This window comes from Taudactylus pleione, unplaced genomic scaffold (assembly GCF_031769625.1).
Source record: "Taudactylus pleione unplaced genomic scaffold, aTauple2 ptg000274l, whole genome shotgun sequence".
NCBI lineage: Eukaryota > Metazoa > Chordata > Amphibia > Anura > Myobatrachidae > Taudactylus > Taudactylus pleione.
The window spans coordinates 3918302-4039900 of NW_028284676.1; the positions used below are offsets into that span (position 1 = coordinate 3918302).

Sequence of the window (121599 nt, forward strand, 5' to 3'; positions counted from 1 at the left end):
TGCCAGGATTCCAGGGTGGTCAATCTGTTGAAATCAGACCACTACATTTTGGCCACCGTGCTCAATCCTAGGTTTAAAGCCTATGTGGTGTCTCTCTTTCCGGCCGACACAAGCCTGCAGAGGTTCAAAGACCTGCTGGTGAAAACACTGTCAGCTGAAGCGGAACGTGACACGTCAACAGCTCCTTCTTCATTTTCTCCCGCAACTGGGGCTGCCAGGAAAAAACTTAGGTATCCTAAGCAACCCGCTGGTGGTGATGCAGGGCAGGCAGGACCAAGTTTGGACATCTGGTCTGGACTGAAGGACCTGGCAACAATTTCTGACATGTCTACTGTCACTGCATATGATACTGTCACCATTGACAGAATGGTGGAGGATTACATCGGTGACAGCATTCAAGTAGGCATGTCAGACAGTCCGTACCTGTACTGGCAGGAAAAAGAGGCAATTTGGAGGCTCCTGTACAAACTGGTTCTATTTTACCTGAGTTGCCCCCGTCCTCCAGTGTGTACTCCGAAAGAGTGTTTAGTGCAGCCGGGAACCTTGTCAGCGAAAGGCGTAGGAGGTTGCTTCCACAAAATGTGGAGAAGATGATGTTCATAAAAATGAATTATAAACTCTTTCAGGGAGACCAGCCTCCAGAATGTACAGAGGGACCTGTGGTGGTGGATTCCAGCGGGGACGAATTAATACTCTGTGAGGATGAGGATGTACACAACACTGAGGAGGGTGAGGAATCGGTGGATGAGGAGGATGAGGACGACATCTAGCCTCCATAGAGCCAGTTTGTGCAGGGACAGATTAATTGCCAGCTTGTTTTGTGGGGGCCCAAACGAACCAATCATTTCAGCCACAGTCGTATGGCAGACCCTGGCGCTGAAATGATTGGTTTGTTAAAGTGTGCATGTCCTGTTTATACAACATAAGGGTGGGTGGGAGGGCCCAAGGACAATTCCATCTTGCACCTCTTTTTTTCTTTGCATTATGTACTGTTTGGGGCCTAGTTTTTCAAACTGCCATCCTGTCTGCCACTGCAGTGTCACTCCTAGATGGACCACGTGTTGTGCCGCCCACTCTGTCGCTTAGCATAGTCATCCAGCTACAGTACCTCGGTGCAACCTTTTGGACATAAAAACACTATTGTGAGGTGTGAGGTGTTCAGAATAGACTGGAAATGAGTGGAAATTAAGGTTATTGAGGTTAATAATAGCATAGGAGTAGAAAAACCCACAAATTCTGTGATTTTAGCTGTTTTTATGCTTTTTTAAAAAAAAATACAGATCCAAAACACAAAACTCAGAACCCAAAACACGGAAGGGTGGTTTTGGCAAAACCAATCCAGATCCAAAACACGAAGAAAGATCCAGATCCAAAACCAAAACACGAAAAGTGGCCGGTGCACACCCCTAGTCTGTATACAGTGTAATAGAAGTGTATTATGATCATGTACAGTTGTCAGGTCATGTTTGGAGTATAGTGTCCTATGTCTGTATATGGTGCAGGCCCAGCGACAGGGGGGGACTAAGGGGACACCCGTACCGGGCCCCGAGGTCCAGATGGGCCCCGAGGACCGACCAGGCACAAAAGGGGCTGTGGAAGGCGATCTCTGTTTCAGCTAGTGATTCAGACCCACTTACTAAGCTGCGAACGCACGCAGCTGTAAAGAGCGAGAATATGCTAAATAAGCGAACACTCTCAAAAGTGCTACACAAGAGCCAAGAAACACCCACATAGACTGCAACACCCACCGGACCATTACTTGTCCCGGCACTTAATTTCTGAGATCGATGGAAGTAGCCATCACACTGCGAACCCATCGCGATCATTTGCTAGAGACGTGTGTTCCCATCTGATGTTTCGATGTGCCGTTTTTGATTACTCATTATGCGTATGCAATCATTGAATAATTGCACCTTTGATCTGTTTCCTTATTTTTTAATTTTTGTAAAGTACATATAGGCTAGATAGATAGATAGATATGACATAGATAGATAGATAGATAGATAGATAGATAGATAGATAGATAGATAGATAGATATGAGATAGATAGATAGATAGATAGATGATAGATAGTTTTTAAACTTTATTCATTTAACTAATGGAATATGTTAAGATATAGTAAAAACACAACACCATTTTTGAAAAAAAAATTTTTTTTTTTAATAGATTTAAAAAAAAAAAAAAACACAACAAAATTAAAGTGCCCTTTGAATGCGGGTCAGCGCATTGGCAATATTTTGGACAGCTGTCCAATAACATTCAGCTCCCTCCAGAGCACATCCCGCCGTGTCTCCTGTGGTTCCACTGAAATGTAAACAAGAAAAATAAAGAATCAATTTAAATTGTATGTAAGTCAATTGTAACAGTTTAAAACATCACCCACCCACCATAGCCATGGATGTTTTTGGTGTATCCTTTCACCAGCTAATAGAGCACAGTGTAGGTAGCACATAGGCTACTGTGGTTAATGCTACTTTCATATGACATTAGCTGCAGGGTCCTAAATTTGGAAAACATTACATTCTGGCTATTGGGCCATTTGTCATCTGTGACATTTGAAACATATGGGTGATTCTGCTTACAGCGCAAATGGAGGGATAAGAGCAGGTATTGCAGATGAAATATTGTATAGCATATGTGTATCAATGTACCTACAGCCACAGTTTCTGCTGCATCTGGGCCCGGTCCCTCTTGGGATGATGCAGCCCAATTGGAGCTCCCTGAGGAGTGGAGTGAGGAGACAGCTTCAGGGGCGTGTGGGGAGGAATGGTGGGAGGAGGGGGCTTCAGGGGAGTGTGGGGAGGAATGGTGGGAGGAGGGGGCTTCAGGGGAGTGTGGGGAGGAATGGTGGGAGGAGAGGGCTTCAGTGGAGTGTGGGGAGGAATGGTGGGAGGAGGGGGCTTCAGGGGAGTGTGGGGAGGAATGGTTTGAGGAGAGGGCTTCAGTGGAGTGTGGGGAGGAATGGTGGGAGGAGGGGGCTTCAGGGGAGTGTGGGGAGGAATGGTGGGAGGATGGGCCTTCAGGGGGTGTGGGGAGGAATGGTGGGAGGAGAGGGCTTCAGGGGAGTGTGGGGAGGAATGGTGGGAGGAGGAGGCTTCAGGGGAGGGTGGGGAGGAATGGTGGGAGGAGGGGGCTTCAGGGGAGTGTGGGGAGGAATGGTGGGAGGAGGGGGCTTCAGGGAAGTGTGGGGGGGAATGGTGGGAGGAGGGGGCTTCAGGGGAGTGTGGGGAGGAATGGTGGGAGGAGGGGGCTTCAGGGGAGTGTGGGGAGGAATGGTGGGAGGAGGGGGCTTCAGGGGAATGTGGGGAGGAATGGTGGGAGGAGGGGGCTTCAGGGGAGTGTGGGGAGGAATGGTGGGAGGAGAGGGCTTCAGGGGAGTGTGGGGAGGAATGGTGGGAGGGGGCTTCAGGGGAGTGTGGGGAGGAATGGTAGGAGGGGGCTTCAGGGGAGTGTGGGGAGGAATGGTAGGAGGAGGGGGCTTCAGGGGAGTGTGGGGGAGGAATGGTGGGAGGAGGGAGCTTCAGGGGAGTGTGTGGAGGAATGGTGGGAGGAGTTTTCTGAGGAGGGTGGGATTTGTATGCGTCTTCGTAATCCTATGAGATAAAGATACAAAAACATGTTATTTGAAAATTATTACATACAAAAGTTCACATTAATAACTTTGCATACATGAATGGTGTGTGAATCTCTATTTCTATATATTTATTTTTTTTAATTACGCTATCTTTATCCTGTGTCAGGGTAAGCAAAATTCGACATGAATGTAAAAATAAATATCCAGATCTCACAGGTTTAGCAGAGCAAAGGCATGTCCAGATCTAATTTTGACATTTGCAGGCTGTTGATTAAATACAGACACCTAAAACTGAAGCCTAACATTGAATTAGTGATGCTGCTTCTAGGCACAGGTGTGATTATTGTTTGTGGTCCTGGACCTGCGAGTCTACTGAATAATTTTTGTGTTATTGTTAGACTTAGTGTACCATATCCTGTGTACTTGCCTGTTTTGAGCTAGCAAACCTACTGTAGTATTTGGCCCTGTCAAGTTTTTCTCAACCAAACATATATATCTACACATAAATATATATATAAATTTTTATAAAAAAAAATGTCAGATGAATAAAACAACACACACACATCTAATGTCTACAGCCTGAATTAACATTATTATTATATTTTTTTTATATCTGTACAAAAACAAAATGGCACCAGACTAGAAAAAAAACAAAATGGCTGCACACCCTAAATTAAAACTGGAAAAGCATCAGAAACAATATCGATATTGTAAGGAAAGTAATGCATACCCCCACACAGACAAGCATACACAAAGCAAAGTAACTTCCTGCGCCGGTTATATGCATGCAAATCATTGAGAAATGGTGTCTGCCTCCGGAGATCCGACCATCTCCTCTCAAGCTGCCTATGCGGCGGAGCCTTCGTCGCACCTCCGCGTACTCAGGCATTTTCAATCTGTTAGGTACATGTGGGGCCACAGGCCCTAGGCGCCAGCCCATGACCTCGGTCAGAATTCGCAGCTCCCTCCTACTGAAACTGGAGGATCTCATGATAGCAATGACAAATATTCAATTTTGCATACTTTACATAAACTATGTTGCGATCTGATTGGCTGGCACCAATAAAATGGCGCCTGAATACAGGACAGTGGTTATTGTTATATTCTATCTCCACTAAACAATACATAATACAACAGGTGCTTTACCTAGTGGCCCAGCTGGCGTTTGGCTGTGCAGCATAGCGTACACTCCCAACACTCCGCAGTTCCTCGTGAATGTGACTGTAACTTGTAATGGCAGTTTAATAGGTGTGTGTTGGTGACGGTTGGGCCTATGTGCGCTGTGTATGAGTGGCGCACAATTATAGCTGCGTACGCACATGCCTATAAATAGCAACACTTGGCTTTTGGATTTTTGCAATCATGGAGAATCAGTCTTGCTGTATGTCTGACTGCATGCAGGAGATACACGATTTTCTGGACAGATTTGGAATGGGGCTATCATTTGAAAATCTAGATGAGGACACACTTGCAGATGTGGGTGTTGAAAGTGTGTCTGTGCTAACACCAGATGGTCCTCCTCCACCTCCTACAAACACAACACCTCCAAATGTGTCTGCCCCTTTAGATGGCAGTATACAAGGTCAAATTATTTATTTTGTGGTTACGGATACCCTCATCCAAGAGGCACTAACCAGATTATGGGGTCTATTTACTAAGCAGTGTTAGGAGACAGAGTGAAAAGTTATAAGAAAGTGATAAGGTGCCAGCCAATCAGCTCCCAACTGTCATTTTTCAAACACAGCCTGTGAGATGACAGTTGGGAGCTGATTGGCTGGCACCTTATCACTTTTTACTCTGTCTCCTAACACTGCTTAGTAAATAGACCCCCTATATCGTGGGCATGACATTCCATTTGAAGCTCGTGTAGAGATCTGGGAGGAAATAACCAAGATCATCAATCTTAAGCATTCCACTCATTGTGATGTGTATTACCTTAGAAGAAATTATGTATTTTAAAAATTTGAAAAACTATTTAAAATGGTATCTGAAATTTGGTGTTGTTTAATGAAAAATAAGACAAACGAAGTCTATTTTGTAATCCCAATGTAGTACTCCCAATGTTTAATATATAATTTGTGACATAGCAATATGTTTTTTAAACAAAAATAATAAAGCTAAAAATCTTATTAGATGGACTGACCTTTGCGGCCGACTCCGGAGAAAGATCAGTTTACGGATCCAACACCCAAATGGGCCAGGGGGTCCCCTCCCTGACAGCTTGGCTTTGACCCAAAGAGAACAACAATTGTTGGGGTCCTTAGAATGGAGGTTATTGTCAGAGGCCCAATTACTCCATCTGGTGCTTCGACAAGAAGCCCAACATGCTTTGTCTGGTAAATATTTGCATACACCTGTCTATGTATCTGTCTATTTATGTGTAAAGTACAAATACTAATTTTTACTTGTTCATTTTTAAAGGACCTGTCATGGATCAAAGCCTGCGGTCGGATGGGTTGAGGGCACAACCTCCATTAACTGTGCCTCCCCCATCCACCATTGCCACCCTTGGCGAAAGTCATCAATGACCTTAGGGTGGCAGTGGAACGCCAATCTGCAGCCATTGAGGCAGCCCAGACCAGCATGGTGGAGCAAACCTCCATTCTAAGGACAATTAGCCAAGATGTCAGGGAGATGCTGCAAAGCATAAGCGCAAAGATTGATGATCTTGGATTATTTCCCCCAGATTTCTCCACAAACTTTATGCCCAAAAATTAGATCTGGTTAGTGACTTTGTATCTTGCCATCATATGTGCCAGACATATTTGGAGGTGATATATGATTTGTAGGAGGTGAAGGAGAGACATTTGGTGATGGCACAAAAGTCACATCCCACATTTGCAAGTGCGTATCCATTCCAAATTCGTCCAGAAAATCGTGTATCTATTTATTGATTTAATTTCTGTATTGTTATTTTATTTTTTCAAATTTTATTTACAAACCCATAATTTGTCCTTACATTTTTTTGTATAAAAAATAAATAAATAAATAACTTTTTACATTTCAAACAAAGTCTGTGAGTTGTATTTTTAATATGCATTTTTATTTTTACCTTAAACAAAAAGAAAGAGGGCCTCTACAGCTGCTATGGAACTACAAATCCAAGCCTGGGCTGCCACAGTATTGCTATTAAGGCATGTATTTACTCTGGAATGATGTGCAGTTCCACACCAGCATGAAGGGAGCACAAAAAAACCCCAAAAACACTGGCCCTCATTCAGAGGCGCTCGCAAGAAGCGAGCGCTCGTTCTGAATGAGGGCGGCCGCTTCATTTTTGAAGTGCGACCTCCTGGTCGTTAGGTAAGCTGTGGATTACCACCCACAGCTTAACGACCGACCAGGTTGATGGTCGCGATGGTGAACACCATCCCGACTTGTGACAAGACCCTAAGGTTGGGTCTCGGCAGCCGCAAGCCCCAGGAAGCTTCCTGCTCTGAAAGAGCAGGAAACTCCCCACTGACATCACTGATGATGTCAGTGCAGCCGCCCACAAAATGGTGGGCGTTCCTTAAGGAATGCCTCCGATTTGGAAACCACCCCCCGGCCCGCCTACAAAATGCGGTAAGCTGTCGATCAACATCAACAGCCGCCCCTTTTGTAGAGAGCTCCGGAGCGAAAGAGTTTCTCTCTCGCTCCGGGCTTGCGCACACGCAGTGCAGCCGCTGCGCGTGCGCAGGGCTGATTATCGACCCGGTTGCGAGCACATCGGTGCTTGCGACCGGGTCTGAATGAGACCCATAGAGTCAACTATTCAAGAGTTTTCACTTTTAACACTTTAATTACACAATTTTGACTGTATTTGTATTAAAAAAAATATGGTGTACATTGTTAGGCCAGTATAATGTATTTTGTACCTGTAATCACATCACAATGATAAACAATCAGAATAAATTGAAAATAAATTGGATTGGGCAAAATAACACATCTAGACAGCAATCATTCAATGCAATGCAATCATTCAATACTCTATTATGTGTGTATGCAACCATCGGAAGCGAAGAGAACCATCAACTGCAATCGCATTGCTTGCGGTAGACCCTAGGCTACCCCAAGCACTGCCAACGCTGCTAAGAGGAAAAGAGCCAGGTGACGTGTACAGTGACGATCCAGTGTAATTATGTACGCCCATAAGTTGGTGTAAAAACACCCAGCCACGCCTGTGCTAGTGCAAGCACACCCCGTTTACACAGTCTTTCCCCAGCCACAACCCACTGACGCCCTGTTCTGTCACTCAAACTACCACTCTCTAATTATGGTTGAGAGTGAGTGTTTCTTTATCGCAGTGGCGGCTTCACGCACGTGCACTGCGACGCATACGCAGTTGGCAATAATCGTCCAGCTGCGTGCATTCACAGCTTAGCGAGTGGGTCTGAATCAGGCCCAGAGTACGATATAGCAAGTAACTGTGAACCTGGATAAACCATGTTGCAATGCAAGGGGAGGAATTACATACATTTCTTTTTGCATGCAGGGTAAATACTGGCTGCTTTTGCATGTAGCATACAAATACTGCACAGCTTTATTTTTACACTGCAATTCAGATTTCAGTTTGGACACCTCCCTCCCAAATCTAAATCTCTTTGCACATTTTACATCTGCCCCACCTGCAGTGCAGCATGGTTTTGCCAAGATGCACAGTTACTTGCTATATCTTACTCTATTCCGAAAGCTGAATCAGGGCCTATGTCTGTATACAGTGTAATATAAGTGTATTATGGTCATGTACAGTAGTCAGGTCATATTGGGGGTTTAGTGTCCTATGTCTGTATACAGTGTAATAGATGTGTATTATGATCATGTGCAGTGGTCAGGTCATGTTGGGGGTGTAGTGTCCTATGTCTGTATACAGTGTAATAGAAGTGTATTATGATCATGTGCAGTGGTCAGGTCATGTTGGGGGTGTAGTGTCCTATGTCTGTATACAGTGTAATAGAAGTGTATTATGATCATGTACAGTGGTCAGGTCATATTGAAGGTGTAGTATCCTATGTCTGTAATATGGTTATGTCCAAGGAGAGGGGACATATCTGACCCGGCATATTCCAGATCCAATATACTAGTGTCTACATAAACATATACAGATTAAACAATACTTGCCCAACCTGGGCAGCACAGACGGTGTAATGGTTAGCGTTACTGCCTCACAGCACTGAGGTCATGGGTTCAATTCTCATGGCCCTAACTGTGTGGAGTTTGTATATTCTCCCTGTGCTTGCGTGGGTGTCCTCCGGGTGCTCCGGTTTCCTCCCACACTCCAAAAATATACTGGTAGGTTAATTGGCTCCCAACCAAAAAATTTACCCTAGTTCATATGTGTGTGAGCATGTGGTAGGGAATATAGAGTGTAAGCTCCACTGGGGCAGGGACTGATGTGAATGGCCAAATATTCTCTCTGTAAAAGCACTGCAGAATATGTGTGCGCTATATAAATAACTGGTAATTAATAATAAAGTGCAGGAGAAAGTGATGAAGGACTGGCTGGGCCATGATGATGACAATCATCATATCAGCACCACTTTATCATTGGGCAAATTGCGTTATGAAGTTAGAGAAGTGTTTGCAGACCCACAGAAATTTGGCCAAATATGGTATAAATGCCGAATAGGAAAATTTCCCTGGAAAAGGTTTACAAAAGTCAGCAAGTGTGCTGTGGAGTGCCAGCTCATTGGGGCAAATGTTTGAAGCTATGATAACCCCTTTTTTCAAGATCCTGGCGGTCAAAATCTTGACGGTGAGGGTTAGGCACTAGGCAGAGGGTTAAGGTTAGGCTGCGGTTAGAGTTAGGTTGCCGAAGAGGGCGGTTAGAGTTAGGTTGCCGAAGGGGATGGTTAGAGTTAGGCTGTGGAAGGGGTGGGTTAGAACACTACAATTCGTCTGGATTTTGGCGGCCTGGATCTAGCTGCCAGTATTGTGAATTCCGGGATGGTCACCGCCGGTACATCGTACCCAACCGCCCTTTTTCAGTTTTTGTCTGCAAAAAGGGCTTATTCTCATTTCTGAAAATGTAAAAAAAAAAGACATTCCGAGGAGAAATCAGAGGCTGGTAGCATAATATGGCGGCGAAGCATTCTGGTAACTTATCAAGCTCCTGTTCCTGACATAGTAACACATTCCGGCGCTATATCTGTCTGAAGCGGTTAAGGCAGCAGCTGTAATATTACTTATGCTGGGCATACACTATACAATTATCTGTCAGATATCTGTCCAATCTGGCTGGTTGGAATAAAAATCCGGTAATGTATGGGACCAAATGACATACATCATTTGCTCAGAAACACTGGAAAACGGGCAAAAATGGTTGTTCAGACAAATTGGTTAAAACACACGAATGTAACCAATTTGAACAATTGTTTTTTGTCCGTTTTCCAGTATTTAAGATCATATGGTCGACTGTCATTTGCTCCCATACATTACCAGGTTTTAATTCCAACCAGCCAGATTGGACAGATATCTGACAGATAATTGTATAGTGTATGCCCAGCATAAGTGTTTTGTTCCTACATTTGTCAACAACAGCTCATAACAGTACCTAAGGCACACTGGGGGGGGGAGATTAAATTGTCTTTGGGCGCCCATAAAAAATAGTCGCCTGTCTGCTGGTATTCAATTGTAACGCCGAAGGGCACGGCTGCCGCAGGCATCCATTATGTATCACGCCAAAATGCACCCACGCGGCCAAACCTGTCTATAGTACCGGGCGCGCCAAGGAAAATACGCACCTGATTGCTACTTGCCACCTCAGGAGGGTGCGAGCAGAAATAATGGGCGCATGTGGCATTCGCACCCGATTGGAGCAACAATTGAATTGCTCCGTCTGGCGCCCATTAGTTACAACCGCGCTAATAACAATTGAATTCCCCCCCCCCCCCCCCCCGAGAGCTGTGGTTCAGCATGAGCTGGGCAGCCACAGGTTGCTTTGGGAGTGAAATGTCAAGTGACGGAGAAAGCGAGAAGCGATGGAAAGTGAAGGGTGGGGAGGGGAAAGGGTGGGGGAGCTAAGAAATGTCAGATTGAAGAAAGAGACAGGAGGGTGGGAGACTGAGAGGCAGAGGTAAACAGGAGGTGGAGAGAGCTGAATGGGAGGGGGAGGAGTGAAGGAAGATAGCAGGTAAGGGAATGGGATAAGGAGGGTGGATAGCTGGGTAGGAAGAGGATAGGGGAGGGAATGGTACAGAAGACAGTGGGGATTCATTAGAGGGTATGGGAATGGTGGCATGTTGCCCCCAGGGGCCAGTGGGGTGCACAGGGGGCCAGCAGGTGGGTCTGAGAGGGGTAGTCAGGCAGGCAGGGAGGAGAGACGGAGGGCGAGTGGGGAGGGAGGAGGAGATGGGAGAGCAGCGTCACGGGCGGAGGGGAGGAGAGACGAGACATACACAGAGACACTACTGCAGTGACATAGCAGAGGGAGACTCCCAGCCACTGCAGAGGAACCACAGGAGCTGACAATCTACGCTGCGAGGTGAGTACAGCTCCCCCATGGTGGACGGGCGACTGGGGTGCAGGAGCCGGTGTCTGAGCAGGCTGCCGGTGCTGCACATGCCTCTCTCCCCCCCCGGGTGCCCCGTCCACCAAGACTTGTGGGTAACTGCAGTTGCTCTTATAGTGACACCCCCAAAAGTCTAGCGCAGTCTCCCATTCCTGGCCCCCAGAAGCTCACACTCTCTAGGCTACTCTCTGTCTCAGTAGGTAAAACCTGTAGCTGCTTGTCCTAGAGGTTATCCCAGTTCTAGTGGTATAATTTCATCCATAAAGGACATCACACGGTGTAAGCACACAGTCATAGCTGTCAGATGAGATACCCGTGTTACATGACCCTAGATTAGTCCTGCAGTGTATATATAGATATTTCTCTAATTGCACCTCACACTGCCATTCCTGCACTATCCCACCCTGCATACACAGCTACAAATCACTACACCATTATTCTACTACTTCTATAACTCACCTAGGGCTATTTCTGTCCTCACAGCCAGGCATGATGACACTGTTGCTACTCTCTCCTATTGTTATGCTAATGACACTACTACACCTGGTCTAATTAACTGATCAACACATATCTGTCACTACAAACTTTATGAACCCTTAATCCCGTCTCTGCTCACCCCCCCCAACTAGACCGCCTGCTTCTGCTGGCATCAACATAGCACTGTGCAGCCTCCTCATCCTCTCCTGGTCTCTCCTAACTCTGTAATACTTTATACATGCTGTACTTTTCTTTTATTTATATCCACAACAATACATACTGATTGGTTTATTGGCTTCTGACAAAAAAAAAAAAAATGAACCCTAGTGAATATAGAGTGTAAGCTCCTCTGGTTGAGAGACTGATATGATTGACTGAAATATTCTCTGTAAAGCTGTGTAATATGTGTACGCTATATAAGTAACTGTTAATAAATAAACGTAACTCAGGTACTGAGCCCACAAATAAAGTCTCTGTCGTGCTACGTACTCCATGTCCGCATTGATAAGACCTACTTTGGTCACTTACCTTAGTCCTCCGATCCTCACGCCTGTCCCTGGACCTACCCCACATACACGCGTCCTTTGCGTCCTCATTGCTGCATCCCTCTAGTTTTTGTTGTGGTTTAACCTCCACGCACATCTCAATGTCAATAGCTGCTCTGTAATGCAACTATGCTGTTCCCGTAAAAAACCTCACAGGCAACTGTTACGGATGACACAATCCCATCTCTCCTTCCCGAATAGAACGGTGGTATTGCTGTGTAAACCTATGTTGAATCCTTATGCTCCTCTCTTGTTATGAATGTAATGACATATATTGCTGCACTGTCTGCCATAGCTTCCTTCCACTCAGCTGTCATTATCCACCGTATACTGCCTGTAGCATTTACCGTCACACACTACTGATTCACTGTCTTCCCATTATGTCTGGATTGACTGGATATAATTCAATAAACATTCCGTAGTGCAGAATCCCTGTTCGGTCATTGATTCCCTCTCACACCTGCACATTCAAATACCCCTCTTTCCTACCCCAGCCCTCTAGAACTAACCTCTCCAATCCGTATTTGACTACCACCCCCTACCCCTTGCTATATGAGTACTGTATATTCTTGTCTAGCACTCTTACACTTAGTGTCTTATAGGTGTCTTAAAAAACCTCTGCTCCACCTCTCTGCAGATCTCACTACCTCCTATGTACTACTGTGTCACTCTTATTATCTGTATGCATCTGTAATAACTGCTCCAATACAGTATGTGCGGACCGTGTGCAATAGCCCCAACCACTACTGCCCCACCCCCGATCTGAAGTTTTGTCTAATGCCCATCTATAATAGCCTGTCCTCAATCACTACTGCCCCCATCTCAAATTATGTCTATTACCCCTTTATAATACCTTGTCCTTAATCACTACTGATCCCCATCTGAATTTATGTTTAATACCCCTTTATAATAGTTAATTCTCAATTATTACTGCCCCCCACCCTGATGTGAAATTCTGTCTAATTCCCCTTTATAATAACCTGTCCTCAATCACTATTGCCCCCCATTTAAAATTATGTCTAATCCCCCTATTATAATAGCTTGTACTCAAATACTACTGCTTGTCACACCTGTCTAATTAACCTGCCCTCAATCACTATCACTATCGCCACTCATCCCCCCCCACCTCGAATCTGAAGTTCTGTCTATAATAGCCTGTCCTCAATCGCTATTGCCCCCCCCAAATCTTGAGTTCTGTATAATAGCCTGTTCTCATTCACTAATGTCTCTCACCCCAAGATCTGGAGTTCTGTCTAATCCCCTCCTATAATAGCCTGTTCTCGATCACTATTGCCCCCACCACAAATCTGGAGTCCTGTCTAATCCCCTCCTACAATAGCCTGGTTTCGATCACTATTGCCCCCCCCCACGAATATGGAGTCCTGTCTAATCCCCTCCTACAATAGCCTGTTCTCGATCACTATTGCCCCCGCCCATGAATCTGGAGTCCTGTCTAATCCCCTCCTATAATAGCCTGTTCTCGATCACTACTGCTCCCCCATCTGAAATTCTGTCCAATACCCTTTTATAACATCTTCTGTGCTCTTTGGGATCTAGGCTGGAACCTAGGTTGCCTGATGTATAATCCGCCAGTGCCCCTCTATCTGCGGAGATCTCCAATACTCCTACTAATATCCTGTTCTGATGCATTTCTGTGTAACCTAATGTTCCCACCAATCTGTAGACCCTATCACACACTACTGTTATTAACATCAAACCCCCCTCTCCCACCACTCCCCCATAATCTCAGTCAGTACAAATCCCATGCTGACAATAAAAACAAACATAAAATAGATACAACCTCTCAGTATCCTAGACTGGAGCCTAGGATTAAAGATGGATGCCCCGGCCCTCACTCCAGTACCCTTTCCTAGTATCCAGTGCCCGCTTGCTCCTCATTACCCCCTCTCCCTGCATGCCCATCCGCAGACCTCCCATTATCCCTGTCCAGTTCTGACTTGTTGCTGTGACAATATCTCTCTTCCTTCCTGCGCTGTTTGCTGTAAGCACTGTAATTATCACTTATCGAGGAACATCTGTATATTCATGTAAACAATGGTCGTGAGAGACAAACATCCTTATACAGGCACATGCATACTGTAGCATATGTGCATCGAGACCCAGGCTTGCAGACATGTCTCTGTCACATCTGTAAACAACCCAAGACTTGACTCTATCAGATACATGCTTAAGCATCCGCGCACATCTATAAACACACGTAAATTTCCTTGCATGAAAAGTTATAGCTAGCGTCATTATCTGTGTCCTTGTCTAGTGTCAAATAATTATTTTTTCCCAGGGAGATTTACAGTCCATTGTTCGTCATATCTGTATGGGTTTATATTTTTTTTATTTTAAGGGTTTAGGGCTGTACATTACTGGCTAATGTCGACATTATCCACTTTCAGAATTTGAAAGTAGTACATAAATACACAAGAAAGCACACGGCTCATGTCGCGCCAAAGTCTCTAACTTGTCACAACTGATGCCGTACCCGGGATAGCGGCGCACATATTTGCCTTCTCATGTCGGCCGTGAACGAATGAGCTTATAAACTTGCAAGACTGTCATTACATAATAACCCATGATGTTAACAAATAACAAGGTAAGGTTAGTATTGCCGGAAAACACTCTTAAAGGGAATTTCTCATTAAATATAAATGTACAACATTATGCTTCCGTGCTCAAGCAGAATAATTGGATCTGTGTTGTACAAATTCATAATTCATGCCATTTTTCCTCACTTACAAACACAAGCGATGTAGTCTCGTGTTTAACGATCCGCTAGAATCATTATTGCAGAAGATTGGTCACAGGCTGGAACACTCAGGCATGTGCTATGTGTCTAGGGTCAATTTTTATTTATCTATTTCTCATTTCATTCCGGGGAACTGGCTTTCAGTAAGTTCAGCTGGTGCTTTATAAGTTTTTTTTCACTTGAAAAACTCCCCTTTTAGATTGTAAACTCTGACGAGCAGGGCCCTCTTCCCTCGAGTGCTTTTCCTTCCCTCCCTTATACTATCATATCCTCCCCAATGCCAACAATGTCACCTAACCTTGGGGTACAGCCGGTGCTGCTTATTTGGGTACTATGGGTCTGATTAATCACCGATCGCAACTGCAACAGCTGTTTCTGTACTTTGTAAGGTGCTGCAGACCCCTTGTGGCACTATATACTGTAAGTAATGGATAATAATAAGAACTTGGTATGTTGGGGGCTATGACATAGATAGGAAGCCATCCGGGAATGAGCGTAACTTAGGGGTCTATTTACTAAGCAGTGTTAGGAGACAGAGTGAAAAGTGATAAGGTGCCAGCCAATCAGCTCCCAACTGTCATCTCAGGCTGTGTTTGAAAAATGACAGTTAGGAGCTGATTGGCTGGTACCTTATCACTTTTCACTCTGGGCCTGATTCAGAGCCGCTCGTAAGCGGCCGCTCGTTCGCTCCGAGCGATGTTCGCACAACTGCGCATGCGTATGGTTCGTAATGCGCATGCGCCAACCAGTCATTGCGGTCGGAAATCGAGCGCTCGCAAAACAGCAAGTGCCTGCTAATTTGAGTGACAGAATGAGGCGTTTGTGGGTGGTAACAGGGGAAGGTGCTTGAAAACGGGGAGTGGTGATCCGAACGCAGGCGTGCCAAACGGTCAAAACGGGCGTTTTAAGGGTGTGCATGATTAACAAAACAGCGTCATCGACCACGTCACTTGGTTGTCTCTTAGCCTGAACTGTTCGCATGATCGCGGTAGGAAAATCCAACCACAAGCACTGCGAGCAGTTCAGACGCCTTTCCATGTACTCGATTAATCTAATAAATAGCGGAGATGACGTAGGATGCGAGCGGCCAGGGGGCGTCTTTACAAAATAGCGAGCGCATGTTTCGTTCGCTCGCTCAGACATAGAGGCGTCAACAGACCGCAAAGAGCGAGCGCTCAATTTAAATAGCCGGCCCCTTTTGCTGAACGAGCGAGCGCAAATAGCGTCCGGCTCTGAATCAGGCCCTCTTAGTAAATAGACCCCTTAAGTGTTCATCGCAACTCCAGAAGATGGTTGCAGTTTTCCAGTTCCAAACTGCTGGATTTACTAATATGAGGTTTGGAGGGTAAAAACTCGAGGGCCTGATTCAGAGATGGACGGAATAGTAGAGACGTACACAAGCGGCTGTGCAATTTCGTCATCTAAAATGCTAATGCAGCAGAAGGTGTCTATAGGAAACAGACCCCTCCTTGCTGCATCTGCGATCCCAGCGCCTGCTATCGATGTCGCAGGCCAGCATCACCACCGCAAACAATCATGACCGTCGCATGCTAAAACTGGATGTGAGAAATGTGGTCTTGCTTTGTATATGTGGAATGCTTTGGCTGCCAGACTGGCTTATAATATTATTATGTTTGAATAAAGTTAAAAAAAAAAAAAAAAAAAGATGCAGTTGCCATATTTAGTAGAGATGAGCAGATCGGTTTTGGCTTCAGGATCTTCCCGCCGAGTTCAGATCTCAGAACGAGGCAAGATGTCATCTTTGACGGACATCTGTGACGTTTAACCTCGTTCTAAAATACGAACGTGACGGGAATTACTGAGCCAAATCCTAGTCTCTCTTCTCTCATATTTAGGGGTCTATTTACTAAGCAGTGTTAGGAGACAGAGTGAAAAGTGATAAGGTACCAGCCAATCAGCTCCCAACTGTCATTTTTCAAACACAGCCTGTGATATGGCAGTTGGGAGCTGATTGGCTGGTACCTTATCACTTTTCACTCTGTCTCCTAACACTGTTTAGTAAATAGACCCTTAGTACTAGCTGGGGTACCTGGCGTTGCCCGAGTTGAAGACTGGACCCTGAAGTACACCTGCAGACTTTATCTGTTTACATTGTCCTCGTCTATATCCCCATTCCATTGATCCTAAACGGACCCCACTGTTTGCTAACATGCATGCAAACAGTAGCGCGTAACTACTGTGGGTGCTAGGGGTGCGGCTGCTATGGTGCCCGAGCTGCTTCTGTGGCCCGCTACTCACCTATTCCCAGCCACGCACACAAGGTGGGCCAGTCTGCTCAGGGCGCCTGAGGGGGGGCCCAGGTGGCAGCGGTGTTGATTTGGTGCCGGCACGCCAGCTGGCGCACCGGCAGGCATATATGGAGAGACAGCGCAGCTGATTGCAAGACAATTGGAGCTCGTGGCAGTCAGCAGTGGCAGCTCCAGATTGGCTGCCGGTCTGCGAGCTCTGATTGACTAGCGACCGGTGCCCGGTGCCAGATTCATATTGCGCTGTCTGTCCATGTCTGCCGCTGCCTGCCAGGGTGCCAGCTGTAATTAGCGATTATCGGGAATCTGCACGTGCGCAGGACCCATTCTGCTATGCCACTGCCTGATTGACAGGCCGACGTTCCCAGAAACCGGGAGCGTTTCGGCCCCATTTTCCAGGAGTGGCAAGGCCAGGGGTTTACGTAAGCCGGCTAGCCTGCGTAAGCTGAGACTTACTCATCTGGCCGGTGGCTTGGCACTGTCCACCATTGCGATGGTCGACATGGTTATTCCATGCTGCGACTGAGGTCGCAGAGTTGGGATCGCAAATGTTGCAGGGGGTGTTAGACACCTGCTGCATTTGAAAGGATGGAATTGCAAAGCTGCTTGCTTGCGTCCATTACTGAATCACCCCCTAACTCTGGATATAACATGAACTTGCATGAGTCCATAAAGTTTGACATTTGCTCAGACTGTGAGTATAAAAGGATACTTTTGTAACTTTCACTCAGGTTTTTGGAAGACTGACAATTTCCTCTTGAGCCAGCCCGGGAACCTGTATAATTTAAGAGTATCCCCATTTTTAGGGATTGTGTGACAGTGTGTGGCCCTGACAAAGTTCAAACCTAGGCAAAAATCTAATCCCGGTCAATCTATACCACCCTGCCAAATTTGGTGGAGCTAGGCCCAATACGCTGGCCATGCATAAAGGAAAAACTGATAGACAGACAGACATGCTTACTCGCTTATTATATAGATCTATATCATATTATATGTCTAAAAGTAATATACGCCTATGTTTGTCAGCAGGAATTTCTTTATTCCATGTAATTGCACATAATCATTTTATTTAACACCTTTTATTCTGTGTCACCATAATGGTGTGCTTGGATAAGCAAGTTGTTTATGTCAGTTCTCGTTATCCTCCATTTTATTTTTTGTGGAGCCTTATGAGGAGTCATGTGTGTATTATATTCAGACTGAAAGATGTGGGTCGTTTTAAAGCGAGCTTGTCATCCCCATAAGCATAAAGTTCCTGCTCGGCTGTTTTAGCGAGGCACCGTGCCCTGCCCTATTTTAATAACAGCCGGCCGGGTGCTGTCCCTTCCCATGTGGGGTTGTGGTGAAACAATAATCTTGATGAAAAGAGGGCACGTCTTAAGGACACGCCCCCTTTCCAGTCACCACGAGGGGTGCGCAGTAGTGCCACTTCAGGCCTAGAGTGAACACTAAACATTACATAGGTGTCTTTAAAACACCTACTGTTTGATTGTGTGTAAAGCGGCCCATACACTGTGCGATAGGCACCGTGCGACGCGACAGGGGATCCGACGTCCAAGATATCCGGCGGTCCACGCACACGGTGCGATCGGGTGGCCAACTGCCCGATATGCCGGCTCCCCCTCCCCCACCCGCATAGCGCTGCATGGGGTCACACATCGCATCCCCTGATCGACTGATCCTGCAGTAAGATCAGGGACGGGCGATGTACGACCCCACGGGTGCACGATCGGTCTGACATCATGTCCATACACTGTGCGATATCGTACCAATCCGTCGGATCGGCTGCTTTATTGCACCGTGTATAGGGAAGCAGTCGGGTAGCGACCAAAATGGATGACGACAAACATTCTCTGTACAGGTCTTAACGTAAATACGCCATGATAATAATGATAGCCATGCAAGTGTGTGATTACATACAGTTGGAGCAAACTCACCAGTCAGACTCACGTCTAAGTAATCTCTTTCCTGGCAGTGTGACTGGTGGCTGCAGCTTAACACACTGCACGGTTTGTATACTTTCCATGTGTAAAAAAAAATAAAATCAGGTATACAATTTCAGATCTGGCGGCCTGATATAACGCACTTTGATATGTGGTCTGGTAAATTGCGCTGTTTACAGCCCACATGCAAAACTAAATAGTACCACACAGTTCCATGAACTAGACAGGCCTGGCCAACCTGTGGCTCTCCAGCTGTTGTGAAACTACACATCCCAGCATGCCCTGCCACTGTTTTAGTGTCCCCTAATAGCAAAACTTTTGCAGCGCATGCTGGGACTTGTAGGTTCACAACAGCTGGAGAGCCACAGGTTGGCCAGGCCTGAACTAGACACTGTAGTAGTATAAGTAGCAGTAGTATAAGTGCCTCACACAGCTGGTAATGACATTACAGACATAGAAATAAACATTTCCATTCCTTCACAGAAGTTAGGATATAGGGCCTGATTCAGAGCCGTTCGCTATTTGCGGTCGTTCGTTCAAAAACAAGGGGTGGCTATTCAAATGATCCGTTCGCAAATTGCAGTCTGTTCACACCTCTAAGTCTGAACGAGCGTACAAAACATACGCTCTTTTATTTGTTAAAAACGCCCCCTGGCCGCTCTCACCATACGTCATGTCCGCTATTTATTAGATTAATCGAGTACATCGACCAGCGTATGAACTGCTCGCTATTCTTGTGGTTGGTTTTTGCTACCACAATCTTGCGAGCAGTTCTGGCTATAAAATAACCCAGTGACGTGGTCAATGACGCTGCTGTATTAATTATGCACACCCTTAAAACGCCCGTTTTGACCTTTAAGCACGCCTGCGTTCGGATCTCCACTCCCCATTTTCAAGCACCTTCCCCTGTTACCACCCACATACGCCTCATTCTGTCACTCAAAATAGCAGGCATTCGCTATATTGCGAGCACATGAATTTCGGCCGCACTGACTGGTTTGCGCATGCGTATAACGATCCGTACGCATGCGCAGAAGTGCGAACATCGCTCGGAACGAGCGTAATGCCGCTAGCGAGTGGCTCTGAATGAGGGCCATAGTACATTGTATTAGCGCAGGCTGAGTGCAGTGGATTTTTTTACAGCAGTGTTTCCCAAATCTGGTCCTCATGCACCCCAGTAGCTCACATATTCAGACCTTCCGGCTGTAGGAACATGTCGGATCAGTGCTTTTGTTTACTGGCATTCAGATACTCGCCTAAAGTTACAAGTTGATACAAGATTTATAGTAGCTTCCGAGCAACATACAAGGCCTCAGATGCTCATTATAATCATTTCTGAAATGATTTTGGTGGATTCTTCCTGTTTGTAGAACTAGTTAAAGGAATTGAAAAATAATTAAACACTGGCGGTACAGTGCACACCATCCGAAGAAACAAAAAAAAAAAAACACTGAGTAGGATAATTACTGACCCATCCAACTAGAGTTAAGCCACCTGTGCACGATTAAAGAAATCCTGAAAACATGAAATGTTGGTGGTATGTGAGGACTGGATTTGAGAACCACAGTCTGCTGTGTGTAGGAAAACGTCGCCCTCCACAACCACAAGTTTATATAAAATCTATTCTGTCCTGTTGTTATTATAAATAGCTATAGTATGTAAACCAACTTGTATGTTAGGCTCAGTGACTACATTAACAAATCCTGTAAACTGCGTTTTAGGCGGTTTACACTGAACAAACATTAAATATATTAAATAGCAATTTAAATAAAAGAATACAAGTAGTTAACTAGCCAGTGTTAAAGTGTTTGGTATTTTACCAAATAAACCCTGAGGAGATGATACAGAGGTGGATGCAGGCTTTTGGCGCAGTCGATACTGCGTACTTGTGGTAATGCTGTGACGCAATATCTGCGCACTATTGGCCACTCCGTCAGGACATTGCACCTGCCTGTGGCAGAATGTCCTTCTAATCAGGCCGTCGGTGTCAGTGCGACTCCATATATAGACGCAGGCGCTGACAACGACATGCCCATATAAGGTAGACCGCCCCCCCTCCATTTACCACCCAGAAACCCCCATTGAAATTGCATGGATCTCTGTGCAGTTTCGATCTGCGTCTCTGTGCGGTAGCCATCGCGGCACATGCGCAGTGTGGCCCAGACGCATGCGTAGTGGAAAACCATCGGTCACTTGCGCCCAATGGTTTCCCTGCATCAAGTGTTTGATGTCACACAAGGGGCTGGATCCAGAGTTGGGTGTGGCTACGCGTTTTGCCGCAGTCTCATTTCTGTCTTAATGCTAATGGACATCCACATTTCAACAGCGAGGTGCTCACTTAGTGCTTCTTTAGATGCACTATCGGTTGCACCATTGAAACTTGGCGGGTGCAGTCTCTCCGTCTGAGTATGGCCTCCTGTGTGCGCGGCTGTGTGCCTCTGAACACAGCCGATTTCAGTAACATGCCCGTGTTAGCATCACCTCCCAGGAATGCTCACTAACATTCTCAGACCGCGTCTCCGATTCTGTGCTACACCTCTGCGTGCACACAATCGGGATGCATGCGTGGTGTATCTCTACCGCGTGAGCAGTACAAAAAACATCGGTCAACTGCTAACATATTGGCACAGTGTCCACCTCTGAATCAGGCCCAGGCCCTTCAGCTGGCAAAGCACGAAATACGGGTTGGGTACGGGATGCCAGCGGTCAGAATTCCGACAGGGTTAGGTTGCCGATACCTGTCAGTCGGTATCCTAACCCTCTTCCTAACCCTTCCTCCCTGGTACCTAAACCTAACCCCCCCAAACCCTCCCCCTAGTGCCTAAACCTAACCCCCACCCCCCCAGTGCCAAAACCTAACCGCCCCCCCTAGTGCCTAACCCTAACCTCCCCCCCTAGTGCCTAAAGCTAACCTCTCCACACCCTAACCCTCCCCCGCTAGTGCCTATTCCTAACCCTCCCCCTAGTGCCTAAAGCTAACCTCCCCACACCCTAACCTCCCCCCCTAGTGCCTAAAGCTAACCTCCCCACACCCTAACCCTCCCCCACTAGTGCCTATCCCTAACCCTCCCCCTAGTGCCTAAAGCTAACCTCCCCACACCCTAACCTCCCCCCCAAGTGCCTAAAGCTAACCTCCCCACACCCTAACCCTCCCCCACTAGTGCCTATCCCTAACCCTCCCCCTTGTGCCTAAAGCTAACCTCCCCACACCCTAAACCTAACCCTCCCCCCTTAGCGCCTAACCCTAACTTCAAGCCTAGCCCTGTTACTTACCCTCCGGATTCCGGCGGTCAGGATGCCGTGTTGGGATTCTGGCGCCGGCATTCTGAGCACCTGATCCCCCGCGGTTGGGATTATGACCGCATCCCTGAAATACACATGTTATCAGAATACCACATTTTCCTTTCACTTCTACATGTCCATAAATAAGTTTCGGAGTGCCACGTCCTGACCTCACTGAGGCTTGAGGTGATGTTTTCTCACTTATATTAGATCACCCACAAATTGGCTGCCTAAAATGTGCTCCTCTACAGCAAATACAACATAATAATATAGAAAAAGGGCAAATCGGTTCTTGCTAAACTTTCGCTATATCTGGCACAAATACTTCCATCACTGCTATTTTCATTGATAATATAGAAATATACAATAAATTACATGTTTATATTTGCTATACGAGGAGTAATATACTTGCTTTACTGTGGGAGATGTATCAAACCTTGGAGAGAGATAAAGTACTAACCAATCAGCATCTAATTGCCATTTTACAGGCTGTGGGTGGGATGTACTAAAGGGAAAATTGGGCCAAAACTCCAAAAACTGCAGTTTTCCGAGTTTTGGCCTCATTCCCCATATGTACCAAGCTCCTGAATGCAATGCTTTCCAGCGCTTGGACCCATTAGGCGATGCCATCTATTCATGTCATTGCCTAATTGAAGCTTATGGGGTTCTCACCGCAATGTCACTGAGAGGGATCCAATCATTTCCCCCCAGTGCCCCCCGTGGCTTATCTGATTCAGAATACTTAGCGACAGCATATCCTCCCAAATTCCTCCAGATATATCCTTTAATGCTCAAAGGTAATAATGAGGGGAAAACATTGTAGTGCACCTCATACAATGATATATTGAATAAAATCTGGGCATATCTGATGAAACACTGGATACTGGGGGGTATATTTACTAAAGTGAGAGTTTTTAGAAGTAAAGATGTTGCCCATGGCATCCGATCAGATTGTAGCTATTATCTTCTAGAAGGTGCTAGATAAATGTTAAGTACATTCTGATTGGTTGCTATGGGCAACATCTCCACTTCTAAAAACTGTCACTTTAGTAAATTTACCTCTGGATATCTAGGTCTGTCATTACCAGGACCGAACCATAATTACCCAACGTGTTTTGTCCTATTCCACAAATATAGGACCTCATTCAGACCCGCTCACAAGCGGGTCGATGTTTAGGCCCTGCGCACACGTAGCGGCCGCACTGCGCAAGCCCCGGAGCGAGAGAGAAATTCTCTTGCTCCGAAGCTCACTACAAAAGGAGCAGCTGTCGATGTTGATCGACAGCTCGCCCCGTTTTGTAGGCGTGGCGGAGGGGTGGTTTCACAAACGGAGGCGTTCCTTAAGGAACGCCTGCCGTTTTGTGGGCGGCCGCACTGACATCAGCAGTGATGTCAGTGGGGAGCTTCCTGCTCGATCAGCTCCCTGGGGCTTGCGGTTGCCGAGACCCAACCTTAGGGTCTCGTCGCAAGCCCCGATGGTCGTGATGGTCTTGACCATCGTGACCATCAACCTGGTCGGTCGCTAAAGCTGTGGGTGGCTGCCCTCATTCAGAGCGACTGCTCGCATTTTGCGAGCGCCTCTGAATGAGGGCCATAGACAGTATGACTTCCTCAGGGGTATTCTAATAAGCCTATCAATAATTATTCTTTCGCTACGCGGCCAAATGGTATCTCACTAATTTTTAAATATACATTTTTTTTATTTATTTTTTTTTCAGATTGGTGTGTATGAAATATTGCGCAAGGAGGTGCCTATTGTCATTGTTGTTGTTGTTTCTTTTTTAGATTTTTTTCACCTACAACTGAGTAGACAAGTCGCGCTGCTCCTCTTATACAGCGGAGCACTGCATTCAGGATTGGATTGAATATTTCTTACTAGCTCCATGTTTTTTTGTATTAAGGTCTGTGTGTGCACGTTATGTGTGAATGACCAGCGTTCTGTCTGTGTTGTTGCTCTGGAGATTGGTGCTCTGTGGCCGGAACGGAAAGTAAAGGTACTTTCAGGTCTTCGCTTTCATTCCACTAGCAAGGTGAATGCATTCGTTCTTTATAGGCCTAACCACGTGATTGCAGCACTGACAGATTCATGGCCGGCCTGTGGTGATTACCAGGTTTCTGGCCCTATAAACCTCTAATTACCAGCACTGAGACCCGAGCGGACAAAGATTCCTGTCTTTTGGCAAACAACGCGATGTGTTGATCGGATTCTGTGACGCGTGTAAGGTCCTTTTTGAATACATTTTAAGAATTTTATGTGGAGTGTTGAAGCTGAAGTGTGATCTTAGCGCTGGGTCGGTCTCTCATCATTCAGATATATTATAGATTGTAAGCTTGCCACCCTGTCTGCTAATACCCAGCCTTGTCTTATTACTGTGTTAGTCTCCAGTTGTAATGCTCTACGGAGCACGCTGGCGCTATATAAAGGTTAATAAATGACCGACTATACAGCAATGGATACCATGACTTATTATTAGAGATGTACGCCGACCCCTGTGTTTTGGTTCTGGATCTGGATCTACCCTGGTTTGGGGTCTGGATTGGTTTTGCCAAAACCTCACCTCCGTGTTTTGTTTTTCGTGTTTTGGTGTTGAATCTGGATTTTTTCTTTAAAAAAAAATCATAAAAACAGCTAAAATCACATAAAATGGGCCTGTTTTTGTTCCTACAGTATAATTAACCTCAATAACATTTATTTCCAGTAATTTCCGATCAATTTTGACCACCACAATATTATTTGCTTCATCTAGTTAAGGCCAAAAGGTTGCATCCAGCTACCTGGCTGACTAAACTAAGTGACACAGTGGGCGGCACTAACATGTGGCAGTTCAGTTTCTAATTTCCAGCACGGATACAGTGTGTTATACAGTGTGGGTTGGATACACCAATAGTGCACTTACTGTGACAGCAGTGTTGGCAGAGCGGGATGGCTGACGGTGTGTTCTCAGTACATGGAACGGCAGTGCTGCGGTGCTGGCAGTGTCCTCAGTGAAGGGTACCTGATGTCGGCAGCGCGAGGGTGCCAGCGGCGTCTTAGTGCAGGTTTACTGGCTGTGTTGGCTGTGCGGGGGTGCCAGCTGTGTCTTAGTGCAGGTTTGCTGGCTGTGTCGGCAGTGCGGTGGTGCCAGCGGTGTCTTTAGTGCAGGTTTGCTAGCTGTGTCGGCAGTGCTGGGGTGCCAGCGGTGTCTTAGTGCAGGTTTGCTGGCTGTGTCGGCAGTGCGGGGGTGCCAGCGGTGTCTTAGTGCAGGTTTACTGGTTGTGTCGGCAGTGCCAGCGGTGTCTTTAGTGTAGGTTTGCTGGCTGTGTCGGCAGTGCGGGGGTGCCAGCGGTGTCTTTAGTGCAGGTTTGCCGGCTGTGTCGGCAGTGCGGGGGTTCCAGCGGTGTCTTAGTGCAGGTTTGCTGGCTGTGTCGGCAGTGCAGGGGTGCCAGCGGTGTCCTCAGTGCAGGTTTGCTGGCTGTGTCGGCAGTGCAGGGGTGCCAGCGGTGTCCTCAGTGCAGGTTTGCTGACTGTGTCGGCAGTGCAGACGTGTTCTCAATGCAGGGTGCCGGCGGTTTTGGCAGAGCGGGGGTGCCAGCAGTGTCCTCAGTGCAGGTTTGCTGACTGTGTCGGCAGTGCAGGGGTGCTGGTGGGGTCCTCAGTGTGGGGGTGTCGGCAGTGTGGGGGTCGCTGACTGTGTCCTCAGGGCCTGATTCAGACCCGCTCGCAAGCGGGTCGATGGCCGGGCAGTGCGCACGCGCCCTGAAGCGAGCGAGAAATCATTCGCTCCGGGGCTCGCAACACAACGGGGCAGCTGTCGAAGTTGATCGACAGCTCGCCCCGTTTTGTAGGCGGGGAGGGGGGGGTGGCTGGCCCAACGGAGGCGTTCCCGAAGGAACGCCTGCCGTTTGAGGGCGGCCCTACTGACATCACCACTCATGATGTCAGTAGTGGGCTTCCTGCTCAGTTAGAGCTGGAAGCTCACTGGGGCTTGTGGGAACAAGACCCTACCACAAGGGTCTCGTCGTCCACAGCTTAGCGAGCGGCCTGGAGGCCGACCAAAAAAAAAAACAGGCCGCCCAGATTCAGAGCGAGCGCTCACAAAGAGCGTCCGGCTCTGAATCAGGGCCTCAGTACGTTGGGCAGCAGTGCAGGAGTGTCGGTAGCGGTGGTGTCGGTAGCGGGGGATGCTGCCAGTGGGGGTGCCGGCGGTGTCAGGCGGCGGGGGATGGCGGGCGCCGTCTTCTTTTTCTTGATTGTGCTGTTTTCAATGGGCTTAACGCTGATTGGCTGAGAGCCGTGACAGACGGCTCTCTCATCCAATCAGCGTTAAGCCTGCTCAAAACAAAACCTCGCGACTCGACAGAGGGGTCGCGAGATTTTTCCTCGGGTCAGGGATCCGGGGCAGGCAGGGAGATCCGAGCTGTGCGCCGATCGCCCCGGACCCCCGAAATTTGGGTGGGTTTGGATCTCTGAGATATGAACCCGCTCATCTCTACTTATTATACTAATGTACTATTGTGTTCGATTCTCCCCTTTACTATTAATTATGGCAACTATAGGGTACACCTACAAATCTGGTATCTCAGATATTGCTCAGTTTGCAGGGCCAAAACCGCGGTAATGCCCAGAACCAGGCCTGTCCATTTGCACTGTTCCCTATAAACTAAGCAATCCAGCTCTTGTTGCTAACTAACCTTGTTAAGAAAACTCTGCCTTGTAGGGTTATACTGAACAGCGGATTCACGATATATACCCTCATTCAGAGATGTACGCAGTGCCGATATTTACACAGTTGAGCGATGGTTTGCCACGGCGCAAACCAATGTGGGCGTTGCCGTTCCCAAGTGAATTACGAAATCGCTAACACATGAGACATGGAGACTGGAAGGTGACCTAAACTGATCACAAAAATATGGGAGTGTCACGGCCGTGTCTGGGCACCGCTGCTGTATTCCCAATTGCAAAGACAATGTTTCAAATGCCATAGTCACTTGGATTAGAGGAGAGTAGATAGAGTCGATCCTAGGCTACTGATGGTGTCACCGATGTTTTGTCGATGTTGGTGTGTTTTCTCCATCCCAAATGCGCAGGCCACACAGCCCTGAACGTGGGCACCTCGCCGCTCATACACTCCATCGCACCGCCCCGCACAAAAGGATGGCTGAGATTAGCGCTGGCATATTCCCGCAACCGATATTGCAAAAGCGGCTGCTTTACCAACAGTCACTGAATCCGGCCCATGAATTCAGAGATTGACTTTCATTTCTGTGTCACTCGGCTACGGAACAGGGCATGTCTGTGGCTGTATCGGACATAGATACCGGCGTACTCCCATCAGGATACTGCCTCTCACCCCATTTGTGCAGCCTTGGCCATTACCGACCGGGAGTCTACATGATGCTATGGAACAAAACAAAAAAAACTGAAAGGACGGACCCTCGTAACCACAGCTGTGCATGTTGCTGAAAGGCTTACAATTCGTTTATCTTTGCATTCCATCTTTAGCTAACTTTACTCTATAGAATCGTGCAACTCTTAGCAAATACATATGTTTTTCCTTCAGACTATTTATATAAGCGAGCTGCGTTGTTTATAGTCATTGCTCTGGGGATATAAGGCCGTGCTGCTCCTGGGTTACAGTTATGTGTCATGTTTCAGGGCAATTTAAAAGCCACCATTCAGCTTTATGATGGGAATAAAAGGCTGACGAGCACAGAGGGGAATCCAGAAAGATAAGGCAATGACTTTAGAAAAGGTTGCAGTAGGTAAGCCCAAACCATAAGGCAATGTATTAATGCTAGAGTGGTCGGAGGGCATGTACAAGTCCCTAAACTCATCTGGAGTTAAACACAACATAATAATTATAATATCCGTGTGTTATACATAGTGTACATCCTCATACCTCCGATCCTCCTTCCTCATACACCTGTGACACCTGTCCTACACCCTCCCCGCTCACACACCTGACACATTCCGGGACATCCACCTGCTCTTTGTTTAGCTTGTCACCTCCTTTGCCTGCACATATTTACACATCCAGAGACCTAGTAGTTGTGGCAGCAGTTTCACGAGCACAGGCCGTTCCCGGGCACAGGAGACCCTGCAAATGCCAGCGATGCCACCATTTCCTTATAAATTGATAGGCTGCAATCTATTAAACATCCATTCCCCCCCCAATTAGACAAATGAGGGGTATATGTTTAAGAAAAGTGTTAAGTGTTCCCAGAGAAACAGAACAGAAACATAAGGTTTGCAAGGTTCCGAGGGAGATCTGCACATTGGAGTCTGATTCAGCAGAAGACGGAATTGCAAAGCCGCACACAAGCAGCTTTGCAATTCCGTCCTTGCTAAACTGCAAATCAACAGCAGGAGGTGCCTGACACTACCTGCTGCATCTGTATTTCCAGCGCTGTGACAGAGGTCGCAGCATGGGATCATCGGTCGCCATGTTGGACGGCGCTGGGCAGCTGAGTAAGCCTCAGCGTGTGCCAGGAATCTGCGTTCATAGACGCAGATCCTGGCCTTGCCACTCCCGGAATATGGGAGACCATACACTGCAGATGGGGCAGATTTAGATGTAAGAGGGGTGTAGTATAGTTCAAATTTAAAAAAATCTAAATTGTGGTGTAAATTGTCCAGCATTTGTGGGCAACGTACAAAATCTGCCAGTGTTTACCCTGCATGCTAAAAAGATAAATGTATTTGCCCCCCCACTTTGCATTGCATCATGGTTTGTTGCACAAAATGGCAATTTCAGTAAAGACCTCTCTAGTATTTGCTTTCACAGGTGCGAGTCACAAGCAAAAATGAGGGAGGATTATTACATAATCACAGAGCCGGATTAACAACAGGGCAACCGTGGCAGTTGACCAGGGGACTCCAAACACTGTAGGGCCCCCCAAATGTAGCTACATTACCCACGTGGGGGCACTGTGGCATAATGGGAACTGGGGTATCTGTGTGGCACAATGTGAACTGGAGGTATTACAGTTTCTTTAATACATTTGTGGTGCTGGCAGTATTTACACATTATACTTTTTAATGCCATCGCCAGTGTATCATATTGACAACAATAGTTGGTTGGGCCCCCCACACACACACATTAGTTGCCCTGGGACCCCCACAAACCTTAATCAAGCCCTGCATAAATATTACGTAGTGTTCCTTCTTGCACCCTGCACCTGTCCCAACCTGTGCAGTTCCTCTTTCCTGCCTGGGGTGTCACTCTCTGCTCTGCTGCTTCTAGCACACTCAGCTGATGCAACAAACTGCTGAGCTACAGACCAGAGTGTGCTAGAAGCACCAGAGCACAGAGCGACCGGTGTCGGGTTGTGACAGGTGCAGGGTGCTAGAATGAACACTATCATGTGAAAACCTAACCCACGAGGCTACTACGGAGTGTCGTCGAATACATTTTAGCTACCGTTGTAAGTGTCGCCCTGCAGTGGGAGGGACAAATTCACAGCTGTTCCTGTATGTATCCAAGACTTGCCCGGCAGGGCTCGTAGAATGAAGGACGGATGGACTATGTTATTTGGACATGTACATTTTTTTTCGTTGACTGTTCATGAATGTGAATTGTTGATGATGATAATAAAGTTTGTTGTTGTTGCAGTTAATACTCCCCCTTTTTCTCTTTCACAGATGCTCCACGTATTTAACCCACTGCGCAAGTCTGGCAGTGACACCTGCCTCTCTCCTGACAATCCTCAACACTGGAAACGCGTGGCCATCAGAAGACCTAATACTCCCGAACCCTCCCCCCCTCCTGCTCCAGCTTTACCCATCCCGGAAGTGAGGGTGGAACGCTCGTTCAGTGCTGGCAACTTGGTTTGTGACAGTGATGAGGAAGGAGGGACGGATGGCAGAACTCTGGGGGTCCCGGGATCCATGTGGAGAACACGGAGCGAGTCCCACTTGGACACGGGAGGCAGGGAGGAGCAGCTGGGAGAGAAGGAAAAGTCTAGCAGTGGGTGGAGCTTGCCGTCACCGAAGACGCTAAGAAAAAAGAGAAGAGCGGCGAAAGTGTTGGCGGCAAAACAGAATCTCTTGTCCTTTTTTGCGGGATCCTTTAAGGTAATTCTAGGTGTCAGGTGACTCTCACCTCCGTAGTAAGCGCTCAGAGCTGCGCGCATTGTGGAGAGCTCAGGGATAGGGCTGGGGCAGGTGCGCACTCATTAAGGATGACGGGCATTTAAACATGAGTGTGGACAAGGCCGATGCGTTCCAATTAGCATACGGGTGATTATCAATAATTAGATCAATGCACACAGAATCGGTTTAGAGATGGACGCACTGCCGATTGTTTGCAGTGTTGAGCGATTATTTTTGTACTGTGCGTGAGTATCGGTCGCACTGCGCATGCACCAAGTTTCACAACCGACAACGTGGATGCAGAGTGATTGATAGTCAGGGAGAGTTTGTAGGAGTGAACGGAGGGTTGTGACTTAAATGCAGGCGTGGTGCGACCATTTTGGGGCGCGTCTGTGCCTGCGCCTGTGAATTATGCTTCCGGCGGCCTACTGACGAACATTTTGAGCGATCATAGGGTTGTTCAGGACATCGATTCTGCAACCGATGGTGCATCTGTGTACGTAAGACGCGAGATGCCGCTAGTGGGCGTTTCAATACAAATTCCCCTCAGCTGCGACATTTCCATGTTTTCGCACAGCCGCTGCGTACGGGAACGCAGCTGCGATGGGATTTGCGTCCCCCTCTGTCAGGCTCGTAGTGAAAAGGCGAGCGCTGTGTCTCTTTTATCCGGGTGATAGACTTAGGGGAGTCTGCTCTTTCTCCTGTAGGGTTATATTACTGAATGTTGTTAGTAAATCTCTATTAGCAGAGCTTGTGTAAAACCCCACGGGGCCTTAGAAAATATTCTGGATTGGTCCTCTATCCTCCCTCCAAACAAACCCAAGACACATAAATGGGTTTGTGTAATCTTGATCCTAGGCAGGAGCCCAGGTAGCCTAGTGGATGATCTGGCTCTGCCCCTGACCTGTACCTCACGTTATCTGGTGATTAGCCAGGTTTTTGTTGTACAGCGCTTTTATGTAGTGTCTCACTCTGTGAATCTCTAGTTGTGACGCGAAGAGTGTTAGAAATCTTAATGATGCTCTTGGCAGACAGTGTGTATTGCAGGTCTATATATAGAGAGATGCACATTATATCAGTGTGTATGTGTATCTATGTGACACTGAAATAACTGCTGCTGTGAGCGTATTTTTAGATCTGAAAACAGGGCTAAAAATAACAGAATCGGTCCCTTTAGCCATAAGAGACCTTTATATGCCCAAGGACTAGACGGGGTGTGGTGTTTGGCAGCACATTATCCAGTTGAACCACAATCCAGAGATGGTTTTGCATTGCAGGATGAGGGGGGGTATTGAAGAGAAATTAAGCTGAGTACACACTCTGCAATTATCTGTCAGATCATCAGAGTATTTTATGATCTGACAGAGGACTGTACAGTATGTACTTGTTAATATCTGACGTTTGCCTCGCAAGGGCAAGTCGCCCGTTCATCGGATCTAAGTGTGTACCCAACTTAAGAACAAAGTACAGAAATGGGGTCATACAGCACAGGGCCATAAGAGCAGTAAGAGACTCTGAATATAGGAACATAAGTGGGGGAAAATGATGATATCATATTAACTGCTCCCTGTACCTGATCTTCCAGTATTTTGTGTCTCTGATAGTAACTAACCGGTGTCACTCCTCTTGTGCAAGGTGTGCGTGTAATTCTAAGTACATTTCCTGTACATGTGTATTAGTGGACAGTTGTGCAGTACCACTCACATGGGACAGACAGGGAGATGTCCTGTATAGCAAGGTGGTATATACAGGAGTATACCACAATGCATACAGATGGAATAGGGAATAGCTGTAATACAGGAGTATACCACAATGTATACAGATGTAATAGGGAGTAGCTGTAATACAGGAATATACTACAATGTACACTGATGGAATAGGGAATAGATGTAATACAGGAGTATACCACAATGTATACATATAGGATAGCTGTAATTCAGGAGTATACCACCATGTGTACAGATGGAATAGGGAATAGCTGTAATACAGGAGTATACCACAATGTATACAGATGGGATATGGAATAGCTGTAATACAGGATTATACCACAGTGTATACAGATGGAATAGGGGATAGCTGTAATACAGGAGTATAAAACAATGTATACATATGGGATAGCTGTAATACAGGAGTATGCCACAATGTGTACAGATGAAATAGGGAATAGCTGTAATACAGGAGTATACCACAATGTATACATATGGGATATGGAATAGCTATAATACAGGAATATACCACAATGTATACAGATGAAATAGCTGTAATATAGGAGTATACCACAATGTATCCAGAATTGGGAATAGCTGTAATACAGGATTATACCACAATGTATACAGATGGGATAGGGAAAAGCTATAATATAGGAATATACCACAATGTACAGAGATGGAATAGGGAATAGCTGTAATACAGGATTATACCACAGTGTATACAGATGGGATAGGGAATAGCTATAATACAGGAATATACCACAATGTATACAGATGAAATAGCTGTAATATAGGAGTATACCACAATGTATCCAGAATAGGGAATAGCTGTAATACATGAATATACCACAATGGATACAGAATAGGGAATAGCTGTAATACAGGATTATACCACAGTGTATACAGATGGAATAGGGAATAGCTGTAATACAGGAATATACCACAATGTATACAGATGGAATAGGGAATAGCTGTAATACAGAAGTATACCACAATGTACAGAGATGGAATAGGGAATAGCTGTAACACAGGAGTATACCACAATGTATACAGATGGAATAGGGAATAGCTTTAATACAGGAGTATACCACAATGTATACAGATGGAATAGAGAATAGCTGTAATACAGGAGTATACCACAATGTATACAGATGGATTCGAGAATAGCTGTAATACAGGAGTATACCACAGTATATACAAATGGGATAGGGAATAGCTGTAATACAGAAGTATACCACAATGTACAGAGATGGAATAGGGAATAGCTGTAATACAGGAGTATACCACAATGTACACAGATGGAATAGAGAATAGCTGTAATACAGGATTATACCACAATGTATACAGATGGGATAGGGAATAGCTGTAATACAGTAATATACCACAATGTATACAGATGGAATAGGGAATAGCTGCAATACAGGAGTATACCACAGTGTATACAAATGGGATGGGGAATAGCTGTAATACAGAAGTATACCACAATGTACAGATAGGATAGGGAATAGCTGTAATACAGGGTTATACCACAGTGTATACCGATGGAATAGCTGTAATATAGGAGTATACCACAATGTATCCAGAATAGGGAATAGCTGTAATACAGTAATATACCACAATGTATACAGATGGGATAGCTGTAATACAGGATTATACCACAATGTACACTGATGGAATAGGGAATAGATGTAATACAGGAGTATACCACAATGTAAACATATGGGATAGCTGTAATACAGGAGTATACCACAATGTATACAGATGGGATAGCTGTAATACAGGATTATACCACAATGTACACTGATGGAATAGGGAGAAGCTGTAATACAGGAGTATACCACAATGTACACTGATGGAATAGGGAATAGATGTAATACAGGAGTATACCACAATGTATACAGATGGAATATGGAATAGCTGTAATACAGGAGTATACCACAATGTACACAGATGGAATAGAGAATAGCTGTAATACAGGAGTATACCACAATGTATACTTATGGGATAGCTGTAATATAGGAGTATACCACAATGTACACTGATGGAATAGGGAGAAGCTGTAATACAGGAGTATACCACAATGTGTACAGATGGAATATGGAATAGCTGTAATACAGGAGTATACCACAGTGTATACAGATGGGATAGGGCACAGGTTCTCAAACTCAGTCCTCAGGACCCCAAACAGTGCATGTTTTCCAGGTCTCCTTAGAATCACAAGTGAAATAATTAGCTCCACCTGTTGATCTTTTAAAATGTGTCGGTGAGTAATGAATACACCTGTGCACCTGCTTGGTGACCTGGAAAACGTGACCTCTGTGCGGTCCTGAGGACCGAGTTTGAGAACCACTGGGATAGGGAATAGCTGTAATACAGAAGTATACCACAATGTACAGAGATGGAATAGGGAATAGCTGTAACACAGGAGTATACCACAATGTACACAGATGGACTAGATAATAGCTGTAATACAGGAGTATACCACAATGTATACTTATGGGTTAGCTGTAATACAGGAGTATACCACAATGTGTACAGATGGAATATGGAATAACTGTAATACAGGATTATACCACAATGTATACAGATGGGATAGAGAATAGCTGTAATACAGGATTATACCACAATGTTATACAGATGGGATAGGGAATAGCTGTAATACAGGAATATACCACAATGTACAGATGGGATATGGAGTAGCTGTAATACAGGATTATACCACAGTGTATACAGATGGGATAAGGAATAGCTATAATACAGGAATATACCACAATGTATACAGATGGAATAGCTGTAATATAGGAGTATACCACAATGTATCCAGAATAGGGAATAGCTGTAATACAGGAGTATACCACAATGTATACAGATGGGATAGGGAATAGCTGTAATACAGAAGTATACCACAATGTACAGAGATGGAATAGGGAATAGCTGTAACACAGGAGTATACCACAATGTATACAGATGGAATATGGAATAGTTGTAATACAGGAATATACCACAATGTATACAGATTGGATATGGAACAGCTGTAATATAGGAGAATACCACAATGTACAGAGATGGAATAGGGAATAGCTGTAACACAGGAGTATACCACAATGTACACAGATGGACTAGATAATAGCTGTAATACAGAAGTATACCACAATGTACAGAGATGGAATAGGGAATAGCTGTAACACAGGAGTATACCACAATGTATACAGATGGAATAGGGAATAGCTGTAATGCAGGAGTATACCACAATGTATACAGATGGGATAGCTGTAATACAGGATTATACCACAATGTACACTGATGGAATAGGGAGAAGCTGTAATACAGGAGTATACCACAATGTACACTGATGGACTAGGGAATAGATGTACTACAGGAGTATACCACAATGTATACAGATTGGATATGGAACAGCTGTAATATAGGAGAATACCACAATGTACAGAGATGGAATAGGGAATAGCTGTAACACAGGAGTATACCACAATGTACACAGATGGACTAGATAATAGCTGTAATACAGGAGTATACCACAATGTATACTTATAGGTTAGCTGTAATACAGGAGTATACCACAATGTGTACAGATGGAATATGAAATAGCTGTAATACAGGATTATACCACAATGTATACAGATGGGATAGGGAATAGCTGTAATACAGGATTATACCACAGTGTATACAGATGGGATAGGGAATAGCTGTAATACAGGATTATACCACAGTGTATACAGATGGGATAGGGAATAGCTATAATACAGGAATATACCACAATGTATACAGATGGAATATGGAATAGCTGTAATATAGGAATATACCACAGTGTATCCAGAATAGGGAATAGCTGTAATACAGAAGTATACCACAATGTACAGAGATGGAATAGGGAATAGCTGTAACACAGGAGTATACCACAATGTACACAGATGGAATAGCTGTAATACAGGAGTATACCACAATATATACAGATGGAATAGCTGTAATACAGGAGTATATCACAATGTATACGTAATACAGGAGTATGTCACAATATGTACATATGGAAAAGATGTAATTCCTACGCCGCCGGTCACAATCCCGACAGCAGAATGCTGGCTAGGGATTTATGATAGGCGTCGAAATACCGACGCCTATCATAATCCCAACGCCGAGAACACCATCCCGAACAAAGGTAAGTCCGGGGCACCCTTAGCGCTAGCCGCAGGGGGGTGTTAGGATTAGGGAGTCTAGCGGTGTTAGGTTTGGGGGGGAGGTTAGGGGTAGGTACCCCTAGGGGGGAGAGTTAGGCACCCCCAGGGAGAGGTTAGGGTTAGGAACCCCCTTGGAGGGTTAGGTTAAATGAGCGGTAAGGGGGGTTAGGCACCCCCGGGGGTAGGTTAGGGTTAGGCACTAAGGGGGGAGGTCAGAGTTAGGCACCACTAAGGGAGGGATAGGGTTAGGGGGGGACAGGGAAGGTTAGGGTACTTACCTGCCCCTGTCGGGATCTTGATGCTGTCGGGATTTGAACTGGTGGCTAAACAGCCGTCCGCATGTCAATCCCATTCCACCACGATATCCAAAATCAAACATTGTTGCAGAGTATCTCATTCAATATTTCATCAATATTTGCATTGTGTATAGATTACTAGATCGATTCAGTTGTTAACTGTATGGTATGCTTTGCTTGTTAGTTAAAGGAAGTTTGTTAGCCATTTTAGTGGGAGTGTATTGGGGGTTGGTTATCATACACGCCAAATCTCCCTCATTGTCAGGGAGACTCCCTGAAATAGTAGTAATCTCCCTGACTCACTGAAGAGTCCAGCTATCTACCTGATTGCACCTTTCCCCCATTATGAAGCAGATATATATATACACTACTACACACTCTTCATCTCGATCTCCCAAATTTATCTTGCCTCCACGCTACAGCAACCCTGATAGTCTAATTTGTATCTTTCCTACTAACTCTATCCCGCTTTCCTGTGCCCACTTCTCCCGCTGCTCTCTCCTCTGCTCTCACACACCCTGGCCCAGGGATCGCCATGGTGTGGTGTTGGGCTCCTTCTGTCCTCTGGTTACTCCTTGAAACTCGTTCCCTCTGAGCCATCCCTTACATTTTCTAAATTTGAGGTTCATACTATATGCATATTCCAACCTGTTCACCTTCAATTAGCTGTCATTTACCGTCCCCCTGGCTCTCTCTCCAAATTCCTTGCCAACTTTGCCTCCTGGCTCCTTCACTTCCGTTCCTCAGATCTTCCCTCCATTATCTGAGGTGACTTTAATATCTCTATCGATATCCCAACAGAATCCTCTGCCTCTAAACTCCTTACCCTTCCATCATTGTTTGGTCTCTCCCAATATGCCAACTCACCTTCCCAAGTGAGTGGGCACTCACTTGACCTAGTTTTCACTCACCGTTGTGATAGCTCTGATTTCACTAATTCCCCAATCCCTTTGACTATCACCTTCTCTTTTTCAACTCATCCCTCTCACCTTCTCCACCTCTTCCGTCTAGGGCCACTATCACCAAGCGTAACATTGAGGCTATTGACACCGTTTTCCTTATCCTCCCTGCTTGACTCCCTTCTCTCCCCTATGCTCTCTCTCTCCTGGCCCGAACAAGCCACATCCTTATACAATGCCTCCCTTACTTCTGCTCTTGATCCTGTTGCTCCAGCAATCACTACTCACCCTCTCAGATCCACACCTCAATCCTGGCATTCCAAATGCACCAGATACCTGCAAAAGTGTTCATGAACCACAGAGCAACAGTGGATGAAATCACGGTCTAAGGCAGACAAATTTATCCTCTCATCCTACAGTGCTGCCCTTTTCCTACAAACCATCATATTTCAAGACCCTCATCTCTTCCTCTATGCTGTTGATTCTCAGATTTACCTTTTCTCCCCTGACCTCTCCCCCTCTCCTTACTTGTAACTCCAAGAAAAAAGACATTTCTGGCACTAAACTCAATAGTTTAGCGCCAGAACTGCAGATATCAAACTCTGTGTTAGTTTGAAAAAAAGATCAGAAAGAAAAAAAGTGGGGAATCTGCGCTGTCTTAATATGTGTATATATAATGGTTACCTAATAAGTGAATAATAACACAAGCAGATGGTAAATACAAGTATGAATCAATGTTAAATTTAATACATGTTAAAATACACAACAATAGCAATATACATATGGATAAAAAAAACGAAAATAAATTTAAACACAAGATTGTGTGAATGATTTCTCCAATCAGATAATAAATAATAAAAAAATATAAATATATAAAAAAATAAAAATAGTTGCCAGTGACCGTGATTAAACACCTTTTCAGTCTGACCAAGGAAAATAAAGTGACTGCTGGAATCTGGTACTATGAGAAGCTCTTATCGTACCTAGTAACAATGTTTCCACTGAAAGATAATTTTTACTATCAGTGTCACTTGTAGCATATGAAAGATTTACAGTTGTAGTTGATCTCCAGTGGTATCAATGATGTGTATCAATATATGAAAATAATGTCACAGTTCCTTAGAATAACAGCAATTAGGAAGTTTATCACGTTTAGCTGTGGAGCTCATATAATATTCCAACCTCAATAGTAGCTCTGATAAGGGACTGATATAAAGTAGATATCATGTGAGCCCAAAATGACCCCAATGTTTTTTAAGGAGCCAAATCTTACTGTGTTAAAAACACATGAATAGCCGCTGGGCTGCTAATATACGTGGACAGTCATCCAGATCAGCTGTACTGCACAATTACAGCACCGCTCTGAGTACTCACGGACCAATGGACCGAATAGTGTGGGGGCCCCCCTGGTTTCCAATGCCATCCGTAGTGCCTGATGGCCAAGTTGAAAGCTGCCAATGCAGTATGTAGCGATGCTGCGGCGTACCTCCATGTATTAAGCAGGCAATGCGCTCAATCCAGCCGAGTCCTGCTGGTGCGCTAACAGGATCCCGAACAGAGACTACCAAATGTTTGAGTGGTGTCAGCTGGCAATAGTATGTCTAATCATGAATAGGTCCCGACTAAAGCGTTTCGTCACAGATCATGTGACTTTTTCAAAGGTAGTGATGTGAAACACTTGAGACCTAGATATACCTGGTACCACAGGTGTTTTTAAAAGGTTAATCAAAGGAACCAATCAGTATTTAATTAGATATCCACTTAATGCATATAAATGCCATCCAAATTACACAAGAAATATATATACTTAATCATTCAAAAAATCAGCCCAGATAATACAGAAAAAATAAAATAAAGATAGACGATCTATGTATAAAAAATATGTATATAAACCAATACATATAATTAATATTAAAACACCATAATGCATGTGTTATTGATCATAAAAAAATCTACACATCTGCTCACCAGTTACAATACCAAATTAACGGATGATGAAAATAAATATGTTAATATACATATATTAAACACAAGATATTAAAACAAATTAACCTATATCAACATAAACCAAAATAATTCACAATAGGAACACGGTCAGGCGACTGATCCGTCACCATAGCCATGATAAATGTATATAAACAATATTTGTCCATATTATAACTATATTGATAGTATGTAAAAACATGCACCAAAATATAAAATAAATAAAATAAAAAATATATAATATTTTTATAAAGATCAAAAAAGAACCCATGACATGGATACTGAGAAACTAATATATTATATAACCATGATATATAGATAAAATTAATATGTAAACAATTAATAAAATGTACATGCATAGAAATGGAAGTAGACCTCAGATCCCTCTGGACCGGGGGTCCTAGACTTGTAACTCCAGCTGTCTCTCTGCCATTTTCTCTTGGATGTCCCAGCGCTTTCTTAAATTTAACATGCCTAAGTCTGAGCTGATTATCCTCCATCCCTCCCGAATAACCTCAATTCCCATAATTTAATTATCTATTGTCAGCACAACTATCTCATCTAGCCTCAAAGTGTGCTGTCTTGGAGTCATACTGGACTTCTCCATCTACTTCAAACCACACATTCCGCACCTCTCGCAGTTCTGCTGTTTCCATCTCAAAAATATCAAGATCAGACCCTCTCTCACCCAGGATGCTACTAAGACCCTCATCCACTCACTGGTCATCTCCAGATTGGACTATTGTAACCTCCTCCTATCTGGCCTCCCTGACTCCCATCTCTTTCCACTCCAAGCTGTTTTCAGTGCTGCTGCTCGGCTCATCTTCCTTTCCAAACGTTCTACATCTGCCTGTCCTCGCCTACAAGCCGTTCATTGGCTCCCCTTCCCCTTCAGATGCCAATTCAAGGTTCTTATACTCGCTTACAAAGCCCTCTCCCAATCCTCTTCCATTTACATCTTAGACCTCATCTCTCTTAACACTCCCTGCCCGACCACTTTGCTCAACTAATGCATGCTGCCTCTCCTGCCAACTGATTACTTCCTCCCACTCCAGCATCCAAGATTTTGCCCGTGCTGCTGCCTACCTCTGGAACTCTCTCCCTCTCCCTATTAGACTCTCCACCTCTCTACAAATCTTCAAATGGGATCTCAAGACCCACTTCTTCATCAAAGCCTTCCAGCTCTCATCCTAATCCAATGCTCCTTGATCCTTCCTCACTGTCTACCCCATCTGTGTCACCAATGTCTGTCTGCCCCTCCCCTTTAGAATGTAAGCTCTCACTAGCAGGGCCCTCTTCCCTGTGATTATTTTCCCTTACTCATACTATCATCTACTCCTAACTCCCCAAAAGGGCATCTAACTTGGTTGTTCACACCCTGCTGCTTGTTGAGTGTTACGATCACTAATGCTGCAATGTTTATAAACCATATCCTTGTCCTGCATAATATCCGTTTCTTGTGTGCTCATTTGTTCTTGTAACTTGTAAGGTGCTGCAGAACCTTTGTGGCGCCATATAAATAAAGGATAATAATATATACAGTTGTGTCCTTATACACCTAGCCTCAATACGCCACGCAGTGCTACTTGCCTGGTCGTCAAGGAGCCACCTGGTCCTGTCAGACTCTGCTAGCGTTGGACGTCTTTTTTTGCCGAAAATGCATCCAAGTCGCAATGCAATGCCAATGGGACACACCTGCAGACTGTGGGCCTGGTTCAGAGCCGGACGCTCTGACCAGAGCGCTCACTCTGAATCGGGGCCCTCCTACCTAATATTGGAGCAGCCTCTTGGACGCTCGCATAGCTGTGGGTAACCACCCACAGCTTATGCGAGCGTCCATGATGGTCGCGATGGTCAAGACCATCGGGCTTGCGACGAGACCCTGCAGTAGGGTCTCGGTGACCGCAAGCCCTGGAGTGATTTTGGCTCTATCAGAGTCAGAATCACTCCCACTGACATCACTAGTGATGTCAGTGGGGCTGGACCCAGACGGTAGGCAGCCACGCCCCGGCACGCCCACCAAAGGGGGCGTGCTGTCACTCACCATCGACATCACGCCCCCTTTGGTGCGAGACCCCGAGTGACTGCTACCCCGTCGCTCGCCGGGTCTCGCGCATGCGCACGACGGAGCTCCCTCCGTCGTGCGCATGCGCATTTGGATGCCATCGACCCGCTTGCGAGCGTCCTGCGCTCGCGAGCGGGTCTGAATGAGACCCCGTGCACATTGATGTGCTATGTGACACTTGTATATCTGTGCGCAGCTGAGTCTGTATATGAAGCACAACGGAACTTGGAATGAAAAAAGCTGCGGCCGCTATATTGTAGCACTTATACAGATTAAGGGACCCAGGGCATGTTTCAGCACGGCTCGCAGTTGCTGATACGCACGCAATCGGGCGATTGCTGCGTACTGCGCGTGTGTATGCATCACAGTGCGCGAACCAGCCATTGCGATCGGATCCCTGACAGCACACCGCGCATCCTGGACGCCAGAGGGACTACTGGGTCATAGACCCGGAGGTCCCTCATTCGCAAAGGACAGCGCTTACCGATAAAGCCGTCCTTTGTGATCTACTCCATGCTTACCTGCGTAATTAACTCCGACATGCATGCAAAGGGTCGCTCAAAGTACCAACCAATCAGCTCCTTACTGTCACTTTACAAGCTACTGATTGGTGGGTACTCTCCACTTTATCACTTTTCAAGGCTTAGTACATCTCTTGCTGTGTGAGAAGAGTGGTTTGATGTAAAATCCTTGACCATCATAATCCTGTCTCTATCGGCAGACAATAGACTTTGTGATATGAGAAATACACTATGGAAACTGAGATTACATTGTTTCGCTGCATAACTAGTATTGCACCAATCTCTGCAGCATTGCAAAATTTCCCTGAACTGTCCCGTGTAACCGCTTCTCCTCCTCCTTAGGAACGGCCTCCGATATAGCCCTCTTATGTTTAAGCTTTCAGTTCACTAATGAACACAAATTGCAGAACATAACAGACCTGTGATCCATGTGTTGTGTACAGTCACGTTTCATGTAATGAGCCATTTGCATTTGCCAAATCTTGGCACTGGCAGCTGCCTCTTATCTGGCTTTGGCCATCTTTACAGACACTTGCATCTGTTGCCATGGCAGCTGGTGGGTGGGGAAGTGGGCAGAGAGCTCCGTACACACTGTCCAAAAACTTACTATCTTTACATGGCTTTCAGCAATTAGATTAAGTATTGTGTGTCACTATATGGATAGAGTGTGTGTGTGTGTGTGTGTGTGTGTGTGTGTGTGTGTGTGTGTGTGTGTGTGTGTGTGTGTGTGTGTCACTATATAGATAGTGTGTGGTTGTGTGTGCACCATATCCTGTATTGAAATATTTCAAACTTTGTGTAACCATCGTCCCAATTAGACCTTAACCATTGGAGGGGGGAGAGAGTGCCAGAGAGATGGGCCATGGAGAGGGAGACCGCCCTGTGCATATTGTCCAAGACCCTGGGGGAGAGTTAATGAAGCTTGGAGAGAGATAAAGTGCCAACCGATCAGCTCCTACCTGTCACTTTACAGGCTGTGTTCGACAAATGATAGTTAGGCTGAGGACACAGACGATATATCATCCAATATACTGATTTGAGGTGGATCGGAACGATATATCAGGCACATTGTTTAACATGAACCCATTTTTGTGCGCTCCAATGTGTCGTCAGCGATGTCGTGTGATTGGCCGTACTGCACGGCCAATCACACGATATCGCATGCAGCGATCATTCAGTCTTTCATTAAATCTTGCAGTGTGTACCAGCAATCTTGCATGGTCCAAGGCGAAGGGTAATCGCCCCGATCATCTGCAAGATGGCCGGGTTGTTTAATGTGTTCCCGGCATTAGATGATACTTAACTACTCTCCCGGAAGTTGCGGGAGGCTCCTGAATTTTTGGGGAAACCCCCCCCCCCCCGCACCCCTGGAAGAGTATCCACATCTCCCGCATCCCTCCCACTTCCTGGTGAAGTGGGCAGGATAGGGAGATGATTGCCGGGAAACATGGCACTGCATGGAGGGGGCAGAGCTAAATGGCAAGAAAACATGTCCGTTAGCCCCATCCCTTCCTCATGCTCCCGCGATTCTCTGCCGTTTTCTGGTATAGGGGTGGGGCCTAATGACATAGAAACCCAGCCCCTCCCCACCCCCAAAGTGGCCTGCTGTGTCTGCTCTCCAAGCATCTCCCAGGGAGCAGATAATAAATGTCAGCAAGTATTCCTTATGCTGGCCATACATGCTACAATTATCGGGGCGATCCGCCTGATATCGGCGGATCGCCCCGATAATTGTAGCGTGTGCGCGGGCGACCGAGGGTTAAATATTGCTCGGTTGGGCATGCAGGATTGTCCAGCATGCCCGTCCGATGCGATATTTACCCGGTAACTGTCGGCCGCATCGGGCAGTGTATTCTCTCTCTCTCTCACACTCTCTCTCTCTCTTTCTCTTTCCCCCCCCCCCCTCCTCCTTGGGAGAAGGTGGACTGATTGGCAGTCTGGACCCTGGCAAATATATATATATAAAACCTTACGGTTTCACATGTCCCATTAAGGCTGCTTAGACATGATCTGAAAATTTACAAAAGCTATTGAGTTTCTGTCACTCAAACTTCAAAAAGCAATGAAATTACGATCATTAAGGCTGACGCCTTAATGGTCGTGTTCCTTGTGCAATACAGATATGGTATGCCATCACACCCTGTGGTTAACTGCAGATTCAGCACTCTCAGAGAATGAGATTGCTGTCACTCACAAAATGGTGGAACTGCTAATTCACAGAATTGTGTGCTCATTGGAACACACACATGCAGTCTATGCAACTGAGGTTTGAGCAGTTATGTGGTTCCCACATCCCACTCAGTGCCCACAATCTTGATTGGCTCGCGGCGGCCATCTTTGAATTTCAAGAATGGCGCTGAGGCACCATTTTTGAAAAGGGCACATTCGGTTCTCACCATTGAAGTCAATGGTGAGAACAGTTCACTGACTGAGAGGCAGAAGGCTCGCCTCTCTCAGCCAATGAGCGCTCCGCACCAGGATTTCTGTACTGAAATCCCGGGCGGAGCTGTCATTCGGGTAGTAGTGTTCTTAGAGAACACTGCTCATGTGCGAGTGTCCGGGTATCTCTTTTTTTTTGTTTGTTTTTTTTGCCAAGACCCTGGATTGTGTGCAGAGGACCTGATCCACGCATAGGAGGAGGTGAGTATGGAATTTTTATTACAGGTACTCCCCATTGGATTATCTACTGGAGAAGAAGACAGAATGGCTTCAGGGATACTAGGTGAGTATGTGAGATAGCGTGTGTATGTGTGAGTACGTGTGTGTGTGTGTGTGTGTGTGTGTATGTATGTTTTAATAAAATTGTACTTTTCTATGGTGTGTTGTGTGTATTTTTAATAGTGCTTTTGCTGTGGAACTAAAAGTACCAGCAAGCCCATAATGCCCAGCATGCTGACACCTGTGGTTCTCCAAGTACCAGCATGCGGGGGAGGCTTGCTGGGAACTGTAGTTCCACAGAAAAAGACAATATTTATATTTTCATATGCACCACACTTTACATAATCAACCTGGCACCCACCACCCAGGGGTGCCGGGGATAGCCCCGGGCTATCAGCCTGGGCCTGGGGTGCCCTGAGGAGGGGGACCCCTTTATTGGGGGGTCCCCAACTCTCCAGGGATCCCCAGCCTCGGCTGACTAGCGGTCAGGGTGGATGCTGCGCTGGGGGGCCCGGAGAAAGGGCTCCCCTGGCTGTGGCATCACCCCCCCACTAGAAGGAGTCCGGTACTGGTTCTAGTAAATACAGGGGCACCCTACGCATTTTTCCCCCTGTATTTCCAGAACCAGGACCGGCGCAGAACCCTGTGCTGGTTGTGCTAAATACGGGGGACCCCTACGTCATTTGTCCCCCGTATTTTGGCAACCAGGACAGGTTCTGAAAAGCCTGGTGCTGGTTGTGCTTAATACGGGGAACCGCTACGTCGTTTTTCCCCTGTATTAGCACAACCAGTACTGGGGCTTCAAAGCCTGGTGCTGGTTGTTTTCTGGGGGACGGGGTCACACCTTTTTTTTTTTTTTAAATTAAACACAGAAGCAGGTATCATGGATCTACCAGATCCGAGCCTGCATTCTGTGTGCTGCTACCTCCCCAGGGTCCTAGCGCCTGCCCCAACGCCGTCCGCACTGCCGCCCGCACCGCCTCTGCTAAAGCCCGCTACTGTCTCCGGGGTCTGACGCCCGCTACCCCCCCCCTCCCCCCTGCGCCTTTCCGACGGCTCCCGCTGCTGCTAAAGCCAGCTTCTTTCCCCCGAGCCCACCACCACTAAAGCCCGCAAACGAATGCCATCTTGGTGCACCCAAGTGAAGCCACAGTTATTACACCTGCTGGAGGCTCCTACTGCGGCTGCGCAACAATTTGAAAAGTCCGATGTCTACAATGGCGCATTCTTCAGATAATAGTTTAAAAACTGTAACTTTCTAATTTACCTGATCCCCAAAAGCACGTACCCTGGCACAATAGCTACCTAATAAAACAAACCCCAAGTCTAAATTTCACCCCTACCCTGAGTCATGCCTTCCCAAAAATCCCCCATAGACTAGAGCAGAAAAGGGTTCCTAATTGATAGTCAAGAAAAAGTGACAGTTGTCGCTTTAGATTACTCCCAAATCCTCATTTTGTTATGTTTTTGTCCTGAAATCTGGCAAGCAGCACCCAGTGACATTTCTATTCGGCCATGACAAATTTCAGATCCATACCTCTAATAGCTTTTGAGGTGTAGCCCCTTGAACACCCTGCCCCCCCCCCACCCCTCCGGAATTCTCTATGGAGAAATCCATTCTTTTAGATACAGCCTTAATATAAGGGCACGACTGTGCCCTTATAATAAATATATATATATATATATATATATATATATAATTTTTTTATATATATATATATATATATATATATATATATAATTTTTTTATATATATATTTGTTAAGTGATAAAATGACTGTGGTTGATTACCATAAACGCCCTGTGCCCTTCTTGTAAAGGAGGGAATAATTGTGTGTGCTCTGCACTGAAAGAGGGGTATGTAATAAGTTTCCAGATGCACAAAAAGTACTGGAATTGCTGACTGTATGCAGGTAAACCTGTCGGCTGACTGTCTGCCTCCGGTAGCTCTGTCTGTATTTAACTCTGATCAGAGCAAACAGACGGCTCCGGCTCCTGACCCTATCCTCCTCTTCCTCCTCGCAGCACCTGACTGACCATATCCTCCTCCTCGCAGCCCAACATCGCTCCAGTGGATACCCAGCTTAGTGCACCCCGTGCTCTGAACTTTTAATGTGTATGCAATAGTAATACTAGGAGGGGTTAAATAACATATTGCAGAAGCACAATGGAAATGTTGCAGAACTAGAAGTATATTGGGTGTTATATGCATACAGTATATGCTCCCATAGACAGAGTGGTACACAGCTCGTGCTGTGACCGCCTCTGCGTGTACACCAGACTTACTGCTAGCCTTCCTCATCATTGTTCACTTTCACCTGGCCAAAACTCAGTACAAAAAATACGCCTCCAAATGGATGTATTTGCGCCAGTTCAATCTCTTTGGTCAGAAGTGTGGAGGCGATAGAATTGCGCGCGGCCTTGCAAGGCCTGTAGTGGCGCTCGCTCATTTCCAGAGCATGCACAATTTGTATTTTTACTAACATTAAAGCTGACACAGTACTGAACAAACGCCAGTTTGCGGAGTTTATCTTGTGCAAATTCAATTTAGCAGACTAACAGCAGGAAACGGGGAGGAACGGTGGAGGTTGCAAAATACAAAATTGTTGCTTTGCTTTTTTTTTTGTCTCATTACAATTTTATTATAGTGCTTTAGGGCAGCCCGTCAAGGTGAACTAGGGCACAGGGGCAGTGGGTAAAGTCAGAGGGTACAGATGGACGGGCGAAGCCAATGTGTAGAGACGGAGGGTTGTATAATAGTTGGAGGATGTTTGGGGTCTGACAAATCTAACCCAGCGTTTCCTGTTGCCTCCCATGGAGCAGTGGCCTTTATAACACAGCTGCTTTCCCATGACCCCTGGTGCTTAACCCTTTGTTTGCTAGGCCTGGAGAGCACGCACTGCAGGATATGCCGCTGAGACTGACGCTTCTAAATCTAACACCAGGGCACATACAAGGTACATAAGGTATATAGCCAGAGATTGTTTGCAACATTAGAGGAAAAAAAATCCAAGGGCTCGTTACCGATGGCCTGGGGCATTTATGTGCGCCAGAGGCGGTACTGCCTCGGCGGATTCTTTGGGCGGCAATCCCCATCAGGACGTGTGGATCTAAAGTCATTTCACTACATTTTAAATACTCTTCTGTGATCACTATGAATTAATAAAGCATAAGAAGTAATAATAAGATGTGTCCTCATACACTATTGCTTAAATCGCTCCAAACAGCCTTTTTCTGTGTGCCAGGTCCCGTGTGACACGCCTTGCGCCAAGTGCCTTTTTTGCCCAAAAATGCATCATCGATGCAAATGGATGAGAAAAAACGCTTCATATTGCTCCAGCATGATTGACATGCGAGGGTGGTGACACAGAGCGTTCCAGAAAACGTTTCGGCACCATTTTCTGGATGTACTGAAGCCAGTGGCTGCGTCCTTGGATGCAGTTTCATTGGCCCCTGACAGCGTGATTTACACCAAAAACCTGAGGGTTACTCAGATGTCCGATGGTCACGGAGTTGATCCGATGCCGGTGTCTTCGGATGCAGCATCGGCCCAGAGAAGCCGGCAGACGGCGTCTTTTTACATAATTTCCCACAGCCGCTCCGTACAGCTGGGCTCCGAGCGATGTTTGCCCAACTGCGCATGCGTACGGATCGTAATACGCATGCGCGAACCAGTCAGTGCGGCCGAAAATCGTTTGTTCGCTAAATAGCGAATGCCTGCTATTTTGAGTGACAGAATGAGGCGTATGTGGGTGGTAACAGGGGAAGGTGCTTGAAAACGGGAAGTGGAGATCCGAACGCAGGCGTGCTTAAAGGTCAAAACGGGCGTTTTATGGCTGTGCATAATTAATACAGCAGCGTCATTGACCACGTCACTGGGTTATTTTATAGCCAGAACTGCTCGCAAAATTGTGGTAGCAAAAACCAACCACAAGAATAGCGAGCAGTTCATACCCTGGTCGATGTACTCGATTAATCTAATAAATAGCGGACATGACGTAGGATGCGAGCAGCCAGGGGGCGTATTTTTTCAGAAAACGACCGCAAGTTTTGTTCGCTCGTTCAGACCTAGAGGCGTGAACAGACCGCAAAGAGCGAACGGTTCATTTGAATAGCCATCCCTATTTTCAGGACGAGCGAGCGCTAATTGCGTCCGGCTCTGAATCAGGCCCTATATCTGATATGGAAATCCATAGTAATCTATATATGCACCTAACAATGGTGCAGGGAAATATATAGCCCCTGGCACCTGTACAGCTCATATCTCTGTTAGGTGTGTTCTGTACACCAAGAACCCAGTGTGACAGCAAGGAATGTGGTCCGGTGACTTTCTCAGCGTAGATGATGCAAATCATAGGCCATTGTACCTGCAAGTCTAAGAATTTTTGTTGTATTTATTTATTTTAGGTACATTTCAGGGTTTATGGCCAAAAACATCAGCGTCATTCGGTCCAGAGTGCCTTTACTGCATGCCTGTTACGTATTATCTGCAGTTTGTGTCATTTACTACAATTTTACATGAACAACCTTGGGTTGGTGAGAGAGATATCTGCGTTTATATATCACAACAGAAAAAACTGAATACGTTTCAGTGCTCTATTATTGCACTCTCATCAGTGACCGTGATGACAGTGCGATAAGAAAGTGCTGAAACGTTGAGTGCAGCTTTTGAGCATTTATTTGTTAGAGTGACGCACCTCTTGTCATTGTGTATTCAGCTTTTGCTGCTGTGAGGGTATGGCACGGTTACAGATTCATATTGTGTGTGAGTGTGTACTTATTATTGCTAATTAGGTTGGTCCCTATCAAGTGCAGCTGCTATCAGAGACACCGCTCCTTCCCCATCTGATCCACAGTGCACAAAAAATTGTAATAATTATATATATATTTGGACATGATTTTGAAAGTCATACACCTGTCTATATAAGGTCCCACACTTGACAGTGCATGTCTGAGCACAAACCAGGCATGAAGAAGGAATTGTCTGTAGACCTCCGAGACAGGATTGTCTCGAGGTACAAATCTGGGAAAGGGTACAGAAAAATATCTGCTGCTTTGAAGGTCCTAATGAGCACAGTGGCCTCCATCATCCGTAAATGGAAGAAGTTCAGAACCACCAGGACTCTTCCTAGAGTTGGCCGGCCGTCTAAACTGAGTGATCGGGGAGAAGGGCCCTAGTCAGGAAGGTGACCAAGAACCTGATGATCACTCCTTCAGAGCTACAGCATTCCTCTGTGGAGAGAGGAGAACCTTCCAGAAGGACAACCATCTTTGCAGCAATCCACCAATCAGGCCTGTATGGTAGAGTGGCCAGATGCAAGCCACTCCTTAGTAAAAAAAAAAGCACATGGCAGCCCACCTGGAGTCTCAGATTATGAGACACAATGATTGAACTCTTTGGCGTGAATGCCAGGCGTTATGTTTGGAGGAAACCAGGCACCGCTCATCACCAGGCCAATACCATCCCTACAGTGAAGCATGGTGGTGGCAGCGTGGGGATCTTTTTCAGCGGCAGGAACTGGGAGACTAGTCAGGATAGAGGGAAAGATGAATGCAGCAATGTACAGAGACATCCTGGATGAAAACCTGCTCCAGAGCGCTCTTGACCTCAGACTGGGGCGATGGTTCATCTTTCAGTAGGACAACGACCCTAAGCACACAGCCAAGATATCAAAGGAGTGGCTTCAGGACACTACTCTGTGAATGTCCTTGAGTGGCTCAGAGAGAGCCCAGACTTGAATCCAATTGAACATCTCTGGAGAGATCTGAAAATGGCTGTGCACTGACGCTTCCCATCCAACCTGATGGAGCTTGAGAGGTGCTACCAAGAGGAATGGGTGAAACTGCTTGTGGCATCATATTCAAATTCAAAAAGACTTGAGGATGTAATTGCTGCCAAAGGTGCATCAACAAAGTATTGAGCAAAGATTGTGAATACTTATGTACATGTGATTTCTTAGTTTGTTTATTTTAATGAAATTAGCAAAAATAAAAAAAAACTTTTTATACGATGTCATTATGGGGTATTGTGTGTAGAATTTTGAGGACAAAAATGAATTAATTCCATTTTAGAATAAGGCTGTAACATAACAAAATGTGGAAAAAGTGAAACGCTGTGAATACGTTCCGGATTTTATATATATATATACACACACACGTGTGTGTGTATATATATATATATACACACGTGTGTGTGTATAACCTGTGTGTGTGTGTGTATATATATATGTAAAAAAGAAAGGAACAGCGCCCAATAGTGTGGTATCTTGTGATTAAAATCGGATACAGTAGAGAACAATTGGCTATTGCCTGTACCCTTTGTACGCTTGTTATATAACCGCTTAACCTGCAGAATGCCATCGTCCAAACTCAGTTCAGAGTGATGAAACGGCCTCGGGGAACCCTCACACTCCAGAACTCCCCATGTGTACCCTTGGACAGCAACCTTATGAGTGAAAGATGTCCACAACGTGATATAATTAGCATCCAGTTTTGTTCATATAAATGTGAGACACAAATATTACTTATGGTTTAAAATGAAAAAAATAAGAAAAGGTCGCTTATCTGAAAGGGATGGTGGCTGGTCTTGCAGGGGGGACCCGTAGGCACGCAGCGGGTAAGTAGTGGTAGTTGTAGTGAAGGATCATCAATACCCTACACCAGTGATTCCCAATCACGGTCCTCAAGGCACACTAACAGTCCTGGTTTAGTGATATCCATGGTTGAGCACAGATGCAGAAATCAAAATAACTGAGGTACTAATTAAATCACTTGTGCTCAAGTATGGCTATCCTTAAAACCTGGACTGTTAGTGTGCCTTGAGGACCGTGGTTGGGAACCCCTTACCTACGCGTTTCACCAATATAGGCTTCCTCAGGCTTCCCCTGAAGAAGCCTATATTGGTGAAACATGAAGGGAATTGATGCCCCTTTCCTACAACTACCACTACTGTTACTCTTGTGAGTCTTATTAGGGAAACTCAGTCGTATTTAGGCCTGCTTTGACCTCAGAAGCGCCCACGCAAGCACATTTGAAACCCCTCTACTACTTCAAACTACCAATACTTACCTGCTGTGTGCCTACCTGCAAGACCAGGTGTACACAGATGTGTCCTCCTAAATCTATCCTCAATATGCCATGCAGTTCCGACACGACTGGCGTTAGCGAGCCGCCAGGACCCATGGAGCTGTGCTAGCAACGGGCATCTTTGTGTGTCAAAAATGCATCTTAGACACAGTGCAGATGCACCAGGAGACTGTGCTGATTCATTTGACATGTGGCACTGCATCGTAGCACTTTCCATGCTAATTCATATATATATATTTGCGTGCATGTGTGTATATATGTATGTTGATCTCTCTCTCTCTCTCTCTCTCTCTTCCCCCCCCCCCTCCTGTTTCATCCCTGGTTTAGGGGTCTGCCTGTTCGTTAGGGCTAATCCCTTGAACCATTGGACGGATTTTGTTGGGGTTTTCACAATTCTATACAGCATTGGTTGAGGAAGGGTTGGGTGTATGAACTATTAATCTGTGACAAATGGGAGCAGAGCAGTCACGATTGTAGTGAACCAAGTCACAGGAAAAAATATTGCACTAAGCTGCTGTATAGGAGCTGGCCAGGGTTCTGAAACAGCAAGAGAAGCATCTGAAACTGAGCCAATCAGAGAGAGCAATGTTGCTTAGCAGCAGCCTAAAAAGGGGAAGGAGTCAGGGACTGAGCAGGGTCACGTTTGAGGCAGAGGGAGAGAGACACCCTCTGACGAACCTGTAAAGATGCCCTGATGCAGATACAGTAGCCAGGAAAGAGCCAGGGGAAGCATAACTATCAGGAATGACATATAAACAAACAACCATCAGAACATCATCAATTGATTTCCATTCAACATCAGACTGCTACCATCAAATGGTAAAAACGCTACCATCGGAACAAAAACATCGATGGTTGGATTGGATTCCGATGTCCATTCCTACGCTGAAGCTACAGGCGGACTCCGGCCACCCACTACTCCATCGCGATATGCTCCCTGTCCAGTGTGATGCTCCCGCTCAGAATAGAAAAGCCAGGGCTTAGGAGATGGCAGTGGAACTCCGTGCAGGTAGAGGGCCTGGCCCCGGAGACGGCCTGGGCCCTGTAGCAGCCACACTCCCTGCACCTACTGTAGCTACACCCTTGCCTGTGAGTGGCAGCTGGTCTGCCAAAGATTGGAAAAGTGTGTATGGCAGTGTTTCCCAACCACGGTCCTCAAGGTATTCTGAGGGGTGAATTTACTAAAGTGAGAGTTTTTAGAAGTGAGTTTAGAAGTGATCCCATAGCAACCAATAAGATTCTACTTAACATTTAACTAGCACCTTCTAGAAGATAATAGCTAGAATCTGATTGGTTGCTATGGGCAACATCTCTTCCAAAACTCACTTCTAAAAACTCTCACTTGTACCCCTAACAATCCAGGTTTTAGTGATTTCCATGGTTGAGAACAGATGGTTAAATCAAAATAACTGAGGTACTAATTAAGACACCTGTGCTCAAGTATGGCTACTTTTAAAACCTGGACTGCCAGTGTGCTTTGAGGACCGTGATTGGGAAGCCCTGGTGTACGGTGACACAATCCTTTTAGCAGATTGTTTTAGCAAATGCAGATTTGAGATCTGCGGCCACATTGGACAGCTGCGTAGGCGTATATTGGGTGTTAAATCTGCGTCCAGGTCTCCAGTAGAATTGTGTCAACAGTCTGGTCTGGAGTTGGATCCCTGGAGGATTGAACAAGTGTGCACCCATCCTAAGTCATGGAGCATCATATCAGATAGATATTTTTTTTCCATTGTTTCTAAATAGGGGCCCTTACAAACTTTTGTTGTGGGGCCTTCAAATACCTAGTTATGCCCCTACCAAATCAGTTGTCGCTCCCGCCCCTCTGGAAAGGCAGGCAAGCCTCCCAGTTGCCGCCGACCTTCCCCCCCCCCCCCCCTCCCGTGGTAACAATAGAAACCCCCGCAGCGTAGGAGGGGGTGCGGTGACGCCTCATCGTGGCCCCACCCCCCTGCTTCACAATGCCATTCATTTCGGCATTGTGAAGAGGGGGCGTGGCCTCAATAACGCGCTCAAGCTCCATGCTCCGCACCCAATGGAGCATCATCTCCGCGTCTCGCCCCCTTTCAGACGCAACAGGCCCCCCCCCGCCAATGGCAAAAAAATGGATATAGCAACTGTAACTTTAACAAGAAAGATGGGCCCCCCTAACCTCTGGGCCCCATAGCAGCTGCACCTATGGTAGTTACGCCCGTACCTTTTGCATTCCAAAACGTTAATGTGTTTACGGTTGTGGAACGAAACGTCATAGGGATTTCCATCTGAAGAGTTTACTTTGCATTGTTAGGAGAGGCTTCTTCATTCTTACTGTAAAAAAACAATACTTGGGGCAAAGGGTACTTAATTTTTTTAACACACCTTGGATTGTGTTTGTTTGTTGATTGGGGCTGATCTCATTGGTTACTATAAAATAAAGTACTTTGCAAGAAGTTTGTTGTTTACTTTAATAAAAATGTCATGCATTTTACGAGATGAGCTCTGTAAACATCCTGGGGATCCTTAATACATGCTAGTACACCATTCTTGTGGTGAAACGACTGTGCTGAGTGGTTGAACACAACTGTTGCTGAGTGTATTCATGAGGCTTGTAATGGGGGTGTGGGTGAGCTGGGGGGGGGGAACAAGTACCCAACCTAGACGTAAGTCTGCATTGACACTAACCCCTTACCAATCTGTTCCTCTCTTTCAGACACTGGCGTCCAGCGTAGAAACAGACATCGGATCTGTTTGTGAAACTGACAGAGCGTCACGGCACAAAAAGAAGGAGTGAGTATCGCTATACGCCAGTACTAGATTTACATATTAGGAGTTGTAGGCGCACAACCTGAGCTCCGCCCCTTTGCCAGAAACCATGCTTTTCCATACAGTGTTACTCCAGCTGCTGTGGAACTACACCTCCCAGCATGCCCTGCCACAGTTTTAGCATATCATAACAGCAAAACTGTGCATAGGGCATGCTGGGAGGTATAGTTCCACAGCAACTGGAGTGCCACAGGTATACCTACCTTTGCCATAAATAAAACTGCTGTGTCTCCAATGGCACTGCCCCAGAGAGGCGTATAGTGGCACAACCATAATTTATTCCTCCACAAATAATTGCTCTTACTTGCTTGATTCCCTGCACGTCCCACAGCAGTAACTTTCACGTGTCCCCAACGTTCATGAATTGGCGTATGTCATTCCTCCTGCATTGCAGGGGAAGAGTTGTCTCTGAGCACCTACCAGCCCCCCTACCCACAAGGTATAGACCTATTTTTACCTAAGGCTAATTCTGCACCGCCGTGCTTTCATTCTCTCCCCTGCGATCTTATTCTCCCACTCGCCTGGCTCTTTTTTTTGAACCGTATATATATGATGGCATCACATCCCCTTTTCTTTATCTCAGACAGAAGCACAAAAGAAGTCACCTCTCCCTGTTCCGCTTGTGGCCGTCTCAGTCATCGCATATTACACGGTAATAATGCTGCTTATATAATATAGCACTGTTTGCTTTCTTTTTTTCTAGTTTGGTATCAAAGATGCCAGCAAATAGGTATTTAAAAGGACAGCTGACTTTTTTTAATTCAATTGAAATGGATTACAGACACCCAAATGTATATATTTGTGCACAGAGAACAGGAAGGTTTTTCAGTGATTTGTAGTTTTTTTTGCCGGGGGTAGGGGGGCTGCCGTTGTAGACGTATTGATGTAGAAGCGCCTCCTGTCCAGATTACTACCTATCAGCGTACATGGGGCGATCAGATGTACTACGGCCTCAAGCTAGCAAAACACTTTGTAGTTCTTATAGATTTTTTTTAAATCTGACAACTCCTATTAATGGGATTTAGTAAGCAGTTACTGTTTTATTATATGCCTCTAACCGTTCAGTGTGTTGTGCATCTCCATCCAGATCGGTGGATTTAAGGCTGGTCTCTTTGTAGGATCACAGTGGGTTCCGAGAGTGGTTTATAGACCTATAATACTCTAGTGTACATAGTGGGTCTGACTCTAAATCACGCGTAAGCCGAAAAGCAGACTCATCTAGTGATTTTGCCGCAAACTGCGCATGCAATGCGTACCTTGTGCGAGCTGCCTGGTCTCTCTGTCCTTAAATTGGATGCGTCTGTGTTTTCTACTGGGTGGCAACCTTACGAAAGGACGCACAACATCCGTTACATATCATAGGCTATTCTGAGGCGTGCTTATGGAGATGAGGCACCTGTTTCAGAGAGATTTCTTGCACCCAGCATGGCTAAGTACCGATACGAACAATGGCGGTTGCGACTACAGACGGAAAAACAGTGGGAGCGTTGCAACTATACGCACGAAGCCACGTAGATACTCGCATTCGCTTAGGAAATCAGGCGGCCGTTTTGCGTGCGACTCAGAATTGGGTCAAATATATCTATAAACGGGTAGTTCTTACATCATCGCTTATAACTGGTGAGTTCTGATGTCATCAGTTTAGTGTCCATTATGAAATCTTGTTTGTTGTAAATAGGGGTGGGGTATTAAAGGTTGACAGTATAAAGGTCGACTTTCAGAAAGTGACTGGTTCTGAATGTCGACAGTGAAAAAAAAAAAAGGGTTATGTCGACCATCATTTTGTAGACACGTATTTCGGTCGACAGGTTTAAATAGTCTATACAGTCAAAAGGTGAACATTTAACATGTTGACACTAAAATGTCGACACATGGTTATTTTAGCCTAACCCGAAAGTTAACAATAAACCTAACCCTAAAAATCATATAAAAACCATGTGTCGACATTTCAGCGTCAACATGTTAAATGTCGACCTTTTGACTGTCAACCATTTAAACCTGTCGACCTAATGACCATGTCAACCTTTTTACTGTCGACCTTCTGGTGTCAGCCGTCTAACTGTCGACTTTTTTTTTATTGTCGATCAATCGACAGGTATCCTTAAGTAGCAGTGGCGACTCCAGAGTTTGGGCTTCAGTGGACACCAAAATTTAAATAGAGGAGCCACACCAACTGCCAGCGATTCCCGGCCGCCGATGTTTGAGGTGGCAGTTGGTGTGGCTCCCTTATTTGAATTTTGGACAGCGCTGCTGCCCCACCTCCGGAGCCACCAGTGGTAAGTAGTATTTGCTACTGTAAATTCTAACATATATTAGAAGTCCCCACTGATTCCTGACACATCTGTAATAGTACTCTATCTATTCTCTCTGTACTGCGTTGTGCAATTGGTGGTGCTATATAAATGAACAGTAATAATATCACAGAACGTCTCCTATAATTTACAGTATAGAATGCGTTAGGGTTGTTGTGTAAACTCTGCTAGTGGCGGCTGAACCTTAATCTTCCGCGGCAGCTACCGCACTTCGCTAATGTGGTATAGTGGAAACAAAGAATGTCTTCTCACCATGTCTGTTTTCTTTTTTGCCCTCCCCACACCCTACTCCTACCATGCTTCTCTCAATCACAGGCCAAGTGTAGATGAAGTTCAGAGTTGGGGACAGTCTTTTGATAACCTCCTTTCTCACCCATGTGAGTAAAAATAAATTTGACATTTTTTTTTTTGTCCTGTAGACTAAGGCCTCATACATACGGGGAAAACAACACTAATACGTGTAGACAAATGTGTCCTTACTTAACATTAGAGGCGGGTTCAATAACGTGCATTACCCAACGCGTTTCGCAGCATGCCCACAGCATAGCGTACTGTGCACTTAAACATGCATTTTAGCACATAAACTATTGTCAGAATTTTTGTGCACAGACCCATTTGCTTTTTTAGTAATAGTTTTAAGTTCTAATTGGCATCAATTTTATCTAGATTTAAGAACACTCTTTAAATGCTTAAAATGAATGCCCGTGTGTACGAGGCCTAAATCTTCCATTTCTTCCTCAATTTCCTAAACTACTGATCCTTGTACGTTTTTTATAAATGTTTTTTTATTCAACGTTTCCTTAATTCTCTCCTTGCATCCTCTATCTCAATATGTCTTTAATTACCTGGAAGCAAATATTGATGTAGAATAAAGTCACCATTGTCTTGTGCTGGGGGATAATAAATCTGTCTGTATCAGTCTGTACTCATTGACGAGGATTTGATCTAATCCGTTCTCTAATTAACTTGTTATCACGAGGCCCTTATCAGGGATTTAAATTCACGTTCCTCGGCTGCACCATCTAGAGCAGAGGCAAACATACTGTGGCTCTCTGGCGATTGTGGTACTACAAGTCTCAACAAGGCATGTTTTCATGTGGAATTGTCGTTATACGATGCCGTAGAGTCACAGATTATCTGGCCTGCATCTAATTGAGCATTAATTTTTTTATAAATGGAGTGCAAGACAAATCATATTGGGCATTAGAATAAAGGATAAGCACACTTGTGTGGTGTATTTTTTTTTATTTTATTTTATTTTTTTGTTTTATTTTTGTTTTTTACAATTGCTACACTCTCTCCCCTGGGGTATCCCCTACTCCCCAATGCACCTAAATTAGGGAGACCAAGGCGGTGGTGCCTCTGGATTGGACAGGTCTACCCAGTCAGGTTCGGTCATCACCAGAGATGAATACTACAGATTTTCTGGATCCCGTGGGCATTCATTTGTGCTAATGTACAGGTATAGAATCTATTATCTGGAATGCTTTGGGGCTTGGGGAAATTTCCGGATAATGTTTTTTGTTTTTTTTTTCTTCCAAAATTTGGAACACCATACCATACCAAAAGTCTACTAAATCACGCTTAAAATCACCCTACCTTTCCACGACTGCCCCTGGCATCCTTATTTGTTCAACAATACTCCTTATATGAATTTAAGGAAGACGCTCTAGACCATTAAGCCGCAGAGACCACAACCATCATTTTTGAAATTAGGATTTTTGGAATTTAAAATCTTCAAGATAAAAGGCCTGATTGCAAGAGATCCCATACCTGTACTAAATACAACACTTTACCTAATTTGGTAAAGGATTTAAGAGCACAGTAAATATTGTAAAGTGGGACATTTATGGACCTGGCCATGTTACTAATGAAATCATACCTGCCCATAGGTAATACATATCCCCGGCCATTAGGCCACCCCTTGATATTGTATTGTGCAAGGATTTCTGGGCCTAATTCAGACCCGCTCGCGAGCGCTGAGCGCTCGCAAGCGGGTCGATGTTGCCCAAGTGCACATGCGCACGACGGAGACGGCTCCGCCGTGCGCATGCGCGAGACCTGAATAACGACGGCCAAGCCGTCTTTATGGGTCTCGCACCAAAGGGGGCGTGCTGTCAATGGTGATTGATGGCATTTGGTGGGCGTGCCGGGGGCGTGGCTGCCCAGACAGAGGCGTTCCCATGGGAACGCCTACCGTCTGGGGCCGGCCCCACTGACATCACTAGTGATGTCAGTGGGAGTGCTTTTGGCTCTGATAGAGCCAAAAGCACTCCAGGGCTTGCGGCAGCGAGACCCTACCACAAGGGTCTCGTTGCAAGCCCGATGGTCGTGATGGTCTTGACCATAGCGACCATCATTTTGGCCACTCACTATAGCTGTGGGTGGTCACCCACAGCTATGCGAGCGGCCAGGAGGCCGCTCCAAAAAGGAGCAGGGACGGCCCTCATTCAGAGCGAGCGCTCTGTCAGAGCGTCCGGATCTGAATCAGGGCCACTGTTTTAAAAGTAAATTCCACCCTATAGTGGCAATTTTCAAAACTTACCCGGTTGCCAGAATTCTGGAAGTCCCTTCCCCTGGATTCGCTGCAGAATTGCGTGATTCGATTTAGTCCCCGCAGTGGAGAGCGTAATACGCATGTAGTTTGCAAGCTCAGGGCCTGATTCAGCATGGAACGCAGTAGCTCATACGCACGCATTCGGTCATTTCATTTGTATGCATTGCGATAGGAATTGAGAACGCAGTGACTATGCAGACCCATGACAGAGTGATCATCAGGAAGTGCCTTTTGTGGGTGGTGATGGGAGGTTGGTCGGGCAAACACAGGCGTGCCAGTGCATTTCAACGCCGTTGCAGGGGCGTGCATAAATTATCCACTGCATGGCCATAGAACTGAGAGCGTGCGTCGCTGGTAGCAATTTCTGAGTAAGGTCAGGGCTTGTGCAAGTGTGCATATGGTTCCGATGTTACCGATGGTTTTGCTATGTTCCCCTAGTATACGGATGTGGGTAAGGGGAAGTGGGCGTCCTTATGTCAGGCTACGATCGCAATGTGAATGCAAACATTTAAATAGCACCGCTGATATTCGCAACTGCGGTGCGTGCGTATAAGCAGAATAGCGTTCCGTAGTGAATCAGGCCCTCAGCCGGCTGAAGGCCTTGCACCTTACCATGCCGTACCATCGTGCCATCTATAGTGTCATGCCCTCAGGGTAATGCTTTGCAATGGCCAGATCAGGAAGCCGAGGCTGCGTGGGCTCTGTTTGCAGGTTATTTGTGCCTTAGACCCTCCATTGTGGGGACCTTACAGAAACATGGTTTCCTTGAGTCATCACATATAGGGGTCTATGTACTAAGCCTTGGTGAGAGTTAAAGTGGATGGAGATACAGTACCAACCAATCAGCTCCTAACTGTCATTTTTCAAACACAGCCTGTAACATGACAGGAGCTGATTTGTTGGTACTTTATCTCTCGCAAGGCTTAGTACATAGCCCGCCGTATCTTATGCTTTAGTAATCTCACTAGATCCTAGTGGACTGATTTATTTAATGTCTGTTCACCCAACAAAATGGCGGCCTCCTCAGACTGTTGGTGACAGGTACACTTGAGAACACAAAGACCCAGGCATATAGCTGCCACTGGCCATGTCGACTGACGATCTCTAAAAAGAGAACTTCCCAAACTGAAAATTGTTGTGTTAAAGCGCCAAGAACAAATCAATTGTAAGATTGATCATTTTAGCATATTTTGTATTGAAATGTCATATGTTCCTCACAAAGTGTGGTGTTCCTACCGAGCTTCTCATCATGGCGCACTCTTCCCTCTCTGTTTCCTGCCATGCAGACGGGCGAGCTGTTTTTCGTGTGTTCCTACAGTCGGAGTTCAGTGATGAGAACCTGGATTTCTGGCTGGCTTGTGAAGATTACCGAGACACACACCCCAGCTTTATCCTCCACAGCCGAGCACGCAAAATCCATCAGCACTACATCGCGTTCCAGTCCCCGAAAGAGGTATTGTGTAGTATGTAGTAAGAGCTAGTGCTACAGACCTCATGTCCGCAACCTTACCAGTGTGTTCATGCTTTCGTGTTTACTCCTTCCCTTCTGAGGATGTGACGTTCCTTGATGCTGTAGAAACCAGGAGATCTATCAAGCGTTTTTAATAGTGGAGAGGTTGCCCATAGCAACCAATTAGTGTATACTGATCATTTTACAGCATGGTCACGAATTTTGTCCCTTTGGCCAGGCTGGAGGCTCACAAGGCCAGGAAATCTGCGTCCATGGATCCTGGCCTTGGCACTCCCAGAAAACGGGTTACACGCCCACATTTCTGGGAACAACGGCCGACCCCCCCAACGCTTCTGCCTGTCAATCAGGCAGAGGTTTGGGGGATCTCCGTGCGGCATCGCAGGTCCTGCGCACGTGCAGATTAGAAAGCATCTGAGATGTGCGCTAACCATCGGGTTAGCGCACAACTCTGAATCGGGCCCAGTGTGACGGTGCAGTAGAGTTGCGGAGTGTCCGTGATAACATGCCTCGCGCCTCACTGCTGTCACTCGTTAATAGTGAACCGGCGAAAGCTGCATTCTTGTGCGTGTTGGCTCCGCATGCCAAATGACAGCTTGCGACAGGCGCAGATGTCACTTTAAGGAACATGTCCATTTTTCTTTGAGATTGTCCTCTCTGCCGCCCCTCCCCGTGTAGCAGGAGCTCCCTTGTCACCTGCTTCCTGCTTTTTTGTTGAGAAATATGTGAGAGATACAAAATGATTCCCCCGCACTGACCGCTCACACTGCGATCGTTTCATGGCGGCACGAGGCTTCTCCTAACCCGGGTGCAGACCCCCCCCTTATTGCTGAATGTGTCTTGTTGGTATAAGTAGCAGCAGGTACAAAGGACCAAGGGCAGGACTTGTCCTTATTGTCCGATTAGGGAGTTGGACTCGTATATCTTTTGTAGTCATTGCTGGGGAGATGTATCAAGCTTTGGAGAGACATAAAGTAGAGTAGTTGCCCAAACCAACCAATCAGCATCTGTCATTTGCTAGATAAATGACAGTTAGAAGCTGATTGGCTGCTTTGGACAACTTCTCCACTTTTTTTTTTTTGTCACTCAACAAAGCTTTATACATCTCCCCCTGCACGATGTACTTTAATATGGGGTGAGCATGTGGTTTATGTTTCATGGCTTCTATTACACATTAGGAGATTACAGAGGAATTTACCATTACAGATTAAAAATATCTCCCCCCCTCCCCCCCGTAATGGGATGAAATTGCTCCATGCAGTTCTGTTACATTGAATGTTATCACAGCCTGAGCCTGAATGTGTAAATGTTGATATATGCCTCGTCGCATAGGAGCCGCCTGCAGATCTGCTCTTGGCCTCCTTTAAAGGGCATACTTTTCTGATGACAAAGAGGCTCTTAAGAGTCCTCGGCTTAGTAATAGTGTTTATTCTATGCTGCTATTGTCTAGCGGCCGGTGTAAAATTAATCACCCTGATCTGCCCTATCCTAGCTCCGTTTTCCACTTTGCAGTTAAAATTTCCTTGCCTTTCCCTTAGGCCATTCTCCCTGTTCTGAGGGAAATCTGCTTGAAAGAAGAAAAGTCTTTTTATTGCTATATCTATATCTGGACTTTTGTAACCTCTCTCCCAGCCATGGAATAGACTTTGATCTCTGCTGACCTGAATCTATATTGAATTTGCTACGGCCTCTGTTTTACAATACTGTAGTGAAGATCACAGACGTCTGCAGGGACACGAGGTCACATGCTACAAATCCAGGGCGCTGGGTCTCCCAATGTTAGACAAAGGTCCCTGATAGAGAAGGTTAAAGCACAGCCAATTGCAACAGGGCGTAAAGGAAGTGAGCTAATTAAAATACATGATCATTATTTGAAAGCCTTGTCCTAGACATTTAACCTAGGTATGTTTTTAAATGAGACTTCCATCTTCAAGTAGTCGGATTTTGCTGTTAGTGCTTGTCCTCTTGCAGCTTGTGCGCAGTATATATACTTCTGAGCTTTCCAGCCATGCTTTTACATCATCAAGTCGGGTTGTTTCGTTGGGATATGACACAGCTCAGCTTTTATCATCTATACCCTGGGTGCAACTTTGTAGATTATTTTTTACTGTTCTGGGATATAGGGAAAAAAAAAATCAACAACTGTAACTGATTATATGAAACTTTTGCTGAAAAGCACAGAAGGAGATTTCAAATAAATGGATTTAATAAAAGTTGCAGGAGGATCCTTGCCAGCCAGTGAAGTCATCATGTGGTGGAAACTCCTTTTAAAGACTCCAAAGGCAATTATATACTTAGCATTATCTTTATTACTCCGTATGTCTAAAAGGCCGCATAATCGGTACGCCAATTCCCTGATCCGTCGATCGGAAACGCTGATTGGCGGCCATCGATGATCGGTGATCCGTCTGGGAATCGGGTAAAATTTTGCTCATGCTAAAAATCCCAGTTTTGACAATCTCTATTATATTTTATATTACTGACAATGGCGCTCACAATTGCAAAAAATATAATTGACTAATTGACCAGAGTGCAGCTGCCAATCAAAGAAGTCACGGCCTGATTCAGATCCGCTCGCAAGCGGGTCGACTGTGGGCCAGTGCGCACGCGAGCCCCGGAGCGAGCACAAAAAGCACTCGCTCCGGTGCTCGCATCCAAAAGGGGCGGCTGTCGATGTTGATCGACAGCTGCCCCGTTTTGGAGGCGGGCAAGGGGGGTGGCTGGCCAAACGGAGGCGTACCCGAAGGCGTTCCCGAAGAGCGGAAAGCTCACTGGGGCTTGCGGGAACGAGATCCTACCACAAGGGTCTCGTCGTAAGCCCGACGGTCGCGACCATCGCGACAATCACCTGGCCGCTCGCAAAAGCTAGGCAAGCGGCCAGGAGGCCGGATTTAAAAAAAAGAAAAGTGGCCGCCCTGATTCAGAGCAAGCCCACGCTTTTGCGTGCGGCTCTGAATCAGGCCCTCTGTGCAATGTCTCAGAAAAAAGAAAAAAATAGTGAATTGAGGGCCTGATTCAGAGCCGGACGCTATTTGCGCTCGCTCGTTCAGAAAAAAGGAGTGGCTATTCAAATGAACCGTTCGCTCTTTGTGGTCTGTTCACGCCTCTAGGTCTGAACGAGCGAACAAAACTTGCGGTCGTTTTTTGGAAAACTACTCCCCCTGGCCGCTCGCATCCTACGACGTCATGTCCGCTATTTATTAGATTAATCGAGTACATCGACCAGCGTATGAATTGCTCGCTATTCTTGTGGTTGGTTTTTCCTACCGCAATCTTGCGAGCAGTTCTGACTATAAAATTACCCAGTGACGTGGTCAATGACGCTGCTGTATTAATTATGCACACCCATAAAACGCCCGTTTTGACCTTTAAGCACGCCTGCGTTCGGATCTCCACTCCCCGTTTACAAGCACCTTCCCCTGTTACCACCCACATACCCCTCCTCCTGTCACTCAAAATAGCAGGCATTCGCTATTTAGCGTACAAACGATTTTCGGCCGCACTGACTGCTTCGCGCATGCGTATTACAATCCGTACACATGCGCAGTTGTGCAAACATCGCTCGGAACGAACGAGCGGCCGCTTACGAGCGGCTCTGAATCAGGCCGTGACTGCGCAGTCTTGTCAGATTGATAACAATTTGTGTATATAAAGAAGCATTTATTAACTAATCCCGTACAGAGATTAACAATATAAAAACACAGTATATAAAAACATATAATGCAGTCTTATACAACTATGATATACACTTTCTGTAGCTGTAATCTACTGTCCTGGAAAAAAAGAACTGATTACCGCTTATGAATGGAAGGGTAAATGAATTTCCAAATCTATGAGGTGTCACCTTAATTTATGCGGCTACAAAAACTGTATCTCATGTTCCACTTGGATTTGATAATCATTTACCCATCCACCTATCAGTGTTACCCAGCACTTCACTCTAGGACAGTATATCAAGGTTGTATAAGACTGCATTATATGTTTTTATATACTGTGTTTTTATATTGTTAATCTCTGTACGGGATTAGTTAATAAATGCTTCTTTATATACACAAATTGTTATCAGTTTGACTAGACTGCGCAGCCAATTCGCTATTTTTCGATGTATATTTTGTTCAGGATCGCCAAATCGGGGAAATCCAACATGTTGCATTTTCCCAACGCACCGATCTCAGCGTCTGGGAATCAGGAAAATTGCGGCAATCCATTGCTGACGATTGGGGGGCATTAGTTAGCATTTCCTAAAAAATAATTCAGGTCTACCCCTCAAGTCAGTGTAAAATAATAAAACTAATGGGAACAGATTCTAAAAATTGGTAGACAGAACGCCCCACGTAAAGGCTGCATGCGTTTCAGGCAGACAGTCGTTAGTCACAACGCTTCCTAAGGCAATAAAAATCCTCACCGCCCACTGCTAAAGCTGTGATTCCGAAAGGTTTTATTCGTGTGTCACAAAACGAGCTCTATTTTTAATTTAACATTGGCATGTTCGGGAAAAGAAAGATATATGACTTGTGTGTAAGCCAAGAAAATACTCTTCTAGGTGTAAACGGCTGTCATTAGGATGGAGAATGTATGTGATTTTTCGCACACGCCCCTATTCAATAAACTGTTGGATCCGGTTCAAAGTCTAGTTGTGACTTTCCTGCACCTCTGGCACTGCGAGGCTAGTATACAGCCGGCATCTGACATTCACGGGACGCAGTGATTCAGTTAAGCTGCCATACGCATCATATTAGAGACTTCGGGCCTCCAATTGAGAGTGTGTTGGTGGGGGGCATGTTGTGCGTTTCACACTGTTTATGCTCCGGAACCAACTGTACATACGTACGGACAATGCCGAGATGTACTTATAAAAACCATGTAGAACAGCGCTAACAGTGAAAAAAGATACAAGCACTAGCTACATTGTATTATGTATGACTTTAGAGAAACCTCATGGACCGTAAGTGAAAAAAGAGGAAAAGAACATTTTAATAAAAAGGCATAAAGACGTGTCCTAATACACTACTGCTGCAGTCGCACCAAACAGCGATTCACGGCGCTCTAGGTCCTGTGCCACTCGGCTTGTGCCAAGCATCTTTTCTGCGTCTTTTTCAACTGATGTTTCTCAGTCACAATCTGATGCGACAAACCGCTTCTTGTGTATCAAACTGCCACTTGTATATCTGTGTGCATCTGAGTCCGAATCTCTATATAAAGCGCTACGATACAGCGGGCGCAGCTTTTTTTCCACGTTCCGTTGTGCTTCGTATACAGATTCGGATGCATACGGATATACAAGTGTCACACATCAAATAAATCAGTGCGGCCTCGTGAAGTGGTTTGTCTCACCCAATTGCGACTAAGATGCATTTTTGGGGGGAAAAAACGCTCGGTGCAAGCCAAGTTCACAGGGCCTGCCAGCTTTCTCGCGCCGTATGGTGTATCGAGGCTAGGTGTATGAAGGCACATCTGTATGTTCGTTTACTCATATGTATGTTCATTTACCCAACAAGTCATTGCAATATTAAAAAAATATATATCTTAAGTATATCACATTAAACACTCTAGCAACAATATGTGAGTACCCTGGAGCCTTAAGGTGCGTAAACACTAGGCGATATGTCGTACGACATATCAGGCACATCGTCTTGTGTGTACCCTGACAATGTACGCTCCCGCGGGTTGTCAGCAACATCCTCCGTCAGGCCCTACATGCCGAATGCAGAGTGCCCATCCCCCCCCCCTTGTCGCTCCGTCACTGCCCGCATCGGCAAGTGTGTATGCATTTGCCGATGCCGGCTCTCCGGCCGTGTCCCGACGCTGCCGATGTTGGGCTGGGAACACATTGTCTAATGTTTACCCAGCATTAGGAACAGTCCCAAATGGATAAAGCCTCAATTCCTCTGTGCATGAACTTAACCGTATATGCCAGGAGCATTTCTAGAGAGGAGGGGGCCCGTGTGCAGTCTCCAACATGGGCCCCCTCCTCTCCGCCTGGCGTCCGGCAGCGGACTGAGATGTGCGGGGACAGCGCCTGAGTTATAGACTCTGGGCACTAGAGTGTGCCCAGAGTCTATAATGTATGCACAGGTCACTGGGAAAATGGCTGCGGCGGCCATTTTCCCTGTACTGCGCATGCGCAAACGACGGGAAACTGGCCGCTGCGGCCATTTTCCAGTTGTTTAAAGCACTGGACCCCCGCACCGAGGTGGGACTTCGGAGAGGTAAGTAATATTATGGGTGCAGGGTGTGCGGTGCGGGGCCCCCCTGGACCCAGGGACCTGTGTTCCCCGCACACCCTGCACCCATTATAGATACGCCCCTGGTACATGCAAACAATCACCGAGAAAAAAGCCACTGATCTTAGTTTATAAAGATAGTTACCAACCCCAATGCCCAGTGTTTAGTAAGAAGTAGCCGATGTGTTCCGGGCGGGTACTGGTTGAGGCTTTGTTGCGTGCAGGGAGGTGATAACCATGCTCATTACGTGGTGGGTGAGCGGCTTCCCACTGTGCAGTACCGCCGTGCAGTGTGTATTATCTCACTGCGTAGTCTCTCTCTGCGTGGTGGATAGGGGTGTTACCAGTAGACAGTGCCGCAGTGTGATCCCAAGTCTTAATGCACACCATGGCCCGATCAATCGGTGGCCATATACCATTTCTAACAATAAAATCTGCTGATCATACTATAAGAAGTTCTGCACCGTGGAGGGCAAACAAAACTTACCACTCTTAGGGGACATGTAGGGAAATAAGCTTCCTCACAGTTTGGATCAGTGGTCCTTATCTTGTGGTGGCCGATTTGAGCTCAAGTCTCTGCCCAATTCTTCCCAGGACTCACTGATGATCTTGGCTCTGCTGTATCTGAAGATGAGGGGTTAGCACAGTAGGGTCGGACTGAGGAGGGACGGCTTGTAAGTAGTCTATGATAAATATGGATTGGGCCCCTCTGTGCATTAGCCCCTTACAAACTGTATTTTAGCAGAGGTATTGCTCTGAACCTGACCGGTGAGCTGAACTGTCTTATTGGGTCTCATTGGTTTAAGGCAGTGGTTCCCAAACTGTGCGCCATGGCACGCTGGGGTGCCTTGGGACACTTGTAAGGGTGCCTCAGGTTGGTTGTCCAGCACCAAATCAAATTATTAATGGTCAATGTAATGTAAATATGTGGAGAAACGGAAGCACAAACCTGTCCACCACCACATAACTGACCCTAAGGATGATCGGTAAGCACAATTTACTTCACTTTACTACTATACTAAATTTTTTCTGAATTTCTCAAAAAACAAACTTTTGGCCTAGGGGTGCAATGAAAACAATTCTGATACTCTAGGGTGCCAAGATTAAAAAAAGTTTGGGAAGCACTGGTCTAAGGGGTCTAGTCATTAGTACAATGACAGTAACACCTCTTACAGTAGGTGTTCCCCAAGGTTCCGTTCTTGGACCTCTACTATTCTCCCTCTATACGTCCTCTCTAGGTGAACTCATCAGCTCGTTTAACCTCCATTATCATCTCTATGCTGATGATACTCAGATCTACCTTTCCTCCCCTGACCTTCCCCCTCTCTCCTCACTCGTATCTCCAACTGTCTCTCTGCTATTTCTTCCTGGATGTCCCAGCGATTTCTTAAACTTAATATGTCTAAGACTGAGCTGATCATTTTCCCACCCTCCAACATAACCTCACTTCCCACTATTTCTTCAACAATTGATGGCACAACTATCTCTTCTAGCCCCAAAGTGCGCTGTCTTGGAGTTATCCTGGACTTCTCCCTTTCCTACAAACCACATATCCAGAGCCTCTCACAGTCCTGTCGTTTCCATCTCAAAAATATTTCCAAGATTAGACCCTTTCTCACCCAGGATGCCACCAAAACCCTCATACACTCACTGGTCATATCCAGATTGGACTACGGTAACCTTCTCCTATCTGGCCTCCCCAACTCCCATCTCTCTCCTCTCCAGTCTGTCCTCAGTGCTGCTGCTCGACTCATCTTCCTCTCCAAACGCTCTACATATGCCTCCCCTCTTCTACAAGCCCTCCACTGGCTCCCCTTCACCTTCAGAACCCAATTCAAGGTTCTCACACTTGCTTACAAAGCCCTAACCCATTCCTCTCCCATTTACATCTCTGACCTCATCTCCCTCCACTCTCCTGGCCGCCCCCTTCGCTCAACGAATGCACGCCGCCTCTCATGCCCACTGATTACTTCCTCCCACTCCCACCTCCAAGATTTTGCCTGTGCTGCTCCCAACCTTTGGAACTCTCTCCCTCTCCCTATCAGACTCTCCTCCTCTTTACAATCCTTCAAACGGACTCTCAAGACCCACTACTTCATCAAAGCCTTCAGCTCCCATCCTAACTTGCTGCAACATGCTCCTTCCTCCGTTTACCCCATCTGTGTCACTCCTGTTTGTATGCCCCTCCCCTTTAGAATGTAAGCTCTTACGAGCAGGGCCTCTACCCTCTTGTGCTTCTACATACTTTACTTTCACCTACTTCTTACCTCCCACCAGGGCACCTAACACTTGGTTGCTTGCGCTCTGTTGCATATCTAGGTGTTATGGTCACTTATGTATCAATGTATATTATCCATGTCCTTGTCCTATTTTGTACTGTAAGTCAGTTGTCAAATTATTTGTTTGTGTACTTTGTAAGGCGCTGCGGAGCACTTGTGGCGCCATATAAATAAAGGATGATGATGGTGGTGGTGGTGGTGGTGGTGGTAGTGGTAGTAGTACTGGAACAGTGGCACTTCCTAATGAGTGGGGACCTGAGGCAAACCTGACATTTATTATATGATGTCTGGTAACCATCTCTTTTGTTACCGTCACATATATAGGCATCAACAAAAATTACCAGATTTGATTTTTGGCCACAATGTTGAGGCTACGGGAGGAGATATCGGGAAAATATGTATACAAACATTATATATATATATTATGCCTGGCTGGCTGGTATTCTGTAATAATGGTCAGCATTACAAATATGTCTTACGTTTGTGTTTATTTGTAAGTCAAGTTTTTACATTTTTAATAGCCGTTTTAGATTACAATATCCCGATTTATCAGCAACTCCTTTGTTGATAATGTTAATTTTTTTTATTTTTTTGTAGGTTAACTTAGATGCCAGCACGAGAGAGCTTACAGAACACAACCTTCTACTCCCTACACGCACAACCTTTGATGAGGCACAACGCAGGATATATGGCCTAATGGAGCGTGACTCCTATCCCCGATTCCTACGCTCTGACCTCTATCAAAGCATGCTCCACCCACCTAATGGAGCGTGCTGAGGGAGAAATATAACATGACGACATCGGGGATAGCAAGGAGTCAGCCGGACCCACCCTCATTTGCCCATTGGGGACAAATTTTCAGAAGCTGAATGGACCAACTTTGAAAGGTCAATTTGAAGGACTGAATGACCCATGTCAAGGTGGAGTCAACCATGCCAAAGCCTGTTAGGAGTGGCCATTTTGATCAATGAGTTTCTCTCAAAGAATGCCCCCATTTTGACCCAGGATGGACCAAATTTCTTCTATGCCGGAGCCTGCTGGGCTAAGCCATTTTGAACAGTAGAGCTTTTGCCAGTAGCCATTTTGAATCAGAAGGGAGTCAACAATGGAAACTTTTGATTCAAGATGGAGTTCTTCATGTCAGCACTTGTCGCCTGATAGCATTGGCTAATCTGAACACTAATGGATATGCACAGAGCCATTTGCTATTTCTACCAGACCAAGAGATTTCTATTTTGCCAAGTCTGGCTTGCTAATAGCAAGAATAGGCTGCCATTAAAAGACGTTTGGTCAATACAGACAGCTTCTCTAAATTTTTAACACTAATTACATCTGCAAAATGGACCCAGTGATACCAAGAGATGGAGGCCTATGCATGTAACAGTGGCCATTTTGAACACTATTAATTTAATAATCATGTTTTGCTGATTTTAGGTAGATTTCAAACAGTTCTATAGTTTTTACCCTGTTCTGGTGACTGCCATTGTAAAAACTTCTCAATCCGGTTCCTGTATTTTACGTTAACTGCATTTGGGGTAAAAACAAATCGACTTTCATGTTAACAGGCTAAAATCTGTGGAAATTAAGAGAGTTCTCAAAATTAGAAAATATCCTGTAGTTGCCCTCAATTTGTAATTGTATTCTGCTTGATGGAAATCGGCCATTTTGAACAATGACGTCACGTGATCCATCTGCTATTCTGAACTCTATACTCTGATGTATATGTTTTATGAAAGGGACTGCATTTTGGAAAACTGCTGGCTGAAAGTGCCGCTCCTGTCCCCAAAGTCTTCGCCGTTCTTAACAGTATGGATAACCTTTGAAGCCTTGCGCCTTTTTCTTTGCACTGTTAATGCCTTTTGCGCCTTCTCCGCCATCTCCAATGCCTCCATATTGATGCACTGATGCCATTTCCCTCTACCCACAACATTATGCATGTCGCTGCCTCAGTTTAAGCGGCCATTCTAAAGGTGGCCCACATAGCTGTCACCTCTAAATGTCGTCCATTTTGTGTGTATGTGAAAGCCCTCATTGGTTCACCCTTGTCTGTAGTCATCATGTTAGAAATAGTGTCAGCCATTTTGAAGTCCCTTCCCTAGCAGGGATCCAATGCTCCACCAGTAACCCGTTCCTTGAAAAGGGACATTTGGACATTTTTTTTCTGTTACAGCCTGCTTCTGAGCATCGTTCCCTCATGACTTCCCTGCTTGAGACCTGTGGAGTGTTGTACATCATTTATTTGTGGTTATAAGTACAAAATCAGGAAAAATGTGGTTTTTGGTTTATGAAGTCTAAATGTTTTTTATGAGTAAATCTGTAATTAGTCCTACGCACTGAATAAAGATATGCAGTATTCACTCGTCTCCATCTCTTGGATTATTGCACCATGGTCATCTTTACTTCAAATAGTTAACCCCATAAATATAGAGGCCGGGATACCAAAAAAAAGCCCTTTCAATGGCAAAAACACGTTTTAGCTAAAACCAAAAAAAAGGCTTTGTGCCATTTGGTTAAGTTGTGCCTTAATATTAGAGGTGTCGCGGAACCCGATGTTTTGGTTCGGCAAAATCACCCTCAAGTGTTTTGGTTTGGTTTCGGATTTCTTATAAATGTATAAAAACAGCTAAAATAATGTCATTCTGACCTGTTTGCATGTGATTCAAAACCTAAGATCTGGTTTTCCGATCCGAACTTATGGGTACACCCAAGCCGGGACTCGGTTCTATTCAGAACCCCAAAAGTGATCCGAACTGGGACTATGTGTAACTCGGAACCCCAAAGTAGGTATGTGTTCGGCAAAAGCAAACCGCTCATCGCTACTTATAATTAACCTGGCAAATGCCGGGTCTATCTAGTCCGCTCCTGTCCCATCCTGCCTCCTCCCCGCTGCTGTCCTGCCTCTTCCATGCTGCCATTCCTCCCCCTCCAATGTATTACTTACCTTACCCTATTCCTGGCACAGTGGTCCTCAGACTCCTCTTTGGATGGTCTGTACAGGCTGTCCCGTGATTGAAGTGGGATCCATTGTGGGGGAAGGGGGAAAGACACTTTGGCTCGCATTTCCCATGGCATAGACAGAACAACTTAAGGCATTATATAATAGATATGTGTAGATAGATAGCTATAGAGATCTATGTACATTATATATGTGTTTTGTGTGTGCATATTATGTGCATATTATATATATATATATATATATATATATATTATAAACTAGCTGAGTTTTAACTTTACAGTTTTGGTTGTTTTAGTCTTAAGCTGGCCACACACTAGACCAACTTTCATCCAACCATCCAACTTGTTGATTGGTTGGAATGAAAACCTGGTACCGTATGGGAGTAAATGACAATCATCAATTTGCTCCTAAATGCCAGAAAACAGATGAAAATGGTCGATAGACAAGTTTGTTAAATGTTTGAACTAAACAATTTATTCAAACAGCAGTTTTTGTCCATTTACCAGCATTTGGGAGCAAATTGCTGATTGTCATTTACTCTCATACCTTACCAGATTTTCATTCCAACCAATCAACTAGTTGGCTGGTTGGATGCAAGTTGGTCTAGTGTGTGGCCAGCTTTAGATCAGGGGTGGCCAAACTCGGTCCTCGAGATCTACCAACGTTTGCCAGGTCTCCTCACAGAATCACTAGTGAAATAATTAGCTTCACCTGTGGATCTTTCAAAATTGTCAGTGAGTAATGACTACACCTGTGCACCTGCTGGGTGACCTGGAAAACGTGAACTGTTGGTAGATCTGGAGGACTAAGTTTGGCCACCCCTGTCTTAGATCATCTGCCTCAGTGTAAGTGACTTTGACCATACAGAGGCTGATGGACCATTGAACGCAAGTTGGACATAATCGCTCTAGCATAGCGTGCATGGACTAAATGCGTACATTTGCCTGTGTGCAGCGTTGTACCCCTCTGCGGTGCACCCATTTCCTATGCACATGGCTCATCTGGGCGCACGTGCACCAGCCTATACTTGGGGCAAATATTACACCTTGAATTTGTTTTTGTTTTTTATGCTTCCGTCCAGCTCTGCCAAGAACGCATAGGCTGCCGACACAGACTCTCTCTGAACATTGCCTACGTGAGAACGCCCTGTACAAGAGCCGTTACGCCCCTTTAGTCACAGATTAGCATTTACAAGGAACAGGCGCACCTTCATCTCAGTATCAGTATACAATGGGCCAGATTCACATTTCTGTCAGTTACTCACACATAGAACAGGACCTAATGCCGCAGAGGTAGAGGGGGGTGTCCGACTGCTCACTGGGAACATCAATAATTCATAACTATCATATTGTAAATATATTACTATTTATTTGCATATCAAAAAATGAAACTGTGCTCTGAAATTATTTCCACATTCACTTTCCCCAAACACTGACGAGCTGCGAAGCCTCAGGACTGCAGAGAGACATGTATGTATGTGCAATCAGCGGACAGATTCCTCCTGCTTCCGGTTCTTATAAATATATCTGGACTCTGTTATGTCGGATCTATTTCACCAAGACCTCCAGAGTAACAGGAACACAAGTATGATTAATATCAGCAGAAAGGTGAGACGTGTCACGTCAATAACGGTTTGCAGCATATATTGAGGTGTTCCCGGCTTAGTAGTAGAAGCTGTGAAATAAATATGAAAAACATAAGAGGGGTGTAATAAAATTCTGTTTAGAGCATGATTATTATTATACAACCAGTGTCAGATTTATTTACCTGTTCATCAGTTAATCCTCCACCTACTAAACCTAATCCTAAACCTACTGGTCATTGCAGGCCTCTACACCACATCTATCTATCTATCCAGGGCCATAGCTAGGGTAGTGCGGTCGGTGCCATCGCACAGGGCACCACAGGTCAGGGGGCGCTGTTTTGGGCTGTCAAATTTCTGTTTATTATCATTCTTGCTTGCAGCTTCCTCTTATTTCATCCCCAGCATCTCCTGGCCTCTCCTATCTCTTACCTGGTCCTTCCCAGTGAAGCCATGGCCCTTTTTTGGGTGCATTATGTCCCTTTGAAAAATGAGGGGGGCACCAATGCTCTTTCTGGCACAGGGCACCAAAAAGTTACGACTCTGTATTTATCTATCTATCGGGTAGGTGCCTGTCTGTTTGTTCGGTCTAATCTCAAGAACCACTGGATGGATTTTGATGCAGTTGATAGTATTCTATAGAGCATTTGCAGAGGGAGGTTTAGGTGTATGACACATTAATGTATGAGTAAAGGGAGCTGAGCAGTGACGATTTTAGTGAAGCAAGTCTATGAAAAAATGGCCTTCTGAGTACTTTCCTGGCTTATGCTGTCTAAACCGTTACAGATATATCACAACAATGGACTTTATTTATACCATGTAGAGATTGATACATATTATCTGGTTTCTCCAGAAAAATTGATGTTATCTTTGGTTACTGGTACAAAATTTCAGTTTTTTCTTTTCATTACTGTTTCTATTTCATTTGTGCAAAAAACGATTCTTTTATTTGAAAGGATCCCAATTCCCGGTAAGACGCTGCTTTGGCATGACAATAAATAAAGCTCAGTGACAGACCCTTAACGTGGCTGGAGAAACCTAAGTGGAAACTTTTTCTCATGGACAATTTTACGTGGCCCTTTTGCGTGTCATGTCCAGATTAAATCTTTTTGTGTTGACGTCGGGGAGGAAAAACGACTAATGTCGTTTATAAGACCTCGATTAAAAAAAAGGCCATCGCTGTAAAGTCAAAATTATTTCAGTGCGAAGCCGGGGCGGTTCGCTAGTTTTATATATATATCGATGGGAAGATTGCAGCAGTAGCACTGATTAATATCACATAAATAATAGCAGCAACTGGTGGGAGGATGAGGGCTGTCATAACAGGTCATAAAGGTTCAATGCCCAAAACTCGGGATAATTATTTCATGCTCATCTAGGACTCTAAGCAATCAGTAAGAAGTTCTCACCTGTGTTCAGGTGAGAGAGTCCTGTAAAGTTGGATGTATGTCTGTTGTACGGTATGTTCTATAAATGCTTATACATTGTAATTTACGTAGGTTATTTTTTTTGTCTTTTTTTTATATATACAGTCAGGTGCATAAATATTGGGACATTGACAGAATTTTTATATTTTGGCCTCTATTCACCACCACAATGGCTTTGAAATGAAACAAACAAGATGTGCTTTAACTGCAGACTTTCAGATTTAATTTGAGGGTAATTACATCCAAATCAGGTGAACAGTGTAGGAATTACAACGGTTTCTATATGTGCCTCCCACTTTTTAAGGGGCCAAAAGTAATGGGACAAACTAAACAATACTAAATCTAACTTTCACTTTTTAATACTTTGTTGCAAATCCTTTGCAGGCAATTACAGCCTGAAGTCTGGAACGCATAGACATCACCAGACGCTGGGTTTCATCCCTGGTGATGCTCTGCCAGACCTCTACTGCAAATGTCTTCAGTTCCTGCTTGTTCTTGGGGCATTCTCCCTTCAGTTTTGTCTTCATCAAGTGAAATGCATGCTCAATCGGATTCAGGTCAGGGGATTGACTTGGCCATTGCATAACATTCTACTTTTTAGCCTTAAAAAAACTCTTTGGTTGCTTTTGCAGTATGCTTCGGGTCATTGTCCATCTGCACTGTGAAGCGCCGTCCAATGAGTTCTGAAGCATTTGACTGAATATGATCATATAATATTGCCCGAAACACTTCAGAATTCATTCTGCTGCTTTTGTCAGCAGTCACATCATCAATAAATACAAGGGAACCAGTTCCATTGGCAGCCATACATGCCCACGTCATGACACTACCACCACCATGCTTCACTGATGAGGTGGTATGTTTTGGATCATGAGCAGTTACTTTCCTTCTCCATACTCTTCTCTTCCCATCACTCTGGTACAAGTTGATCTTTGTCTCATCTGTCCATAGGATGTTGTTCCACAACTGTAATGGCTTTTTTAGATGTTGTTTGGCAAACTCTAATCTGGTCTTCCTGTTTTTGAGGCTCACCAATGGTTTACATCTTGTGGTGAACCCTCTATATTCACTCTTGTGAAGTCTTTCTCTTGATTGTTGACTTTGACACATATACACCTACCTCCTGGAGAGTGTTCTTGATTTGGCCAACTGTTGTGAAGAGGTTTTTCTTCACCAGGGAAATAATTCTTCTGTCATCCACCACAGTTGTTTTCCCGTGGTCTTCCGGGTCTTTTGGTGTTGCTGTGCTCTCCGGTGCGTTCTTTCTTTTTAAGAATGTTCCAAACAGTTGATTTGGCCACACCTACTGTTTTTGCTATCTCTCTGATGGGTTTGTTTGATTTTTCAGCCTAATGATGACTTGCTTCACTGATAGTGACAGCTCTTTGGATCTCATATTGAGAGTCGACAGCAACTGATTCCAAATGCAAATGTCACACCTAGAATCAACTCCAGACCTTTTACCTGCTTAATTGATAATGAAATAATGAGGGAATAGCCCACACCTGTCCATGAAATAGCTTTTGAGTTGATAGTCCCATTACTTTTGGCCCCTTAAAAAGTGGGAGGCACATATAGAAACCGTTGTAATTCCTACACCGTTCACCTGATTTGGATGTAATTACCCTCAAATTAAATCTGAAAGTCTGCAGTTAAAGCACATCTTGTATGTTTCCTTTCAAAGCCATTGTGGTGGTGAATAGAGGCCAAAATATGAGAATTCTGTCAATGTCCCAATATTTATGCACCTGACTGTGTGTATATATATATATATATATATATATATATATATATATATATATATATATATACTGACTTGTGACTCCTTATGCCTGGAATGGGAAAGGGAAGGGGCGTGAATGCATCTTTAAGTTATGTCAATGACACAGTGGTTAGCATTGCTGTCTCACAGAGCTTAGGGCCCTGAGTTTCATGCCTGACCAGGCCCTGTATCCGTGTGGAGTTTTTATGTTCCCCACCCTCCCAAGTCATATTGGTTATTCAATTGGCTTTCTAATAAAAATGAACCTAAGTGAGTTCTGGACGCTACATGGATTCGGTTGTACATAACCAATGTTTTTAGATCTGCGCATGTGCAGTCCCGTTCCTGCATCGTCAGATGCAGCTGCCGCTGTTGGTTGATTGACAGTCTGCGGCCATTTGGGTGTGGGGACAGGAAATGTTTAATAAAATGGGGGCATGTCGTCCTCGTTTATGAGGCCTGCCAAAGCCAGTGATAGCGTCTTCAGGCGCAGATTCACTGGCCTCGGCAGCTTAGTAGCGGTGGACATTCTCAGTAACCTTAGGGTTACTCAGATGTCTGATGGTCCGCGTGATGTTGCTGATAGTGATCCCATGTTGGTCTTTTAGATCCGCTGCTACCGGAGACTCAGCTCAGACCTCACTTAAGTCCACCTCTGAATCAGGACTAATATGAATGACATAATATGCTCTTAGTGCAGCACTGCATAATTTGGTGGCGCTATATAAATACATTCAAATAATAGTATTGCATTGTGTAACGCCATATGCTGGTGTTTGTTCTTAAACTCTAAAGATTGTGCTCACTCCAGCATTTGAGAATACGAAAGTCACAATCTTCTCTCCTGTTTGGTATCAGAGTGTCCATCTAGGACAGTGCGCTTAATTACGTGTATGACTTTTTGTGTACTGGCTTGTTGCCTTTTCAGCTACCACTGTCAACACGAGTATGACTTGTGTACTGTCAACACGAGTATGACTTGTGTACTGTCAACATGAGTATGACTTGTGTACTGTAACAATGAGTATGACTTGTGTACTGTAACAATGAGTATGACTTGTGTACTGTAACAATGAGTGTGACTTGTGTACTGTAACAATGAGTATGACTTGTGTACTGGCTTGTTGCCTTTTCAGCAACCACTGTCAACATGAGTATGACTTGTGTACTGTAACAATGAGTATGACTTGTGTACTGTCAACATGAGTATGACTTGTGTACTGTAACAATGAGTATGACTTGTGTACTGTAACAATGAGTGTGACTTGTGTACTGTAACAATGAGTATGACTTGTGTACTGGCTTGTTGCCTTTTCAGCAACCACTGTCAACATGAGTATGACTTGTGTACTGTAACAATGAGTATGACTTGTATACTGTAACAATGAGTATGACTTGTGTACTGTAACAATGAGTATGACTTGGATAGCCAATAATATAAAGCCGAACTTCCATAATTTGGAGAAAAGAACTGAGTAAAACAGAAATCCCCAGCTCTACTCTGGGGTGCCGGTCCCAGAGGTGAGAAGGCAGTTAAGGTGACTACCTGTTACGATCACCAGGGAGCCACTGTGTAAGACCTGTAGAGTAACACTGGCAAGTTCTTCTGCCAATAACTGCCCCCTGTTGTTCCCTTACATGCTCAACGATACTTAGGTTGCCGCCTGGTCTTAAACTCGGGACAGTAGAGGCTTACACGGCAATCCCGGTGATCACAAGATGTTATGCAGCTGGTGTTGCTTCAGGCTGGTACAGGTCACAGTGGTAGTCGCTGAGCAGAAGTGGCCGAAGAGGAGTGACGTGAATGCAGATTGGCGACCAAGATGGCTAAGGTATGACTTCGATGGCAATGTGTGGCCTTGAGAGGCCGAAATGCGGATTTGATGGCAAGATGCGCCTTGAGGTCCGAGGTGATTGTAGTTTGTGGCTTTGAGGGCCGAGATGCGACCTTGATGGTGGAATGCGGCCTTGAGGGCCAAGGTGTGGCTTTGGTTGCAAGGATGCGACCTCGGGGGCCAAGTTGCAGCCTTGACTGCAGTTGCGACCTTGAGGGCAGAAGTGCATCCATAATGGCAGTGGTGCAGCCTTGAGGGCCGAAGTACGACCTTGATGGCAGTGATTACCAGGCCGTAGATGGAGCTCGCTAGACTGTAATGCCACAGATGCGGCGGGGCCACAGGCAAAGGTCTGGCTTGAGATGAAAAGCGACTTGCTGTGAGTTACCCGAAAGTTGGTGATACTGCCCTGGATGATAACAGCAGTGAAAGCACGGATAGATGTTTTGCGGGATTCACAGCTATCGCAGGAGAGTCTCTCAGAATCTGACAAATTACTGACAGGCAGGACTTTGACAGGAACTGGGATGCTATAGTAAGCTATAACTAGCCAGATGGCGCTGGACCAGCAGGCTTTTAAAAGATACTGCGCCAATAGCATGCAGCAATGGATAAGCTGATGGCCAGCAGCTGAGGCAGTGCATATCAACCAGTGGTCCCAGTAGTACATGCAGCTGCCCGGCGTCTTGATCTACCAGCATCAGTGCACCCCCAGCACATTGATGACATTAATGCCCAGCCCCTCTCCATTTTTATTTGTGCAGTGCTAAGTTCAAGTGTGACTCGTCCTTAGCAGTTTTAAGGAATATACTGCGCATGATCCCTACGTCCTTTGCACAGAAGGAGTTAAATAAATATTCTGTGCCTTGACTGGCCCGGTGGAGCCCTCATGTGTGCACTGTAAGTTGTGTGCAACTTAAATGCTCTATGTGGCATTTTTCATAATGTATCCCTCCAAAAATTGGGTGGCCGTTGAGGTGAAGAAGGCTATTTTGACCATGGAATCATTATACCATGGTCTTGAACCTTTGACCACAGATGAAGGCCAAGGATGAGGGATCATGTTATCTAACGAATGATACCTTGAAATATGCTGGAGCCAACAGCCAAGGAATTAATAAGAACGCACCTAAAGTAGTTTAATTTTGTTTTGTTAAAATGTTATATTGCTGCAGTTTGTGTGGTTATTGTATGGTATTATTTTCCACATATTTGAGAGAGAGAGAGAGAGAGAGAGAGAGCGCGAGAGCGCTAAGAAGTGTGAGATAACACAGAATAGTGTATGTGGAGCGTGTGTAATTAATTTACTGGTGCAGCAGTCACAATACACATATTTACTGTGTTAATGTAAGGAAGTGTGAGATAACACAACACAATATAGGGGTCAATCCTATTCCATGCGAAGGGTGTGAGTTGCTGTTGGGTTTTTTTTTTTAAAAGTTAGTTGCCCGTAGCAACTCATGGCATTATTATTATTCCTAATTCGCAATAGTTATGCATGACATACTGTACGTCTTTTGCAACTGCTATTGGTTTTGAGCCGGGTGAATCTCGAGAAGCGTTGCGCTGAAAATATATGCATAAATAGGCTTTTTGTATTGCCTTTTCCTGTATAAGGTAAAAGCACATTTTCTCCAACTCTAAGGGGTAAAGTTACTAAGATGGGAGTTCTATTAAGAAGTGATGTTAGCAACCAATCAGATTCCAGGTATTATCTTCTAGAAGGTGTTAGATAAATGAGAAGTAGAATCTGATTGGTTGCTAGGGGCAACATCACTTATTAATAGAACTCCCATCTTAGTAATTTTACCCCTAAGTGAGGCCCCTTCATTATTAAGGTTGGCAAGTTTCACCAAAGTCCGGACTTTGTTTATGGACATTTCGGGAACTACAGAGACAATTTTCCCCGAGAACCGCAAGCCATTCACAAATTAAAAATGACTGACAGCAATCTCCACCAATCACATCCACCCAAGTACAGGTGAAACTTACCTATAACTGTCAGAGTTGTTCCATTGCCCTTAAAGGGACCCCCCTTGAAGAGTTTTACACTGCAGACATATGTTCCAGAGTCACAGATATTGGCTGTGGAGATGTTAATGGTGATGGTGGTGTCAGTGGAACTGAAAATAATGCGCCCGTCTGCCGAGCTGTTAATCGAGTTCTTGTAATCAGGTAGGCGGTAGAATCCGGCAGAGGCCGCTAATCGTCCCATCCCATTATTAAAGTTGCAGCTGATGACCATCCGCTCTCCCTCGCGGACAGTGATCGAACCGGGTGTCTGAATGACGTTGAGGCAGGAAATGGCTGGACAAGTAAAAACATTAAAAGGAAAAGTGAGGAGGACATAAGAAGGAACCGACTGGAATATAATAATAATAACAAAAAAAGACCTTAATGCAATCAGCCATTTCATGAGAGGTGTCGTGTCTTTTTGATTACAATCCTGTGGTCTTAGTTAATTGATATAAAGCAGATTTTTATTTTTATTTTTCGGAAATAGACCTATGACCCAGGCACAGAATAGATAGCCGCTTTTACTTCACTGGAAATTAGTGACGCCATGCCTCAATGTCCCCAGTGGGTTGCACACTCATGAGTATTGTTTAAGCCCACAAAATGGCCGCCTACTTCTGTGTGTAGGTTACAGAGCTGCAAATAATTGAGTCTAGGGTAATTAAATTTTAAAGTAAATGGTAAATAATCAATGAAGCAGAGAAAAATCTCCCTTGTGAAATATTTCATGTTGGAATAACTGAAGCTGAGATTACAATAAAACAAAACAGAAATCTATAGCCAATGGCGCTGAAAAATAGAACACTGAAAAATCTTAATTGAATTAATAAGTGTTTCCAAGCAGCTGTTTATAGTTGAGAAAACAATAAGTAGATATAATTAGAATATGGCAAAAGTCGATTGCATTAACCACATACATTACTGTGCAACAGCTTCAGGCAGGTGTGGGAAAAATGCTGCAAAGTAAGAATGCTTTAAAAAATAGAAGTGTTAATAGTTTATTTTTTAATAATTAACAAAATGCAAAGTGAATGAACAGAAGAGAAATCTAAATCAAAGCAATATTTGGTGTAAGCACTCTTTGCCTTCAATACAGCATCAATTCTTTTAGGTACACTTGCACACAGTTTTTGAAGGAACTCGGCAGGGAGGTTGTTCCAAACATCTTGGAGAACTAACCACAGATTTTGGGTGGGATACAGCAACCTGAGAAATGCGGTCAAACCGCCAAAATGTGGGTTTGACCGCATTTCTCATATGCACCAAGTCCCAGAATACGATGCTCTCCGGGCTTGGATGGTGTGGATGGTGGCATGTCAAGATCACCGGCAGAATCAGGCCTGATGTGTTTATTCAGTTTGATTTTTTTTTTCATAAAAACTTTTTTTGTGAATTCCAACTGGTTTGCTTTGCAAGCCATGTCTGTGCTGAACAACAAGCATTCTCTAGGCTAGGCCCCGTGTCCCAGTTGACACGTTGCCGAGTCAATAAAAGATGTAAAATAAGATATAACAGCTGTGACACTTTCCAGAACCTGTAATTGATTCATAGGAAACTGTGCTGTAAATATAAAGATTTTGTCTGCATGCAGATATAACTACTGGCCCTGTAGTCCTCTGAGGCCCACAATTCCTGAGGGCATTTCGGAGTATGGAACTGAGAACAGTACAAGTGGTAAAATAAACAGCGCTTGAGATGTGCTACATATATATATATATATATATATATATATAGATAAATATATATAGATGGTTCCAAAATGACTTTTAACAATTCCTCATTTGAAATCACATTTAATAAGCATTTAATATGAATGTTCATACATTAAAACATATAACACATTGGGCTCGATTTAATTCGCACTAGCCGCACTTTACGGCAGCCCAAATTCGCATAAAAGTGCTCGCAGCCCAGTAGGGCTCTGTTCAAAATTATGCTAATTTGGGGTCAGAGCAAACCGCGAGGGGTGCGAGATGCGGTGCCATTGCCGGCATCTTAACATCGCATCCTTTGCCCGCAGTTGAATTGACCCAAACCAAATTGATGTCTTTGCTAAATAGTAACAATAATGACATCAATATGTGTCATATAGTAGCAAGCAATAACAAAAAAAATATATTTTTTGCTCACTGTAACTCTGCAAAGTGGCCATAGTGTATTATAAAATTGCCTTAATAGTCACAAAATATTTACATGTTGGATGGCATAATCATAATTCCTTTAAATGCCAAAAAGCATTCACCTTTGTCACGCCTGAGGGTTGGTTTGAGTTCGAAGAGGTGTGGGATGCTGTAGAGGAGATTTGAGAGACGTGAATGATCGGGATCGGTATGAAATACCGCCGGACGCAGGTTCAAATCCTGATGCCGGAAGATCGACAGTCAAGATCCCGACAGGTATTTAAACTAATACTAACCTACCCCCAACTCTAACCTAACCCCCCTGTAAGTGCCTAACCCTAACCCCCCCTGTAAGTGCCTAAACCTAACCCCCCCTTCCTCGCAGCCTAAACCTAAGTCTCCCGGGGAGGTGCCAAACCTCCCCCCGGGGGTCCCTAACACCCCTCACCCTAGCCTAACCCTTACCTTCGATCGGTATGCCGGGCGTCGGGCTCCCGGAGTAGGTAAAATGAGACCCCTGTCGGGATTAGACAGTCAGTAAGCCGGCAGTCGGCATTTCGACGGTCGGCTTCCTGACTGCATCCCGAATGAACTTAGGTGGATGGAGCCAGGTCTTCCTCATGTATTGATGTGAGGAGATAGAGATACGGCAGGTTGGAATAGGACTGTATATATCAGGCCTGGCCAACCTGTGGCTCTCCAGCTGTTGTGAAACTACACATCCCAGCATGCCCTGCCACAGTTTTAGCATTCCCTAATAGCAAAACTGAAGCAGTGCATGCTGGGATTGTAGTTTTACAACAGCTGGAGAGCCACAGGTTGGCCATTCCTGGGATATATACACAGTAATACTGAAGGAATGGGCAGAATCGGATTGGGACTGATGATGCTGGATTGAAAGCTGGATCGGTTTGAGACTGATGTTGATGAATAGAAGAACTTGATGGATTTGAGTTCGATGTTGATGAATTGATGAACTTGATCTGTTTGGGACCGATGTTGATGAATTGAAGAACTTGATCAGTTGGGGCCAATGTTTGGGGATGACAGATGGAATCGATGATTGGGGGCATTGGAAGGGACCGATGATTGGAGGTATCAGCTGGGACTGATAGAGGCAGTAACAACAAGTCTCAGTGCTAAACCAGACTGGTGTGCAAGATGGTATAGGAGACGTGTTTACCAGATCTAGGAACTGGATATAACGGACTGGGGGGCCTGATTCAATTCGCAATTGCAAAGCTGCACGCAGGCTATAGATATATGATGTATGCATGCAGGCTATAGATATATGATGTATGCACGCAGGCTATAGATATATGATGTATGCATGCAGGCTATAGATATATTATGTATGCACGCAGGCTATAGATATATGATGTATGCACGCAGACTATAGATATGATATATGCACGCAGGCTATAGATATATGATGTATGCATGCAGGCTATAGATATATGATGTATGCACGCAGGCTATAGATATATGATGTATGCACGCAGGCTATAGATATATGATGTATGAACGCAGACTATAGATATATGATGTATGCACGCAGGCCTTAGATATATGATGTATGCACGCAGGCAGCTTTGTAATGCGATCCTTGCAATAATGCGAATGCACCAGGAGGTGTATGACACCCCCTGCCGCATTTGCAATCCCAGCACTGTGATGGAGGTCGCAGGCTGAGATCACCATCGCGACCAAGGACTTTGTGTTTGTTCTGATTATTTTACCCATCTCTGTAAAGTTCTCTAGGTGTGCACAAGCACATTTTTAAATTATGAGTTGATCATCTAACACCTATGTTTGGGTTGGGTACGGAATGGCGGCACTCTGGATCCCACCAATCAAAATCCCGCCACCGACATCCCGACAGGGTTAGTATACCGACACCTGTCAACAGGTATCCTAACCCTTCTCCTAACCCTCCCTCTTACCACCCTGAACCTAACCTCCCCAATAGTGCCTAACCCTAATCCTCCCCCTAGTGCCTAACCCTAACCCTCCTCCCCTAGTGCCGAACCCTAACCCTGCTACTTACCTTCGGTATTTCGGCTGGGATATTGACCGCATCCCCTCTGATCATACTTATAATATGTTCACGTATTTAGAGATTGTTTAATTTTACATAATTTTGTCTTTTCTAATGCTTCAATCTGTCTCATTGTTGAATTAATATGTTGTTTTTTATTTACTAATGAAAACTGTAGAGTTACCACGGAAGCAAGTGTGTAATTGTCGGTATAACAAGCCCTGGTTTACCACTTCATCCTGTTGGCCCTGCACTTGGATAAGTAGGTTCCTTGGATAGTTCATGTAAGTATAACATGTTTCCACATTGTGTAGTATTTTTTTTTTACAAAAAACATTTATTAACAAAACCAAAATAAATACCTACAAAAATATAGTAAAAGCAGGTTCTAATCTGTATCTTCCTGGATGGTGCAAGCCTAATGTATGTCCTTTAGGATGCACAGCATCCACCAAAATGTATCAGTCCAGGAAAGGATAGCATGGACAGAATAATCCAAGAATAGCTACGTCAGCAAAGAGGTGTGGTAGCTGCTTCCTCTGCGTTTCATCCAACTAGGGACTTTATCAGGGACCCTCCTTGTTTAACATCAGATAAGCTTAAAATAATTTTTATCTTGTACAGTATGTAGAATAGACACCCACTGAGCATTGCACTCTTTATGTTGTTGCACTTTACTCTACCCCCGTTCCTACTGCTGTATATTTTTATTACATTGTTGTGATTTTCTGTTATCACAACAACTGAATATTCACTGGCCTGTTTGATTACCCCATCTGATCGGAGAGTACTAGAGAAAATTAGACTCCTGATCGGTTCCATGATACACAACCATTCCCCCCACATACACACCTACAGATAAGCCCAAATTACTCTCTTTTTGTATGCATACTATTATTCACCTCATATTTATAAATATATCAGTTACTGACAAACTCTACCCTTCAATTCAATGTCCTATAATTAGGGCATACACCTTTAATAGATATCCAGGTTCCATTTTCAATGTATTGAGGTTTTAAATTGAAACTTGTAGATTACGTATGTAACTTTTTATTACAGTTGTGTTAGAACTATGTCTGTGTTGCATTGTCACCCAGCAGTATGTTCCCCTGCCATTCGGGGTCACCTAGCCTCCTAATATGTGAACGGCAGTTCTGGATCCTGCCAGAGGGACTGCTGTTCTGACTTTGTTCTATTGGCCGGTGATTAATTAATATTAAGAATTATTCATTCATTATCAGCATGGACAACACCTGACAACTGCCTAGTTAGTCTGCTGGATCCCAGCACTCTTTGCTGGATCGTTAATGTTCCCTGTGCTGGACTGGTGTTCTTCTGATGGTCCTGTGCGTTTTTAGACCTTGCCACAGATCAGTGACGTAACCAGGGGGGTGCGTATGGGGTACCTTGCTTTTGGCTCCCCGGCAGAGCCAAGTGTTAACCCCAGCACTGAACGTCCTTCAGTCCGGTGAAATGTGTCCCTAGCGGTGCACATCTCACCGGACTGTTCCCAGCAGCGCGTGACGCCGGCTGAGAGCTGGGTGCAGCTTGCGGACCGGCAGCCAATAGAAAGCGGCCTGGCTCCACCTGCGGCGTCTGACGTCGCTGAGCAGAGAAGTTAGTTTGGCGGTGGGCGTAGGAGGAAGACATCGTGGGAAGAGCTCCTGCGGCCCTAGAAGAGGCCAGAATCAAGACAGGTCGGGATCAAGACAGAAGAGCTCCAGCGGCGGTGCCACTCGCCAGGTAGAGCCAGCGGCAGAAGATTGCAGCGGAGGACAGGTAGGCTATACCATTAATTACTATCTAGACCACCAGGTTGTTAGGCAGGTAATTAGGGGGCGTATTTATAATGGGTGCAGGGTGTGCGGTGCGCATGGGCCCCTGGGTCCACACACCCTGCACACATGCTTTTTTTTTCACACTTACCTTTCCGATGTCCCACAGAGTAGCGCTACACAAAACGCCAAATAATGGCAGCCGTGGCCATTTTCACAGTGTTTTGCGCATTCGCAGTAGGAAATCACTGGGAAAATGGCTGCCCCATTTTCTCGGGGACCTGCCCATGCGCAGTAGACTCCGGCCACAGACTAGTGCCCGGAGTCTACCAACCCTCCCGACCTCCCCCGAGAATAAACTAGAAACCCCCGCAGCGGGGGGCATGTGACGCTATTCGAGCTGAATCGTGTCATCGTGGCCCCACCCCCTGCTTCACAATGCCGAAAATAACGGTATTGTGAAGATGGGGCGGACACGCACCCTGCTGTTAGCTGACAATTAGCTTCCTGCCGGAAGGAGGGAGCTGATTGTCGGCAAGTATGGATTAGGCTTTAGGAAGGGGGTTTAGGTTTAGGCACCCCTGGGGGGAGTTTAGGGTTAGGCACTAGGGGGGGAGGTTAGGGTTAGGCACCCCTAAGGGAGGGTTAGGGCGGGGGAGAGTGGAGGGTTAGGACTTCCAGCGTTGGTATTTCATCTGCCGGCCTTTGGTCCAGCGGTATGTCATACAGATTCCCATTAGATATTAGTGTTTCGGTTGTTATTATTATTGGTTGTCGTAGTAGGGATTAATGGGCCCCAAAGCGCCATTACAGTCACGATCAGCTGGTGAGGGCTGAAGCCTCCACAGAGTGGGATAGAAAAGGGCAATTGCTTGCCACTCAACACTCAGAGAGGAAGCTAACAGGAGAGGTCCCCACCACATGCCACAACTAACAGGAGAGGTCCCCACCACATGCCACAACTAACAGGAGAGGTCCCCACCACATGCCACAACTAACAGGAGAGGTCCCCACCACATGCCACAACTAACAGGAGAGGTCCCCACCCCATGACACAACTAACAGGAGAGGTCCCCACCACATGCCACAACTAACAGGAGAGGTCCCCACCACATGCCACAACTAACAGGAGAGGTCCCCACCCCATGACACAACTAACAGGAGAGGTCCCCACCACATGCCACAACTAACAGGAGAGGTCCCCACCACATGCCACAACTAACAGGAGAGGTCCCCACCACATGCCACAACTAACAGGAGAGGTCTCCACCACATGCCACAACTAACAGGAGAAGCTCCCACCACATGACTCAACTAACAGGAGAGGTCCCCACCACATGCCACAACTAACAGGAGAGGTCCCCACCACATGCCACAACTAACAGGAGAGGTCCCCACCACATTTATTTATTTATTTATTATTTATTACCAGTTATTTATATAGCGCACACATATTCCGCAGCGCTTTACAGAGAATAGTTGGCCTTTCACATCAGTCCCTGCCCCAGTGGAGCTTACAATCTATGTTCCCTATCACATGCTCACACACATACACACTAGGGTTAATTTTTTTAGGTTTTGGAGCCAATTAACCTACCAGTATATTTTTGGAGTGTGGGAGGAAACCGGAGTACCCGGAGGAAACCCACGCAAGCACAGGGAGAATATACAAACTCCACACAGTTAGGGCCGTGGTGGGAATCGAACCCACGACCTCAGTGCTGTGAGGCAGTAACGCTAACCATTACACCGTCTGTGTGCTCCCACCACATGCCACAACTAACAGGAGAGGTCCCCACCACATGCCACAACTAACAGGAGAGGTCTCCGCCACATGCCACAACTAACAGGAGAGGTCCCCACCACATGACACAACTAACAGGAGAAGCCCCCACCACATGCCACAACTAACAGGAGAAGCCCCCACCACACGACACAACTAACAGGAGAGGTCCCCACCACATGCCACACCCAATGACAGGGGAAAAAAAGACTGTTGGGGACAAAGTTTAAAAAAAAAAAGCCAGAGTATAAACTGAGTAAAAAGGATGGTAAATAAGATGTGGCGATGAGAAAGGGTCCTCTTTAAGATTGGTGGTAAGAGGCTAAAGAGAGTTTAGAACATAGGTCTGTAGGTAAAGGCCAAAAACTGTGCTAAAAACTCAAGTGCAAAACCAGGATGCCATATTGTATGGATAACGTTTTTCTCGTGTTTATGGGGGCTTCTCCAGGCGGTTCTGTGTAATCAGACAGCCCACAGAATGGCAGACAATTAGCTTCTGTCTAACACTGGCCTAAAGCTGGGTACACATTTAACGATGTGTACCCAGAAACGATCTTGCAATTGTCGAGACCAGCGGTACTCCCGGCATCAGCGAGTGCATACACACTTGCCGATTGCCGAATGCAGCATGGACCTGCCTGACGATGTGGCCCGTCGGACCTGCATGCATGCGGCAGCACGCATTGTCAGTGACATTGAGTGTACACACTAGACGATGTTTGCGACATGTCATCCGATTTGGCTGGATCAGACGACATATCGTCTAGTGTGTACCGGCAATAAGTGTGCTTGGAAATTAGAGTGTAAGCTCCATAGGGGGCATGGACCAATGTGCCTAAAATATTTTGTCGATTGTACAGCATAATAAAATATATTAGTGCTACAGTATGTAATTGAACAATTCTAATAATAATAACAATGATGAGAAACATGAAAATGACAATAGAACTACTGAAAGGACCAGTATTCATGGAGCGGTCACAATTTTCAGAAGTCAAACGTGTTTAGTGGCTCGACAAAGAATAATGTCAATGGGATGCCTCATTCACATAGCACTCGGTGCTATCAACATAGCACCCTAAATAGTTCTACAGGAGGTGTTACCCTGTTCTATTGAATTAGAAGACATGTCAGGATTGCTGCTCTCCTAATCAGACTTGGGCAAGAGCAGTGTCATATTGGGCATGGTTTGGGAGGAGAGGGACTTACACTAGATGGTCCCAATTATCCAGTGTCGAATATAGGGAAGCATGGATTACTGTTAAGCATTATTAAATCTCCGCTGCATGGATTGCTAAAGATTGGATCTTTCCTTAGTATTGTTGTTTATTTGTGTGGTTTTTATGACAACATAATTCCCAAGGTAACGGTCTGAACGGTCAGACTGCGTCTCATGGAAGCCACACGTCTCGCTAATACATAGTTACAGCCTGATAAGATCTGGACCTGCAAACCCCAACCCCACCCACGGGGGAAGGAAAACTTTTCAGACCTTCATTGTTTTATCTCTACGTAATGGAAAGTTAATTAGAGGCAGCCAAGCATTATTTGATGGTGGGTTTTTTTATTTCACAGAAACAATGCAACCATGTAAGACTCTCATTCTCCAATCTGCAAATATTTTCCTACCGTACTGGATAAATAGAATTTTTTTTTTTAATTACTACTCTAGTTTAATTGGATTCCTGCTCATGACATTGGTTTATTAGGCTGTCTTAGACAAGGAGCAGGCTTTACAATACATTACGCAACCATTGCTTTGGTTTCAGTTATTTTATTTGATGTAGTTACCTTTTCTCTTTACCTCTTTATTATTAACTCTTTGTTTCAGTGAGTAAGTAAAGACACACTTCATATACAGCTGCTCCAGTGATTATTCCAGCTGGGTCTGTGTAAATGTGAAACCCTGGAATTCCACACCTCCACTACTAATGTAGAGCACACAGGCTTTACTCCAGCCTCCCTTGGAGGGAGCTGATCGAAGAAGAAGGTGGGCAGTTCAGATGAGAGACAACCCCTCTCACCACAATATATATATATGTATATATATATAAATTAATTTTTTTATGTAGATGGTGTGGTCAAGGGGGAACTGGTTTGATTTCAAATCCCAGCAGCGGCAGCCCAACAGCGGAGGAAAACCTTGATTGTCCCCAGGTAAGTATAAACTAACCTAATTTTACCCCCTAACCCTAACCATCCCTTAGGGTGCCTAACCCTAACCTCCCCCCCTGTGCCTAACCCTAATCCCCCCTACCCCGCAGCCTAAACCAAAGTCCCCCGGGGGGGTGTCTAACCCTAACCTCCCCCCGGGGGTGCCTAACCCTAAACCCCCCTTTCCCTAGCCTAACCCTAACCTCCTGGGGGGGTGTCTAACCCTACATCCCCCCCGGGAGCCCTAAACCTAACCCTCCCACCCCCGTGGCTGTCCGCTCCCGGCATCCCTTCGATCGGGATGCTGGGCGCCGGTCTCCCGGCATCTGTAAAATGACAGGTGTCTAGATTTAGACGCCTGCCATTTAACCATTGCCGGGATTAAGTAGTCTAGAAGCCGGCCGTCGGGATTCCGTCTGCCGGCTTCATAAACGTATACCACCAAGGGCACTCCAGAAGGTTGAGTGCCGTGGATTAAGCCTGTCATTTATATAAATTTTGTGGTCACACTGGCTAGGGCACCCTGCTTTTCAAATGTAAGACAAACTTTGTCAGTTTATCCCCAGGTGCTTATTAACTGATATCCCTGGGTGTGGTCCTCTCTCTTTAAACTAGGACCCATTATCATTTTTAAAATTTGGGTGCTGGCTTGATCCAAATGAGGCAGAGCAAAGATCCTATATCTGAGAGTCAGTGTAGGGACTGGCCAGGTGGGAAGACTGTGAAGTGGTTGGTCAACTTGACAAATTATTGCAATATTTTGGAACTACCATTCCCTGTATTCAAAGGAATGACAGTTTGAAAAGTAAGTTAGTGTCGAGTTTGTATGATATTTTTTATGTAGATGGTGTGGTCACATACCAAGGGCACCCCAGATGGTTGAGTGCCATGGATTAAGCTATAATATATATTTGTAAATTGTTTCTTATAGTTTGTGGTTAATGGGTATGTGGTGCTTTTGTCTTCCTGTCCTATCTATTCGCTCTTGTATACCCAGAAAAATATCTTTCACAGTAGTAATCAGGCGACACAAGAATAAGTACACTGTGTACAAACTAAGACAGACAGGAGTGCGGACAGCAAACACTAAAAATCTTAATAAATACACCAACTACAGTTTCTAGTAATAAAAACATGATTTAAAAAAAAATACTGCAATAGTAAAATAATCAAATGCAAGCGGTAACTTGGAAATCAGTATAATGCGGTATAAAAAAAAAGGAATACATCAGCCAGCAAATACAGGAAAATACTGGGGGGGATGAGTGGACTAATTTTATCCCCAGAAAAAGTAGCCTACGAGGCCAAGAGATGTGCTAATCTGAGAACTGTATATTTGATTGTTAGTGTAGCAGAAGAATATATTGATTCTCTTGTTGTGTATGTTGAGTGTATTTGTGATTACAATTACACAGTACGATTACTGACTTCCTCCTATGCTCCGTGTAATTCTCAGCACTGTGGTGTTGAGGCCAAAGACGTTGGCAAGGACTGGCTATGCAATCGAACCGGATCAGGACAGTCCGTAGACACTGGCTGATGGTGTACCTTGTACAGCACAGACGTTCCACAACAATGGCTGATACTACTGATAGTGACTGATGTGCAGGTTACATTTTCGCATACGCCCACTAAGTAATGGCTCTAAAATAACTAAAACCAGTCGCAGCCACAGCCGCGCTAAATTCATTACCGCACTCAGACCTTGAACAGGAAACGCCTGACCACTCCAGAGAGCAGTCTGGCCAGACCACGCCACCATATCCAGCTCATTTTTCATTTAGCACAAAACTTCAGTTACCGTATAGGTCGCAGACCGCCCTGATCTAAGGTCAATACTTTCACTAGTAAACAGATTTGCAACATTTGTTTCGGGCAAGTCAGAGAGAGCCTCCTGGGAATAAGGAGGAGAAATGTCACATTTCAGAGTGGTCAGAAATGTTGTCAGGGACTAATGGTGGGTACACACTACACGATATGCTCCCTGAGCGATATCGTGTAGTGTTGTCCCCGGCAGGCTGTGCTCAATGTCGTTCATGACATTGAGCACAGCCGCTGAACGATATCATTAACGATATCGTTCAGCGCCGGGCTCTCTCCCCCATTCCCTGACATACAGCAACCTGACGAGATCGTCAGGTTGGCCTGCATGTCAGCCCGATGAACGATGATGACGAACGACCCGCGGGCATGCACGTCGTCGTCATCGTTCATCTTATTGGTGTTAAAAATGGACGATAAAGTGGACGACTGAACGATAACCATATCGTTATCGTTCAGTCGTCCACTTTATCGCCCAGTGTGTACGCACCATTAGGGGTCTATATTCTAAGCAGTGTTAGGAGACAGAGTGAAAAGTGATAAGGTGCCAGCCAATCAGCTCCCAACTGTCATCTCACAGGCTGTGTTTGAAAAATGACAGTTGGGAGCTGATTAGCTGGTACCTTATCACTTTCTTATCACTTTTCACTCTGTCTCCTAACACTGCTTAGTAAATAAACCCCTTAATTTTATCAGAAAATATAAGGGCTTTAGCAAATACATTTTATATCACATCCAACCTGAACTGGAAATAATAAAATATAAATCTATAGCAGCCCCTCCCCCTCACCTCCCCCAACAAATGGAAACCTAGACACGGATGATCTACAGTAATGCGTATGCTAGACCATAAAATTGCAATATAATGATGCATAAGCATACATTGCTTCTTTTTTATTCCACAGCTGCTTAACAAAAGGACTTGGGGAGCCCACAAACATTTTCCATCGTGATAATTTCATAAAAGTATTTTACTTGAGCACAAAAACATTTGATAGTTGACACATATGCATCTAATATTTACTCCTACTCCCTTACAATCTATAGGTCTTGATATACAGTTAAGGGACCCACTATATACTGTACCTCTTAGGCCCGTATTCAATTTGGAGCGAAAAGCCGTTTTCGCGTGTTTTTGGTGAAACTTTTTCGCGGGTGACGTCATTTTCGCCTGTTTTGGTTTTAACCCATATTCAATTTGAAGGACTTTCCGCCTAGTTCCAATGTACCAGGCGAAAAAGTTTCGCCTATGAATAGCAGGCGGAAAAAAGTGCAGAATTGGGGTTTTGGGGTGCAACATTGCGGGAACCCCCCTGCAGCCTTCAGACAGTCCCCCAAAGGTAAACTGTATCAAAAGATGTAAAAAAAAACACTTAAGGAACTCCCAAAAAATTACTTTGAAAAAGGGGGCAAAAAAAAATAAAAGTTGGGGTATAAAGTTAAAAACTAGTGAACTTGACTCTGGGGGGGGTCCCCAAGTATGCCCCAAGTGTTTTTTTGATTGCAGGTGCTTGCAGCAGGTGGATCTTTCACAATTTTTTACAACTACACTTTAGCAACTTTTAAATATGCTGACCCCCATTTTCAAGTACTCCAAATTTGATGGGAATAGTTATTTTCAGAAAAAAATACTCCTGAATACTATTCTCCACCACGTATTGAAAAACGCTATTTAGCAGCTATTGAACCCGTTTAAAAACCCCAAATACCTTCAGCAAGCCAAATCGGGGGGTATCATAGTGAACCCCCATGTCAGAGCATCTTTTGGGGGTGTCAGACTGATTTCCCCAAATCTGACAGCACTTTCCGCCTGTTTCAGTTTCGCCGAGTGCCGTTTTCGCATACTTTCATATTGAATACGGGGTAAAGCAGGCACGCGCGCAATACTTCTCCGCCTGCCAAACAGGCGAAGTAGGCGGAAGGTCCGGGCCGCGAAAAAGTATCGCGGCTCGGTTCATATTGAATACGGGCTGTGGATTACTTCTGCTTGGATTCCCCTGATACTGTCCACTGTCATAAATAGCTCTGCTCTCACTACTAACATGATTGCACAAATAAACAGGTCACTCCCACATGAACAGCACCATCACTTCCTGAAATACTTTGTGCTGCAATGGACAGTCTAGCATCCGCTCTCACCTTGCAATAGGTGGCTTGTCCAGGCGGGAACTGATGACAGAAAAGGCAGCCAGATTGTCGGCAAGCCTGGCCCCCACACACTGGGGAGCCTCACATAAAGCTACTTCATCAATGTGTGGACACTGTGGCATAGTGTAAACTAGGGGCACTACAGTGTATTTAATACATCTCTGGTGCTGTAAGTAATTACACAGTATACTTTTTAATAACATTGCCAGCATATTTTATTAAAATCTTTATTGGTAGAGGCAGGGGCGCCGAGAGGTGGGGGAGCAGGTACAGATTACCCGGGCCCGGGCTTCCTGAGGGGCCCGGCACCGCTCCCCCCCTCACAGCAGTCCAGCACACAACGTGTGCTGAGCTGCAGTGGAGACTGCTCGTGGCTGCTGAGCAGCAGCCACGAGCAGTCTCCTATGCCTGTGCGGGGGAGCGATCAAACTGATCGCGCCCCCCCCTGGCTTTGGCTCAGAGCGCCCCCCCCTCCCCAGCGCACCAAGGGGGCGTGGCCACGCCTCCCGCGATTAGGCCATGCCCCCTATTACCGAGGCCCACCACGGCTCTTGGCGGGCCTGGGTAGGGGCCCCAAGTTAGTTGCCCTGGGGCAGCCAGAAACCTTAATCTAGCCCTTCACCCTGCCCATTCCAAACGTGGGCTCGTTTGGACAAGCAGGGGATGACAATTTATAATAAATGGTGTTCTTATCATAGTGAAAAGCAATTATTATTGGGACAAATTATTAACTTAATAGCTTTTCTTTTGGATAAGATAACGGCTAGATGACCATGTTGAGTGCTTTTTATCGTGTTACTTCACAGATGTACTAAGCTATGGAAAGTGATAAATTGGAGAGTTATGGTGCGTACACACTGGGCGATTAAAGTGGACGACTGAACGATAACGATATCGTTATCGTTCAGTCGTCCACTTTATCGTCCATTTTTAACACAAAAAAGATGAACGATGACGACGACGCGCGTTCCCGCGGGTCGTTCGTCATCCTCGTTCATCGGGCTGACATGCAGGCCAACCTGACGACCTCGTCAGGTTGCTGCATGTCAGGGAGTGGGTGAGAGAGCCCGGCGCTGAACGATATCGCTAATGATATTGTTCAGTGGCTGTGCTCAATGTCATGAACGACATTGAGCACAGCCTGCCGGGGACACACTAGACGATATCGCTCAGGGAGCATATCGTCTAGTGTGTATGCACCTTTACACTACCAACCAATCAGCTTCCAACTGTCATTTTTCAAACACAACCTGTAACATGACAGTTAGGAGCTGAGAGGCTGGTAGTTTTTCACTTTTCAATTTATCACTTTCCAGAGTTTAGTACATCTCCCCCTCAGAGAGGTAAGACAAATATCTCTGACATCTTACAGACAGGTGAAAACATGTTAAATCTCATTAATCTTTAAGCCCTGTGAACGAAGGCAGATTGTTATGGAATCTAGTCTATCACATTCAGTTTGGCACAAGTTCAGTCTGATTGACCTGCATAGTGTAAACCTAGCACCACAACTCATGTACTGGTTGACACGATACCCACAAATGAACAGGTTAAAATCAGATCTCTGTAGCTCAGTCAGCCTGGAGCCAGGTTACGGAGCGTTAAAAGAACAAAAAGTAATTTGGGTTTACCACGAAAGGAAGCTTAACCCGTGCATTGCCAATAGCCCAGATATTTTTTTTTTCGCCTTTAGCTAAATGTAATTCATTCATATAAGGCTGTTCTATAATATTATTAATTCAAACTTTGATTTTCTTTTCAGTGTTATTTTTTTTGTTGTTGTTGTTGTGCTGTTATTTTTTTGTCCTGCAATCAATTATATTTCCACAATTTAGGGAAACAAATGAGCAAAGGGCAGAATTTTATTCCCGAAAGCTGATATACAGTATATTTTTGCTTAATCCATTCTGTCTGGTCAGACTGTAACAAAAAAACTGTATAAAATACAAATAAACAAATTAATTTTTTATGTATTTGTACAACATGGATTATGTGCCCCGATTTCACATTTCTGATACTATCTATACTGTATATGGATTGGACATTCATAGTCTTTGAATTAAAATGTAAAAAATACAATATATTGGTTATTTGCAAACCATGCAAGGAGCTGAGTGTGACGTCGCTGTTCATCTAAACAGAATCAATATAATTAAATGATTATTAAATTATTATTACTAGCTTAAGTATTAATAAGTAATATATCCTCTATTTATAAAACATAGTACAGAAGAAAAGAAAAAGGCTGTATTTTAATTACAATTCAAATGCATTGGCTATGTGTATATACATACACAACTAAATATATATCTGACGAAAGAACCCAAGTAAAGAGTTCTGAAACGTTGACTGGGGTCCTGAGTCTTCTTTACAAATCGTCTGAGTGCCGATATACACACGGATTCTGGTCCACAGAGGAATTGTTGATCCAGGAGGACACCGCCGCAAATTTCAAATGTAGAGTTAGGAATGTCGGCTGAAAACATGTCCGTGTGTGTATGTATGTATGTGTATATATATATATATATATATATATATATACACACACACACACACACACACACACACAGGTTGAGTCTCCCATATCCAAATATTCCGAAATACTGAATATTCCGAAATACAGAATATTTTTAGCACGACTGAGGTAGAGAAACCTTTGCTTTCTGATGGTTCAATGTTACATACACTAAGGCACAAAATTATTAAAAGTATAGTATAGAATAACCTTCAGGCTTTGTGTATAAGGTGTATATGAAACATAAATGAATTTCATGTATGACTATGTACACAAACTTTTTTTGATACACAAAATTATTAAAAATATTGTATAAACTTATCTGCAGGCTGTGTGTATAAGATGTATACAAAACATAAATGCATTCTGTGTTTAGATTTTTTGTCCCATTCCCAAAATATCTCATTATGGTATGCAAACATTCCAAAATACGGAATATTCCGTTATCCAAAATACCCCTGGTCCCAAGCATTTTGGATATGGGAGACTCAACCTGTATGTATGTATGTATGTATGTATGTGTATATATATTTATATCACAACCACATATATATTCAAAAAGTCTATTATGCACAATGCACTCCTGTTCCGTGTTAGAGGTGCTGGGGAGCAAAAATTCATGTAGGCTCTCTAGGGACCACACCTTGGTGCTACTCCATTTAATATGAATTGTGAAGACAGTCTTGCAAATATATGTTTTGTACTCATTCAAGCATTTCTAAGCTCCAAAAAAGTAGACAGACAATTTGGTCCATTATGACGACCCTAATCAAGACACTTCTTATAGGCACAGTGTTACCAAGCAAACGCTTTTATCTGCAAGTCTGGTGAGTGCCTTCTAAATGTGTGTGTGTATGTGTAATATATATATATATATATATATATAAGGCTGCCACGGGCTTGGCACTCTTCCTCAAGGGAGTATAGGGTGGGTGCCCCCCGCAAAATGGGGAAATAGCAAACAAACAACGGTGGCACTCCAGATAAGTTACTATTAAAGCCGGGTCAATAGACCACCGGCATGTTTATTGAACAAACATCAACGTTTCGGTCCTGTCGGACCTTCGTCAGGAATTATTCCTGACGAAGGCCCGACAGGACCGAAACGTTGATGTTTGTTCAATAAACATGCCGGTGGTCTATTGACCCGGCTTTAATAGTATCTTATCTGGAGTGCCACCGTTGTTTGTTTGCTATATATATATATATATATATATATATATATATATATATATAGCAATGTATATATATGTATGTGTGTGTGTGTATAGATATACATATATATATTATATCACACACACATATATATTGGTGTGCCTGTGTGAAAAAAGTAATATACTATTAATAAATATTCATGGTGTAATCATAATTGTTATTTATAAAATGAATACATGTGAGGCATATTTTTGGCAGTCGCCCTATTAATTAATAATAATTTTTTTACAATTTGTGAATTTACATTTTTTATGTAATCATTTTGTTTTTATATTTCTGCATTTGATTTTCTATATTGTAAAATGATCTTGCTCACAGTAGTTGATCTGTTTTTAGGTGTTGAGCCGGCAATGTGCCACCTGAGAATGTACGATTATATCACATACTGATTTCTCAGCTAGGCACACTATAATGATTGTATAGCGGACAAGGGTGGCACTCACGGGGGTTATTATACCCAAATAAAATACACACTATCACTGCATGTTCTGGTTTGTAACAGTGTGTATTTTATTTGGGTATAAGCCCATGAGAGCCTCCCCTCTCCTCTATTGTAAGCTTACGTATGGGAAGGCACCTGGGCATTTGCATTTATTTCATTCCGTACAGCTTGAGTGCCGGCTTCCTTGGAATATATATATATATATATATATATATATATATATATAGTTATATTCAACAATACTTAAGTGATTGAGAAAGGACAGTGCAAGAAGAAAGTGTCACCAACCTGGAAGAAAAACCGCCCAGAGCGCTGCAGCATGGAGGCTAGACATCTCGCCAAGACTATGGGAAAATAGTTAATAGTAAATTTAAGATGTTATAGATATGCAAAGAAGATATGGATTAAATATGCTTTACTTGTGGTAACTTTTAATTATGTACATATTTAAATCAAGACCGGATTAACAAAGAGGGCACCATTCCAATATATATAGAGAAACTCAGCAGCAAAAAATCTTTTTATGTCAGTAGTGGACCTCATGGATACACGAGTGTTTGTGTGTGTGTATATATATATATATATATATATATATATATACACTTGTATACAAACTAAATGAAGTCTGAGAACTTTATTTCCGGTTTCATCTAAATGATATATATGTCCACTATTTATCTATAATTATTATTTAGTTATTTGTTTACCTTTTATGTCCTTATATTGTACTTGTTCTTCACAACGCCTATGCTGGAATCCAGGTCATTTAAAGCACAGCTAAAGCAAGACTCAATACTTCTTACCCCAGCGGTAAGCAGCTTGACGTATCTGGCCAGATTGCTCCTGTTTGGGGGGGTGTCTGGTGGCTATTAAGCAAGAGAATCCCTTCTCTAGCATTTACGTTAGCTGCAACCTTTATGCACCTCACCACATCCTTCCTAACAACGAGTTAGCCCTTATTCTAGGTCAGTTTGTGTATTATACATTTTTTCTTGCTAAAGTTTTTTCTTATATACTATATAGTAATGTGATCAAAAAATAAAAAAAAAATAGTAGTCTGCAGATATATAATAGTAGCTAACAGGCATATGAAATAATCTAGAAAGCATATCGTATTAATAAGAAATTATTTTCTTTGCACATTTTAAAAAATACTCTTGCTGGTACACGGCTCCAATAAAAGCCTATCCCAGCAATGAGTTACTGCCGGGTTCTAATGCTGGGCATGTGTGGCCACTGGACTGTGCTAGCACGGATTCAATTTTATACAAAAGAGAGGGGAGGAGTATAGTGGTTGCCAAGGAGGGATCAGAAGACACCCTCTCCAGCAATGCTCTATCCATAGGAAAAGAAAGTTTAATGCCATCTTCAGATGGCTTATTTATCAATGCCAAGCTCTGGAAAGCTAAGCTTTCTGGAGTTTGGAAAATTCCCTCAGATCCAGATATGAATGAAATTTTGGAAAATTTTCGACAAAATATCCACCTTGTTCAGCTTTGGCCACAATATTTCTGTGAAGCCATTGGATTTTGCTTCTTCGAGGGAACACACCGAAAGAGGTGTCGCTGCAATTCACTGAAAGATGGTAGTCACGGAATATCATGAGGTGTTTAACATAATAGGCACAAATGCCGAAGGTACAGCTGAGTACACAAAGTGTGGGATTTGGGTAGGTTGCGACAGTCACACGGATGCATTGGCACTGTTTGTATAGTGCGTAGTGTGCAATAGGGTACATGGAAGTACTGGCAGAGTTTGATCAAAGCGTAGCTTATAACGAGATACACATACAGTATGTGCTGGCACTGTGGGAACTGCATGTGGTATGCAATAAGGTACACAAAAGTGTTGGCAGTGTTTGAACAATGCATAGCATGCAATAGGGTATACAGAGGTGCTGGCACGGATTGGTCGGTGCATAGCATGTAACAAGATACATGTATGTGCTGGCTCTGTGGGTACAGCATGTAGAGTGCAATGAGAGGAACAGAGGTGTTGGCACTGTGGGAACAGCATTGTATAATGCTTTGGTCGTGGGGACCCAGTGAAAGGGTTCCCCTGGCTGTGGTATTAACCCCCCACTATAAAAAGTTTGGTGTTGGTTATGGTAAATACAGGGGACCCCTACGCTTTTTGTCCCCTATATTTCCATGACCAGAACCGGTTCAGAGCCCAGTGCTGGTTGCACCAAATATAGGGGACCCCTACGCTTTTTGTCCCCTATATTTCCATGACCAGAACCGGTTCAGAGCCCAGTGCTGGTTGCACCAAATATAGGGGACCCCTACGGTTTTTGTCCCCTATATTTCCATGACCAGAACCGGTTCAGAGCCCAGTGCTGGTTGCACCAAATACAGGGGACTCCTACGTCATTTGCATCTCTGTTATTGATTCTTTATTAAACACATATGCATGTATCATGGATCTCCCTGATCCGTACATGCATCTGTCTGTTATCGTACATGATCTAATGAATATGCAAATCATTAGATCATGCACGATAGATCTGGTGTATATCGTGCAGCTTTATCCTGGGGCTGGTTTGCTTTTGTAGGGGTGGGTGCCACGCTGTTTTTTTAAAAAAATACTTTTTACACAGGTTTTCATTTTTCTTAACACAGAAGCACAAATGGATCTCCCGGATCCATCCATGCATCTGTGTCATAGACTGATCTTATGGGAAGGATTTCTGGACTGCACACCCTGATTATATATATATAATGGGAGGTGCTACCTGATGAGACTAATTGCAGGCACAAAAACAGACAAATCTCAGGTGCACAACTCCAAATTATTGATAATATATAAATGCAATAAAATTTTGCAATCAAAAGAGGTTTTTGGCATAATCTTGGCCAAGGTTATGGGCCTACCCACCATATCCAGGTAACCTCTGTAGGGTAGGTCCCTAACATACTACGATTCAAATCCAGAGCGCAGGACACCCCCAAACTAACCCAGCTAAGCCGCCCCAGGTCACCGTCATAGTAAGAAAAGTGCAGTGTGAAAGAGATAGTTAGGAGCAGCTACTGCTGCATATAAAGAAAGAAAATAAAAAGTGAGGTACATATATAATAAACAAACAGTGAAGGGAAGGATCTCCCTGATCCGTGCATGCATCTGTGTCGGCCATCACATTGTTCCATGTGCATACACACGGAACGATGTGTGCCAAATCGTGAAAGACAGGTCGCTGATATTTCTGCATGTTGAAGGTATCGGCGACCAACGACCAGCGAGAGCGCACATCGCATTGTTGCCATGCCCACACACGGCACTTTTTAAACGACTTGTCGTTCCAATTGGTAGAAAACGGCCAAATCGTTTAAAAAATCGTAAGCCCCCCAGCAGACACCACCGATAATTAACCAAGGTATGAGATTGGAGGCTTTACCAGATCCCTGTGACACAGAAAACCTCATGCCTTGAAAAAGAGAGAGTCCTCGAAACGCTTTGGCAGCTGATGGTGACAGGTGATTCCACATATCGGGACAAGTGAGGTAGATTCCAGGACTCTGACTCAACAAAGCCGGACTGAGGTTCCGGAGCCTCCACCTTTATAGTACCGTTTCTTTGTCTCAAGGATCTGGTAAAATCTCCAATCTCATATAATGGTTATTTATAATTTTATACATGTGTTTTCTTTGTGGTGTTGTTTTAAAAATAAATGTATCAGTACATATTGCACCAGATTGGATATGTTTTTAATCTCTCCACATGTCTTTTGAATATTTAAAATTTTATGTACATATAAGAGGATTTAAGAGACAAGGATTCTACACTTTCTTCTGAAAGGAAGTTATCATTTTGTTATACTGTATTCTATCTATATATTGTCTTGGGTACAAAAAAATCACCACCATACAGGGTTTTCAGTTACCCTCATATTTATTAGTAATTGTTTATTGCTGTACATATATATACACAAAGGTTAGCGCCCAGGACTGGCCCAATATACTGTATATATTTTTTGCATGTCCCATTATGCTAAGGAAACACTTCTATTCCTTTCACTTTTTGTATTCAAAATTTGACAACTTTATTTGCAGATGAATAATTTATGTGAAAAGGTTAGTATGAGCCTATAAGGACTGTTTGCAGGGGCGTATCTATAATGGATATAGGCCCACCCTGCACAGCCTGCACCCAGTGTGTGTGTACCCCGGCATAGGCTGAGTGGTATAGTTTACCGTAGTGGTCCTAAATCCTGTGTAAGCTATTTCTATCTATCTGTCTGTCTATCTATCTATTTGTGGCTAGATGTTTTTTTCATCGGTTCGGTAACCGAGGATTTGGAACCCCCCCCTTTCAAAATCTTGCGTTTGCCACTGACGCCCCTGACTGTATGAGAAAACAATCAGATTTTGTAGAATTGGATTATTCCATGTATGGTGGATTCTGTGAAAGGTCCACAGTCAACGTTTATTCTAAACTAATATGTGTTCCGAGTTTCAGTCGTTGACACTGCCGGTCACAGTCCAGCTAATGTCTGGCTATGGGACCTAGCTTGTTTGCAGAGCCAGACAACATAATAATAATAATTATAATAAATAATAAAGAAATAATAATAATGGAAGGAGCAAAGAGCAGTGCCAACAAAATGAAAGAAAATGAGGAATGAACGGAGGAGAAAGCATAGAAATACAAATACAGAACAGAAAATATGGGCAGGGGAAAGACTGAAAGGATGAAACAAGCAAATAATAAAATAACGGGAGGCTGGTCCTTGACCTGGAACTCCAAGGTGAGGCCTCTATTTAGCCTTCAATGGAGCTAGCAGTTTGGTCGGGAGGTTTGAGGGAAGCAGCTTGCTCACCTGGCCAAAGTCCACCCATGGGGTCTCAACGCTGACCCTTACATTACCTCAGGCATATGGAGCCTTAAGCATACCTTCCACCAGTAATATATATAAAGTGGTGGATGCTTAGATCAACTTAATGGTCTTTCACAGGTACATAAAAGGAGGGGTTTAATCTATTCTAAATAAGAAAATAAGAGAAAAAAGGTTCCTCCAGCACTCTACAAAAGATCAGCAATGAAGGTGCATACACACACAACGATTTTTTGAACGATTATCGATAATGATATTGTTCAATCGTTGAAATAATCGTTCACTTTCTGAGTTAAAAAGATGAACGATTATCGTTCATGTTTGTAGTTCAGTCAGACTGACCAACTCGACGATTTTCAGTAAGGGAACATGCTAAAATCGTTTGTAGTTAAAAAAATTGTTCATTACATTTAGTAAATGAACGATTTTAGTAAACGTTTTTCGTTAATTTTTCCCTTGAAAAAATGAACGAAAATCGTTTACTAAAATCGTTCATTTACTAAATCATTGTATGTGTGTGTGTGTGTGTGTATGCAGCTTTCGATTTGAATACTACATGGTAATGGAAATCCAGAGATCTTTGTTGCATATATTTGCAAAGAAATGTTTAAGCACCGGGCCGCATAAATGTGTCTCTGTACCAGCGACCCTAACGCTACGTGATAATAACACCCACTTTGGGTCATATAATTGCATGTTGTCATGCCACATGATAATAGCACATACATTAATAGATCTAAGTTGCGAATCAACTCACTTGGAGTTATCCCAAAAGCCTCCAACAATCCCTATTTTTATGAGTCTAGAGAGGCAGTAATAGCATTCACAATATCTATCTATCTATCTATCTATCTATCTATCTATCTATCATACTGTATATCTATCTATCTATCTATCTATCTCATATCTATCTATCTATCTATCTATGTCATATCTATCTATCTATCTATCTATCTATCTCATATCTATCTATCTATCTATCTATCGCATATCTATATCTATCTATCTATCTATATCTATCTATCATACTGTATATCTATCTATCTATCTATCTATTTATCATACTGTATATCTATCTATCTCATATCTATCTATCTATCTATCATACTGTATATCTATCTATCTCATATCTATCTATCATACTGTATATCTATCTATCTATCTATCTATCTATCTATCTATCATACTGTCTATCTATCTATCTATCTATCTATCTATCTATCTATCTCATATCTATCTATCTATCATACTGTCTATCTATCTATCTATCTATCTATCTATCTATCTCATATCTATCTATCTATCTATCTATCTATCTCATATCTATCTATCTATCTATCTATCTATCTATCTATCTATCTATCTATCTGCAACAGTGTTATACAGGTTGAGTCTCCCATTTATTTGGGATATTGGAATATTCTGTATTTTGGAATTTTTGCACACCATAATGAAATATCTTAGGAATTGGACCCAAATCTAAACACAGAATGAATGTATGTTACATACACACTTTATACTCACAACATGCAGGTAATTTTATACTATATTTTCAATAATTTTGTGGCTCAAACAAAGTTTGTGTATATGTACATGGAACTCATTTATGTTTCATATACACACAGCCTGAGGGTAATTTTATACTTTATTTTTAATAATTTTGTGCCTTAAACAAAGTTTGTGTACATTGAACCATCAAAAACAAAGGTTTCACTAATTCAAATTTCTCTTCTGTTAATTCACTTTAAGGTAACGTTGTGTCCTCATTACATCATATGCGTGACGCTAATGTGAACCGGCGCTGCTGTCTGCTGATGCCAGGTTGTGAGAGGACATCTGCGCCTTTTTAAGAAGAAGTCAAAGTTCTACAGCAGGTGGCAACCAGTCCCTGGATAGGAGTATGTGGGACTCTCATGCAGAGGGTCCCACCGGGATTAAGTGGACAGTGGGCCAGCTCTGACCTTGAAGGCCTACCCCCCTCCTGCGCCCCCACCGTACCGGCGCCCCACCCTTGTTCATCCATAGCATAAGTTACATTTTTGTGTGTGTTCCATATCATGAACACGCAGGTGTCTTAGCGCCAAACAATACCGGATACAGAGCACCTCGGAGATAAGGGTTTTACATTCTGCCATATCGGGTTTATGCAGGGACATGAAAGAGACTACAAAGGAGAGATACAAATGCTAAATGATTTAATTAGAAGTAGGTGTTATTTTACAAATGTAACAATAGTAGACAATATAGTAGTTTGTTGGTGGGGGCAAAATTATTTATTTCACTGTACGTACATGCAGGGCCAGTGCTACCATTAGGCAACCTTAGGCAGATGCCTAAGGGTGCCGGCCACTGGAGGGCTCCGCTGAGTCAAAAAAAAAATGAATGGCATAATTCATGGCTGAGTGGCATATAATGAATTTGTGGAACAGCTGTGTGGCATATTATGAATTGGAGGAAGCAGGGGAGGTTGATGAAATGTTGCCTAGGGCGCTCGTAAACCTTGCACCGGCCCTGCGTACATGCGCAGGTGTAAACCCATAAAAGTGACATAAGACACACAAACCTGTTGAACAATCACCTTTAGGAGGTTGACGTGTGTTCATGTGGTCTGTAATTCCTTGTTTATTAAATGCAGGGCCCGATAAATAATGGAAAGGATGGAGCTACAGCTCCAGACCTCCACATAATAATAGGCCCATCACCATGGCAGGATGATAATGACCAGCCACCCACTGGCTACACCGTCAGCCTTGAATTATATATAAACCGTTCCTGATCAAATCTTATGAGATACAATTTAGTGGTAGCATATAAACACATTGTAAAAACTGAAGTACAGGTAAAAAAAAAAGAAAGCATAAATGAACCTTCTATCACAAGAGCTAGGTGCTCCTAATAAGGCTCAAATAATATCCCTATCTAGGGCCGTACTCAATTAGTTTCGCACCCACGGAAAAGTTGCACCTGCCTGACTTTTAGCCAACATTGTGTGTTTTGGATGCTGGAAACTTATCGTGCGCATCTCCGCTATTCGCCCTATTACAAACCAGGCGAAAACGGCAAGCGGCAAATTTAAAACAGGCGGAAAGTGCTGTCAGAATTGGGTAAATCAGCCTGAACCCCACAATAAGATGCACTAACATTGGCGATCAATGTAGAGGTGTCCTAATAGCTCTAATAAAACTGTTTGGGGTACTTAAGTTGTTTCAATGGCCTCTAATTAGCGTCTTTGCACAAGTGGTGAAGAATGGCATTAAGCAGTATTTTTGGGTGAAAATAAGTAGTCCTGTCAAATTTGGGGTACATGAAAATGGGTGCTAGCATATTTTACTGTATCTAAAGTGAAGTTTTGTTTGCTTGTCCCCCCACTTTGTGCTTTTTCGCCCCCAAAATGAAAGTACTTTTTTGTGGTGTTCTTAATTTTTTTCCAGGGATTTTTTTGACACAGTTGTCCTTTGGGGGGCTGTCCCAAGGGTTCTGAGTGGTTTCCCCACCTTTGCACCCCAAAATAATAATGTTGCACTTTTTTTCACCTGCTATTCAGAGGCAATTTTTTTTCGCCTATTACATTGTATTGACTTTCCCTGTAGGTGAAAACCAGCTGGAATTGAATACAGAGATAAGTTCCGACCACGCGAATAGCCGTGATCGGCAATACTTTTTCGCGGAAAACGGCTTTATGCATCTAATTAAATACAGCCCCTAGTATGCATGTCTTTATAGTTTGATAATTTGGTACACCCTTTTCACAGCATCTCTTTGCAGAATCATGAAGCAAGCCAAGCCGGCAGATTTTATATATGGGCATGTGGGAGATCTGAAGGCATATAAAAGGGAATGTGGAGGGGTCTGATGGCATATAAGGTGATGTGGGGGCTCTGGCTTGTAGCATATAAAGGGGCATGTGGGATATCTGAAGGCATATAAAGGAGAATGTGGAGAGATCTGATGGCATATAAGGTTATGCAGGGCTCTTGTAGCATATAAAGGTGAATGTGGAGGGGTCTGATGGCATATAAATGGTTGTAACCATGCACCTGTCCTGAAAATAAAAAGGTGGTAACCCTAATGCCACCCCCCTAAGGAGGTAAAGTGTTTTGTGGCTCTGCAAAGTATCCATTGGGAAAAAGAAAAATTACATATATTTTAAAAATATATAAATTTATTTATAAAATAATTTAATCAGGAAGAAATAAAAACAAGAGGTGACTCTAAATGTAAGTACTGGATACCCGTGTCTTACACAGTGCAAAATTACATTACTCACCCTCACCTACTAAGATCTATAAAAAACAAAAACCTTCATACATCTCAAACCTTACGTTAAACTCTTCTCCCTCAGGTCCACTTAGACCTACGTCTGACCTGCGCCCCGTCTCTGGTAACCACATCTCACTCCTGCCTGTTACCCGCTTATGGAGTAGATAAAAGTATAAGTAAGGAGACGCACAAGAGGGTAGAGTGCCCTGCTCGTGAGAGCTTACATTCTAATGGGGAGGGGCAGAAAATAGGCGGGGTAGACAGGGAGGAAGGAGCATGTAGCAGCAAGTTAGGATGAGAGCTGGAAGGCTTTGATGAAATAGTGGGTCTTGAGAGCCCATCTGAAGATCTGTAGAGAGGTGGAGAGTGTGATGGGGAGAGGGAGAGAGTTCCAGAGGTAGATAACTCCTTTATTCTGGAATTTTGTTACATGATGGCAGGTGTAGGTCAGTGTTGGCAATAGTGACCCCTTTTTAAGCGTTTTGTGGCTCTGAAAAGTTTCCGTTGGGAAAAACAAAAATGACATATATTAAAAAAAAAAAAATGTACAAAGTATTTTAATCAGCTAGAAATACATTGAGAGTCACCTCTTGTTTTTAAGTACAGTACGTCCTGGAGACAACATAACAGGAAATGTGCACAGTGGCCCTGATTCAGAGCCACTCGCTGCTGGCGGGCGCTCGCTCTGAATGTGGGCATTTTTTTTTATTTTTTTGTCTCTGGCCGCTCGCAAAGCTGTGGGTGACCATCCACAGCTTGTGCGAGTGGGCTGGAGACCGTTGCGATTATCGCGACCATCGGGCTTGCGAAGAGACCCTGGGGTAGGGTCTAGCTGCCGCAAGCCCGAGTGGACTTCCTGCTCTAAAAGAGCAGGAAGTCCACAGTAATGATGTCAGTCAGCCCTCCTAAGGGAATGCCTGCCTTTGTCTGGCCACCCCCCCTGCCCGCCCACAAAATGGGGCGAGCTGTCAATCAACATCGACAGCCACCCCGTCTTGTTGTGAGCCCCGTAGCGACTGAACTTCAGTTGCTCAGTGGGGCTCGCACACGCCGGGCACAGTGGGCAACCATCGGGCCGCTTGCGAGCGGCTCTGAATCGGGCCCAGTGTCAGCTAATGGAGCCAGCTGGAGGTTGCAGGAGAGAGATCGAAAGATCTCTCTCCTGCTTCTAAAGCTGGGAACACATTAGATGATGAGCAAACAACGCGATGGTCATCCCTTGAACTCCCAGACAAACGATATAGTGCATACACTCTGTGCAATCATTCTTAAAATGTACTACAGGGGTGTGTTACCCAATTGCGGGGGGTAGTATGGCCAGCAGGTCAGCCTACTCATATTTGTTAGTAGGCTGATTTGGATTTAGCTACTCTGCAGTGCAACTATTAAGTTTATGGGCTTCTCTTTCTTATGAGGAATCCTTGGCTATTAACAATGTCAATTTTATGGCCTTAAATTTTATTTCTTACTCAATCAGTTATTACTTAATCAATTAATTAATGCACCACTTTCATCCATTTTGGGTGCTTGTTTTTTTAATAGCATTTTCCACTTCTCTGCTTTGTTTTCTTTATAACAGTAATAAAGTAATGATTGATCAATCAATCATTCTCTGTTCCACTACATACTCCACCTCCATTTCCCTGTACTGCCCTCGGGTCTCTGATCTAGTTCTTAATTAATGAAAACATTCTATAGCATCATATAGTTTATATTAAACTGCCATTCTGTCTGCCACTGCAGTGCCACTCTGTTTCCAAGATGTGCCAGGTTGGAAGTTGAACTGCCACAGCCGCTGAAATCTTCAACATGTGGTTGCTGAATGCTGGAAATGTCCAAAAAATTTTAGGACGACAGACAGCATCTCCTGCTCCTTTCATTTTTTTAAAAAAATTATGAACCACCAAGTTGATTGTGTGGGCAAAACATGGGACATGTTCACCCAGTTGTAATAATCAATCAATCAACATTCATTGAGATTTTGGGTGCTTGCTTTTTAACAATCCTTTCCACTTCTTTGATCTTTTTCATATAATTATAACTGCTCTTCCTTCATAAATTTCATACGGAATTCAAAAATTAATTTAAGTTTACAAATGAATCAATCCTTCCTTTCCCTGCCTTCCACTACTTCCAATACTCCACCTCCCTCTGCCTCTGATCTGGTTCTTTATTAATTAAAATATTATTGGTTTCTAATATGGGGTCGTATAGTTTATTCAACTGCCAACCTGTCTGCCACTACACTGCCACTCTGTTTTCCAGATGTGCCATGTTGGAAGTTGAACTGCCACATGTTTGTGCCGTCCACTGCTGTCGCTTAACCTTTTGGCCTAAACTGGATGAAAACAATATTGTGAGCTGTGAGGTGGTCAAAATTGACTGTAAATGACTGGAAATGAAGGTTATTGAGATTAATCATACTGTAGGAACAAAAATAGGCCCAAAGTATGTAATTTTAGCAGTTTTTATAATTCAGATGCAAAACCAAAACCAAAGAACGGGGGTCGGCGCACATCTCTATCATAATCAGTAAGCTTATTTTATTTTCAAAAACACAAAACATACAGTAGCCAAGATAAACATAAAACAATAATAATGTCATTCTGCAAGCAAATCAGTGGCGGAAATTCAGCAACGGCGCCGTGGCCAGGATCACCCAACCAAACGTACAACTCTGCCCCTCCCACGCCCATGGAAGACTTAGTGGTCTCGCTTGCAGAACTCTGGCCCACGTGGGTGGGGATGCAGTGTGCAAATGGTTTAGGAGTAAAGATACTTCCCCTATCATTGCCCCTTCCACACATGGCACTGGAGGTGAGCGCTTCCACTGCCTCCGGGAGTCCCGCCATTAAATCAAATTGATGACATATCCATCTGGCCCTCAGCTCCAGGAGATTCCGATCTGACGTGGAGCACAACTCTCGCACCTTCCTCCCACCTTACCAATCCCCAAATGTTTTATTGCGCTTACGTCACTTGCTGTCACCAAATACGCTCCTTTGAAGAGATATAGGTGTATATTTACTAAAGTGAGAGATTTTGGAAGTGGAGATGTTGCCCATAGCAACCAGTCAGATTCAACTTAACATTTAACTAGCACCTTCTAGAAGCTAATAGCTAGAATCTGATTGGTTGCTATGGGCAACATTTGCCCCATAATTTATCTTATAAGACCTCCAGCTAGTTCATCAAAGCTACTTGCTGCACCAATATATATTTTTTCCCTGAAATCCAGTTAGCAATCCAGGCCCGTATTAAATTAGAGGCGAAAAGTCGGTCAAGTTTCGCCTGTCCGACTTTCCGCTTCCTTCACCTGTTTCAGAGGCGAAAACTTTTTGTGCGCGTCGCCGCTTTGCGACCTATTCAATTCCTAAACACGCGAAAACAGAAAGCGGAACAGGTGGAAAGTACTGTCAGAAGTGGGGAAATCAGTCTGTACCCCCCAAAAAGATGCACTGACATAGGGAATCAATGTAGATGTGTACTAATACCCCTAATAATTTTGAGTATTTAAGTAGTTTAAATAGCTTCTTATTAGCGTCTTTGTAAAAGTAGTGAAGAACGGCATTAAGAAGTACTTTTTGGGTGAAAATTAGTTGTCCAGTCAAATTTGGGGTACTTGAAAATGGGTGCTAGCATATTTTTATGTCTCTAAATTGAGCTTTAAAAAACAAGAAAAACTACCCTCATACATGCACCTGCAATCCCAAAAACACTTGGCCCCTCCTTACAGCACCCCAAGAAGTCTACTTCCCTAGTTTTTATAGTTGTCCCCCACTTTTTACTTTTTTGCCCCCAAAAAGAAAGTACCTTTTTGGGGTGTTCTGAGGTAATTTTTTTCATTTGTCTTTTGGGGGGCTGTCCCAAGGGTTCTGAGTCATTTCCCCACGTTTGCACCACAAAATAATGATTTTGCACTTTTTTTCACCTGCTGTTCATTGGAGAAACTTTTTTCGCCTATGACATTGCATTGACTTTCCGCTTAGGCGAATTCCGCCTGGAATTGAATTTGGAGATAAGTTCCGAACAGGCGAAAAGCGGCAATAGGCTTTTCGCCTCTAATTGAATACGGCCCCTAGTTACCAAACCACAGGACTGAAAACAAAAACAAATCAGTGTGTGTGTGTCTGAGTGTGCCAGCTGCTATCAGTGCACTAGGCTCCCCCTAGTGGCCAACACAAGATGCAGCATTACTAGTGGCATCCTAATGAAAGACATCTAATATCAAAGAAAAAATTGACACTTGACCGGTTTGTAACTGACCTAAATTTTTGAAAATTCTGTTTAAAAAACAGCATTTTGTAACATTGGGCCTTAGGAGTGTATCTTTTGTCTCTGTTCCTACTCCGGAACCTACCATACCAGTGCTGGAGCAGGGTTCGCTGCTGCCCTGCGCTGGCTCCGGCACTCAAACATGTGACGTCCTGCAAGGGGGCAGCCGCAGGTCGGAAGAAAGTAGAGAGTTGCACTGACACTCCGGGTTGCTTTACACACTGCGCGGTGATGATGATGATGATGACGGGTATGAAATGAAGTGTATGTACATTCAATACAACAGTACTAGATTATGCTACAGTCATTTTTCAAAAGTAGGCAAGTATGATCTTTGTATTACTCTCTGAGGTGGTCAGGAAAACATGACTGCTGTACTCTAATGTGTGAGGGAACAGAGGAGGAGTGGGTGGGCACTGATGTAGTTCGGAGAATGACCCACTTCCTCGCTATATGTGTCACATTGTGGTCTACATTACCTCCAGAAATGGGACTGACACAACAAAAACTCAAATGTACAAAAACATAAATAGGGAGGGGGGAGATGAGCCACAAGAGTAGAGAAAGAGTAAGGGGGTAGCATGTATGTAACAGGTGGAATTTATGCACAAATCGGCCACTATACAGTGCAAAAGCAGCCTGGCAATCAGTGGGGGGAGCCAGGTACAAAATACTGGGGCCCCGGCTTGTCTGGAGGGCCGGACCTGCCAGAGAGGGGCAGCCACACCTGCAAGATACCGTGTCTCTCCAGCATCATGTTCCTCCTGTATCTATTTCATTTCTGTCCCCCTCATATCTCTGTCTCCCCCATCTCCCTCTCTCTCTGATTTCTGATGGGGAGAGAGGGGTGCCACTGTTGGGGTGGGGCAGTGGGGGATGCATTAAGGGGGGGTGGTCATCAGCTCCAAGCACTGATGCTTTCCCAACCTTCGCATCTTAACCTACCCCACACCCACCTGTCAGCCTCTCTTATCTTTGACCCTTCTTTCCCTCGTCTGTCTCCTACTCTCATCTCTGTCTTCCTCTCTCTCATCCCTGTCCCCCTCCTCCTCCCATCTGTCCACATTATCCCTCCAGTCTCACTTCTAACCCTCCGCTGTAGGGCCTTGAGTGGGGGGTAGGGTCCCTGTGGGTGCCACCAGTGGTGTGGAGGGGCAGTGGATGCCGCAGATGGGGGCTGGGCACAGGTGGGTGGTTGCCCCGGCTCCAGGTGGTGACAGCACTCCATATTGTGTGAATGACGGGAAACCGGTATACACTGTATATCTGTCAAGAAGCCACTGAGAGCCCTGAGGAGGACGGTGCCTCCAACTGTGGAGACAGAATTTAGGCTGCTTATATTGTATATTGTAACCCCTGTACTGGCCTGCTCCAGAGCTATATAAATATTCCTGACATTGCAGTGCCCATATCACATTCTCCTGATTAGGCTTGTAGCAGGTGGTAAGTTATAACCCTGCTCACCAAACTATACACATGGTTGCTTATGGGACAGTCCATTTATTGCAAGCAGTATGTTTGGGTTTAGGCATACATGCCTATTCTCCCGGGATGGCCGGGAGTCCCCCTGAATATTGGGTTACGACCGGTGTCACCCCCCCTGCAACCCCACCCGCAGCGGGGCTGACCGTTGACACTATTAGCGCTGAATTGCATCATCGCGGCCCCGTCCTGCTTCGCAATGCCATTAACCTGGGCATAGTGAAGAGCCGACGGGCCCCAATACATCATCATCGCCCAGCCACGCCCCCCACTGTATACAGACATCCAGCTTCCTCCCGGAAGGAGAGAGCTGAATGTCGGCAAGTATGGGTTTAGGGGTGTGTGAATAAAGTTAAGTTAGTAGTCTGGAAAAGTAATTTGTAATCACAATAGAATGTCAGTATGATACAACACTTAGGGCTCTATTTACTACAATCCGTATTTAAAATGCGGTTGTAGTGCGATAAAACCCTGTCCCTGCAACTCCCCTCTGCAATCTTTTCACTGTATGTTTCTCAAAAAATACAGTGAGAAGGTGCCCGTGCATGTGCTGACACACATACACACTTAAGGCCCGTACACACTGGACGATATCAATGAATGATATGTACGATAATGTTGTACGATATATCGTTCATATCATCCAGTGTCGTTAACGAAATCCCCAGTCAGTTGTACAAGCAGCTCAATCAGGGGATATCGTTAGCGATGCCATGCTGCCAAATGCAGCATGGCCCCGCTCCCCCCCGCGGCGATGATCGTCATTGCACTTAAAGATATTGGCACCCCTGCGGAGCCCGCCGCTGATAACATCACCCTGTACACACATCGTCCAGTGTGTACTGTACAGGCCTTTAGGGGTATATTTGCTAAAGTCAGAGGGTGTGATGCAGAGCCGGACGCTATTTGCGCTCGCTCGTTCAGAAAAAGGGGCTGGCTATTTAAATTGAGCGCTCGCTCTTTGCGGTCTGTTGACGCCTCTATGTCTGAGCGAGCGAACGAAACATGCGCTCGCTATTTTGTAAAGACGCCCCCTGGCCGCTCACATCCTACGTCATCTCCGCTATTTATTTGATTAATCGAGTACATCGAAAGGCGTCTGAACTGCTCGCAGTGCTTGTGGTAGGTTTATCCTACCGCAATCATGCGAACAGTTCAGGCTAAGAAACAACCAAGTGACGTGGTCAATGACGCTGCTTTGTTAATTATGCACACCCTTAAAATGCCCGTTTTGACCGTTTGGCACGCCCTCGTTCAGATCACCACTCCCCGTTTTCAAGCACCTTCCCCTGTTACCACCCACAAATGCCTCATCCTGTCACTCAAATTAGCAGGCACTCGCTAATTTGCGAGCGCTCGATTTCCGACCGCAATGACTGGTTGGCGGATGCGCATTACGACCCATACGCATGCGCAGATGTGCGAACATCGCTCAGAGCGAACGAGCGGCCGCTTACGAGTGGCTCTTAATCAGGCCCAGAGTTTTTAGAATTGGAGATGTTGCCCATAGCAACTAATCAGATTCTACTTAACATTTAACTAGCACCTTCTAGAAGACAATAGCTAGAATCTGATTGTTTGCTATAGTCACATCTCCATTTCTAAAAAGTCAAAATTTACTTAGTAAATTTACCCCTGAAGGTGCATACACACACAATGATTTTTTGAACGATTATCAATAACGATATCGTTTATCGTTCAATCGTTGAAAAAATCATTCACTTTCTGAGGTAAAACGATGAACGATTATCGTTCATGCGCGTTCACAGTTTGTAACTCAGTCAGACTGACCAACTCAACGATTTTCAGTAAGGGAATATGCAAAAATTGTTTGTAGTTACATGGCATTGCTAGCAACGTTCCCCATTGGCCCTGCAGGCGATGCCGCTAGCGACCCGCTGGAGCGCACATATCATAGGTACACACTCGACGATGTACCTGATATGATCCGCGGGACCGGATGACATATCGTCTAGTGTGTACCCAGCTTAAGGCAGCCACTGTGGCAGCCAGTAATAAAGACAAGGTCAGTCTTCCCTTTGACTCAGCAGTGATTCCAAAGCCCTGTTGCTCTGGTAGCTCCGCTCAAGTTCTGGATTAAAGATGGCCACCTCACTCGACTGTTGCTTGGTGTAGGTTAGTAGGTCTGCAGTGGCTAGCCCAGTCCCTTTCATGGTTCAGCTCCTTAGTTGCTGGTACTGCCAGGGAGGAAGTAGTGGAGGGTCCTCCTCACACACATTAATACTCTGTCTCCCCATCTCTACAACAACCAACTGCACCGCAGCGCATCACAAGCGGGGCCTACAGCAAAGGATGGCTGCCCTTAGTTTCTGTGCGCCTATCGGTACAGGTAAGGGAGCAGCAGTTACACGTGTGTACACAATCACTAAACAGAGGTAATAAATAACACGATTAACAACAATGCTGTGAATATCTATTCATGCCAATGGCCCATTCGTTTCATGCCCTTTTTATTTTGATGGACCCCGAAAAAGGGGAGTGGCTTCCGAAAAGGGGGCGGGGCCAACTGAAAACGGGGCGGAGCCTCGCGGCTTCCACCCGTTTTCGTCACTATAGGGGGCATGCCCTGCACTCTCGTGATGCTGGGCAGCCCCCCAGGCTCTCCCTACGCTAGTGAACAGATGCCGTGCAATGCGCACGGCATCTGTTCACCTTCTGCACACCTGCTGCTCTGCTAGGCAGAGTAGCGGGTGTGCTTTCCCCAACTTCCCCCCCACCGCGGGACACTGCGGCCCGCGACGGGACAGCGGGACAGTCCCAGAAAAACGGGACTGTCCCGCTGGAAGCAGGACAGTTGGGAGGTATGGATATATATATATATATTTAAAAGGAACAAGGTATTGAAAATAAAAAAAATGTATAGATGAAGGATGTTCATGTTTATAATATAAACATGAACAGTTCATGTTTATATTAAAAACATGAACATCCTTCATATATTAATTTTTATTCATTTTCAATACCTTGTCCCTTTTAATTACAAGGCTTGACCCTTTACACTATAATTATTACCTGCAATATATCAATCAAAAATCATAAATGCCAGGTGAGTATTATATACACCGCATGGCATGTACACAGCCAGCCCGGGAAAGCAGAGAATAAAACTCTGCCCTTGCAGTCAGGCAACGGTTGGGGGGCGTGGCCGAGCGTCTTTAGTATTAATAGGTCCCCAGCAGCTCTCTGCAGCTTGCCATCAGTAGTGGGGAGGGTGGGCGTGGCCGGCCGGAACATCCCTGCGTCATCACAGACGCTGATGACGCAGGTGGGCGGGCCAGCCCTGTCGGAGCTACCGGATGCAGAGAGAGGTGTGCGCACAGCGCGGTAAGCTCACCGCTGTGTGCGCAAACAAGCACTGCAGCGGTGACAGAGCTTTCCCTCCAACCTCCACTGCCCCCGCCCGCGGGACACTACAGCCCGCGGGCGGGACAGCTCCCAAAAAACGGGACTGTCCCGCGAAAATCGTTGGGAGGTATGCGGTCAGAATCCCGACGCTGGCATCCCGACAGGGATAGAAAGCCGACACCTGTCGGTCAGTATTCTAACCCTCCCCCTTTCCCTACCCTAACTCCCCGATGCCTGACCCTAATCTCCCCCCTAGTGCCTAAACCTAACCTCCCCCTACCCTAAACCAAACCCTCCCCCGTTAGAGTCTAATCCTAACCCTCCCCCTAGTGCCTAACCTCTAACCCTTCCACCTCAACCCTACTTACCTTTGGGATTCTGTCTGTCGAGAAGCCGGCGCATGGATTCTGACCAGTGTCGGGATTCCGGCACCGGCATTCTGAGCTCCGGAATCCCTGCGGTCGGGATATTGACCACATCCCCTCTCAAACAAATGCAAGTATCTATAGCAGGTGGTAATTCTCTCAGGAGAATAACAGTGGCAGGGGTGGTGCACACAAACTAGACATGTAATCCCGGAGTATAACCTCCAAACACACCAAATTCAGATGCAGGCAGTGTGTTTTCTAGGACAGCTGAAAATATGGATCAGTAGGTTTCTGGATAATGGCTGGAAGCACAGGCAACAAGAGCAAGAATAGAACAGGACTGGGCCGTTCCAGGGCAAAGAACAGGATGAGGACCTCAGAAGCTGCAGGACTGGCTCACCAGATGATCCGGCACAGAAATCTGAGAGAGACAGGGATTTAAAGGTAAAGCACAGGTGCAGCTTGTTATTGGGTGGAGGATGAGGTTAACTGTACCATTCAGGGGCTGTTTAAGAGAGGAAGGGGCCTGTCTGCAGTCTCCATGCGGGCCCCCTCCTCTTGCTGGCGCATAAGCCGAGTAGACTCCAGAGCCTACTGCGCCATTTTTTCCGTTGATTATACCAGCGTCTGCATAGAGCTAGGTATAAGTTATGGGTGTGAGGTGTTGGCACCCCTGGGGCCAGGGGCCTGTGTACGCTGCACACCATGCTCCCATTATAAATATGCCCATGTTACCATTGCTGGAATGGCATAAATCCATCACACGGGATTATCTCTAGTGGGAGTATGGAAAGTCACTGTGAGAAAAATACGGCACAATGCTACTTTTTTTACTCTAGTGGGTATGTTTTTTTTAATTTTTTATATGCATTTATTTACAATTCAAGTCAGGCAAAGGCTTAGTGCAGGGGTCATGGAGGGGCACAGCTGATTGGTTTAGCGCCTATCTTATATTACTATTTGATGGATTTTTATATACGTAAGGTCACTGGTATTTGTCTTAGTGGTGATATATTTGTCTTATATGGTGATACTATCCCATGGGGTGCTCACTAATTGCTTACATGGGGTCAGAACACGGCATGGCTGTGCCCTATGGCTAAATTTGGAGGAGGTCTTGATGATTCCGATCCACCCTCCCAAGGCTTCCGATTTGCTCTTCTGGAGGATGAGAGGGACTGTGTATGCACATTGAAGCCCCAAACAGAATTTTGCTTCTCTGCCTTAACACCTCCCTCCTTCTATTACAGCTCATAACTTTGCTATTTACTTCAAATGTAAAACTGACACCACCCATCTTGACAGATCACAGATTCACCTCCCCCTTCGACTCACTCTATTACTGACCTCACTGCCCTCAGCTCCTTCCATAATGTAGCTGTCCAAGGTCCTCACTCTTCAGTTCTCCCTCAACCTCACCCCTCAACTCTATTCTCTCGCAACTACTCTACTCCCTTTCCTCCAATTTGTGCTGTCTCTAATTTTACCTCTTTAAACCATTCCCCATCACCTTCAAACATGCTTTCATTTCTTCTTGGGATGTAGTCGGCATCCTGGCAGTCAGAATCCCGACCCCCGACATCTCGACGGTAAGTATTAGCGTTAGGGGGAGGGTCAGGTTTAGGGTAAGGCACTAGGTGGAGGTTTAGACTTGCAGGGGGGGGGGTAGGGTTTGTCTGCAGAAGGGGAGGGTTAGGCTGCGGGAAAGGTGGGTTAGGGGGAGGGTTAGGGTACTTACCTGCATGCGTCGGGATTCTGACTGTCAGGATGCCGCTGTCGATATTCTGACCGCCGGCATCCCGACCGCCAGGATCCCGTACCCAACCCCTCTTCTTTGCTCAAGAAACTGTCTCTTGTATTTACCTCTCTCTCCAACTACCATGCAATTTCTCTGCTGCATTTGGCTTCCAAACTTCTTGACCAACTTGTCTACAATCACCTGACCAACTTTCTTCTCAGGTCTATGCAAGTCCTCATTAAAGTGACCAATGGTCTACTCTAAATGAGCATAGCCCCATACCTGCTGATGTTTTATTTACCTCCAATCCGAGATCATAGGGGGAAGGGGGTCAGGAGAAAAGCACTGCATAGCACAGCGGTGGTCACAAACATGATGACGTGATTCGTAACAAATCACGCCATCAAGCACCACCCCCTTCAAAAGTGCAGGATGTTCTTTTTAGGGTCTGGGAGAGCTCTCCAAACTTCTGTAGCCTCCTGGTCATTCAAGTATGAATAACCCGCGGACATCCCTCAACAGTAAGCTGGCATGGTGAGAACACAAAGCTGTCACACCCAATGAGTCTGATGTTTCACATAATACAAATATTGAGAATAACAACCAAACGCACAAAGTAGGAACATTTGGTCCTCTGTACGGCATCGCGACCGTGTCAGCTTTACAAGCTTAAACATGATGGTAAAGCATTACGTTTAAGCTTGCAAAGCCTACATGTTCACTGTGCTGTACAGTGCAGCACTTACTAGCATGCCGGCATGTCGGGTTTAACATGCTGCTGCCCTCTGTCTGCTTCTCGATATTTTAAATTTCGATAAGCTAACTACATCCCTTTGGTCCAAATTATTACATACAGAATAAAGAACAGTTAGTGAAAATGAGATCCAACATACAGAATAGAAATTGTGCAATGCAGTCGTGCATATGTGCAGAATTTGAACAGATAAAAATACATTCTGGATAAAGAATAAAGGAAGTGGTACTGTGCAGTTCTCCACACATAATAAATAAGAGACACACAGTATGGGAACTATGGTCCTGATACGCTGATGCAACTGCAGCTACAATCACTCATGGACCGCACTTGTGAAAATATGCTAATAACTCCAACGCTTACCTGAACGGAATGGGTATGATATACCACCGGCCACATGGCCGGCGGTTCGATTCCCGTCAGCGGCAGCCCGACAGGAGCAGAGTGCGAAGCAGCGGAAGCCTGACAGCGCTGGAAATCCCGATCGTGGATAGGTAAGTATACACTAACCTAACCCCCCTAACCCTCCTTAGGGGTGCCAAACCCTAACTTCCCCCCCAAGTGCCTAACCCTAATCCCCCCTCTAAGTGCCTAACCCTAACCACCCCCTTCCCCGCTGCCTAAACCTAAGTCCCCCCGGGGGTGCCTAACCCTCCCTCCCCCTAGCCTAACCCTCTCGGGGGGGGTGCCTACCCCAAAGTCCTCCCCGAGAGCCCTAAACCTAACCCTCCCCCCGCGGCTGTCCGCTCGCGGCACCCGGCATCACTACGATCGTGATGCCGGGCGCCGGTCTCCCGGCGTCGGGGAAGTGCGGGCGTCTACATCTAGACGACCGGCATTTCACTCATGCCGGGATAAGACAGTCGGGAAGCCGGCTGCCGGTATTTAGGCAGTCGGCTTCCCGATTGCTTCCCACCTGAACATAGGGACGCCCCCTGCTGCCTTCTCTTATCCGTCCGACGACTTGCAACAGCGTAAACATCGGGAACATCGATACAGATCGGGCAGCCACACAGCTTCTGAGTAAAGTCTGACCTGTCTCAAACGCTGCATCTCTCCTGACATGCCGTGAGCTCTCACGCTGTGAAGATCGCAATGGCTAAATTATGCACGCCCATGAAACGGCGATTGAACGGTCAGACACACCTGCGTTTCCTTACCTCCCCACGTTACCTTTCCCAAATGCTGACTACCTGTCATTCACTTTACAAGTAAATCCTGTGTGAGCATAATTGCAAATTAATCGCTGAGCGCAGTACGGCTTTTGTGCATGTGCAATGGCAAACAATAGCTCAAACTCTGTATATTTCGACACTGAACCAGGCCCTATATCCAGCATGCAGAAGTGGTCATTACAAGTTAGATGCATCAATTCTTGCTGTGTCTTATTTTACCTCTTCAACCCAATCCCATTTGCCTTCAAACATGCTTTCATCTCTTCTTGGGATGTAGTCGGCATTCCGACAGTCAGAATCCCG

General features: G+C 44.8%; 2 protein-coding genes across 3 annotated transcripts; one reads left to right on the forward strand and one right to left on the reverse strand.

The window, feature by feature from the left end:
- Positions 1 to 10623: 10623 nt before the first annotated feature.
- Positions 10624 to 71812, forward strand: LOC148513696 (regulator of G protein signaling 3-like). Of its 2 annotated transcripts, none has more exons than XM_088481522.1 (7): positions 10624 to 10682; positions 29954 to 30385; positions 54503 to 54579; positions 55199 to 55267; positions 57243 to 57304; positions 60771 to 60937; positions 70053 to 71812. In XM_088481522.1, the coding sequence occupies exons 2-7, from the start codon at positions 29954 to 29956 to the stop codon at positions 70230 to 70232; spliced, it is 987 nt and encodes a 328-aa protein (XP_088337648.1). In that variant the 5' UTR covers positions 10624 to 10682; the 3' UTR covers positions 70233 to 71812. The 2 variants fall into 2 exon arrangements, with proteins under 2 accessions (XP_088337648.1, XP_088337647.1); XM_088481521.1 differs by lacking the exon at positions 10624 to 10682 and adding an exon at positions 10903 to 11033.
- Positions 71813 to 73930: 2118 nt separating this feature from the next.
- On the reverse strand, positions 73931 to 99887 carry LOC148513697 (uncharacterized). The gene is made up of 4 exons (XM_088481566.1): positions 99755 to 99887; positions 99336 to 99391; positions 81010 to 81324; positions 73931 to 74085 (listed from the first exon to the last, which is right to left on the reverse strand). Exons 2-4 carry the CDS (start codon positions 99379 to 99381, stop codon positions 73964 to 73966), a joined length of 483 nt encoding a protein of 160 aa, XP_088337692.1. The 5' UTR covers positions 99382 to 99391; positions 99755 to 99887; the 3' UTR covers positions 73931 to 73963.
- Positions 99888 to 121599: the final 21712 nt, after the last annotated feature.

Excerpts from the sequence above, each read along its gene's own strand:
- LOC148513696 (XM_088481522.1), top strand. The coding sequence starts at position 29,954 with ATGCTCCACGTATTTAACCCACTGCGCAAGTCTGGCAGTGACACCTGC. Across the intron at positions 54,580-55,198 it reads TCACGGCACAAAAAGAAGGA|ACAGAAGCACAAAAGAAGTC; the intron begins GTGAGTATCGCT and ends TCTTTATCTCAG. Across the intron at positions 60,938-70,052 it reads CGTTCCAGTCCCCGAAAGAG|GTTAACTTAGATGCCAGCAC; the intron begins GTATTGTGTAGT and ends ATTTTTTTGTAG.
- LOC148513697 (XM_088481566.1), bottom strand. The coding sequence starts at position 99,381 with ATGTCTAGCCTCCATGCTGCAGCGCTCTGGGCGGTTTTTCTTCCAG. Across the intron at positions 81,325-99,335 it reads CTGGGCGGTTTTTCTTCCAG|CCATTTCCTGCCTCAACGTC; the intron begins GTTGGTGACACT and ends TTACTTGTCCAG. Across the intron at positions 74,086-81,009 it reads AACAACTCTGACAGTTATAG|CTTCTACTACTAAGCCGGGA; the intron begins GTAAGTTTCACC and ends TTTATTTCACAG.